The sequence below is a fragment of the Ochotona curzoniae genome, unplaced genomic scaffold, assembly GCF_017591425.1.
Source record: "Ochotona curzoniae isolate NIBS_2020 unplaced genomic scaffold, NIBS_Ocur_1.0 scaffold_3835, whole genome shotgun sequence".
In the NCBI taxonomy this organism is placed as follows: Eukaryota; Metazoa; Chordata; class Mammalia; order Lagomorpha; family Ochotonidae; genus Ochotona; species Ochotona curzoniae.
In genome coordinates, this window is record NW_024467114.1 from 30578568 (window position 1) to 30722746 (window position 144179).

The window sequence follows — 144179 nt, forward strand, 5'->3', positions numbered from 1 at the left end:
TTCAAATCCATCTTTGAGGAAAAATGGTTTCATGAAGTGTGGGCTGGGGAGTCAGATTTTCTGGGTTCAGTCTTTCTATCATCTCTTTGGCATGTGACTTTGGGAGGGTTACTTAATTGCTCCCTGCTCAGTTTCCCTATTTGATAAAAGTTGAATAATAGTAGAAGACATCCGATTGTAAGTTATACCTGTAAGATTTAGCAATTTGTTGAGTCTGACATTTGACTCCTCAATGAATGTGACCTTATTTTGAATAGTTTCAGCTTATCTCTATGTATATATTTAAATCATTTTATATTTTTATGTCTTTATTTTCATTTTCTTTGTAAGGCAGTGAGGCAGTGAGATCTTTCATCCACACTCTTGCACTCTCTAAATGCCAACCTGAACCTAGGAGCCTGGTGCCCATTTCTCATCTCCTACCTGGCTTGCAGGGACCCCACTGCCTGAACCCTCTCTTACTGCCTTATGCGCATTAGCAGGAAGCTGGACTGGAAGTGAAGACCCAGTGTGAGGATCCCGGGGTGTCCTAATGGCATCCTAACCTTTGTGCCACACGCATGCCCCTGTCTTATACTTTTAATCCTGTTACCATTAGTCAGTGCGGGAAACGGGTCCATTCATCATCCTTTTGTAATTTTTTGGTCTCTGCATGGATTTTTTTGGAGCTGTTTATCTCAAGGCTGTTTCCTCAGCTTCTCTGGGAGCAGAGTTCACCTGGCTTTCAGTCCCTTTATCTCCTCCTGGACTCCAGTTTTTTTTTTTTCCTGCAGCACTAGCTGCTTCTTTTTAGCTAATTTGTTCCTCATTAACCTTTCTCCTCTCTGGGGATTTAGCTCTAGGAAATTGGGGATTAGAGGAATCTATGAAACTGGTGCAAGCCAAGGTGTAATTTGGCCTGAATGAGGGATGTGGGACAAGGAATTCAAATTTAAATTTTACCTCGTCTCCCTTTTTTTAAAAAGTGTTCTGAGGATTTGATTGTGGAATCTTTTTTTTTTTTCCTTTTTAGTGGTAAGCTAGTTGCTGAAGTGCACTAAAACTATCATTTGTTTTCAAATACTCCCGCATCCATCCATGCATCCATCCATGCATCCATCCATCTATACTTCTTCCTTCTGGCTTCACAATTGTCCAGAAAGTTCTGCTCTTTTGACAGTGTCAACCTTTTCTTTTCTTTTTTTTTTTTTCCCTAGACGCTCTTCTTGATCTTCAACTGGGCAGGGAATATTTCAACCACATATTAGAATAAGGCAATTTGGGAAAGTGGATGATGAAACAGAATCTTCCAAGGTGTGACAAATCTCGTTGGACATTTCCATCACTGACATTACTCAAGCATAGATTGGTTTACCAGGCCATTCTTTCCCTTCATCAGCAAATGTGCTCGTCTGTAGTTGCTGACACCCAGTTGTGTTTGTTTTCTGAAATTTTGATGTGCATCTTGAAGCGGGTCCTCAGTGCAATTTAAGAAGAAAATGCATTTGGAGGGATTTTACTGAGCCCTGGTACTTAAGAGGAAGTCATGGGGAAAGCAAGTTGGAGATGTGTCTCGATGGGTTGCACTGTTGCCAGAATACTGTTTTTCTTTGAAAAGTGTGTGTCTTTCTGCATTTTTCTTAGCCTAACGACTTCTGTGATTTTTTTCCCATGTCCAAACCCAACACCCTCACACACACTGCTGTAAGTGAAAATGAGAGGAGACATGAATCTCAGCCCTTCAGCCTGGAGTTCAGGCCTGGAGTCTCATTCTAGTGCTGTGTGGATGTAAGGGTGTGTTTCGGGTGTGTGAAGGCTGCCAACATTTTGGTTTGATTTTCACATTGATCTTGGTGCACTCCTGTGAATCCTGGTGGTCCTGGCCTGCTCTTTTGAACTGGGCCCAGAAGACCTAGGCTCAGAGTACAAGTCTCACCAAGCTTAATTCCTTAAGGTTTGCTTTCCCTATTTTTGTGGTGGTTGTTATTTTAAAGATTTCTTTGAAAGACCAAGTATGTCCCATGTCTGGCACACTAATCTGGTGGCTAACGTCCTCGCCTTGCAAGCACTGGGATCCCACATGGGAACCAGTTTTAATCCCGGCAGCTCCACTTCCCATCCAGCTCACTCCCTGTGGCCTGGGAAAGCAGTAGAGGACGGCCCAAAGCCTTGGGACCCTGCACCCATGTGGGAGACCTGGAAGAGGCTCCTGGCTTCTGGCTTTGGCTGCTTGGGGAATGAACCAGCAGATGGAAGATCTTTCTCTCTGTATATCTGCCTTTCTAATAAAGATGAATATATCTTTAAAAAAAAAAACCTGAAAAAGAAAGGGTGAGTAATGAGAGAGATTTTTCATACATCAATTCACTCTATAAATGCCCATGAGAGAGAGATTTTTCATCTGTTGATTCATTTCCAAAATTCTTGTATCAGCCAAGGCTGGGCCAGGCCTAAGCTAGGAGCCAGGAACTGCATCCTGGTCTTCCACATGGCTGTTCGAAGCCCAAGCATCTGGACCGTCACCTGGTACCTTCCAGGGTGCACCAGCCGGAAGCTGGATCAGAAGTGAAATTGCCTTGCAACATGGGATGCCGGTGTTGGAAGCGGCAGATTAAATCCACTCTGCCACAACACCGGCCCCAGCTCTGGTTTTCTTTAGAGAGTGATATTAGTAGCAGTCTTATCTGCCACTGTGGAGCTGATGGGAGGACTAGATGAGATAATGCACATGAAGAGCTATCCCGCACTTCACAAAGAATCGTACTCTAGGTGTTAGAAATAGGGTTCAAAATGGCTCTGGGAAAATCAGAAACAAGGTACATCCGGAGAACATGAAAGCTGATTATGAGGAGACTTCCAAAAGGAGATGGATTTCTAAGATTTGCTTATTTTGCTGGAAAATTTGCAAGCTCAATGAATAATTTTTACGGCATGTGTTTTCTGTGGATTGTTTGAACATCCTCTCATATTTATAATATTAAGGATGCCACTGTTATTTGGTAGCCCACAGAATAATACAGTAGAGGGATAATGAAGTTGATGCAGAATTCAGCACACACCTTCAGCTTAATAGATCTAGTCTCCTAGTTAAAGGAATTTGCCATACTGAGGGATTCAGTTAGCAGTAACTAGGGAGAGAGGCATCTTACCAAGTTCTGGCCCAGCAAGGAGGGCAGGGAGCACACCGCACTAACAGTTGAGATGGAAAGTCTGGAGAGTGAGTGTGAAATGATGGTGTTGGACCGGACATTTCCAGACCTCTCCCTGAGTTCTAATCCAGTACAAGTCTGTGAAAACTTTTACTTGCTTTCTCCGTTAGAGTAGCAATTAAGTTCCTAGGCTTTGTGGTGGGCCATGGAACAGCTCTTGTGAAATGTCTCTGTTCTCTTCCCCAGAACCTCGAGTAGGTTGCCTTGTGGAGGGGATGAGGTAGAAGAATCTGGACGGACAGACTGTGTTCGGGAACTCACAGGGGCCCCGTGTAACTCAAGGGTCCTTATCGTCTTAGGAGGAGAGACACCGATGGAGAAGTGATGGTAGACGCAGAGGTCAGAGAGATACTGGCCATCTAGAAACTTCTGGAAGTTGGAAAAGAACCAGAGAGGGATGCTTCCCTAGAGTTTCTACAAGATAGAAAGCCTTTCATTTTACCCCATAGAATATTTTTGTAAAATTTACTCATTTATTTAACAGAATGATACAGAGAGGGAGAGAGATTTTTGAACAACTAGTTTACTCCCCAAATACCCACAAGTTGCCAGGCTGGGCCAGGCCAAACCTAGGAGCCAGAAATTCTATGTTTCCCACGTGAATGTCAAAAACCCAAATACTCAGGCTTGGCACAATGGCCCAGTGGCTAAAGTTCTTGCCTTGAACACGCTGGAATCCCATATGGGTGCTGGTTCTAATCCTAGCAGCTGCTCTTCCCATCCAGCTCCCTGCTTGTGGCCTGGGAAAGCAGTCAAGGACGGCCCAGAGCCTGGGAACCCTGTACCCTTGTGGGAGACCTGGGGGAGGTTCCTGGCTCCTGGCTTCGGCTTGGCACAGCACGGGTCATTGCGGTCATTTGGGGAGTGAATCATTGGATGGAAAATCTTCCTCTCTGTCTCTCCTCTCTGTATATCTGACTTTGTAATAAAAATAAATAAATCTTAAAAAAAAACAACAACCCAAATACTTGAGTCATATCTTTTGCTTTTTCACGCAAATTAGTGGGAAGCTGGGCCTGAGGCAGAGCAGCTGGAAGTCCCTACATGGATACTGCGCCCAATCTGCGGCTTAACTGGCTGGCTCGCTGTGCCTGAGGCCACCCTCAGAACATTTTTTAGATTTTTTTCAGCAGCCGTAGGAAGAAAATGCAACTTTTTCAGTGTGGTTTTTGCTAAAAGGAGTCAGATTCAGTTATTCAAGGTACCGTGAAGAGAAACCTTTGATCAATGCAATTCTTAGGGTTTTGTTTTTAAAATTAAGCTAGTTTTTACATTTCTGGAAATTATTACTAAAGGTGTAGAAATAAAAGTTTGAAAGCTCTAAACTCTGTATCCTCAGTTCTCTATTTTTTCCCCTTCGGTTTCTTTCCTTTAGTATTTCTTACACGTGCGTGGCCATGTCAATCACTCGGTGATTCTGCTCTGTGAACCTTCTGGGAAGGAGTGCTCAACAGCCTGAACCATGAATGCAGAAGTTGACGCTGACTTTGGGAATGTCTTCCCAGGGCCAGGCCATCTGCAGAGCTTGTGACCTGCCGGGCAGACTTTAAAACCGATACATTGTGAAATCTGAAAATCAGTTTATGAGCTATGACCCAAGCTGACTTCACATGAGAACACACCACAACTTGTTTCAAGGAGTGGCACGCTATAAAGTTGGCTGGCTTTGCTATTAAACAGGTGTGACGTCGTCATTGTTGTTTTCTCCCTTGTCACTGACATCCGCCCCACCACGCCTCATCCTTGTTATATTATTTCTGCTACCCTCATGGGTGTTTCCGTTCTTTTAAGACTCGTCGAACCACCCCTCCTTCTTAGGAGGGAAGGTTGGCAGAAGGGCCACGACTGAGGGCTCCACACTGGCACTCCTCCCAAGTCTTGGCTTCTCTGCAGCGTTGCCTTCGTCTTGAGAACCTTCTGGGCCAGGTCTTTTCCCCGCTTCTCTAATTCTTTTTAACTGGTACTTTGTTCTCCTTGTGTTTTGTTATGTGACTCTATCCTATGGACGAGGGCAGAAGCATAGGAGATGCAAAATGGTAAGCCTTGCTCGGCCATGCTCAGAGTTGAGTTGATGTAAGTGGGAGGCTGGGGGTCACGGCCAGCAGAGGACAGGGTTTCCCTGGGCCTGGAGGTCTTTGAGTGTGTAGAGCAGGCTTTGCCATTGATGACCATCCTGTGGGAAGTCAGCCCTACAACGCCCCAAAAGACACTAGTGAATGCTCAGGTGCCACATTATTTCTAGATTAAACCAACTAACTCCTGCATTATAATAAAAGGCTAAGACTAATTTTTCAAAATTAATTTAGCCAAAATTAGTACCATCAATATGAATGGCAAGAATGTGTTTATGGACGTGAGGCATCCCAGAATGAAAGCACGCTATGCCGTGAGTCGGTGCTGCAGATGACACCCGTGATGAGGAAATGGTCCTGAAGGATTACCTAAGCCATACAGCTGTGGGCTGTGTATGGTTCTTCCTTCCAGAAAGCATTCTTCGTATCAACCAGGCATGCCTGTTTTCATGTATGTCTTTTTGAACTGAGATCATCTGATATTTATTGAATATCTATAAAAATTCAAGCCATGTGAGAATGTGGCATATTTTCATAAAAGATTTAGTTCATTTGCTTGGAAGACAGAATGAGAGGGAGAGGTAGAGACAGATCTTTGTGCTGGTTCATTTGCCAAAAGGCCACATGACTTGAGCTGGGCTGGTCCAAAGCCAGGAGCACCTTCCATGTCTCCCACATAGGTGCAGGTGCCTAAGCACTTGGACCATCCTCATCTGCTTTCACAGGCACATTAGTAGACAGCTGGATTGGAACTGGAGCAACTGGGATGTGAACTGGTGCCCATAGGGAATGTGGATACCACCGATAGTGGCTAAAGTTATTATGCCACAGCGCCAACTCCCTGAATAATTCTTGATTTCAGGAAGATTATCACAGGTACTTCTAAAATTTTGAGGTCGTCGAAATAAGTAACTAACATAGCTGACCAGAGAAGTTTGAGCATTCTTTGATTCCATTCATGACCATTTTTTTTTTCTTATAGAGGTAATCCTTACGATGCAACGTACAATGCTTAAGTAAACGATTGGATGGATTTTGACAGATGCGTCATAGCTGTCACCAGGCTCAAATCAGGGGTCAGCAAATGCCAGTTATCTAAGAGGATTGCTTCAGGCCCCGTCCGTCCTTTCTGGTCATCCTGCAGGCGTCACTGCTCGGTCCCTTAGGCTGTGGATTGATTTGGTCAGTTCCAGAGCTTCACACAGCCATTGAATCAGGTGTATGGACCTTTTGCAGCTATTTGACAACTCTTGTTTTGATGACCATGATTTGTTGTCAGAACTGCTTTAAGAAACATGCAGCAATTTTAAATGTTAAAAATCGTGTCATTTCCCCACAAAGCAGCCACTTCCACTTCCTTCCTGCCCTCATGAGCTAAGAGCCTCAGACGTCCTGTCAAACTGCAGGGAGAGCACCGAGCGAATGAAGCACATGCCTGCTACTACCAGGGGTGGGATGGATGCTGACTGGGTGAGGGGGCAAGTGGGCACTGCAGGTTTACCCATCTACAGGAGGGATTACAGAACCAGGACTGGGGATGTTCCTGCTTCCTCTTTGCCTCCCCTGCTACAGGGAGAGAACTCCCCAAGAATTCTATAAGCACCCATAGCCAAAGGGCCACAGGTGCCCAGGCTTCTAAGGAATGCCTCAGCTTCTCACCCTTCCCAGCCCCAATCCTATTTTTATTTTGCATTTTTAAAAATATTTATTTATTTTTATTGGAAAGTCAGAATTACAGAAAGAAGGAGAGACAGAGAGAAGGTCTTTCATCCGCTGGTCCACTCCCAAGTGGCAGCAACGGCTGGAGCTGAGCCCATCTGAAACCAGGATCTGAAGCCGAGAGCTTCTTCTGGGTCTCCCACTTTCGGTCGTTTTCTACTGCCTTTCCATTTGGGAAGTGAACAAGTGGATGGAAGATCTTTCTGTCTCTTCTTCTTTCTGTAATTTTGACTTTCTAATTAAAATAAATAAATCTTTAAAAAAATGAAGAAAGGCAATTTTTCGTTTTTAGCCCACAGCAGATGCAGCTATTATTTGAAGTAAGGTCAGTGTTTTTGTGCTGGTGGATCTGTGATTCATTCTACAAACCCTAAAGACTAGACTAATAGGACCTGAGATAGATGGGAGAAACCCTTCACATTCTCATTCTGCCACACATCTTGCGCTGGGAGCCTCCCTCCCCACGCCCAGAGGGATGAAACAGAATCTGGGAAAATGGTGAGTGGTTTTTTGTTTGTTTGTTTTTTTGAGAAAAACAGAAGAGAGAGAGAGAGAGAGAGAGAGAGAGAGAGAGAGAGAGAGAGAAGCTTGGAGAAAAGCAACAACTGCTCCAAAATGGGCTGGAGAGAGTGACACTTGTGCAATGCTGCGGCCCCGTTTGTATCTTACTCTCCTTTTGCTGAAACTTTTCTGTGTAATTAACCAGGACGTTTTCCCCGTGGGAACCCATTTCCAACTGAAGTAGAAGCGCCAGATTCAGTGTGCAGAAAACTGCTTTATCAGCGAAAGTGAACAGAACGATCTTAGCTGGAGTAAAGGCTCTCACTGGGGCTGCTGCCTTGGGAGACTGCAAGGGGAAGGAGATGCTGGGTGATCAGAACGTGCCTGTGCTTGAGTAGCATGATTGTCGGCACTGATAGATGCAATAAAAGAGATTGTAGCTGCCAGGGAGTTGGTTGCCCAGAACTCTCTCTCTGATTATACAGAGCGAGGGCGGCTCGACCCTGTCATTGCACCGACTGTGCGTTGACTAATCTAAAGTAGACGTCACGGTTTCGCAGGAGCTCGCGATGCGTTCCCTGCTCCCGTATCCTCCCGTCGTGCAGAACCACGATCGAATCCGCGTTCTGTATCGTGGAGAGTCTGTGTGCGACCACCAGGCATGTCCTGCCGCTTCTGGCTTTGTCAAGAGCATCCTGGACCACCTGCAAGAGAGGTGGTTGTTGTGACTGTGAGTTTAGGTTTGAGTCTGTTATTCAGCTTCCCCAAGTCAAATCGGTGAAGGAGCTGGAAGAACCTTTCTTGTACTGGCTCCCCCACCCTCCCCCAACCCCCCCCGCCCCCTCCCCCTGCCCCAGCAGGGATGGCCCAACTTGGTGAACCTTCTCTATTCACTAGAAATCTGGAAAAATCCATGATAGCTACCTAAAATAAGACTTTGGCTGGGAGAGCATTTGTGAGCATGAGTAAAAAATATGCTGTTGATGCATATTTCTGACCTCAAAGCCAGGAACTGAATAATAAATAAATGAAGCTGTTGGTTTGATCTAATTTACTCTCATTGCTGTTTTTCGTATTGTTTAGTACAACGTAGCTATAAAACTGTCCTGGTTAAAACAGCATCTCAGCCACCAATGAGGGCGTCACGTCCCTTAGGGAAGATGAGAATGAAGGGTGAAATGCTGTGTTTCTTTAGGGTTTAAAATGTCCCGGTTGTGGATGTGTCAGCCGAATCCTCGCAGCAGTGGTATCAGGCGGACGTGTTCTCATTTTTCTGATAAAGGGACTGTAGTTCGAAGAGTTTAGGTCACGTGAGTTCACACTTTTGCCCCGGTGAATGTTGGGATTACAGACCAGGCATGCATCACTCCAAAGTCTTCCAGCTCCATTCTTCAGGAATTCAAAATGATTTCTACCCCCAAGATAGCCATCACTTGTGGCTTCACTGTCAGACATTCTCTATAGCCACTAGGAAAATGACTTCATCTTTCTGGGCTTCATTGTGCTCATCTGAAAGTGGGAGTGCTAACGAAAGGAGCTAATCCTTCCGTTGTGAAGATGGAGGTTATAGCATATCATAAACATTGAAAAAATATCAATAACTCTCATGTATTTAGTTCTGTGTGTTTATTAAATAAATGCCTGCTGAGGAGATGACTAGGGGCCAAGGGCATAGCAAGATTGGAGCCAAGAACTTGTTTTGGAAGTGTGCTGTTATAAGCCTTTTTGGTTCCTCGTTTCCAGCTAAGCGAATGTGACGGCTACTCCATAGAAGTAGAAGAGCTAGCAGGTGAGGACTCTGCAGGTCAGATTACTTCTTTATCCATGTAGGAAATGATTTATTTTAGCCAACTACCACCATTGGAGTAATAATGAGATAAAGAGCATTTCCTGATTCTTTCTTTGAGTGAAGAAATATTGCAAGACTCGAGTCTATTTTGATCATGTGACCAATTCAAGGAAGAAAATCTTTCCAGAACACACAGTCGTCTGCCTCACCTCTTACCTTTCCACTGAACTCGGATCTTTTAACTTTAATAGTGATCTTGGGACTAGAAGTATTTTCTAGGCCTTTCTTTTTTCCCAGACTGGCCTGATATCCTTCCTTGTTATTGCACGTACACTTACATTTGGTCATGCATTCATTTGGTCATACATTCCTGAGATGAAACGGCAAGATGTTACCTTTTCACTCTCGTTATCGAGGGCCGACGTGGCCTCATCCAACAGCAAAACCTTTGGTTTTCGGAGAAGAGCCCTTGCAATGGCGATTCTTTGTCTCTGGCCACCAGAAAGCTGTATTCCTTTCAGTCCAACGCAGGTGTCATATTTCTGTGGCAAAGATGTACAATCAACAGAGCAAGGTTTTGTTATTTAAGTTAGCATGGCAGCTGTGGGCATGAAACATCACAATAGTTCAAGTTTTGCTACTCCTAAAAATCTCTGTACTGAAGTCTATTCTTGGGTCTTGTTGCAAGTACATGCTTAAAGAAAAATAAACACCACTGTCTCATTTGCATGTCGCTTTTGATCCTTAACAGCAGACCTGTGATTCTGAATGGGAAATTTGCACATTGAACCCTAAGAAGAATTACTAGCAGGAGATAGTTTCATGTTACCATAACTCTTTCCCATGACGGGACAGTACCTTCTATTTATAGGTCAAAATGATTTCAAGTGTTCAAAAGACAACATGGACATCATGGGGTTCTTTTTCTTGGGCTCTTGCTAACCCAGCCTGGGTTTGTCCCTTTGAATGTTTGGAGGATGTAGGTTTCCATAGCTCACTGGTCTGCCTGGGTGGAAGTTGGGTTGGCTGCTCGAATGCATCCATTCACCTGTTGAGGCTGCCAAGAGCTCACAATGACGTTCAACACTGGGCTAGCTTTCCATCGTTCCCCCTCCGTACTCACGACCCTGCCACGGAAAGTAAAGGAAATCCCATTCTGGTCTTGAAGCCACTGCGGCTTCCTGAATCTACACAGATCAGCTCTGTGGGCAGTGAGCATGTTTCTGTTGGCGTCACAGATCACCCCATTGCTTTCACGGCAGGAGCTTTGGGCTGTTTGTTGGAGAAGCGTACACCATTGGTATGCAGGCATGAATCAGCTTCATCTGAAAGCAAATCCAAGTGCTCAGCCTGCTAGAGGTGAAGGCTGTCACGGTAACTCGGAGACAGTGGGTTGCACAAACCACCTGCTATTTGACTGAATGCCCTGAAGAGGCTTGAATGAATTGCCTTTCCTTCCATATCCACGTGCCTTCAGCAGATGCCTTTGGCTGGAGTGGGTATCCAGAGCTATGACATGGCCTTGCCACATAGCTATATCACCTCAAAGCTAACTTTCCTTTCCTTCCTTCCCTTCCTCCCTTCCTCCCTCTCCTTCTCTCTCTCTCCTCTCCCTCTCTCCCTTCCTTCCTTTTTTCTATTTCCCCTTTCTTTCTTTTTCTCCTTTCATCTTATGATTTGAAAGACCAACATAGAGAAACAGTGGCATATTCTATTGGCTAGTTTACTCCCCAGATTTCTGCAATCAGGGCCCAGGCTACAGTCAGAATGCAAAAACGCAATCCAAGTCTCCCATATGGGTGGCAAATTCTTGAGCCATCACCTGCTGCCCACCAGGATGTACGTGAGCAGGAAGCTGGATCAGGAGCAGAACTGGTCCTCCAAGCCAGGCACTCCAGTGTGGGAGGCAGGCATCTCAACTGGCATCGTCATCACTGTATCAAATACCTGCCCCAGCCAAGATTTTTGATTTCTGTGAGATTTTTGTCTCACCCGCTATAGCCAGTAATGGAGATAAGGTTGAAAAAAAAAAAGTGAGGCAAGAAGCTTACACTCTGGCAGGGAAGGGAGATTTAAAATAAATAAATCAGTGTTCAGGGTCACGTCAGGTGGTGGTAAGTACCCTGAAAACAACGTGAAGTGGAATAGGAGTAGAGGGGACTGTTTTATATCAGGTGGCCAGATGAAGCTTCTGTGAAGGTAACATTTGAAAGGCCTTGATTTTTTTTTTTAATATTTATTTTCATTACAAAGTCAGATATATATAGAGGAGGAGAGACAGAGAGGAAGATCTTCTGACTGATGATTCACTCCCCAAGTGACCACAATGGCCAGTGCTGTGCCAAGCTGAAGCTGGAAGCCAGGAGCTCTTCTGGGTTTCCCACATGGGTGCAGGGTCCCAAGACCTTGGGCCATCCTCGACTGCTTTCCCAGGCCACAAGCAGGGAGCTGGATGGGAAGTGGAGCTGCCAGGATTAGAACTGGTGCCCATATGGGATCCCGATGCGTTCAAGGCGAGGACTTAGCCGCTTGGCCACAGCATCGGGCCCAGGTCTTGACTGCTAAGGAACTGGCTATGCAAGAAGCCAGAGGAAGGACGTGCATGCTAAGGAAATGGGGAATGAGAAAGGGCACACATTGGTGTGTTCTTGAGACAGAAAGGAGATGAGCAGGGTTGCAGCAGAGGGAGCAAGTGGCAACTTCAGGGCTAGGGAGACAGCTGGGTGGGGTGGCACAGAGTACTGCCAGCCACACCAGGGGTCGCCTCTGGGGTGAACAGACACTGCAACACTGTTAAGCAGGCAGGGGACAAGGTCGGATTTAGGGACGTGAAGGGTTCTTTTGGTTGGTGTGAGGAAGGGGCTTGTGAGGTCTTCTACCCAGGAAAGTGACTGTGATTCATAGGACAGAATAGCCCTGGTGGACAGAGGGGAAGGAGTCCAAGTACCAGAGCTAATGCAACAAATAGTAAGATCTGGGCTTAGAAAAAAAAAAAATTATTCCACAGAAGCTTTTAGCTTTGCTTTTTTGTTCCATAGCCGTGTGTTAAAATGTTGGCAATAAATACATCAGTTGTGCAGCCCAAACAGTGCAATCAGTACAGGTGCCACAACTGGTGGGGCTCTGAGGTGTCGGGTGTGTCTTACCTGAGGGAGGCTGTCGATGAAAGCGTGGATGTCTGCCGCCTGGGCCACCTCCCTGATCTCCTCCAAGGGCACGGCGCGGCTGCTGTCACCATAGGCGATGTTCTCGGCGATGGTGCGATTGAAGAGCACGGGCTCTTGGGAGACGATGGCTAGCTGAGCCCGGAGCCACTGCACGTTCAGTTCTTTTGCGTCGACGCCATCCAGCAGCTGCCGGCAGCAGAACCGAGAAGGGAATGTGAAGATCTGACAGCGGCATCACGTTATGCTCGCTGGATTCCAACGGACACAAATCATAGTCAGAAGCTAAGGAATGTCAGCTATCCCCAAGTGTGCTGTGACCCAGGGGAGGCTCGTAAATTACACGTCGGGCACAGCAAGCGACAGGTAACTCACTAAAATGGACTCAGCCGATGTTCTTAGGAATCGACCCGCATTCCAGAAATCAGCCTGGAGTCTGAAGCAAGGCTGGGTACCCAGTGCTGAAGTCAGGTGGAATTGTAAGGTGACCAGCTGCCCCTGCCACTGGGACCTGATTAGAGCCTGATGAAACTCAAGGTGTAGACTGATGTAGTAGTTCACTCGGTTCACATATCTTTCTTTTTAAAACTTATTTGAAAGAGAGAGAGAGAGAAAGAGACAGAAGATCTTCCATCCGCTGGCTGACTCCCCAGATGTCTGCAATGGCCAGGAATGGAGCAGGTTTGAAGCCAAGGGACAGGAGCTTCATCTGGGTCTCCCATGTGGGTACAGGTACCTGATGACTTGGCCATCTGCTGCTGCTTTTCCCTGGCCATGAACAGGGAGCTGGATCAGAAATGGAGCAGCCAAGACATGAAGCGGTCCCCACATGGGATGCTGACATTACAGGTGTGTGTGTGTGTAAGGGGAGATGCTTTCCTCCCTACAGCACAGCACCGGCCCCCACATGTATTGATAAGGCATTTTGCATATTACTGTTACTCACGTGGACATGTAATGAATGCCCTGAAAACACGTCCCAGGAGAGTGACGGAGGTGTAGGAAGTGTACTCAGACTAGGAAGGAGAATGGCAAGGAGGAGCCAGAGAAGAAGTTAAAAGCTAGGACAGCCTCGGCAAGATCAAAGGCTCATGGATGTGTCTGAAGAAGCCAATGTGACTGAGAGTGCGTGAAGAGGTCGGGTCATGGAAGACCTTGACTGATGGTGGTTTCTGCTGACAGCAGCGGGAAACCATGGAGGGCTCCCTGGAAGGAGTGTGCAGGGTGAAAACAGAGGAATGTTTCCTGATCGGACAATGCTGAGGATTCGCAAGGAGGAAGAGATGCTAAATATAACGTGATAAATATCAAGTAATGTCAGAAATCGAGGGGGAAGAAGTTACGCCTTTTTTTCAAGATTGGGGCACCTGAGCTAATGGTGCTTATTTAATCAATCTGAAATCCCACACTGGGTTTTTTCACAGTTGGGTGGAGATGACCAGGGAACAGCAACACCACAACCAGGAGGCGTGGAGCAAACCTTTACCTGTGCCTTCAACCCCAGCAGGATCAAGAGCCAAGAGCTGTGATGCGGACTTTGGACCCGCCCTCCAAACCCATGTTCTATAGGAATCGTGTGGCTCACTAGATTCAAATTCCCCAGATTGGCTGAAGAATCTTTGGGCCTTTGAACTTAACTTCAAAGTCCCGAATCATCATCTTTATTACCACATTGCTTGTTTTCTTAGTTAAGGATTAGGATAAGGACCTTTTCTTTGAACCTCTTCATTGTTTTCCTCCAACCAAACCAAAGCAGGATGCTTAGTTCCCAGAGGTTGTTTCAGAAAAGCACCCAGGCTGGGTGCCTTGGAATCCGGTCTCACCACTTGCCCTTTCGTGGGGTCATAAAACCTCTGCAGAAGTTGGACTGAAGTGCTTTTCCCACAGCCACTGCTCCCGACAAATGCTACCGTCTTCCCTTTCTCGATGCGGAGAGACAGGCCACGGAGGATGGACACGTCCGGGCGACACGGGTAGAAGAAAGAGACATCTCGAAACTCCAAGTTGCCCTCACATGTGTCCTGTGGAAGGAAATGGACAGCTTTCAGAAGGGCGACTGCAAGGCTGTGTCCCTGGCTCAGTGCTAGCTGGGAGCTGTGCACCTGTCCACCACCGTTAGCCTGGAAGCGTCGTGTTCATTTCTAGTGCTGAGTGTTAATGTCTGTCATCTCTGCCTGTATTTTTATTTCTCTGATTTTTATTAAAAAATGGGCACTGTAGTGTTTAAAAAAAATTTTTTTTTTGTTTGAAAGGCAGAGTGAGAGAGCAAAAGATAAGAGAGCGAGCGAGCAAGCGAGAGAGAGAGAGAGAAAGAGAAAGATGGGGAGGCATTCTTTTTGCAGTTCACTTTCCAAATGCCTACAACAGCCAGGACTGGGCCATGGCCAAACTGTGAGACAGCAGCTCAGCTTGGGCCTTCCCTGTGGGTGGCAGCAACCTGGGGTCGCCCCTGTGAGTGGCAGCGACCTAGGGTCGCCCCTGTGTGTGGCAGCCACCTAACCCACTTGGGGCGTCACCTGCTACCTGCCAGGTGTGCATTAGGAAGCCGAGCTCGAAGCCGAAGAGGCAGAACTTGAACCGAGGTATTAAAGTAGGCGTTGTGGGCTTCCCAAACGGGGCTGAACCACTGTACCGAATCTCTGCCCCTACCTTCTTTCTTGTTATCTTGACAGCTGGACTTAGCAAAGTTCCAAAAAAGCACTGGCTTCCTTTGATGGGACTAAGCAGGCAGTCTGTTCTATAGAAGTGGGTGTTTGACCAACTGCTTTGGATGCCTACCTACATACATACATATTTTTAAACATGGTCTGTTTACAGATCTTTATTGCTTAGTGCAGAAGAGCTGGGGTCCTCACCAGCTACATGCATTAATGTGTAAATGGGGCACCGGTTGCAGTTCATATGTGATTTATCTTCATTTGCAGATGGTTGCTATTTGACAGGGATGCTCGCCTGGAAGTTCAGTTTCCTCTGTACGTGCCAGTCTTTTTAGAGGCTGATGATTTGCAACTCAATACTTATCTCTACTTGATGGTATGTTTAGATACATGGTTAAGAATACTGAAAATAGAAAAAAAAAACAAATCTGGGAGCATATGTATCAAAATGTAAGTACAGAATAGTTTATTTTTAGCTTATTCCTTGTTTTCCATTTTGCCTCCATAATGCATAAGTATTATTACACACACACACAGACACACACACACACACACACACACAAAGAGGTTCAGAAAAGAACCAGAATTCTGCATGAACTTGGAGATGACGATTTTTGTTTGTATCATCTGATATTTTGGAAAAGGCATATGGAGATATTTCATGTAACTTCTAGATTTCAATGCATGTTAGAATTTATTCTTACTATTCAAAACTCTATTACAGAAGGTATCAAACATATATAAAAGCAGAGAAGGGCAGCCGTTGTGACACAGTGGGTTAAACCACTGCTCGAGGTGTCCACATTGAGTCCTTGCTCCTCTGCTTCCAATCTAGCTTCCTGCTAATGCGCCTGGGGAGGTAGCAGGTGACAGATCAAAGATGTTCTTGGGCTCTTCCAATCCACAGGGAAGCCCCGGATGGAGTTCTGGGATCCTGGCCCAGCCCTGACTGGTAGAAGGACTTGGGGTCTGACCCAGTAGATGGAAGATCTCGCTCACAAATGTGCTCTCTCTCTATTGCTCTGTCTTTCAAGTGCATGAAAACAAAGTGGAAAAAGGGGGAAAAATAACAAATAGCCCGGTGCCTACCATCCCGCCTCAATACTTAATATTTGCCAGTTTAGTTTGACTTGATTTTAATTTATAAAAGCAAATGATATTTAGATGTTTTTCACTTTTATTAAATCAAAGATGAAATATATTGCTTTATATTTTAAGAAATATTTGTAAATTCTGTGCCACACATTCAGTCCTATCTAATAGGGACAGGTAGATATCAGAGAGACACCCAATTGGTTTACTATGTTTAAAAAGAAATAAAAGTAGCATTACACGTATATACCCAAAAATCAAGTTTCTTACAGCCTTGCTTCCCCGAAGAGCAATATGAAATCTTATTTCGATTGTTTCATGTCTGTGAGGTTCCTCTTTTGAGAATATCAAATCCATTTCTTTTGCTAGAGGACGTTAAAGTTCTGCTAAGACAAGATCCTCTCCCCTCCCCCCTTGTAGCATAAAATTATTTTAGATGAGCTTTTAACTCTTTGTGTTACTGCGCCTCATCTTTTTTAAAGTCACCAGGCTGCGCCTTCTCTGAAAATCGTAGTGGAGCTTACGGGTTTTTTGCCTTCTTGGCTGTAACTGTTTATGGTCGGATTCTTTTCCAGCAGGGCAAACAGATGCGCAGCTCCAGATTTGGCTTTGGAATATTCGGGTGCCAGAACAAGTGTTTCTCCAATGACCATAGCACCGTAGGCAATCGCAGTGAAGACTCTAGGGAAGTAGACAATAGGTGAATGTTCCACACATTTTTATTATTTCTATTATTATTATTATTATTTTTAAAGATTTATTTATTTATTGGAAGGTCATATATACAGAGAGGAGGAGAGACAGAGAGGAAGATCTTCCGTCTGATGATTCACTCCCCAAGTGAACGCGATGGTTGATGCTATGCCGATCCGAAGCCAGGATCCAGGAACTTCTTCCGGGTCTCCCACACGGGTGCAGGGTCCCAAAGCTTTGGGCCGTCCTCGATTGCTTTCCCAGTCCACAAGCAGGGAGCTGGATGGGAAGTAGAGCTGCTGGGATTAGAACCGGCGCCCATATGGGATCCCGGTGTGTTCAAGGTGAGGACTTCAGCTGCTAAGCCACGCCGCCGGGCCCTATTAGTATTATTTTTGATTTACTTATTTTCATTGGAAAGTGATGTTTACAGAGAGAAGGAGAGACAGAGAGAAAGATCTTCCATCTGCTGATTCACTGCGCAGATGGTTTTGACGGCCAGAGCCGAGCTCATGTGAAGCCAGGAGTCTGGAGTTTCTTCTGGATTTCCTACATGTGTGCAGGGTCCCAAGGCACTGGGCCGTACTCCACTGCTTTCTTAAGCCACAAGTAGGGAGCTGGATGGGAAGTGGAGCAGCCAGGACACGAACTGGCATCCATATGGGCTGCTGATGTTTGTAGGTGGAGGATTAGCCAATTGAGCTATTGTGCCAGCCCCTGTTAATTCCCTTTTGTGTGGATTTTTGACATACCATCATGTTGATCTAGAACAATTAGTTGTAGGTCTCCTTGAAACCTGTAAATCATATCCTAAGTAATACCAAACAGTTCAGAAGTGGTTTTCCTGTTGAACTAAGTCTTCATGCACAAATATGTCAGATAGGAATAAAACAAAGCTGAAATATGAATCCTAGAATCTCAGAAGCTCAGGCTGGTTAGGAAAGAAGAGCACTTATGTATCACTTATTTTTGTATGATCCTGAATTTGGAGCAAAAATCTCTGGGCTGACCAAGGTTGGAGGGAGGAGGACACTGAGCAGGCGTAAGTTTGGGAGACAGTGACCCAGTGTCTTTGGCACTGCCTTCTTTTCTCCATACTTTTGTGGGTTCCCAAAATATGGGATATGGGCTTTGTTACTGCATTCCTATGACATCGCTCCTTCGAGAAGGTCTGAGTAGTGGGGAAAGCCTTTCATACATCATTGCTGTTGACATAAAAGTGGAATTTTAAAAAGATCCTTTGGCTAAAAACAACATATAAGATCTAGACATGAATCATCCTAGCTGTAGACAGCAGATCCAGACAGGAATATCCTGCAGAATTACTGGTTCAGGTTGGTTTTTCTCTTTGGAACCCTCTGAAATCTGTCCCCATATCCAGTTTCTGACTTAATCTGAGAGGAGTGTACAGGCTCTGTGGCTGGATTGCTGGGATCACAGCCAAATGCCACCATTGGTTTCCCAGCTGTGTGACCTTGAGAGTGTTCTTTCCATTCTATGTGCTTCTGTTTCCTTGTGGCAAGCAGGAGACAGCAAGAATAGCCTGTGTCACCCGGGGTGGTTGTGAAAATTAAGTGCATGATTAACATGGAGGACACAGAACAATACCTGGAACATAGTGACTGGACAAATGGAAGTTGTTACCAGTCCTCCCATAAAAATGGAAATGTCTGGGACATTTCTTCTAGTTAGAAAACAAGCTCTTGCACTTCATCAAATGACGTTAGCTTGAAAGGGCACATGGCAACTTATGAAGTCGTTCCTCAGTCAGATTCTTTTTCTGCATGAAGAGCAGAGTCTCTTTCCAACAGAGGTGGGTGTTAAAATGGTCCTCACGCTCAGACTCTTTTCTGGTGTTATTTATATAGAACTCAGCTGGTTTCCTTTTCCCACCTTGCATCCTTCTCCCAACAGACTGGAGAAAGAAAATAAGCCATTAACATTTATTTGATGCTTGGGTCTTACTGAACGTTTTCATAGAGAACAGCAGAGCTGATCTTATTACTAAACAAATGAGGACACTCAAGCTCTGACAAGACAAGCAATCAACCCAGGATCACATAGCTACGCAACTGTGGGCTTGGGCCATTACTGTCCTGGCTCTCTCTGTTTCACCCATCCTTGTGTCCCTCCAGGGGGAAGCTGGCCATGTGGCCTTGCTTTGCATCCTGGGGTTTTCTCCTCTTTGATGCGTCACAGGGCCATCCGTATGAGCCATCCCTTGGTTCTCTCCCTAGATCCCTCTCTGTCTTGTTTTCTTTGCTTCCAGACAGTCTCTGGAGAGGAGCCTGGTGGGAGGTGGGTGGCTACTTGGCAGGGAGTACGGAGGTTACCTCCCCACTATTAACACTGTCAGCAGTCCTTAGGCCTTCCAAAGCTGCTCAGCCGCTGAGGGTGAGCTGGAAGAATAGTGAGAGCAACCCTGCAGGTGCAGGCATCGCTGGCTGCTTCTGTCCACTGCTTGCTGTTTCATGGTAATCACAAACTGCTGTCACGCACTGAAAACCCACTGAGGTGGCTTCTTGGGTTGAGATGCACATTCAAGATTGGAAGTCCAGTATCAAGAACTGCATTTGGATTTGCATTTTTCAGAGGAGGAAGCCACACACGCATAAGCTGGGTTTCTTGGGTTGCTTTCAGAACTGTGGCTTTTTATGATGACTGGTTCCTTCTTCCGCACAGGCTCTCTGTGGCCTCCTGCCGGTGTGTTCGGTGAAGGAAGAAGCACAGAGTTGGAGGAACGCCCTAGAATGGGTCACAGAGACTTAGGGGAGCCTTGACTGCTTACTAACGGTTGCTGGCTCCTATTGCAAAGGACAAGTCAGCTAGAAAATAGCCTAAAGACGCTCGTGTGAGGGAGAGAAGGGATGAGACAATGCAGTAACAAGTCTTGTTGCTGGCACTCACACAGGAGAGTGTTTCACAACACGCACCATGGACTACAAGAAGCTCGTGGGAGATAAAGACTAAGTATTTTGTTGCCCCCCAAATTTTGAAACCCATGCATAGATTTTTCTTTTCTCTCTCATTTTTTTCCCAAAAGATTTATTTTTATTAGAAAGACAGATTTACAGAGAGAAAGATTTTCCTCCCTCTGGTTCATTCCCCAGATGGCTGCAACAGCCAGAGCTGGGCTGATGTGAAACCAGGAGCCAGGAGCTTCCTCTGGTTCTTCTACACAGGTGCAAGGTCCCAAGACCTTGGACTACCCTCTACTGCTTTCTTAGGTCATAAGCAGGGAGCTGGATGGGACTGGAGCAATTGGGACACAAACTTGCATCCATATGGGATCTCAGCACCTATAAGGAGAGGGTTGACCAATTGAACCACCGCTCTGGGCCCCATGCATGAAGTTTTCATGTGTACATTTTCTGTAAAAGTTCTTGAGGACCCTTTGGATAGATGGGTGTCAAATGGATTTCCTAAGTGTCCCTGTGCCTGGCTATAAGGCAGCAGAACTCAACATGTATACCTGTTTATTTTTTAAAGGTTTGCTTCTTTTTTGTCTATTTGAAATGCACAGCAACAAGGGGAGAGAGAAATCTTCCATCTGCTGGTTCACTTCTCAGTCACTACATCCAGGTCTGGGCCAGGCTGGAGCCAGGAGCCAAGAATTCCACGTGGGTCTCTCTGCTCAGTGATGAAGGCCCAAGCATCTAAGCCAGCATCTGCTGCCTCCCAGGGTGCATTATCCGGAAGCTCCGTCAGAAGCAGAGTGGCCAGGACCCCAACCAGACACTGTGATACGTGGTGCAAGTTTTTCAAGTGCCATCTTAACCAACTCTACCAAAAATGACTGCCCCTCACCTTATATTAAATGGGGCTTTTCAACACACTTATTTGGTAATAGATGGAAATTGACACCTTCTCCGAGAAGATAGACCTATCGATTTTTTTAAATGACCTTCTCCTCTAAAAAACCTGACTGAGGGGCCTGGCACTGTGGCCTAGCGGCTAAAGTCCTCACTTTGAACGCGCCAGGATCCCATATGGGGACCGGTTCTAATCCCGGCAGCTCCACTTCCCGTCCAGCTCCCTGCTTGTGGCCTGGGAGAGCAGTCAAAGACAACCCAGCACCTTGGGACCCTATACCCTCATGGGAGACCTGGAGGAAGTTTCTGGCTCCTGGCCTCAGATCGGCACAGCGCGTGCGGTCACTTGGGGAGTGAATCATCGGACAGAAGATCTTCCTCTCTATCTCTCCTCCTCTCTGTATATCCGACTTTGCAATAAAAATAAATAAATCTTAAAAAAAAGAAAAAGCCTGCTGAAAAACTAATCTAATGAGAGTTAAAATTAACGAATTCTGTTACAACTTCTACAGTGTATCTTTCTTCTAAGGCACATTGTCCTTTCTGAAGGAAGATAGTTATTAATGATGAAAATAACTCACATTTTGTAGTGCAAGCAGTATATGTTTACTTTTAACAACAAACTAAAATATGGTTTCTCCAACTTTATACATTCTAGGAAGGTTTCTGATAATGGCTAAAAGAATATTCTGTGGTTTTCATTAGAGATGGAGAGCCATCTGGGACTTAATTCTGTGTTCCTATTTCTTAAAATGTGATCCTCTGAGTCCATGCTTTGGAATAACCTGCAATGTTTGATGAAAGATTCCTGGCCCTAACCCAGATCTACGAATCAGACTTTTTGGGGGTGATTTCTTGGCATCTGCGTTTTTAATCAGATTGGTGAGTTGGGAAACCACTGGTTCAGAGAATATCACAAAGTGTTTTTTACCTAAGGAAGATGGAGTAAAAAAATCCTGCCAAAAGGAGGAAATTTTCTTTGTAAACTGCTGCCTGCTCCTTCTGCTCTTTCTGCTCCTCCCTTCTTCTCTTCCTCCTTTCTTTCTTTTTCTTTCTTTCTTTCTTTCTTTCTTTCTTTCTTTCTTCCTTCCTTCCTTCCTTCCTTCCTTCCTTCCTTCCTTTCTTTCTTTCTTCCTTTCTTCCTTCCTTCCTTCCTTTCTTTCTTCCTTTCTTTTCTTTCTTTTCTTTCTTTTCTTTCTCTCCCTCACCAAAACCATATGTTTGGGAGGCAAACAGACGTATATGAGAATGGTCTCCCATCTGATGGTTCAAGCGCCAAATGCCAGTAACTAGTTCATTCCATCTCTCATGTGGCTTGGCAGGAGTGCAGCCACTGGAGCCAGCACCCCTGCCTTGTAGGGTCTGCGTTATTAGGAAGCAGGAAGTCGGCAGTGGAACCAGTATTGAAGCCAGGCACGTCCAGCACAGGCCATGAATGTTATAATGGCTATGCCAAATGCCCACCTTTTCTGTTTAAATTAGTTGATTAGATGTGAATAGAAAGCGATACGGAGAGAGTCTTCCAGGCCAGATATAACACAGTAAAGGATAACATATTCATTGGATGATTGGGTCACATTGGGTCTGTAAGATGATTAGATTTCAATGCAAAAGACAAAGCTCATTAATGCACATGCTGCACAGTGCAGTATCCATATTTCTATACATATAAAATGCATAGGTCCCTTTACCCTATTTGCCCTCTGGCTTAATGAAATTCAAAGGGAATACTAACGGCCCTCGCTCAGACAACTCTGCTCCCTCCTCCCCAATGGCCCTGGGAAATACCAGTATGAGGCTATTCATTAATTGTTGTTCTGCTATGAATGCTCCTTTGTATGGCAGCTAAACTGTGTCTGTCTCTAGAATATGAACCTTTTAAATGAATTTAACTAAAGAATTCAGGAGCTATGTATTATAGGCCAACACTGGTGAGGAATTTTTAGACTGGAACATTTTCATTGTCCTAAATTGTAGGGCCTTGTGCTAACATCAAGCAGATCATCTATTCCTTTTATGATAGCAATCAAACTGAGCCTCTTGCAATGGCTCAAAGGCTAAATCCTCACCTTGCAGGTACCAGGATCCCATATAGGTGCTGGTTTGAGTCCTGGCTGCTCCACTTCCCTTCCAACTCCCTGATAATGGCCTGGGAGAACAGTAGCAGATAACCCAAAGTCTTGAGACCCTGCACCACATGGGAGACCTGGAGTCTTGATAGCCCAAAGTCTTGAGACCCTGCATCATGTGGGAGTTCCTGGCTTTGGATCAGCTCAACTCCGACAATAGCAACCATTTGGGGAGTGAACCAGTGGATGGAAGGTTTTCTTTATCTCCTTCTCTGTGTAAATCATTCTAATAATAAAAATAAATAAATCTTAAAAAAAAAAGAATCAACTAGACTCTGGAAATTCCAGTGTTTGGAATATTAAGCAAGAATTATTAAAATTATTTGGAGAATTATTTCATGAAAGTATGACTACTTAATTAGTAGTAATAATAATACATGTTGGCTAAGCAAAACTTATGATATCTGGAGTCCTGAACTGGTATCCGTGCTGAGTTACTGATTATGTGACTTTGAACAGGTTAGGCAGAGGTTTTGGGACTTAATTTTTTCCCATCTGTAAGAGGGAGACATTGTGTTTGATGGGGGTAATTCAGAGGATGAGGAGGGTGATGTTGAGTGAGGACTCACTGCAGGTTTGCTGACATGGGAAGGATCATATTTGATGGGTTGCTTTGCAGTCTTGGGTGACTCCTTTCTGGAAAGATCCTCCCTGGTGTCCCTCAGTCACATGCTGATGATCTGCATAGGGTAACATTCCTCGGTATGTCCCTTCAGCCTACGAAGTACACTCCATAAAAGCATGTATTAAGCAAGGAGTAAAACACCTAAGGTAACTTGGAAATAAATGTCATTGAAATATTTGCATAGCTGAAAATTTAAGACTCAATGGGTTAAGAATTCGTTGCTTAGTTTACTTTTTATTTGAAAGAAAAAGTTACAGAGTGAGAGAACTAGAGATGCATCTCTGTCATTCTCCAGATGGCTGCAATGGCCAGAGCTAGGCTGGTCCAAAGCCAGGAGACAGGAAGGAGCCAGGAACTAGGAGCCAGGAACTAGGAGCCAGGAGCCAGGACTTTCCTCCTGGTCACCCACATGGTGCAGGGACCCAAGCACTTGGGCTGTCCTCCACTGCTTGCCCTAGTTGTGGATTAGCAGGAAGCTGGATCAACCGTGGTGCAGCTAGGACATAAACCAGTGCTGGTATAAAATGCTGTTGTTATGGGCAGCGACTTAACTTGCTATGTCACAACACCGCCCCCTTTTGCTTAGTTTTAACTTATTCAAATCTCAGTATGCTTAAGTTTTTCCATTCAGTCTGTAGTTATTAGGTGTCTATTTTGGGCCAAACATTTTTTGTTGTTATTGTTTTTATGGGAAATTTTAGGGAAACATCAGTGAACAAGCTCATCTGAGATCTACACTTAGTCTATGTTATCAATATGTATAGAAGCAGAAAAGGTTATGGTTTGGGCACTCAGTAAATGTGGAGGCAAAAAGGACAATTGCATGTACTGGTTAAGTGTTTCGAATGAGAGAAACTGTGGTAGCAGGGAAGAGCATGATGAGAGTGTAGGGCTCCTCTACGCTGTAGACTTAGGAGTGGAAACCTGGCTGGTGAGAGAGAGGCAGCCCAGCCGTGAGCTAGGAGCAATCCTCACAGGCAGAGGAAAGAGGAGCACAGAGATGCGAGATGGGGGATTCAGGATACAGAAACAGCAAGTTGGGGCTGATGTATTGTTCAAAAGGAGACTGTTGGATGAAAGTTGGAAAGGAAGTGGGAAATCCCGTCAAGGAAAGGTTTTCACAACCTGGTAAGGAACAGGGCTTTATTCCCAAGTTTCAATGGGAAGCCATACCAGCCGCTAAATAAGTTGATGTAGTTGGACTTGTGTTCTGAGAGATCAGTCTGGCTGCTCTGGGGAGACCTGGCTTTGGGGAATGAGCAGGGACACATGGGCATTAATGAGAATGTGATTGCTAGGACCCTGTGCTGGGAGACAGAGACCTGGAGGAAGGTTACAAGGGTGGAGGGAGTGAGAAATATTTCAGAATCAGAGCTGCCAGGACGCGATGCTCTAAGTAGAGGGCAAGTCAGATGGTTAAAAACCAAAGCCAGGTTACCTTCAGACCAGAGATGGTCTTACCAAGAAATCGTTGAACCCACTAGGATAGTAAAACGCTGGACTTTATGCTTGGTAAATACTTCCAATGAAAGAACCTCAACTGAATTTGAACTGTGGTAATGCAGCAAGGTGGAGAAATCCACCATGGGGAGAGGGTTCGGGGAGGGGCGGGGGAATCCCAGTGCCCATAACACTGTGTCTCATAATGCAATGTAATTAATAATAATAAACAAAGCCAGGGAGACGACAGAGAAGTTGATGGGAATCAGGTGACCATGCTCTGTGAGATTTTGCACAAGGAATCCTACCTTTGTATGAATGTGTTTGGCTGATTTGCTTTCTACTGATACCCAAAGCCAGTTCTGAGAAGAAGTGGAATGTGGGGAGTTTCAGAAGGCTTGAAAGTTTAGAAAAATGTGGAAAACAAGCTCAACATTTCAAGCAATCGGTTTGTAAACAAGCTTATCGAATGCAATCAACTTGTGAGCTTGGGTGCGCCTGCATTCCGGCAGAGCCGGGAGGACCCAGCTGATCTAAGGAGGGCCTGTGAACTAAAGACATCATTTTGGATTTGGACTTTCATTGTTCTGTCTAATTCATTTTAATAATCATAATGAAGCCCAAGAATAAATGTCCCAATTATGGTCTGTAGAGGTTCCTGTAGGCAACACCGTGTGCTGTTGTAGGAGAATGCAAGTACAATGGCCAACATGCATTTTTTTCCCCAAAATTTTATGTTTCTATTGTTTAAAAAATTTGGAGGGGCCTGTGCCATGGCTCAATAGGCTAACCCTCCTCTGTGTGTTTCCCGGCTGCTTCACTTCAGATCCTGCTCCCTACTGATGGTCTGGGAAAGCAGTGGAAAGTGTTTGGGATATTGTACCCATGTGAGAAACCCGGAAGAAGCTACTAGCTCCTGCCTTCCGGCTTTGGATCAGCTTGGGTCTGGCCAGTTTGATCATTTGGGGAGTGAACCAATGCATGAAAGACCTTCTTTCTATTCCCCTTCTTTTTATAAGTCTGCCTTTCAAATAAAAATAAATCTTAGAAAACAAATGGGAGTGTTGGGGCCAGCTTGATGCAGACTCTACCTCCGGTGCTGGCATCCCATTTAGGCTCCATTTGTGATTCAACTCCCTGCTATGGTCTGGGAAAGTGGCAGAGGATGGCCCAAAACCTTGGAACCTTACACCTATATGGGAGACCTGGAAGAAGCTCCTTGTTCCTTGTACAAGGGCTGGCATCCCATGTGGATTTCATATCCTGGGTGCCCCACTTCCCAATCCAGCTCCTTGCTTGTGACCTGTATATCTGTATGTCTGATTTTCCAATAACAAACAAACAAGCAAACAAATGGGGGTGTATGCTTTTGCAATTTGAGTTCAGGATGCTCTGTTTCAGACCCAGCTTCCTACTAATGCATCCTGGGGAAGCAGCAGATAATGGCTGGCCCCGCCACGCAGGTGGGAGGCGCTAAGGAATGCAGGACAAGAAGGTACATTTTCAACTTACTTTCCCATGTTCTAAATCAAAGCAGGAATAATTCATTTTGGAGTTTACATAAGAATACTGAGGCTTAGGACGCCTGGCCTGGGTCTATGGACTCACTTGCAAGAACATGTCCTACTCAGTGAAAAAATGGAGCAGTGGATGCAGGCCCTGTCGTAAAAGAAGAATGCGGCAGCTCATTTGGTGCCATAGTAGAAGGAGAACAGAACAAGCTAGACAACTATCCCAGTCAAATGACTTGAGGCTTACTATGTCAGCCAATGGACATGGGAAGGGGAGTGACATCATCCTTGGATCATTGAAACTGACAGCATTTCCAAATCACTTGGGCAGAGTATGTACACAGTGGGACCCTGGGTTGACATGAGGTGGCAGTTCCTCATCCCTGGGTACTGGGACATTTGGAAAGTCATGTGTGTCTTCCCCCTCTGTCTCTCCTTTTTCCCCAGAAACAACAAGAAGAAATAGCAAAATTGGAGACAATCAGTTCACCCAAAATCCCTAAAGCTTGTTCTTTCCCACCCTGATCAACCATGTAATCATTATAAAAAATAAAATTAAAAAAAATTGGTATCAGCGTCAATATTTTATTAGCTGTGTCATACTTCTTAGTACATAAATAACGATAGTAAATACCAAGAGCAAATATGTTTACCATGATTTAATCACTCTATAACACAGATCTATATCTGAGCTTTATATCGTGGGGCTGGCATTGTGGTATCATGGGTTAAGCTGCCACACGGGACATCTGCCTTCCGTATTAGAGTGCTGGTTGGGATGGCAGCTGCCTATTAACGTCCTTGGGAAAGCAGTGAAAGATGCCCTAATTCTTGGGCCCTTGTCACTCATATAGGAGACCGGGATGGAGCTCCCTGCTTGTGGCTTGAGCCTGGATCATTGCTGGCCATGCTGGCCATGGTGGCCATGTCGGGAGGCAGCCAGTGGATGGAAGACTTCTCGCTCTCTTTCTGTATGTGTGTGTGTGTCTGTCCCTCCTGCTCCCTCTCTCTTTGTTACTCTGCCTTTGAAATAAACAAATAAATGAATCTTAAAAGCAACAAACATCAGCCTCACCCCATATATATAACATAAACAATTACTATTTATCAGAAATAAAATTTAAAAGGGGAAAAACAGTGAAGGTTTTTCATTTTCCAAGCACGCTTTTCCCACCTTTGTGATTTACACGCTAGAGATCTTTCTCGTAGAGAGGTAATGATCGGTGGGCACAACTTACATGAACAGGCCCTCGGGGGTCATTCGTCCAACTTGAATTAAATAGGCTCCTAATCGAAAGCCTGCTGCGTAGGCCAAGTACACGAAGGCGTGGCTGAAGGCATAGCAGCTCCCTGTGATCTGAGCCTTCTTCAGGGCGTTTCTGAAAGGCACAGCATTTCCCAAGTGAGTTCTAGCAAGGACAACGCAGCAAATGTAGGCACAGAGTGTAGCGGACTTTGAACTGTGATCATTTTTGTGCAAATACATTTTTTTTTTCTGGGGATTTAAGACACAATGATTTTGATTTTTTCATAGAGAATGCGGATCATGTAATGATGTTTTATTAGCCGTATAGATGCTAGGGTTCAGTGGAACAAAGCAGCCTTTATGTAATATCCTCTGAGTGGACATGTCTGTAAAAGTTTAGCTAATGTGAGAAAGGGTTTTGGGCTTATAGGTGTATTACAGTATCTTCTTGTTCTCTATTGTAATCTTGCATTCCTAGAGAGTAGAACTAAAAGGGTGGTACCAGCCACTGGCATGCCTGCTGGAGAACACAAAGCTATCTCTGTGATGAGTCACAGAGAGAGGATCCCCAGGGCAGTGTTGATAAGGAGGACTAGTTACAATGAAAAGGAATGAGCCCATTTTGTTGTGTATGTGTTCACTTTGAAAGCTATGTGATTTAGGGATTTAGTCTATAAGGAGCCCAGCCATCTTTCTTCTTGACTGTTACTTCTGCTATCCTATTTCGGGAAGATGAGAAATATGTGCACACTCAGTAAGAGCCAGTCCCTGGTAGGATCTGGACCCCAGTCCCTAGTAAGATCTGGACCCCTCTGAACCCCAGCTCTTTATTCTGCTTCTTCTAGTTTCCTCTTGGTAAAGTCACTTGAGGCGTTATGGGGCTCCGGGTTGGAGAGGCAGTCCAGAGGAAGTGGGTTGGCTGGCCAGCCACTGGCATCACTGAGGAGGAAGAACAGTTAGTGGAGTGTAAGACAGCCAATCACCTGTGTTGCGTGTGCAGGGTCTCTTCATACATGTGTTCAAAGGCTTTCTCTCTGGTCAAGGACATGATGGTACGTATGTTCTCCACCGCTTCCATTGCTATCTTATAATGGAGGGTAATGGAATGTAGAAATGACATTAATAATCTTTAAACTTTTCCTTGTTATGAATTCCAGTCACTTCTCCTAGGGACATGTATAGTAAATACAGCAAGTCATTAAGTTTAGCTGACAAATATTCTTCATCACCTAACCTCACTCCCAAAGAAGTAAGATAGAAAAAGGACACTCCAGGTTTGAAAAGATTTAGGCTGCTCTTCCTGGTTTAGTTCCTTGTAAGTCATTATTGACTGTCAAGTTAATCTGAATCCGCACAGAAATGAGTCTTCTAAACTGTAGAAACAATTCAAGTCAAAGCAGAGGGAAGCAAATAGATGATTACTTTATTCCAGCTCATAAATGCAAACAGGGACCCAAGAAGATGCAGCAACCTCTTGGTAAACCATCAAAGCTATAACATTCTTTACAAGGTAAAGCCATGTCTCATTTTGATGTCTGCAAGCTTGGAGGGATGCTTCATCAGTAAAATGAGTGGCTCCTTGTATTTATGAAGTTGTCAAGAGGAATGTCTCATTACATGAGATCCAACATGGAGGAGTTGGGCTGAGGATAATTTTCTGGACATGTGAGCATATGTTGCCTTGAAAGAGAAACTTCCTATTTCCAGGCTACCGCTTCCAGACAGGCAGAGTGGATCTGGGTCAGAGAACTGTGTGGACGTCAGTACTCAACGCGGGTTGCGGGAGAGAATGAGATGCGAGATTCCTGACCTCTGCTCTCAGTGCTGATGTCGAATTGTTCTAAGATCTTTCTGTTTTCAGCATGAACTAAAAAATGGCTCAAGAAAATGCAACTATTCAAGCAAGAATATAGCATCGTAATGATAGAAAACTCTTACCACGTTAGAGTAACAGTGATGACGGCTGACATCATTAGGGGCCTCCTGTCTTCCACACGCTATGCTATGTGTCCTGTGTCTAATCATGCCTAAAGTTTTGTCACATACACAAAGCCATAAGTGGATATTGTTATTATTCCTTATTTACAGGAGCAAAAGCAGAAGTCTAAAAGGTTTCACACAATTGTTAGTGATAGACTCCAGACCCTGTATTCTAAGTCAAATATCCTTTTGTTGTAACATATTCTACTACAATCGCATGTTGGTCTATATGTATTTGCATATATACATGTCACTCGGCAGAGATGAAGTTAACATTTCTTAAATACAGGAGTTTTTCTCCTGAAACGTGATGATGTCATCTTGGTCTTCAATTTACCTTTCCGGCTTGCTTCAGCTCTTGCTTATCCTTGTTGTCAAAACCCGTCATGGCTGCAGTTTCAATCATCCCGGTCACTGCAAGTACTGGAGCGATACTCAGCATCAGCAGTGTCATCTCCCATCCGTACAGGAAGGAAATGAGAGTGGACAGCCCCATGTTGGTTGCACTTTGTGTTAGCACACCAATCCTTGAACCTATGGCCTATAATCAGACATATTAGTTAGTGTAACATTTATACTAAGTTTACATTCTTTGCAAAACAAATAGGCTCTTTTTTTTTTAGGATTATATTTAGAGATAAAATTAGATATGCTTTTTTTTTTTTGAAAAATGCCTCTGGCTGGAGTGGCTGTGACGTCTCAACTGGACAATCCCCAACTTGAAAGTGCAGCATCCCATATGGGTACCAGTCTGTGTCCTAGCTGTTCCATGTCCCATCTAGCTCCCTGCTTATGGCTTGAGAAAGCAATTGAAGATGGGCCAAGTTCCTGGGATCCTGCACTTGTGTGGGAGACCTAGAAGAAGCTCCTGGTTCCTGGCTTCAGATTGACTCAGATGGGGGTCTGCACTATGGGTTTCTGCACTATGAGGCTGCCTTTCCTTTGTAAGTAGCCAATATTTGACGACAGATACCTTAAGATATGCTAATCCAATTTCCTCATCAACCTTCCAATTTATTTGCTGTAGTACCAGCTGATGGTGTGTTACTAATTTTCAGTAACTTATAATCTTACTTTCTTTATTGCGAAACTCAGGTTTTCCCAGGGGAGCCCATCCCTTGCAGTTGGCTCTGTTGGCCTTTAATGTGTCCTTACCAGTTGTTGAGTATTGGTGCATTCCTCCCTTCTCACACACAAACCTTCGTCTAGTCATCCTGCCCTGTCTGCCCTGTCCAAGCAGTCAGACATTTCTCCAAAGAGCCCCGATTTCTCTTATCCACCAGCAAGTACAGGGTGCTAGCTGGATGCCAGGAGCCAGAGCTAGAGAATGTGTGAGTGTGTGAAAGAGAGTGAGTGTGTGAGTGAGTGTGTGTGTGTGTGTGTGTGAAAGAGAGTGTGAGTGAATGTGTGGGTGAGTGTGTGTGTGAGGATGCATGCACACATGTGCATCTAGATCCACTGATCTGCGTACCTATTTTTCTTGAAATCCACGAGTCACTTCAGTACCTCCAATTCCACACCGGTTTTCTCCCTTTCCAAATTAATCAGTCCCTCTTTCTGAGTGAGAAGCTTGGCTCCTGTTTTCCTTGGTGGATTGAATCATGTGTTTAATCTCTCTGGGTTTGGCTAATCTACTGTCCTGGCCCCGGCTTCCTCCTCTGCAGGAGCACCCTCCCCACTGTGCCCCGGCTCTGCTTCCTCAGCCTGAGCTGTACCCACCTAGGATTACCATGCCTGAGCCTGCACCTTCTCCCATGGCTGACGGGGCCCCTGCAGTCTCCATTGTAATAGCATATAAGTGTCCAACTGAATGATGAAGTTACTCATTCAGCATCTGCTCTGGATAGGATCTCTCATCATATTTTCCCATTTTGTACACTGATGCTACTAGGTGGAAAGTCTAAAGAAGCAACATCAACATAGAAAAAGAGGGACTGGTGCTGTGGCACAGTGGGATAAGCTGCTGCTTGTGATACCAGTATCCCATATCCAAAGCCTGTTTGATCCTGGCTTCTCTGATTCTGCTCCTGGCTAATGTGTGTGGGTAAGCAGTGAAATATGGGACAAGTGTTTGGGTCTCCCTGGAACCCATATGGAGTTCCAGGGGCCAGGCTTTGGCCCAGCTCCGCTTCCATGTTTGGGGGCCATTTGCGCAGTGAACTAGTAGACAGAACTCTTCTCTCCCTCTGTCATTCTGCCTTTCAAATAAATAAAGTAAGTCTTTGGGGCCTGGCATAATGGCTGCACTATGAGTTCTCACCTTACAGGCACTGGGATCCCATATGGGTCCTGGTTCGTGTTCTGGTTGCTCCACTTCCCATCCAGCTCCCTGCTTGTGGCCTGGGAAAGCAGTAGAGGATGGCCCAAAGCCTTGGGACCCTGCATCTGTGTGGGAGACCCAGAAGAACCCCCGACCCTTGGCTTTGGATTGGCTCAGCTCCGACCATTGCAGCTGCTTTTGAGGGAGTGAACCAGTGAATGGAAGATCTTTCTGTATCTCCTTCTCTAGCTGTCTTTCCAATAAAAATAAAGTAATCCTTTCTAAAAATTAAAAAATGGAAGTCTTTAGAAAATAGAACAAGAATTGGAATCAAGGCACTCTACAGAAAGATAAATGATAAATGAAATAAAAATCATCAAGTAAATAGAAATAAGTAAAACTATTTCATAAAAACTACATGAATTGTCCTTCAGGATGATGCATCAACACGCTAAGTTCCTTTCACATTGAGATGAAAAAAAAAAAAAAGGGGCCGCTACTACCTAAAAACATGCAAAATCAACCATATTGAAGTATTCATATTTCTCATTATGAAAACTTGAGTATTGAAAAAAGCTGCATCTGCTAGAAGTCCTTTCACAGTTCAGATGAGGAATACGGTATGCACATCCTGCTGTCATCCCTCACAGTCTACTGCTGTGCACATCCTGCTGTCATCCTTATGGTCTAGTGGTGTGCACATCCTGCTTCCATCCCTTGCAGTCTACTGTAAGTTTTCTCTTGGAGTTGCTTCTAGTTTTTCACAGTTAAGAATAAAGCTGCAAGGAATGTCTTCATGCAGAATCTTTGTGCCCATATTTCACGGCCTCATGTCAAATTTCTGACCAGAGTTATTTATGAAAGGGTGTATCCTCATACGTTCTTGCTAGTTATGGCCAAATTACTTTTCTGAAATACTCTGTGCATTTTCACTAAAATTTACAAAGGATGAATAAGAGCTTTCTCTCTTAATATCACAGCAGTAACCAGTCCTCCCTACCTCCTCCTGCTCCTCCAGGCTTCTCTGCCTAACTCTTCCTTGCTGCTGATGTGGCTGTTTTCCAATATCTTACTAAAAACAAAAATCTAAGAAAATTCTAAAAGAATGAAAAAATGAGAACAGCAGATCATACCAAAGAAGCAACTCAGTACTGAGCACTGCGAGACACAGATAACCTCTACTGGGTGCCTGAAGGAACCCAGGCAGGGCCCAGATGGGAATCTCAGTAAGTAATGCTGGCTTAGTGCTCTATGCCCTGCAAGGCTAAGGGCAATGGGGACAGAATGGCACTGCGCCCTCCCAGCTCGGCTCCCCTCGCTGCTGTTCTGTGCTGCAAGCTGATGCTGGCAGGCTGCAGAGCTCTACTTCTGTTTCTCCCCTTCACAGCCCTTTGGAAACTCTCTTGAGGGAGTGAGCTAGAGCCATCCTAGGTCCCACCGTGTTGTTTTGCCATGGCTGCCCCCCACCTTGTAGCCACTGTCTTGAAACGTCATTGATTCTCGTATTTTCCTAGTTCTTGTTGGTCTTGGGTGGGAGGATAAATTCCTGTTACTCCAACTTGGCCCCAAGTAGAAGGCCTACCACATAGAATTCTGTTTTTGTAACTGTGACTGAGATCCTTTCCTATTATTTTCTTCTTTTTTTAAAAAAAAGACTTATTTTATTTTTAATTGGAAATTCAGATATACAGAGAGGAGGAGAGACAGAGAGGAAGATCTTCTGTCCCCTGGTTCATTCCCCAAGTGGCTGCAACAGCCAGAGCTGAGCTGATCTGAAGCCAGGATCTCGGAGTCTGTTCTGGGTCTCCCACGCTGGCACAGGGTCCCAAGGTGTTGTGCTGTCCTTGATTGCTTTCCCAGGCCACAAGCAGGGAGCTGGATGGGAAATAGGGCTGCCGGGATTAGAACCAGAGGCCATATGGGATCCTGGCACATGCAAGGCAAGGATGTTAGCTGCTAGGCTACCACACCAGGTGCAGAAAACTGGTTTTATGTTATGGAAGTTCAAGAGGAAATGGGAGGAATCTTCATCTCTTCCAAAAATTCAATTGTCAGTTGAGAAGACAAAGCACTAGGATTTCATTGCCTAGTATTTAGAATTTAAAGGATAGATGAAGAGTTCAATTGCCTTTTTTGTTTTTAAGTTTAAAGGGCAGAGAGAAAGACAGACACAAAGAGATCTTCCCTCTACCAGTTTACACCTCCAGTGCCCTCAATAGCTGGGACTGCACCATGTGGAAGCCAGAATCTGAGCACAGCCAGGTGTCTCATGTGCTCTTCATATCTGTCTCCAAGGGTGTGCACTGGCAGGAGGCTGGAATCAGAAGAGGGCTACACCTCAAACGTCTACACCCAGGCATGGGACGCAAGTGTCCTAGGGAGCGTTCTAACTACTGTACCATACATCTACCCCCCCATCCGCCCCCCAGGAGCTCGCTTTTTCAAATTATCTGAATAACAACATCCACATTTAGGGTTTCCAGAGTTCACTTCTCCTGGCAGAATATCAGTCCTTACAATTCCATTTGAATCCCCATTCCACAAAATTTGCTCTTTTCTCTTTATAGTGTTTTTAATGATTTATCTTTCAAATGGAAACTTTCTACTGAAGGCAGAACTATTTACCAATCTTATTTGCACACTACTTCCTGTTTCCCAGAGATGCTATACACTGGGGAGAAGTCAGGAAATAATAAACTGAGAGCTGTTTCCCATTGCATGGATGTCAGTAAGTCATTTCTTCATCATGCAATTCCAGTTATATCTTATTTTATCAAATAGATTTTATTTATCAAATATATCACAAAACAGCTCCTTAACAATAATATAATAATACGTCTTAGTTTGAAATCTTGAACAAACAACTGAAAAGATAGCCTTTGGCATTCTGAAAATTCTGATACTTTCAGACTCATGACCTAAAAAGTACCTTAATGAAATATAGTCACCGAGCACCATGATTTCTAGAATAGTTGAATGAATATGACCAATTTAACTGGTATTATTTTAGCCCAGGGTAGTGGCTTCCTGCCAGTACATCTCTCAACAGACTTTTTTCTATCTGGTGGTACTTTCATTAAAGGTATAAATCCATTTTAGATTCTTTAGACTAGATACCACACATTGTAAGTATTGTTTCTGTACATTTTAGTAAGCCATATTACTGACCACAAATCCTACCCACATTTGTCCACAAAAGTGTCATAGACTCCGAAGCATTGCACTTTCTATACCCTTGACAAATGCAATGTTAGTTCCAAGAACCATTCTCCTAAGAGCTATACTTATGTCGCTCCAAGAAATTGTAAAAACTTTTTCATTAACTCAGAAACCAATGAGTTCATTGGTCACAACCAGCACCATGGTGATCTCATTGCCTGATTTCACTTTTTGACGAAGAAAGTGTCAAAACCAGCTTGACGTGATTTTTTGATTCAAACAATGTTAGTAGTCATTGAGATGACTTCACCATAGCTTGAGGCTGGCGTATTTTACTGCTTTGTCTTGTTGTCTTAGACTGAATTCATTAAGAAGGACTATCAAGATTATGGCAAAAGCTGATATCCAGAGCCATTCAGGATATCATCATGGTGGTTGAGAGTGGTTAATCAGCTGTACAAGGGCTTCAGTCTTAGCTGTGAAATCAAAATATTGCAATAAAACTTTCCCTTGCTCAATAGTTCAAACTATTCTGTGGCATGTCAAAAACTTGCCTTTTGTCAAAGAATCACAGAAATGATGATTTAAGTCTGTGAGAGTGACTGAGCTCAGCCACTGACACAGCTCGTCTAATCATGAAAGAGAAAAGCAATGATTTTCCACAAAAGTATGCTGATGAATAGTAACAATGAGTAACCCCAGGCTCAACACTTTACAGTTTCTCAAGCTCCGTAAATCTGCACAACCAAGCCTCTTTTTTCTCTGTTCTACAATACTTGGGCATCTCAGCAGATTCCACTTCAGGCTCTGTGGACTTCCTATTTTTTTTTTTCCCAAACTCTTTGAAAAGTTCTTATCAGAAGTTATTCCACAGGGACCATTTACAGCACTTGACTTTTTGGTCACTTCGAAATCAGTTAGTAGGAGTTATTCTTTATCTCATCTACTATTTTTTTTTTATCTCATCTACTATTAATTAAGCATGACTTTGTATTTTTAGAACTTCATCTTTTTTCCCCCAAAATTAGTTATTTGAAAGTCAGAGATACAGAGAGAAGGCAGAAGGGAGAAAGAGGGAGAGAGAAGGAGAGAGAGAGGAGGGAAGAGAGAGAGGGAGAGTAGGAGAAAGACTGTCCATCTGCTGGCCCACTTGGGCCACATGGATTTGGGCCACGCCCTGCTGCCTTGCCAGGCACATTAACACGGAGCTGGACTGGAGCAACCGGGAACCCTTGACTGATTCCCACATGGAGGCCAGTGATGCAGACAGTGGCTTAATGTGCTATGCCACAGTGTTGCCGCCCGAAGGATGACTCTGATATGCATTTCGCTGGTTATGACGTTGTTGAATTTGAATATGATGCTTAAACATTTTGCTTATGCATAATCTGGTCATGATTAAACACATCTGTTTAACTTCGGCTCTCTGTCGAGTAGGACGGAATGACTTCCAGAGGCACACTTGAGTTACAGTTGTTAGATATTGATTTAAATAAAGCTTTATTTCCCAGAAGAAGAAAGCACAATGTTATTTTCTTCTATTAAAACTTCTGAAGTGGGTGCATTTTCATTTTCTTTTCTTATACTTAATTATGCACGCTTTTTTAAAAAAAAGATTTATTTATTTTATTGGAAAGTCAGATACACAGAGAAAAGGAGAGACAGACAGAAAGATCTTTTATGCATGGTTCACTTCCCAAGTGGCTGCAACGGCCTAAGCTGAGTCTATCCAAAAGCAGAAGTCAGGAGCGCCTCCAGGTCTCCCATGTGGGTGCAGGGTCCCAAGACTTTTTGGGCTATCCTCGAATGCTTCCAGGCCACAGCAGGGAGCTGGATGGAAAGTGGAGCAGGTGGGACATGAACCAGTGCCTTTATGGGAGGTTGGTGCATGCAAGGCTAGGATTTAGCCACTAGGCTATCGTACCGTGCCCCAATGATGTACTCTTGAACTCATTCTTGATATCGTCTTTAGTTCTCTGAGTATCCTATTACATTAGTTTTTAGTTTTGGTTAAAAGTTCCTGGCACTGAAAAGCTGCCATGGACATTTGACTGACTTCCCTGTTGGCTCTGAAACGTACCTGGTGTTGTAAATGATGAGTCATCCCAGCATAGCTCACATGGATGCACAGACACACATGTGCACATGCGCATGTACACACCACAAAGAAACACCAAGTAAGAAATATACATACTCCTTGAATTTGCGCTATGTCTGTGGCTAGTGTCGTGGTCAAGGCTCCCGTGTTGTTTTCCTTCTCATCGAACCAGGCGATGTCCTGGGGAAGGGAAAATTAAGGGATTTTTTATCCAACAATCTTCTCTGGCTTGTGAGTTTTGCTCTAGCAAGTCAGAAGGCGTTTACCTGCCTCCTCACTTGTGTGTACTTAACTCCCCTAGATACCTTAGATCAAAGAACTTATGCCAACAACATCTTTATCTAGGTATAAAACAAATACTTTGGGGTCTTGTTGTATTACAATTTTCTACAATGTGGGCACCGGTTTTAATCCCAGTGGCCCTGCTTCCATCCAGCTCCCTGCTTGTGGCGTGGGAAAGCAGTCAAGGACAGCCCAAAGCCTTGGGACCCTGCACCCGTGTGGGAGATCTAGAAGAAGTTCCTGGCTCCTGGCTTTAGATCAGCACAGCTCTGGCTGTTGTGGCCACTTTGGGAGTGAACCAGCAAATGGAAGATCTTCCTTTCTGTCTCTCCTCCTATATGTATATCAGACTTGCCAATAAAAAAATAAATCTTAAGAAAAATGCGATAGTTTTGAACCACCAAGTAATTGGTCATGTTATTCCACAACTGTGGAGAGAATACACAGTGAAGCAAAACACATCACAATTAAAAAAAAATTCAGATTTTTTCCACTTAATTGAATGATATAATTCTATATATTTCTCTCTTTTTAAAAAAACTGCCAATTTTTATTTCTTTGACAGAGAAGAGAAAGATCTTCCATCTACTGTTCATTTCCAAATGCCTACAGCAGCCAGGCTAGGCTGGGATGGAAAGCCGGGTGTTCAACACTGTCCTCCATGAGCCATCGCTACTGCCTCCCAGGCTGTGCATAAGCAGTAACATGGAATCAGGAGCCGAACTGGTCTTGGACGTGGACACTCTGATGGGAAATGCGAATGTTCCTACAGTGTCTTAGCTGCCATGTCAAACACATGTTCCTCTCCTTCTCTTTGGCATTGTATCTGACACCTCACATTGCCCTCTTAGCTTGCTGGCATCAGGCTATGGGAGAAGCTAAAATGGTAGCAGGCTGTGAAACCCAAACTGTCAGGGACTATGCCCCCTAAAGAAGGGGCTGGAGCAGGAACGCAAGCCAACGAAGCTTAGCTCTATAACCCGTCTGAATTTCAATAGCAGAGAGAGCATTTCTGAGCCTGAGACATTCTCATGTCCTTTTATTCTCCACTGGATGTTGCCTTCCATTCTTTTCGATCTACTTTGTGGATTAAAGCCACAGAGTGGAGATTGTCTCTGCAAAATGGTTTATTTTTATGCTGTTGAGAATGAAAAAACCATGGGCTCAATGCAGTCCAGCAGGACACTGAGGCCCAGGCAGGTCTCGCAGTGTTGCCAACTAAAAAGACAAAAGCTCCGCAGACCGAAGGCTGTGACTTAACCTTGCAGTCACGTTGGAGGGAAATCTTGGGAAGGAATGTGACAGGAGCGAGTGTGGGCACGGTACTGGCATGACAGCAGCACTCTGTGGACTACTGTGTTGCGCAGGTATCCCAATAAACTCAGCGTCCAAACTTGCCCTTTCCAATTGTTGCCTATGAGTCCTAACCCCAGCCAAGAGTGTACAGAGTGAAGGCACGTCAACAAGACTGGAAGGTGCTACTCACATCGTAACAGATAGTCTCTCTAATTAGCTCATGCAATCTACTTTTTAATTGTTTCTAGATTCCAATGTGACATAGGATGCATGAAGGAATTTTTGATACAGTATCAAATAAAAAGCAAAGAAGGAGCTGGTTATTAATGAGCACCTTCCTCATTCTGTTACGATACCGTGCCGCAGCAGAACATGTAGGGTCCACATGTGCATGTCTTGCTCATCATCCTGTGTTCAGTTAGCACCATGTTCGACAAACTTGCTTTTCCACGAGCCAGCAACTGTACACCCTAGACTGTTGTCCAGCAGAGGCAGTATCTGCCAAAACATTTGGCAGAGATTCCGGAACCTAGCTGGTGCTGATTGAAAATTAGCTTGCTTTTCCTCTTCCTCAGAGTGAAATAAATGTTAAGTAAGGTCACCCAGCTTTTGGATACTCACAGACAGGTCCAAGTTTCCCTCCCCAGTAATTGTAACCGAAGTAAAAATTACGAATGCTCCATGATAAGTGCTTGGTATGTATTTTCTCCTTTTATCACCAGAACAACTCTATGTACTATGCTGATGCACGTTTTATAAAATGAGGAGATGGAGGGACTGAGAGATTAATTGTCAGGGACTCACAGCTGATAAATGCTTAGGTCAGCATTTCAACCTTAGCAAAAGGAGGTCAGATTTTAACCCTTTGTCTTGTTCTGTCTCCCACCTGACTGAAGAAGCACAGTGGTTGAATTTTCTTGCCTGCCCCGCCGACTGCAGGCTGAGTCACCTCAAATCAAGGAGGCCATAACTGCTCACCATAAGGGCTATCATTTTTATGTGTCAAAGACCCTCCTAAAGTCCTAGCTGATGTAGATAAAACTGAACTTCCCATTTGTTCAGAAACCCTATAGTTCTTTAGGTCAATGCTAGCATGATTGGAGTGAGCACTTAGTCTAGTGGTTAAGGTGCCCTTTATGACACCTGCAGCCCATGTAGGAGTCTGAGGACCTTAGCTCTGCTCTGCTGCTGATCCCAGCTTCTTATTGATGCAGATCCTAGGAGGCAGTGGTGATGGTTCAAGCGTTGGGTCCCTGTCACCCTGTGGGAGACCTGGATTTTGTTCCTGGCTTCTAGTTGTGCCTGGTCCAGCCCTGGTGGTTGTAGATATTTACAAAGTAAGTTAGGAGTGGGAGCTGTCCCTGGGTTTCTCTGTCTCTCACATGATAAAACAGAAGAGGAAATACAGACTCAGAAACACAAAGGACAATACATTATTTACAACTTTGGATGTCAGCAACATTTAGCATATTCTTTCAACTGGAAGAACTTCCAGTGATCATATACTTAGATTTAATGCCTACAAAAAGACCACACCTGATTCTATAAATGCCTCCATCTCAGATGACATTTCAACGTGGTTATAAAAAGCACCGCAAGCCCTAGCATGCATGCTAAGCCTTCAGGCTCTTATCTTAGGCTGAAAACCAGGTAGCTAGAGCTAGGCAAAGCCACTGTGAGGAGCCTCCCTGAAATAGACAAGCCAAGATGATGAAAATACATGACAAAGACCATGTGTGCTCTCCTAAAAGGCAACAGGAGAAGCTGGGAGAAAGCTGAAGGCTGGAGTGGGAAGACGATGGTGTCTGGAAGGGGACTCGGTTGAACTCAAGCAGTTTCGTAAGCTCTGCTTGGCCTCACAAGGCTTCTGTGTGTGTCTCCTATGGGAGTGCATGGATTAGAGCGATCTCAAGGGCTGGGGCTGTGTTCTCCAAGGCCCTTGTTTGTCCCAGCGTTGCTGTGTCTAAGGCCAGCCAAAGAGTCCTGACCAGTAGTAGGCAGTAGTTCCGCCAACAGAGATCACGTTCAAAGTTACACTTGGGAAAAATTAAAATTTTTATTCTCCTGGATAAAAACACTAAGCCATTCAGGAAACATTTAACATCTGTTCTAGAAGTTTAAAATAAAATGCTCTTGAACAGAAAAAAAAAAGTAAAACTTTTTTTTGTAAAACTAACAACAACAAAAGCAGAAATTGTAAACAAGGGTGAAAAGTATAAAGTGAGTGGGGATGTGGGTTCAGCCACAGCTCAAGACACCAGCATCCCGTGGGAATGCTGGTTTGATTCCTGGCTGCTCCACTTCTGCTCCAGCTTGCTGCTTAAGAGTCTGGGAATGCAGTAGAAGGTGGCCTAAATACGTAGGTCTCTACTGCCCATATGGGAGACCAGGAAGGAGTTCTGGCTTTGGCATTTGTGGAATGAAGAGCTCTTTCTGTCTTTCCAAATCTCCCTCTTTCTGTCGCTCTGCTTTCTAAATAAATAGGTAAAAAGCCGTTATAAAGTCTCACTTTATTTAAAAGCATCAGGTGTTCATGCCTGAAAAAAACGGCTACAGATTGAATGTGACAGGTGTGTGCAGGCAGTGCACTGATTTATGGCCCTGCCAGCAGACTTTTTGTTGTCCTGGACTGAGGAGTGTCTCCAGATGTGCAGCAAGAACCAGAGCCAGGATGTTTTCCCACAGTTGATGTCGGGCACCCACAATTATACAACACATTGGGAATAAAACAGGAAACACTTAACACAGTACACTGACCTGGTACAACATGGCTTTAAATGCCAAATGTCGTAATCTCAGGGTCAAATTTTCTCCTGCTCTGCCGTAAAATAATCCCTGAAAAGACAAGAAGACGACCAGCATTTAGTCTGACCTCTCGTTTCTATTTCTTTGTAAGCATTAAGTTCTTTGGTTTTCAGCTTGAATAGAGAGGATGAGTTGTCACCCTTACAGCTGTTTAACCCATTCAAAGATTACCTGCATGAAGTAACTGACAAAGCAGACACCACCCAGGACGACAAATATTAGGGAATAAACCTCTGCATCATGCTTCAGTGCGGTTTGGTCATCATGTTCGAACAACTGAAAAAGAAGAGGTTTTTGTTGTTTTGTTTTCATTAGTGTTTGGAGGAAGATTTAAAAGAAACACAAAAGCAACTGTGATGATTCTATGCATCAGGATTTTTGGATAAATTTCAGCATTAGAATAAGACTACACATATGTTTCTGCATGAATAGAGTAGGCCTTTATTCAATTGCCTGCATTCATTACATTTATTTTTAAAAAAGTAATTTCCTTTAAATTTGCTCGCTTGAACTATGTAAACATGGAATTAGACAAATGAGCCATCGCTATGCTATTCAAACAGTATATTTTCAGAGAAGCCCCATTTTGCTTGAATTATTATTTCTAATAACTCAAACTTCTTACTATTCCTTGACTTAGCAATACTTACAATGTTACACCTTGACATGTGTCTGTATAAAATGTTCTGGAAATTAGGGATTAAATGCAGATTGGCATTCATATTGTCTGGACATAGCTGTACCAAGTCAGGCAGCCTGGGAATTAACATGGAGCTAGGACAATGCTCAAATCTACCACCCATCCTGGGTCCCTGGGCACAATCTCAAACTTGTATTTCCTTGCCCTGGCTAGTAATACAAAATTGCCACTGTTTGAAGAGTTGGAGGGAGATTGGTTGCATTATGGCTGACAGGGTACTGGTTAGACAGTCAGCAGGCACCCTTGAACATTTCACAGTAGAGACGGGCTCACCCTGATAACATTGGTTAATTGTGGGTCCCAAGCTATCGGCAACCACTGGAAGCCCCACTTGTCACCCCTTGCTGATCAGAGGTCATGCTTTCTTTAAAACTGCTCAGTGTGTTAGTATATCAGTTTTACTTACAGTTATAATTTTGGCAAAAATGATGGAAAATATCGGATGAACAGTCCCATTGAGAACAGAAGCCACTGTACCCAGAACCACCAAATGCCATTCGGGTTTGTTTAGTTTAAAAATCTTGAAAAGAGAAACTTCAGGAAGACTTGTCTGTGAATAAGAATACCTTGGTTAGAAACCATGCTTCATGGCATAGGGAAACCTGGAGAAGTTAGCCAACAATAAACAGAACCAAGATGTGAAATATCGTCTATCACATCAGAGTAGAAAGATTTCTCACAAAATGTTCACTGTCCCAATTAGTAGTGATGACTCCAAAACATAAAGAAGCCTAATGCCAAAGGGAATCTACTTGTGCAGTATCATATTCTGTGGCTATCATTATAAGCATCCAAAGTAGCTTACGTGTTTTGATAGCTAAGAATCCCTGAAAGAAAATCTTCTGAGCTCTTGTTAAACAAGGCTGACTAGAACTCTAGAAAAGGGCAAAGTCTGTAATTTAAACAGAAGGTACAAAAGTTAAAAGAGTTAAAGCTTGAATGTTTTCTACTTTCCCAATTTCTTTTTAAAAAAAAAAATTATTTGAGAGGGAGATAGAGAAAGGAAGAAAGTGAGAGACAGACACAGAAAGAAGTCTTCCATCTTCTGGTTTACTCCTTGAGTGCCTGCAATTGGCCAGAGAGAAGGCAGGCCAAGGTGAGAGGCTGGGAGCTCCATCTGGGTCTCCCTCGTGGGTGGCAGGGACTCACATGCTTGAGCCAAAGCCTGCTGCCTTGCAGGGTGTGCACTGGGAGGACCCGCAAGTTGGGAGCAGAGCTAGGATGCTAGCTCAGGCACTTGAACAAGGAATCCTAACTTGTATGTGGTAGACCAGATGCCTGTCCTAAGTTTCATTTCTATTTGTGTGTGTGTGTGTGTGTGTGGGGGGGGGGGTTATGTTTACAAGTAGGATGCCATAATACATGAGCATATTATTTATTTTCTTCATCTTTTCAGGATTTTATAAGATTATTTTTTAGAATTTAGTGCAACCTGCTATTGGCCATCTATAAGTAGGCACTGCTGCTGAGTTAATAGAAAAGAAATGTATCTTCCAGCTCTTCTGCGGACACAGGGAGATTGACTTGGGAGCCAGAGGTCATGAAAACCATTTCTTTCTCTCTCAGTATTTGTCATGTATTATTTTTAGAAACTTTCAACATCTTGTGAAAAACTTTGAAAAGGAAAATTAGGCAGTGAACTCTTGGGCGTCTCTTATGTTAAAACTATCTCATGACATTGACTCCTGAAGAACTGACATTTCTGAAAGTGATTGTCAGAAAATTCCTTAGGGAAGACTGTAAAGTCGTTTATAATTCCTGCTGCCATTTTTGTCTGGTGGCTGGAAGGTACCTCTGTTATTGTTAGACTAGGTCTTTTCCAATGCAAAGGCCTTTATATTCTGTTTCTAGAAGAGCTAGGCTGCAGTGATACTCTAGGTGGCTTACTAATTTGACCGCATCTGTCATATTTTGTGTTGAAGTTTTTTTAAAGCTTGTTGTGGTAAAGAACCCAACTTAGGTGACTGTCCAGAAGACCAAAGCTGCACACCCACTTTTGTCAGGTACCGAATACCGAGCTACATGCTCTATAAAACTATCCCGGTTTATAATGAAATCAGGGCATAGCATATCTCAGAAAACATCACCAGAACACGGGGGAGAGCCATGTTTATTTGATTTGCAGAACAATCTGAGTTATATAAATCATTGAAAGATGTCCTTGGCTTCTAGAAAAATATACATTTATGGGGCTTAAAATGGATGCATTTTAAATAGTGTTTTCAAGCTAGAAAAGAATAAGATGTAAGAATAAAATCAGGCAAAAACAAAATGAAAAACTCAACAGAAGCATAAGATTCTGAGTTACCCAAATATGTTACAGATCCTAACATATTTTAAAATAAGCCAATGTAAAAGCATGAAAAAATGATTTTGTGATTTTGTAAAAGAGATATGAAAGAGTTGTAAAATGTGGGAAATCATTCCGGGGTCTCTGCTTGCTACCTGGTGGCCTAGAGTTTACCTACCCTAAGGCATAACTTCCAGCCCCATATACAGAACGTGACCTCTGACATTATTGGAAAGTTAACAGATTAACCTTTTAGCCAATCACAGGGTCATTATTGGGTGAAGAGACTACCTGAAAAGCCCCACCCTCCCTTTCCGTAAACCTTTATAAACCTTGAACTTGTGCTGAATAAATGGACATTCCTCACCAGAACTCCAGTGGTTCTTAACAGTCGAAGAACACTGTTGCCTCACCCTCAGTGACCTTGGGGCCTGCTGGTGGACTTAAACCTCGAGAGTAAGACATTCTCCTAGAGAATTTAAAATTTAATGTTGTGTATTTCAGAGTTTTACTGAGTTCTAATTTTGATACAACTAACCTTATTTATTTGAAAGGTAGAGTGAAGAGGGGAAGAGAGAGTCAAAGGGAGAAAAAGAACCTTCCACACTGTGCTTCTCTACTGCAGATGCCTGCCATAACCACTGAGCCAGGACCTGAGCAAAAGCCAAGCACCTGAAACCTTGACCAGTCATTCCAAGATGGGATGTGAGGGTCTCAATTAGTGCCTTCATCTGTTGCCTGGCAATGCCCATCCCTAATACGTGTTTTCCTATAGTGCTTCCTGCACAGTGTCGAACAAATTCACGTCTTATGTTCTAGGGTTTTTTGCTATTGGATATAGCATTTACTTTTCTCTGTATGCTTTCTTAAAATTTTAAAACAAACTGATAGAAAAGAAAAAAAAAAACTGTGTGAATGCTATTAGGCACCATATACCTAAAGGAAATGAACTGTTTCTAAACTTAAAGGCAATAGACTGGCAATGCCAGAGCAAGGTAGAGCAAGGGACTGGGGGCAGAATATTCAGGGGCTTCTGGCAGCCACCTGACGTAAGACACACCAGGCACAAGAGTGAGCAGGAAGACAGGAGCGCATCCAGGGGTTGGGGTTGATGTGAAGTATCTGTCAGACAACAAGGCTGAACTGGGATAGAAATAATGAGGCTCTAACTGCAAGCAGAGACTGCAGAGGGAGTCTGAAGGTTTGAAGCCAGGTGACTTGGTGGCATCTGGGAGAAAAGAGCAGAGGGACAAGCACCCCTTCCCCACGTGCCTGTCGCTGATTGGGTGGTGCTCTAGGACAAGAGAACTGGGCCATGACTGTGGGATCTCCCTTCCATCCAGGCAGTGTGGTGAGTTTCTGTTATTATGTGACTCACGTGAATCTTGAGGCTTCTGACGTTTGAAGATGCCCATCTCCCACAGCAGAGTCCCTGGCTTGAGTGCCTGGCTCTGGCCCCCACATCCCAGCTGCCTGCCAACGTGGACTCTAGGAGAGAGCTGGTGATGGCATTAGTGATTGGGATCCTGCCACCCAGATGGGGGTTCCAGGCTGAGTTCCCAGCTCCTACCTTCTGTTCAGTGTGGTTATTTGTAGGCATTTGGGGAATGAACTAATAGATGGGAGATCTGTCTTCTGTCTTTCTTTACCTCTTGAATGAAGAAAAGATTAACCTTGAACTTCACTTGCAGGGGCCTTACCACACTTCCCGAGGCATATTTTACCCCACGGATCCCTCAAAGGAGTGAATAATGCAATGGTCTCCTGAGATATTTTTATCCCTGTAAGATTCTCTGTCGGAAAGGCAGTCTTCTTGGACAAAGAGTCACTGGAATGCGAGAGTCAAGTTTGGAAAAGACAGATTTTGTGAACTTAGGCCTTTAGTGATGTTTTGTGAATTGAGTGCTCTAATAATCACAAGTACATTCTCAACTTTATAAGGATTAAATTAAAATTGGGGAGCACGTGGGCAAAACTGGCTGATGGTTGAACTGTTACCTGTTTGTGCTGGGTGGATTCCTCAGACCTGCCTGTGACGTCTGGCTTGATGCTCTGCGTAGGGCACAGAGGGGCTGAGCTGGCATTTATTTCAGTGGAACTTGGTCTTGACTCCATTTCGTCATCTGCTTCTCTGATATCCTAAAATGAGGAGCACACAGGTTATCAGGATGACACCTTAAGAACACAAAGGAACTTTATGTTACTGCCATCGCTATAGAAAACAGCAAGTTCTTCCCCAATTCTTGTTTTCAAGCTTGATGATTGATAGCTAATATGTCTGACTTTTACTAAAATATTAGTGGCTGAGGATAGCTTGCTTGACTGACAATAACTTGTTGTGCCTTCTTTATTGAATGGAGAAAACAATGTCGTAATTCTAAGCAATTAGACCACTAGCAAGGAAAGGTCTTAGTAAGAGTAGCTTTTGGAGGCTTAGGATCCACATTCTGATCCCTTCTGGCTATCCTTTGCAGTACTTACAAATTCCTGACATAGAGCTACGAACCTACATGTGAGGCTGAGAGAGAACTTGGCAGACAGTCATGATTTCCAGGTTTGCTGCTGTTCATTCAGCACTGACCAGCAAGCAGAACTCGGGGTGAGGATTTGGCCTGACAGTTAAGACCCCAGCTAAGACATCTGCATTCCAAAGCTGAGTGCCTGGGCTCGGTATGCACCTGCAGTTTCCTGAAAGCAGATACTGGCAAGTGCCAAGTGATGCCTCAAGGTGAGTCCCTGCTCCCCACATGGGAGAGAGCTGGATTGAGTTCACACTTCCTGGCTCCTAGCTTCAGTTTCTTTTTTTAAAAAAAAATTTATTTTATTTGTTTGAAAAAAGAAGAGAGAGTGAGAACAAGCTTCCACCACTGGTTTATTTCCTAAATGGCCACAAATAGCTGGAGCCGGGTCAGTCTGAAGCCAGGAGCCAGGAGCGTCTCTGGGTCTCCCACAGGACTGCAGGGGCTCAAGCACTTGGGTCATCCCCCACTGCCTTCCCAGGCACATAGGCAGGGAGCTGGATTGGAAGTGCAGGAGCTAGGACTTGAACTGGTACCCATAGAAGACACTGGTGCCAGAGGCAGTGGCTTAACTCGTTGTGCCAATGCGGGCTTCTCCTTTTAAGTTTATAAGTGGATTCTTCTTGTCTCTCTAGGTAGCAGTAGCAAACAGGTCAGTGTTTAAAAAAGGAATCTCTTGTTCATGTAGATAACACTGATGTTATGCTGACTGTGTAACACTAAGTACGAATATTATATTTGCTCATTAAAAAAAGATTTATTTATTTTTCTTGGAAAGTCAGATATACAGAGAGGTCCTTCATCTGCTGGTCCTTCATCTGCTGGTTTATTCCCCAAGTGGCTGCAACAGCCAGAGTTAAACCAATCTGAAGTCAGGAGCCAGGAGCTTCCTTCGGGTCTGGTGCAGGGTCCCAAGGCTTTGGGCCATTCTTGGCTGCTCTCCCAGGCCACAAGCAGGGAACTGGAAGGGAAGTGGAACAGCTGGGACATGAACGGTGCCCATATGGGATCACAGTGCATGCAAGGTGAGGACTTAAACCCTAGGCTGCATGCTGGGCTCAGTTGTTCATTTAGTTTTAATAATTAAATTGTATGTTGACATCTGGGTGCACATAATTGAAGTACTTGAAGAACATTAGCTAATTTTGAATAAAGTACTTAGAATTTTTATGCATTTACATCATACACTATTGTTTCTTCTACATCATAAACCTTTTCCCATAAGACTTAATTATGAACTCTTAGTTTAATCTTAATAAAGATTAAAGCTATGTTATTTCAGAGAAATATCTGAGAATTATAACCTTAAAAATATTAAATAGGGTTAATTTGACCATTTCTATTTTCTCTTATTGCTACTCAGATTAGTTTGAAAATATTGAACTTAAAACTTCATAAATCCATAATCCTACTGTGAAATGTCAAACAAGATCTCATTTTTATTTGTAAAGGACATGGGAAATATGGACTAGTATGAAAATGAAACCAGGAGCAGGTAATTTTCAAATCAATGTCAGAATGTGTTTTCAGTTTTTTAAAGCTGTGATTGTTTCACAGAAATACTTCCAGCCTTAGGAAAAAGACAGGATTTGGAATTTGAAGTTAAGCATTTATTAAGATGATGGAAAGTCATAACATTTTTAATATCCCAATTTGCAAATAAAACATTAACAAAACAAAAAAACAGAATGTTGAAGAAGAAAACTTCAGCAGAAAGGGGGTTGAAATGAATGATCTGTAGAGGAGTCCCTAAACAAAGGACCTGCCTTCCAGGTGCAGAGATGAGGCGGGGCGAGGACCGACAGGATGGCTGCAGACTCATCCTGTGATGTGTGTTACAGTGTGGGGGGCTCAGGGTGCATGCAGAAACGGGAGCTCTGGAGAGCAGAAGCTGACCGTGCCTCCTGCATCGTCATGCCTCCTCCTGGTCGCCCTGTGCTCGCCTTGCACCTTCCAGCCTTTGCGGCTCTCCATGATACTTCCTTGAGCAGGGCAGGCATCTCTCCCATCACTCTTGCTTCTTAGGTCTACCTTGCAGCAGCTATTTCGCACAGTTTTACCTCGGTTTCTGTATTAGTTCTTTAAGGAGGGATTGTGTATTGCATTTTTTGTTTTCAGTCTTAACAACAGAGCACATCCTATCGAATTAGCTTTCCCCAGATCTGCCACTCACACAACTGCTGAAACCCGTGTGTCCTCTTTCTGGTGGATGCCAGCGTGCCTGTGCCTGGCAGCCTTTACACCTTCAGCACTTCATGTAGCCCAAGGGTGAGGACATGAAACACTCCCAGGAACCATCGATCCACCTTGGTTATCTTATAAAACTCGAGCTTGTAATGTGGGACAAAACCCCCTTATAAAACATGGAGTAAGCATCACCTGTGACATTGCAAGTGAGTAGTAGAGTCCCTTTTTTGCCATGAGGTCCCCATGCGTCCCACTCTCCACCACCATCCCGTCCCTTAGGGCGACGATCGCATCTGCACTTCGAACAGTGGAAAGCCGGTGAGCCACCACGATGGTAGTCCGACCTTTGCTCGCCTACGAAAGAGAAGTGCAGAAAGTTAAGACAGATTAGTAGGAAAAACAAGTCTACTTCTCTTATATTTAAGGAAACCTTTTTGCAATATTATCTTAAATACCGAAGAATCTCATCTTGGGATATAGAAATTCAGAAACTTATGTATTGGGAAAGCCACCAGAGAACTGAACCAAAAGAGACACAGAGCGTTAATTTCCAAATGGCTGATTTTGTAAAACCACGGGATCTTAGCAAAAAGAACCTAAGGACCGTTTCTCTTCTCGGGCACCTAGCTGATACTCAGAATAACTCAAAGTAAAGAAGTAACTTATACTTAATCATTTCATCTGTATCACAGGGATGTTCCTAATTCAGTTGGGTGAAGACTCAAAGTCATATGTTGTTTTTGGCAAGGATCATAAAAACGAGAAAAAACAGACAGTATTCCCCAGGGCATTTTCACAGAGCGAAGACACTCAGACCAAGAAACCAATCGTTGCAGAGCCCCGAAGCCCTGTGCTGGCTTTCCTCCAGTTACTATTAGCACTTAACCACACCAAGGGTGACCACCACCCTGACTCCTAACAGCACAGATCAGCTTTGATTTTTTAAAAATGTGACTTACATAAATAAGTTCTTGTACTGTATATTCTTCTGTGACTGTTATTTTGACATTATCCATTTCAAAATGGATATGGTTTAATTTTTAAATCTGCGTGGAGATCGTTCTTACTTAGGAGATACAGTGTCATATTTTGATGCATGCAAACAATATGCAATGATTAAATTGAGATAATTAGCATATCCATTACTGCAAACAGTATTATTTGTGTTGTGAGCACTTTCGTTTCCATAGAGGCTATGTCATTTTGCATTCCTCTCACTAATATCTAGAGATTCCAAATTTTCCACATCCTTGCCAACATTTATTTGTCTTTTATGATAGTTATCCTAACAGATATGAGGAGACAGCATGTTGAGATTTTGATTTGCAGTTTCCTGATGATTAGTGTGGTTGATAGTCTTCTTAAAATCTGCTGTTTTTTTTTGTATGACTTCTTTGGGGTGATGTGTTTATAAGACTTTGTCGTTTTTAGTTGGATTATTATTATTGCTACAGATTTGCAAACATTCCTTATATATTTGCCGTTTTAATACCCTGTTGGATATCTGGTTTCAAAATGTTTTCTCCCATTCTGCAAGGATCCTTTGTTGTGTAGAAGCTTTTCACTTGATGAGGCTGTATTTGTCTAATTCTTCCTTCTCTGTTTGTGACATGGTCAAGAAATAATTATCAAGTTCATTAACATGAGGTTTTCCCCATAGAATTTGACAGTTTCAGGCCTTACGTTTAAATCTCCAATTCATTTCAAGTTGATTTTTTTTTCTGTGGAAGGTGTAAAATAAGGGTCAAATTTTGCTTTTCCTATGGCTGTCCAGTTTTTTCATCAACATTTTTTGAACAGACTATTTCCTTATTGTATGTTCTTTGAACTCTGAAATATCATACTAAATGCCAATGGCCTAAATACTTCAATTAGAAGTCAGAAATTGTCAGGTCAAATACAAATTCAAGACCCAAGAAATATGCCACACATGGGAAGCGTATTTTGAATATAAACATACAAATAGGCAAGAATAGAAGGACAGAAAAATTCATGGCATGTTAATACTAAGTAAAAGAAAAAAAGAAGTCATTATACTACTTTTAAAGAGCAAAGGATATGATCAAAGAGGTTTATTTATTAATGAAAAAGGAGTTGGTTTATCAATAAAATATGCTAATCTGAAATGCTTTTTCAACTATTAATAGAATAGGTTCTTATTCACCTATTAATTGAGCTACAAGACATACGATACCAAAGAGGATACAAACACAAAGACATTTATGGATCAATAACAGCTGTTGGAGAATTTAACACACCCCTCTTGATTTTTTCAAATAAGCCTTCCTCTGGCAGTTCTGTATTTTAAAATTTCTCATTGCATTTCCTTATATTTATTTGAATGAGAAAGACACACCCACAAACAGAAACAGAGATAAGAATCTCCTATCTCAAGATTCATCCCTAACATGTCCCTAACAACTGGACATGGGCCAGGCTAGAGAGAAGACATGGGAACTCAGTCTGGGTGTCCCAAGTAGGTGTCAGTGACCCAGGTACCTGAGCCATTAGCTACTGCATCTCAGGTGTGCTTAGCAGGAAGTTAGAGTCATGAGTGAAGCTGAGGTGCAAACTCAGGCACGCTAATATGGGATGTGAGCACCTTAAAAACCCTCCCAAATTCCTCTCAATAATGAGTAGAACAAGAAGACAGTAAGAATAAGGCAGACAAAACTATCAATTAACTAGACACCATAGACATTTCTAAATTACTACAACCAACAGCAGAGAAATGTCCCTTATTTTCAAGTTTATGTACATAGAACCTTTACCATCACAGGTCACAGTCTGTGCCGTGGATCAAATGTTCAATTTAAATGGGGTCAATTCAATTGAATTCATTGAATTAAATAAGAAATTGGTACAGAAAAGGATCTAGAAAGTCACTGAATGTATGGAAACCACATACAACTTCTCAAGCAAGGAAAATCAAATTCAACCTAAGAAAGGAAAATTAAACTTAAGGCAAGCAGATGAAGGAAATAATAAAAACTCAGGCAAAAAATAGGTAAATATGAAATAGAAGAATAAATTAGAAGAGAGATAAATACCTCAGTATAACAGACGAAATCTAGACCCATACTTGCAAGGGTATTTCAGAAGTTCTGGGGAAACAGAATTACAAGCTATGCCCAATTTCCATGTACTTTCTGAAGCCTATTTCTATGTGGACAACTGATTTACCTATTTGTTCATTCATTTTTAATACGTCTGAAAAAGGCAAGCAAATGTAGATAAGATAGTCTTTCAATAGCTGGTGCTGAAGCAACTGGAAGTCCATATGTGGAAAAGAACTTCAAACTATACCTGAAGTGAACTCAACATTGATCATAAACCTAGATGTAAAATCAAAAGCCCCACATTACAAAAGAATATTAAGCCAGTTGACTTTCTTTTCTTTCTCTCTTTTTTTTAAGGTTTATTTATTTTTGTTGCAAAGGCAGATATACAGAGAGGAGGGGAGACAGAGAGGAAGATCTTCCATCCAATGATTCACTCCCCAAGTGGCCGCAATGGCTGGAGCTGAGCCAATCCGAGGCCAGGAGCCAGGAGCTCTTCTGGGTCTCCCATGCTGGTGCAGGGTCCCAAGGCTTTGGGCCATCCTCAACTGCTTTCCTGGGCCACAAGTAGGGAGCTGGATGGGAAGTGGGACTGCCGAGATTAGAACTGGTGCCCATATGGGATCCTGGCGCGTGTAAGGCAAGGACTTTAACCACTACGCTATCGCGCTGGGCCCTAAGCCAGTTGACTTTCAATACCATAGGGAACTTGTCACTTTTTTTGTATAAGATTATTGTACATTTTCAAGGGGGCCATGATCTGCCGAAGGTGGAGAACCATTCTCCAGAAGGGAATCAGTGGCTTTCAATTTAAACTCCTGCGTGGTATCCAGTTGTGAGCTTGGTCCACCAGGCTCACAACACATCCCATGATGCTCAGCTGTAGTAATCTTTGTGGTCGTTTTGCTCAGCTGGCTTAATTCCATCCAGGAAATCCCATTGGAGAGAGTCCCTGACTGTTCCAAACTATCAAAGTGTGGCTGCAAACAGCTATAAGGGTTTTCTAATATCCTCCAATTCCATGTACAAATACAGTAGTTAAAAGAACTATCAAAATGTGTATGTGTAAGTTAGCCCAGCTTTGACTCAGAGGGTTAGTTTAATAAAATAGCCAGCAATTTAATATAATACACTGATATTCTAGTGTAGCTTTTAAAATAGAATAAATATAAAGGAGAGCGTCTCTGAAAAAGAGCTACAGGGTGCCTTGTGGTGAGAGGACGATATCAGGAGACGCCTCTGGGGGATGCACCAAAGCCACTCTGTCTTCACACAGTGCCGCTCTGATGGGACAGACCCCTTTCTTCATAATTAGGAATGGGACTGCCCACAAGTTCCCCACTGATGTGATGGATGGGGCTGGACCTGCTTTCATAAAAGTCATGCCTTAGGCTTGCAACCCACTTTAAATGTGTCCAAAGCAGGTCCTATCATAGAAACAGCATGGCTTTCTTTGGTTCCCCAAGGGCTGCCAGCTGCAGGTGCTCACAGCTCTGCTTCCGCTACTGGGACAGCTTGCAGCATTGGCACCCAGGTCCAAACTCCAGAGCGTAGGGAGGCCCATAGCTCAGCACACACACTCATCCATTCACCCTAGATCCTCCTGCTGACTGACGAGCGATACAAAACTAAAAATCCTGAACTTGGGAAGCCGGAAAGGAGGCCTTCATGTTTTTGAAGAATCCTGTGTCAAAGTCATGCACAAGTTCTTGAGAGAGAGAAAGAGAGAGAGAGAAATTTTCCAAATGCTGGTTCACTCACCAGAGTACCTGGGGATGGGCCAGACTGAAGCCTGGAGCTTGCAATTCCAGCCAGGCCTCTGTCCCACGTGGGTGGCAGGAAACCAAATACTGGGACCAACATCCACTGCTTCCTGCCTGGGCACATTAGCAGGAAGCTAAGATTGGCAGTTAGGGGTTGGATTCCATCCTAGACATCATAATGTGGGATTGGGTATCCCAAGCAGTGGCATAACCTTCCTCTACCACGGTGCCCAACCCCAAAGGAAATATTTTTTGTGCAGCTGTACGATGTGCTTGGGTTCTAAGCTTACACACGAGTCAAAAAGCTAAAAAATAAATTTATTAAGTAAAAAAAAAAGCTAGAAATCATACATTTTTGAGGACATTAGTATGGAGTAACTGTTCGTGTAACTCCTAGGTGAGTTAGGATCTACGTCTTACAGGCTTGTGTAAGCGCATGCTGTGGTGTTTGCTCAGTGACCAGATCTCCTATTGGCGCATTTCTCAGAATGTATCCCCGTTCTGACATGACACATGATGATATGTTCATATATGCTGCCTTCACCTCTGCTCACTGGTATACCCATGTGATGGACTTGGGGTCACAGCTCATACACATTTTGCGTTCTTCTCTTGTTAGGCTTATGACAGAGACTTTACTTTAACCAATATTGGGTAAAATCTTTGAGTTTATTTTGTTGACAACAAATATTTACTCTAAAAGCTGGAGCTAATTTTGATTGTCTCAAGTCATTAACATATTGGATCACAAGACAATGGGCATATTCAATCTCTAAACAACTTGAGAGCCCATTACACAGACTATAAAAATCTATATGCGGTAAGAATTTGTTACGTGTAATTTTAATGCATCCAAGGCTTAAATAATTAATGTTACAATAATCAAAGAAAATTTATTGAGTGAATTCTGGGTAAACATCTCTGTCCTGGTTACTAAGCATTAATACATGACTAAAGCATTAACTCTGCTCTTGGCTTCTTCTTTACCAAGATGAATCCAGTTGGCACGCTTTCTCCACAGTAAACACATATTTTTCACATCATGCAAGTACCATATGCCACTCTTTCCATGGGAGGAAAACAAGGAGAAAAACTTACACAATCTGATGTGTGAGGATTAATAGAAATCTATTTCTTAATAAGCTGTGAGCGTTCTGGTTACCAGTGTCCATTTCTGACCCCAGAAAGTCAGCACTAAAAATGAGACTCATGCCAGTTTCTCAGAGAGCAAGCCACTTTGCACCTTTCTAAGCCAACGCAAAATACACTGTGTCAATGATGCCTTCTGAGGATTCTGAAGGCCATGATTTTAAAAAAGGGAGCTCAATCATGAAAAAAACGGCTCAATTCCCCTCCATGATGAAGTGTCTTTTTGTACTGGTACACGGTGGCCTGTGGGCCAGGAAGCAGATACAGCCCTCTGCCGTGTCAGAAGGTCAGAGTGAGGTTTTAAGGGTGTTAGAGGGGATGGTTAAGGTCAATGCTTGTCCATTTGTGGTGAAATCAGATAAAAATGACCTAAAAGTAGGCAGTGGGGCAGAGCTGAGCATCCTACGGATGAGTACAGATGTGGCACCAGCTGGATGTGGCTACAGTGGCGATGGTAGGGGTAATGGGCAATGGGAGTTGGAAAGGGCACACTGGTCAGACAGAGGGCTGAGCAGGATGCTTGCTGACAGGGTGGCCTCACAATACACTTGTTTTCAGCCAGAACTACTGTATTTCTTCCCATGACCAAGTCATGTTTCTGGAACCATCCCTGCTTGCTTGCTCTGCACTCGCCACACAAGGCACACCACACACCAAACTGTCTTGTGTTTAAGAACAATGGTCATGACCCAAGCGGCTTGCACATGCCTTTGTCTGCCTACCTTCTCCAGTGCAGCTTGAACCACGGATTCACTCTCTGTATCCAGGGCAGACGTAGCTTCATCCAGGATCAGAATCTTCGGGTTTCGAACTAAAGCGCGGGCAATGGAGATTCTCTGTTTCTGCCCTCCGCTCATTTGAGCTCCTTTTTCCCCTACCAGTGTATTAAATTTCTGGTGAAAAACAGGAGAAAACACAGAAACGATAGTGTGATCGGATGATGAGAACAAGAAACAGCCAACAGTTGAAATGTAGTCACTGCTTTAGTCTGACTTCTGAGTCTTTATTAAGATTTACTTTCTTATTTGAAAGGTAGCGTTACAGAATGGGGCACGCAGAGATCTTCCATCCTTTGGCCAGGAACCCCATCTGGGTCTCCCAGGTGGGTGGTAGGGGCACAATCACCAGGGCTATCCTAATATGCACTGCTTTCCCAGGCACGTTGGCAGGGTCAGCAGCAGAGCAGGCGGGACTCATATGGGATGTCAGGTGTTGGCTTACTCCATTCTACCACAGGACCAGTCCCTGTTCCTGGCTTTCATTCTCGTAGCATAAAATCATTCATCAGTAAACGTGATTTGTTTTTCTTTAAATGTAAAAGTCAAATCCTAGAAATACAAGGTTTGGGAAGACTATTTAAATGAATACCCTTGGGGCCCGGCGGCGTGGCCTAGCGGCAAAAGTCCTCGCCTTGAACGCGCCCAGGATCCCATATGGGCGCTGGTTCTAATCCCGGCAGCTCCACTTCCCATCCGCTCCCTGCTTGTGGCCTGGGAAAGCAGTGGAGAATGGCCCAAAGCTTTGGGACCCTGCACCCCTGTGGGATACCCGGAAGAAGTTCCTGGATCCTGGCCTCGGATCGGCATAGCATCGGCTGTTGCGCTCACTTGGGGAGTGAATCATTGGACGGAAGATCTTCCTCTCTGTCTCTCCTCCTCTCTGTATATCTGACTTTTCAATAAATAAAAATAAAATCTTAAAAAAAAAAACCAACTTGTTTTGAAGATGGTAGTTTTTTTTTTCTTTTCCAAAAGTAAGCATTTAGTACTGTATGTTTCTCTCGAAGCATTGCTTTCTCAAAGCTGTTAAATGTGTCTTCCCTTTTGTCAAGTACAAAAGGGTTAATGAGCCTTGCGACTTCCTCATGGAGTTACAGATGTGTCCATCTAATTCCCCGATGTGTGTTGCTTTTTCCAAGTCGATTTCTGTGTTATATTGGTTTTTTAGTTTAATTTTTTTTTCTGGACAGAGAGTCTAGGTCTGTGTTTTCTTCGGAACTGCTCAGGTGTTGTTTTATTTGCGCTTGGCATGGCTCAGGTATTGCTTATCTCAGTGAACTTTCCTGAGAACAGTAGATTCTGCTGTCCGGGAGGGAGATACGCGCTACCCATCAGTTAGATCTGGTGGGTTGACGGTGTTGCTCTTGAAGATCTGTCCATTTATTCTGTCACCTACCCTAGTGGGTTTGTCTATTTCTCCATTTAACACACATTTAGGACAGCGTTTCCTGCGTAAGGCCATGCTCTCCTGGTGCTTTGAATGTCCCTCCCATTTTTATCAATTCCATACTGATTAATAATGTGTTTATCTTGGAGAGACTCTGAATTTTGGCTTCTGAAAAAAAAAATTGGTGGTTTTTGTGAGAGAAGGTAGTTTCCACATTGGTTGACCATGTTGAAGTTATACATTCTTGGCTGAAAGTTTTGTCAGCCAAGCTGTAGCTTGGCAAGACCGGATCCCCAAAATCTATCTCCTCTGGGGATCTTGTTTTGGCTTGGTTTTAGGCTTGGCTAGGGCAGGTCTGGAGTTGAGCTGCTTCTAGGGTGTGGCTCCTGCCTCTAAGGTGTGGTGTTGTGGGTGTCTTAGCCACATGCCTGGAGTGTTAGAGAGGTGTTCACACGCGCTCTCCAGGGGCTGGGCTGCACTGTCAGTGCTGGCAGAGCTCAGTGCATCTCCCACAGTCTTTTTTTTTTTTCCCACTAGGTTTTGTAACTGCTGTACTCTTGGCAAATCTTGGCGATCTCATCCTCAGACAGGATTTCGTGGGATGCTCACAGGGGCCTTCCGCCCCTCCAGCTCAGCTCCACAGCTCCCGGGCTGCCCTCCCAGTTGCTCAAGCTGATTCAAAGGCCTGCTGTCTTCTGCCTGGTCCCAGCTCAGGGAGTTAGGCTGCGGTTCCCATGCAGAGTGCTGCTAGTGCAGTTCCCCTGGACTCCCCTTGCAGAATTCTGGGGTGTCACTACCTCTGGGGTAACATTTGGGAACATTTGTCCCATGCTTCCTGTGTTTTATTTATTTTATTTTTTATGTTTTTGCTGTTTATGGGCAAATGGCTAGCTGGTTTCATCTAATTCTAACATGTTCATTTAAAAAAAGATCTGCCTACTAGTGATGTAATGAATTCATTTTTAAAAGATTTATTTATTTTTATCAGAAAGGCAGATTTACAGACAGGAGACATATAGAGAGAAAGATTTTCCACCCACTGGCTCACTCACCATGTGGCCGGCCACAAGGGCCAGAGCTGGGCTGATCTGAAGCCAGGAGCCAGAATCCTCTTCTGAATGTCCTACTTGGGTGCCAAGGCTTTGGGCCATCCTTGACTGCTTTCCCAGGCCACAAGTAGGGAGCTGCATGGAAGTGGAGCAGCCGGGACACACCAGCACCCACATGTGGTGCACGGGCTTGCAGGGGGAGGATTAGCCATCACATCACATCTCCCCTCCCCCCAGTGAATTCATTTTTGAAGACAACTTTCCCTAATTTTCCATCTACCTGAACCCAGGCACTTTGGGAAAGTTTATTTTTATGCTGACTCCTATCTAGTTAATCATGACTGTGGAATTTGGTTTTCATCATGATAAGCCAGTATTTTTAATTTGTTCTTTGGGTTATATCTTTAGGATCCACTATGGGATTTATAGCAGGGTGTGTCTTTGTCTTTTTAATACAAGCAAGAAGGAACCTACAGGTAAAGAGACACCAGGGAACTCGGTAATTCCAAGTGGGAAACCGAACAGGTTTGGGCATGATGTGAGAAGAAAATAGTTCAAACAGGCAAAAAAAAAAAAAAAAAAAAAAAAAAAATCAAGAGGAAGAAAGTGTTTTTCCAAATCTCATAAAACTCAATTCCTGCCCTTAGCTGATTTTGCTTGCCTAAATACTGGGATAAGAAGGACCCTAAATTATGAGAGAGCATTTTCTGGCCTTATAACATTTGTTTAAATCAAAAGAAAGAAAAAAAGGGGGGGGAATAGTTTATGAAATATACATATTTAGGTTAGTGAGCCTTTTCCAAGATGAGAAAAACTTGCTCACATTTCAATTTCAACTCCCATTCTTTTACATTTCAGAGGGAGCGTCCCACAGCAATCTCAGGTGACGCCGTGAACTAGCGCTTCAGGAAATGAGTGATTTTCCAGCGCTTTCTGCACCTTAGGTGCCCTTTAAGAGCTGAGAGGCCCACGGGTTTTAGTGGGGTCTATTTCCCTCCAAGCATGAGGTCGTGTTTTACTTGCATGCCTTCCGTGGTTGCAACGGTAACATTTCTCCCTCGCGGCCACAAGATGGCCTCGCAAACCCACTTTTGCAAACCCACTTTTGGCAGGCACATCTAGCCGGCCAGAGCCGGGCGATCAGCAGGTTGGCTACACCGCCCCTGTTCTGCGCCAGTTGATTGGGCTCACCTTAGGAAGCGCCATTATGAACTCGTAAGCGTTGGCCTCCTTCGCTGCCCTCTCCACCTCCTCGTCCGTCACTCCGTCGCGTCCGTACTTGATGTTGTCGCTGATGCTGGTCGCGAACAGGACGGGCTCTTGGCTGACCACCCCGACGTGTTCTCGGTAGCACCGCACGTTCAAGGCTCGCAGGTCCTGATCATCCACCGTGATCTGCAAAGCCGAACCAGGAACCCCGTGGTGGGGTTATTTGTGTCACATACACCGAGAAGCAGTGCATGTCCGGGAATCAAAGACTGTTTTACTCCTTGTTAGGACATTTGGGACATTTGCTTAGCGATGGGACTTTTTTTTTTTTTTTTCTGAGAGGTGGGAACCAATCACCTCTCTCCCCACTTGCCCTTGGAATGCCTTTATTCTAAGGTCTGCACATTCCGTGTGCGTGTGCTAAAACTGGAGGTGATAGAAATGGGGTTATGTAGGTTCAGGTGGCAAATCAGTTTTGTTACTTGAAGACCTGTATTGCCTTGAAGTTCCTTCAGGGTGTAGCCTTCCTGCTGGCTCCTTTGCCAGTTACTCTGAATTAAAGAGCCAGGGCTCTGTACTAGATCCTGTCTGACCCCTGACTTGTTGGAGATAGTGCATGACCGTTGCCCTGACGTGATCTGGTCAAAGAGGCCAGGGTGGTGACCGTGGCGCCTGCAGAGGCTGGTGGCATCTCTTTTTCTCCCCCTGGGTACAAGAAAAGCAGCTACATGATACAGACAAAAAGCACCCAACCAATCTAGGGTCTGGTCAGTGTCAGGATAGACCTGTGGGTGGGTCTGGGATGGTCAGGGAAGAGGGATGCAGTTTAAATAGAACCAAGGTCTCCACCCCTCAGTTCCCTTCAGACGTTTGAACGTGCTTGAAGGTGAGCGTTTGCATTTGTGAATATTGTCATCGCATGCTATGTGCCACGCCTCAGGTGGAGAAAGATTAAGAACAAACATGTACACCCCAGGAAAGTCCAGTGGTGAGGGGGCTTTCTGTAGACCCCATTCTTTCTAGGAAGTTTTGACAAACTTTGATTCTTGATCCATACTGAATGCTCCAAATTGAGGTGCTCCCCCCCCAAGCATCCATTCTCTTGAACAGCCTATATAATTCATGTAATCTGTTTATCGTTTATCTCTGCCTTTTAGCTGTCATGAAGGGAGAGATGTTTTAATCGAATTTGTCCACTGAGGAACTCCCAGAACCCAGAACAGTGCCTGATACAAGGTAGGGAGGGTCTAAAGGTTTGTAGAAGCAGTGAGCACCCCAGGAAATAGGGTGGCTCCTCTCCCAGCTCCACTGCGCAGAGCTGGTTCTCTGTGTGTGCCAGGCGGTATTTCCCCATCTCTGCCCACGGACCAGGCATGGTTTTGCCATCTGCACTTACGGAACCATCGCTGGGATCATACAGTCTCTGTAGAAGTTGGACCACTGTGCTCTTGCCGCTGCCGCTGGGGCCAACCAAGGCTACCACCTGTCCAGGTTGGATTTTGAGATTCAGACCGCTCAGAACCTGTTAGGATCAGGAAGGCAAAGGATGCAGACAGAGCAGGCTATGCAATGGAGGGATTGCAAACTTCAGTCTCCGGAAAACTCTACAGAGGTATTTAGGTCTTGTGATGTTCCAGGTATATGCATGATGAAAACCCATCTAATTCGTGAGGGAGTATGGTAAAATCCAGTTTCCAGGTTAGAGGGGAGGAATGCTAAGAGTACTCAGGGAACATTACCAGCTATGACAAACTGTATTTCCAGTTAACATGCTTGACAATAATTTCATGGCTATCACGTTCGTTTCGTCTTCCAGTTGGTAACAACAGAATAAAATATTGTCAGACAGCTTTGTGTGGGGGCTGCTCAAGCAGGCTCCTCCACAGAACACACTTGACTTTGTTACAAGACTTCTTAGCTTCTCACCCAGCCGGGACGTCGCCCTGGGAAATCTCCCTTCTCCAATGGTGACTGTCAAAGGGATTTTCAACATAAGGGGAGCATTTTCCTGTGTTGGGGAGTTAACTTCCAGCTAGAGTCCCAGGCACCTGGCTGGGAAGTGGAGCCTCCCGCTAATTACCCGAGTGACAATCAGCCACCCCGTGGAGACTCTCTCACCTCTCTGACTTTGGGTTCAACCCTAAACAAAGGCGGCTCCTCTTGCATTCTATCCCTTTGATCTCACCGTTTGTAAAGGAATCAACCCTCTAAACAGCCACTTGCAGAACCTTCAAAGAGCCAAGCAGCGAGCATTCTCTAAAGCAGGTGAGAAATTCAGGACCACGTCATCTCCCACCAGCACTTTTACTCCTTTCTGCCCATTCCTTGGAAGAATCGGAGTTTTATTTGTTTAAACTGGGGGTGGAGAGGTGGGGGGAGACCCTTAACAAATGCATTCTTTAGCTTAACACAAAGGGTTAGGTTTCAGAAGTTCAGAATCTTTTTTTTTTTTTTTTTAAGATCTCAAAAGACACTTCACTGTGCAATAGAGTTGTCTATCTAGATGCCAACTACATGTATTTAGAAGTGAAGCTAGAAATATTCGAAGTTCATAAAATTTTGGTAGGAGGCCACATTTTTCTGATAATGGCAATTGATGATAATTTTTTTTCCCCAAAAGAGTTGAAAAGAAAATTTTGAGTAAAAATTTAGTCAGGGGAAAGTAAGGAAATAGGAGCATCTGTACATTAAAAGCTGGTGACACTAGTAATTTGATTGATGACCCTTAAAATTATATCCCCCCCCCCCCCATGAAACAGGTGTTGTTGTTTTGCAGTCTTTAACAATAACTACTTTTCTGGAGGGAGTAAGTGCGTGCGTAAAAGGACAAGGAGACAAAAGACAGTTTTTCACAGGACATCTATCAGAATATGTCCAGGGCTGAATGATGGAAGAAGGGCGTACACTGCGTGTATGTGCGTGTGTGTGAGTTTGCACAGCAGTGCGTGAGTGCTTTCTTTTTGAGAGTTGTAATTTTTATGCACAAGGTTTGCAAGAATATTTAAAATCCAAACCTGATTTCTAGGTCTCCCTTAGTTGCTTATAATTCCATTCCCTTATTAGTAAACATATCATTTCCTAAAATATTAACTATTGAGAAACAAGTCAAACTTGTGAAAACACCAGTTTACGTTCAAAATCAGTTTCCATGAGGCAAAGATGGGCACATCAACTGATTTGTTATAGCAGCATGGTTTAGTTTAAATTCAGAAGTTTAATGAAGTGATTAAGACAAAGGTAAAATGGGCCTCATTCTAGAGTGTTCCATCTGCTGATTGGCATATTATTATTATTTTTTTTTTTTTAAAGATTTATTTTTATTATTTTTTTCATTGGAAAGGCGGATATACAGAGAGGAGAGACAGAGAGGAAGATCTTCCATCCGATGATTCACTCCCCAAGTGAGCGCAACGGGTCGATACTATGCCGATCCGAAGCCAGGAGCCTCTTCTGGGTCTCCCACGCGGGTGCAGGATCCCAAAGCTTTGGGCTGTCCTCGACTGCTTTCCCAGGCCACAGGCAGGGAGCTGGAAGGGAAGCGGGGCTGCCGGGATTAGAACCGGCGCCCATATGGGATCCCGGGCGTGCAAGGCGAGGACCTTTAACCACTTGCGCCACCGCGCCGGGCCCATTGGCATATTATTATTTCTGAGAAACACTTTGTCGGAGAAATCTACTTCCGTGTATCAATCCTGGCACTACATCTGGTACTTCTGTCATACTTACGACAACAGTCCAAGTTTTCTATAAATATTCACATTTTTTATGGGCAAAGCAGTTATTAAAAATTGATTCATTTACTAGTAAGTCAAATGTGCTTATATGTAACTTCTTTCCAAAAGTTTTGGAAATTTTGATGTTTTTTTGGTGTGTCTTTAATAGAAAATGTGTCAACAACCATTTGTGCAGCCTCAGCAGTGAAACTCCACACTGAGTGCGCTAAAGGCGGGCCAGGAGAGCAGGGTCCTCCAGTGCCTGGTCTCTGTGTTCTGACTTCACTGCTCACTCACACTGCCGGCTTCACTGACTGTTCATGGTTTGTAAGTGGAAAGACACCTACCCACAGGAGTTTAAAAATTGATCTTCACACACAAAAAATATTAAAACACTGGATACAACAAAAAGTTTTTAAAATTTATTTTATTTTTATTGCAAAGTCAGATATACAGAGGAGAGACAGAGAGGAAGATCTTCTGTCCGTTGGTTCACTCCCCAAGTGACTGCAATGGCCGTTGCTGTGCCGATTCGAAACTAAAAGCCAGGAGCCTCTTCCGGGTCTCCCACGCGGGTTCAGGATCCCAAGGCTTTGGGCCATACTTGACTGCTTTCTCAGGCCACAAGCAGGAACAGGATGAGAATTGGGACCACCAGGAGTAGAACCAGCGCCCATATGGGATCCTGGTGCATTCAAGGCGAGGACTTTAGCTGCTAGACCACTGTACCAGGCACAGCAAATTGGTTTTTAAAGATACAAAGATAACTTCTGTCATGCTGACAATTTGACATATATGTACATGCAGAGAAGTTCCAGTTTAGTTCTCTGGACAACCGTGGTTTCTGTTCTACGATCCAAACCATCAGTGAGCTTTCCCTCTGACAGAACAGACGCGTATTCAAAATATTTCACGTACTAAATACTGCGACAGTCTGTGTACAAATGCCAATGATAGTTTTGTTCGATTTAGTTAAAAGAAAAAGGTCTTAAGCAAGCTAATATTAAGTGCACTGCAAACCACACGAATCTATGACCTTAAATAAAGAAATAAAAAATGTGCAAAATACAACTGTAGAAGCAAGGAACAAGTACTGCCACGCAAGAGTTTAAACTAAAACCTGCATGGAAATGCAATTTAAAACTGCAAATTCAATTTTACGTAGCACTCAAGACAGTGAAAGGTCAGCAGTTTAGTTCTGCCAACAGTACTTAACAAGGATTTAGAAAAGGAGTTACATTCTCCTGACTGGTTATAATGGTATAAATCTCCCTCTTCCTCTGTCACAATCTCAAGAAATGAGTTCATTAACAGTTGTTGTTATAAAATCTTTCGGTTAAGTCATAAGCAGGATAATGTTCATATAACTCTTAATAGATTTGCTTCATTGTGACTTTCTCCAAGTTAGCATTGGCCAACAATTTCTTTATTATTTCCTTTAACTCTTCATCTGTAGGTTGTTTCTTCCATTTTTTTTTAAAATTAAGGGTTCCTTTCTTTCTTGGAACCGTTTAGGTTCTTCGTGGTGGTGCTGCTGTGTGCGTAACACCTGCACGTCTTACAGATATTTAACTGTTGGCTGCAGCTTTCTGTTCAGGTCCTGATCTGATTGTCTGGTTTTGGCGGCTCCTCTGCCTTATCTCCCTCCTCCGGGGATTCTTCCTTGTTTCTCATCTTCATTACTACCAGGTTCACCTGACAGAATCTCAGGATATTCGGTCTGTTTGGCTTTCTTTGCCGTTTCAGAACGTTTGTGTTCCTTCTCACTGCCTTGGCTAGAAGTCTTTGTAACACTTGGGTAGTGGTTTGCCAGAAGGCTTTGAATCCCTCAGGAAATTCAAGATCCTCTTCACTAGTTCAAAGTTTACACCCGATTTCTTCCTTCTTTTTTATACTGGGCATTTCCTTTTTCAAATGGAAAGCTACTGCACTGACCCACACTCTTCTTTAATGAGGACACTGTGCCCGGTCTAAAGTAGTTTGTGAAGATTTCTAAGGTCATCTGTTTCCTTCTTACTCAGGAAGAAGTGTATCCTTTCAATTTCACAGTTTCTGTCCCTTTCCCTTTGCAATTGTAAATGGCTCTCTCTGTAAGCAAGAGACTTGCATGGTCAACCTCTCTGCTCTTTTCTTTTCCCTCTTGTCTTCCAGGATGAGACTCTTTCCTCCTCGTCCTCCTTCTCGATCTCCTCTCTCAGGCCAGCTATGTCCGGCTCCTCCTCGGCTGGACCGGGCAGCAGTGTCCCCTTCCTCCGCAGTGGGGGGCCAGTGAGGACATCTGCAGGAGGGCACAGTCAGGGTCCCCTAGCTCCCGCGAGCAGGTCGTGGCGGCCACCAGCACCTCCAGCACCACCCCAGGCGCCACGGGGCAGCCCGGGGGTTGGGGCTGCAGTGCTCCATTGCAGTGGGATGACTTCTGGTCGGTTCCTCTGTAGACCCCGGGGTGGGAACCCGCCCGGTCCGGGCCGCCCAGTGTCCCCCGCGTGTGTGCCTTTCATGTGTGTTTGTGTGTTTGTTGAACACGGATGTACTGTGTGTGTGCGAGGCACAAAGACAGCAAAGGTCCTGGGAAAGGGAAAGTCAGAAAACAGAGTTAGGAATTGCCCGTTTTCAGTGGGGTAGCATCCAGAGACCACCCTTAGGTGGCGCCAGGAATCCAAGGTATTTGGTGTGCTTCCAAGTCCCAGGAGTTGTTCCTGGGAGGTGACCATGCCTTAGTGCTTTGAATCCAGGGAAGAGGCTGCAGAATCTAACGGGGTGTTTCAGAATTACATATCTAGGATCAACTTCTCTATTGAAATTTCTACACAAAGTCATCAAAATCTTCATCAAAAAATAGCAAGTAATCTCATAAAAGTTTAGCCAATTGAAGACAGTATCCAAAAAAAAAAAAAAAGACCGATAGTTTTAACCTACCTTAACAGATGGTCTTGAGGGGTAATGGAAAGAGACGTTTTTAAATTCCACAGTGCCTTCTATGCAGTCAGGTTTATATCCGGTTGTTGAGAAGTTATCTATACTGGGTTTCTTAAAAAATAAGAAGCATGTTATAAATCTTCAAAGACTTAATTCTAAAAATAGTTTTCCCTTTTCCTTTTCTTCTTCTTTTTTTTTTTAGCCACAGTTTTCTTTCTACAATAGAAGTGTATTGGCTTAGTCATGAAGGTTTCAAGGGGTATAACCCCTCATAAAAGCAGTTAAAAGTGATCCTGCAGAGCCTGTTTAGACACTGCCTATAATGCCAGCATCCCACAGGGACATTGGTTTGAGTCCCAGTTGCTCTGCTTCTGATCCACCTCCCGGTTAACAGCCTGGGAAAGCAACAGAGGATTGCCCAAGTGCTTGGTCCCCTGCAATCACATGAGAGACCTGGAAGAATTTCCTGGCTCCTTGCCCAGTCCTTGACATTGTAAGCCACCTGGGGAGTAAACCAATGGATGAAGACTCTGTCTCTCTCTCCCTCTTTCTCTAATGCTTTCAAAGTAGATAAATAAATCTTTATATAAAAAGAAATAGTAGGGCCCGGCATGGTGGCGCAGTGGTTAAGGTCCTCGCCTTGCACGCCCAGGATCCCATATGGGCGCCGCTTCTATCCTGGCAGCTCCACTTCCCATCCAGCTCCCTGCTTGTGGCCTGGGAAAGCAGACGAGGACGGCCCAAAGCTTTGGGACCCTGCACCCGCGTGGGAGACCCTGGAAGAGGCTCCTGGCTTCAGATCGGCATAGCATCGGCCGTTGTGCTCACTTGGGGAGTGAATCATCGGACGGAAGATCTTCCTCTCTGTCTCTCCTCTCTGTATATCTGCCTTTCCAATAAAAAAATAATAAAAATAAATCTTAAAAAAAAAAAAGAAATAGTAGATCTCCCAAATATGCTTCCTTATTATCAAAAACGGGTGACCACCCCGGCCCAAGAGCAGACCTTCTTGCCCTAGCCGACATGGAACTTTGCCTATCCTGTTGTTTTAGTGACATGACTTTGTTGGGCTTCCAAGCAGTACCTTATCAATCAGCTGGAAGACGGTGAAGGCTGCTCCTCGGGCTACCGTGAAGGTTTCAAAGTGAGGGGCGGCTGCTCCTATGCAGTAACTGCTGTGGATGACGCTGAAGAAAACCTGCAGGGACGGAAAGCAAGAGTTACCGCCTTGCACCTGCGTGAGAAAAGACAGCAGTGTGAAGGACCAGGGCCCTTGTAAAAGTTCATGCTAAGACCATTCTGGTGCACACATTGTTTAAAATCTATACATTTTTTGTTCATAATATGTATGTTTCATAAGCTTTCTGAAGACTGCTCTTATATACTTTGTTTAGGCTCACAGAGAGCTATTTGAGTAATTAATACTGAAAGAAATAAAAATAAGAACTTATTGTCCAAATAATTATTTTTTTCCTAATGTGGAATAGCTGTTTATCATCTGTACTCTTGTGGTTGTTGCCTGCTAAGATGAGGATACTAAAAACAGAAATAAATCATGGAGCAAGGATTAACCTCAAATTCTTTTTAAAAAAGATTTATTTATTTTTATTGCAAAGTCAGATATTCAGAGAGGAGGAAAGACAGAAAGGAAGATCTTCTGTCTGATAATTCACTCCCCAAGTAGCCGCAATGGCTGGAGCTAAGCCAATCTGAAGCCAGGAGCCCAGAGCCTCCTCTGGGTCTCCCATGCAGGTGCAGGGTCCCAAGGCTTTGGGCTGTCCTCACCTGCCCTCCCAGGCCACAGCAGGGAGCTGGATGGGAAGCAGGACTGCCAAGATTAGAACCAGTACTAATATGGGATACTGATATGTGCAAGGCGAGGACTTTAGCTGCTAGGCTAACGTACTGAGCCCGACCCAAAATTCTTTATGTTTACTTTTTGCTTTATATCAACTTAATGAAAAGTTTCAAGCCTTAACTGTGAACATCTTGAATTCAAGAGGGGTACTTCGGGACTGTGTTCTGGGTGCCGCAGGTGAAGCCACCTCGGGTAACACTGGCCTCCCATCCTGGTGCGCCATTCTCTTCCTGGTTGCTTTGTTTCTATCCCAGCTCCCTATGTGTGGAAGCAGCAGTTGATGGCTTAAGTACCTGGATTCCTGGCCATGTCAGGGATCTGGATTGAGTTCCTATTTTCTGTGTTTGTTCTGGCCCAGTCTTGGATTTTGTGGCCTTATTTGGGGAGTGAATTCACTCCCAAATCTCTTTTTCTTGGTATCGCTCTCTTTCTGTCACTTTGCCTTTCAAGTGAAGAGATTAATGAATATATAAACAAATCAATCTTTCTTTAAAAAGGGAACCATGCAGTTGAAAGAAGAGAAGGTGCATCGCATTGGGAAGGCCAAACACTAACTGAAGTTGTTAGAGACAATCAGGTTAGCTCACATTTCTTCATCTCAAAATGACCTATTTGTTGTTAATATTAAGAAGGATGGCCCTGAATAAATGATAACTGAATATGTAACTCCTAGAGGTATATAAGACTTTACATTGGCATGCTGGACAGGTGGAGGAGGGCAGGTGAGTTCAATTCACATTAAGCAAGATGGCTGTCGAGACTCACTTTATCTGAACACAGATGGAGGTGAATGTGTTTCCAGAGAGTAGGAATTTTAACTGTTGGATTAAAAAAGCTCTGAGTCTACAGTAGGGAATTCAGTCATGACTCTCGCAAAAGCATACTGCTTGGTTAACAAGGATTCTAAAGCACGCTGGATGAGTAATCCTGTCAATTCATAATTATAACTTAAAAGTAGATACCAATCAGTGGATGGAAACAAATATCTGTGGACGGAAGCTATTCACCTGTGTATACTCATTGTTGCTTCCGGAGGAGTTCTGACTCCACGCTAGGGAACAGCAGGTGGTCTAGGCCAGAGATCTCTGCTCTCAATCAAGACTTACCGCAAGAACGGTGCCGATGGTATAACCCGGTTCTCCGCTGAGGATCAGGGAGGTTCCATACCAGAAGGCGAGTCCGTAAGTTCCGTTCATGAAGAAGTACACTGCCCCGAGAGACAGTTTAGAAGCTATGGCCTTTTTGATGCCAACATCCTTTGCATCTCTGAGGTTCTTGGTATACCTGGTAGAAGTAAAAGACAATGAAACATCCCAAGGCGGAGATGAAAACAAGTGTATTCCACTGTAATGAAGGGATCAGACCTTTGAATTTCTTTCTCCTGTGCTCCAAAGGCTATCACCGTTTGAATTGAGGACAAGACTTCTTCTGCCACAGCCCCGGCTTTGGAATAGGCCCGTAATTCTTTGCTGGTCAGTGAGATGACTATCTGTAATAAAGTCATGTCCACAGTTTATCAAAGAATGACGGAGGCAGTGACAAGGGACAAAGAATTGCATTCCTAGAGCATGCAGTTAGCCCAAGGTTGCCCAGCATCAAAATCCCCAACTCCATTTTCTTCTACTATACTCCTTCATTGTTTTTTCTTTATATTCTTTTTCATTTTGCTTTAAACATTCTATTTATTTGCTACTTAAGGTTTTTTAAATTTATTTATTTTTAACAAATATTAATTGGAAAGTCAAATATACAGAGAGGACGAGAGACAGAGAGAAAGATTTTCCGTCTGCTGGTTCACTTCCTAAGTGGCTGCAGTGGCCAGAGCTAAGCCAATTCGAAGCCAGGAACCAGGAGCCTCTTCCAGGTCTCCCATGTGGGTGCAGGCTCCCAAGGCTTTGGACTATTCTTGACTGCTTTCTCAGGCCAGACGTAGGAAGCTGGATGGGAAGCGTGGCCACTAAGCTTCCCTTAGTGGGATTAGAACTGGTACTAATATGGGATTCTGGCATGTGCAGGGTGAGGACTTTAGCCACTCGGCTACTGAGCTGGGCCCTACTTAAGGGCTTTTTAAAAAGTCTACTAAAAATGGGTTTTTACTTTGGCACAATTGGATAAGCCTTGATTTGGAGAGAGATTTTTGGTGCACTTTTTTAAAAAAAAATGTCTTTAGTTGAAAGGCCAATTTACAGAGAAAAGAGACACACAGAGAAAGATCTTCCATCCTCTTGTTCATTCCCTAAATGATCGCAATGGCTGGAGCTGGGCTGGTCTGAAGCCCGGAGCTTTTTCCAGGTCTGCCACAGGGGTGCAGAGACTCAAGGTTTTGAGTCTTTCTCTGTTGCCTTCTCAGGCCATTAGCAGGAAACTAGATGAGAAGTGGAGCAACCGGGACTTGAACTGGTGCCCATATGGGATGCTGGTGTCCCAGAGTGAGGATTCACAGGCTGTGCCATGGTGCCAGCCCCATGAGGCACCATACTTAGTTGGATGCCCTCTGGAGATGGTAGAGCCTCTTTGACTTGATCTGATTGTCATGCACAGAGCAAGGCTTCCAGAGGGTGAACAGGCAAACAGGATCCTGCCTGCATAGGGCTGTGTGACATGAGTATTTGAAAAGTTCCTAGAAAGTGCATATTCTCAAAAACAATACATGACCTTTGAAATTTTCTGACATAAAAACAAACATCATCCCCTCCCCCCCCATTTCTGTATTTTTATTGGAAGGGTGAGTTTACAGAAACAGGAGAGTTTGCATCCACTGCTTTACTCCCGAAATGGCTGCAATGGCCAGAGCTGAGTCTATCTGATGCCAGGAACCAGGAGTTTCTTCTGGAGCTGGAAGGGAATTAGAGCAATCAGGACACAAACTAGTTCCCATCTGGGATGCCAGTGCTGCAGGGAGAGGCTTCACTTACAATGCTACAAACTGCCAGCCTCTAGAAAATTATCTTTTAACTCCATTTTATATAATCTTAAAAAAAATTCATTCTTACTGGAAAAAACCATCTGTCACAAAGTCTTATACATAGAGAATACTTAATAAATGCCTGCCAGGTCTGACCTTTGGCATAGCAGGCTAAGCTTAGTGCAAGAAACTGGCATCCCATTTGGATACCAATTCGAGTTCTAGCTGCTACATTTCCAGTGCAGTTCTCTGTTTATAAGCATGGAAAGCAGCAGAGGATGGCTCAGGTCCTTGGGCCCCTGCACTCACATGGGAGACCTGGAGGAAGCTCCTGGCTCCTTGCTTCAAGATGGCTTGTGGCCATTTGGGGAATGAGCCAGCCGATGACAGATACTCTCTTTGCTTCTCTCCAAAACTCTGCCTTTAAAATAAAAATAATACACCTTAAAATAAGTGACTGCCAGACAGCAGGGCACTGGAGGGTCTGTACCCCGGCCACTGGTCATTTGGAGTAGTGTGGATTCTGCTTGCTTCCTCCTCATGGTCCTTTAACTCGGTGGAAGAACTGAGTTAGTGGAAGAACTGACTCCTTACTGCTGTCCCCTAGGATCCCTGGTTCGCTCTCCTGCCTGGGACAGTCAGGGCTCTGGAGTGAAAGACACACATGGCTTATCTTCCTTCTGAGAGATTCTCATTCTGAATAGTTAGGGAATACAGATTTTATTTATTAATTTAGTTTTATTTATTTACCTTTAAAGATTTATTTATTTTTATTGGAAAGTCAGAGAAGGAGAGACAGAGGGACTGGAATTCTGCAAGTCAGAGTAAAGAAAAATGCATTGTCTGAATACCCAGGCTGCTGATTTAAAAAAAAAAAATTGCCAAAAGTTCTTGTTTGGTGGGGATTGAATACTGATGGTACATCAACTCTGAGTTTTATGGATTCTATTTCTATAAAGAAAAAAGTAAGGGACTGGATTTTGGTGCTGTGGATAAGACCCCATTGGGGAGGATCCCGCTGCTTGTTTCAAGTCCCTGTTTCAAGTCCCTGTTTGCTTTGGAAACAGCTTCCCGCTGGTATGCACCTGGGAAGAAGCAGGTGACCGCTGGTGCACCTGACACCCTTGAGGGAGACCTGAGCTGAGCTTTTGGCTCCAGGCTTTGGAAAGGAAATGACTAGATGTAAAATCTTTATTAGATCTCTCTGTTTCTCTGCCTCTTTGCCTTTTAAATAATTAAAAGTTTATATATGTTTGAAAGACAATTAGTATTACAAAATCAGAAACAATGTGTCTCTAAGCAAGGAGATGAAATTGCCAAAATTTGATTTGAAGGGATATTGGTTGCTTTTGGATTTCACAGAGAGTATTGGGTTCAAACCAGTGGGTAAGTAAGGTTAATACAGAATGGTATACTCACAGCATGGAACAAAGCTAATGTGTAATTTAAAATGCAAATTCATAATTTGGTTGGAAAAATTGCAGCATGTAAAAGCAGTCACTGGCAGACATTTTCAATATATCCAAAACCTTAGAAAAATACAAACTCGAGGAGGTTAAGGCTTTCTCATTTGTATTCTAGCCAATGAAATGAATTCTAGAACATTCATCTGGAATTCTAGAAAATAAGTCTCTGTAGAAACAGCAGCGGCAGGTCACTGTCCCACAGAAAGTGACCCTGACTTTGTCGTTGCTGTCTTCTGGAGCCGCCCCGGGCTGCTAAAGGAAGGGAACTCTTAAAAAATGTTAATAAGATATAAAAAGAAGGCACAAGAACTCAGACAGGGATGGCTAATGGTGAACACAGCCCACAGCAACTGTGGGAAGGAGGATGCCCTTGCCTTTGCGCATTGAGCTCCCCCTTCTTCCAGACAGCTGCCCACTGGGGCAGCTCACTCACCCTGGAGCACGCTGCTGCAGAAGCCATGATGAGCGGGGATGTGGACAGAGTCACCAGCGTGAGTTTCCAGCCCTTCGCCAAGCCGACCGCCAGGCCGATGGAAAAAGTAGACATATTTTGAAACAGTAGAGCAAGCTTGTCTCCAATACCATCGCTGATTTTGGTGATATCTCTGAAACAAGTAAATAAACGTAGCGGGGTCACTTCTGTGTCCTTCCTAAGCAAGGATAAAGTAGAATGTATTACACGTTTTCCTCTTACTCTGTTAGGCGAGTGTTAAGTTCGCCAATATCATTGCCATCAAACCAGCTGATGTCTTGTGCCAAGACTGAGTGGAAGAACTGCTTGCGGATTCGCTTGGTCTGTCGTGCTGCAGTTATAACCCAAAAGGAAATTTGCATGTAGCCAAAAATCAAAGCAGAACCTCCTATCCCAACATAATACATGGTCAACCTAAAGAAAGATGATCACAAATGTTAGCCCAAAGCACAATATTTTCCCTTTGGTATATATAAAAAAACAGAAATAAAAAAATGATAATATTTGATTGGGAGAGTTTATCTGGAAAAATCATTAAGAAGAGTTGACATTGTGGTGCCGTGGGTTTAAAATGCCACTCACAGTGCTATCATGCCGTACTGGAGAACCAGTTCAAGCTCTGGATGCTCTGCTTTCAATCCAGCTCCCTGCTGATGCACCTGGGAAGGCAGCAGAAGATGGCCGGAGTACTTGAGACCCTGCCTGTCATGTAGGACACACAGAAGGATACCTGGGCCCCTAATGTCAGGCTAGAACAACCCTGGCTGTTTGTTACCATTTGGAGGTAGAACCCATAGAGGGAAAACTTCTTTATTGCCACCCCCCTTCCTTTCTCTGTCACTGTGCCTGTAAGATAAATGAATATCTACTTTTTAGAAAAACCTACTTGTTATTTGAAAGGTGAATTTACAAAGAGAGTAAGAGAGAGAGCTCTCATCCTCTTGTGGCTGCAACTGCTGGAATTGAGCAAGTCCAAAGCCAGGAGCCAGAAGTTTCTTCCAGATCTCCTACATGGTGCAAGGCCCAAGCACATGGGCCATCCTCTGCTGCTTTCTCAGGCACATTAGTAGAGAGCTGGATTGCAAGTGGAGCAGCCAGACATGAATTGGTGCACACATGAGATGCCACTGCAGGTGCCAGATGGTGGCTTTCCCCACTGTGCCACCACAGTGGGGAAAAAAATAAGTAATGTTGACTTGCCATTGGAAAGAATAACAATTGTAAATGTTTTTACAGGTTCCTTTGTAAAACATCTAAAATACATTTCTCATTATTATGAGCTCACGCATCAACAGTTGGAAAGCTCACTCCAGCTCCTTTGTGGAGGATGGATGGATGCAAGTGACAGCAATGGAAGTGTGAAGTTCAGACAGGAAGCTCTGCCATGGCCAAGATGGGGAGGATGGGGATTCAGGGATGCAGTTGCAACCTGCATGTAAAGAAGCAGATAGATGCTAGATACCTCGTGGAAATAAAGAGTTGTCAGAGTAATGGACCCCTCTGACAAGAATAGCCACGTTTCTCTTTAAAAGAAGAGAAGCCACGAAGCTTCTGCTTTTGAAGACAGCTATCCAGAAGTAGAGAGACCCTTCAGGTTCAGTCCTCCAGGTGTGCTGGGCTTGGAGCAGCCAGAAAAGCAGCAGAGGGACACATTTCATCGAAAGGAGAGCGGCTGCTGTGCCAGGGGAGTCTGCTACACTGCAGTCTCCTCCCAGCATTACGGAGGTTCTGGATGATGAATTGGCTATGTGTTAGGACCTGGATATCTGCTCATTATACTCTCTGTGTATTTTAGGACACTACTTTCATAGACTCTTCCTGGGGAGGCGGGAAGGAAGCAAAAAGTCAATATACTGGATAGGAGGTATGGAGAGAGGGGAGAAGCCATGGGTAGCTTCTTAGTTTGCAGTTTACTGGGATTCCATGTGAAGTGTGGGGGACAGAGGACGGACAGACTTGCAGGAGGCATCAGATGTTCTGAGGGGAGTTGCTTGTGTCACCTGTATCCTACAGGAAGTGGCTCGAGTACCTGGGTGTCTTACATCAACGGGAGAGATCTGGGTTGAATTCTAGATTCTAGCTTCAACCTGGCTCATTCCTGCAAGCATTTAGGAAGGGAATGAGCAGATGGAAGATCTTTTTACATCTTTGTTTCCTTTTTTTTAAAATTCCACTATTTAGATAAGCAAACATAAGCATAACTTTCAAAAAGTTCCAATTTAAGCTCGCTTCATTTGAGATGACTGTTACACTTCGAAGTGGACATCAAGCAGGAATTTGAAAATGAGCAGCAGAAACCCCAGTGAGGGATGTGGACTGGAAATGGACTTGCAAGTTTGATAGCATTGGCTCATAGAATTGGAACCGAGGGACTGTTGCATAGCAAGCTCAGCCTCCGCCTAAGACACCAGCATCCCATATGGGTGCCAGTTCTAATCCCAGCGGCTTCATTGTAGAATCTAGCTCCCTTATGGCCTGGGAGAGCAGCAGAAGATGGCCAAGTCCTCGTGCCCCTGTACCAATGTGGGAGTCTCTGAAAAACCTCCTGGCGCTCAGCTTCGGGCCAGTCCCACTCTGGCCTGTGTGAGCATTTGGGTAGTGAGCCAGTAGATGGCAGATCTCTCTGTATGGTTAGCTGCATGGTAATCTTAAAATGTATAAGGGTGCAGACTCATAATAGTTGACACTTTTTTTTTTTAAAGAAAGAACAAAATTGAAGGATGTAAACTTCCTGATTTTCTTTCTTTAAGCTATAAAACTACAGCAGTCAAGACAGTGTGGTGCTGACATGAAGACAGGTACAGCAAGCAATGCCACAGACCTTAGAAAACAGAAATGTTACTTCATAGACAATAGATTCTTAGCAAAGGTGGCAAAGCAATTTAGTGGCAAAGGACAGTTTTTCCAACAAATAGTGCTGAGACAATTGGAGAGTCATATGTGGAAAAGGTGGAGTTGAACCCCTTCCTCACGGCATTCACAAAAATGAACCCACAATGGATTACAGATCTAAGTGCAAGAGTGACACTTCTAAGAGAAAATGTAGGGGGAAAATCTTAATGATCCTATGCAGGGCAAAGAATTGTGGAATCCACAAACACAAATCTGTAAGACAAAAATGCTGTTCATCAAAATGTACACTTTTTGTGCTTCCAAAGAAGCCTTTAAGACTAGCTACTCATAGATTGTGAGAATATGTTTGCCAATTATTTGTAGTTGTTAACTCAGGACATTTAAGACAAATTCACCATGGACATGTCATCTTCTGCGATGTCCCACCTATTAATATTTGTTAGTTCTGCTGTACACATTTTGGAACAAGTAGGCAACTTTGGTGCAGAACAATTGCTGTCTGTCTACTCCACTACCCAGTAACTGATTGTGTCTTCTTCATTTGTAACAGAACTCCCATTTTGACTGGAGTAGTCATAGGCTCAACTAAGATAGAAGCACTCATCTACCCAATCTAAGGATAGGGTTAGATGTATGGTAAGCTGCATGGAATTTCTGGCAGATTGATTAAAGAACCAACTCAGTGAAGTGTGTACATTTTGGGAGCCTTTCCCTTATTTTTCTGCAAATTCACTGGAGACTCAACAGCCCTTTGGTTTAGAAGGTGATACTTAAAAGGCAGCTGCTGCAATGATGGTGGGGTGGAAAGACAGAAGGATCCTGACCAAGTACCTTGTTGAGTCATATTTTATCCCTCGGCTGTCTTAATTTAGGTTTTTATTTGTGATAAAAATAAATTCCTATCATGGCTAAGCCAGTGTGATGATGAATTTTCATAAAGAGAACTGACCTTCATCTACACAATGATATCTAGTTTCCCTCCTCATTTTTAAGGGAGGATACAGTAGACTTATCAAAAGCTGATGAAAGAGAAGGAAAAAGTAGTTTAGAAATTCATATGGAATTAACAAATTAACTCTTGAGAGTAAAAGAGGTGATGTCATATTAATCACGTGTGATCTTACTCAGTTATTCTGATTGGGAATCAAAAAGAAAAGACAGTTATTTCAGAATAAATTTCTGGTAATGCAGAGGCAGCAATGTAACATTCAAACATTAAAATTATATCAAGTTATGAGTTATTTCTTTGGGAAAAATTGTGGTAGAATAAAGTTCCATGGTTCTTGATGATTCTCGATGAAAAAAAGTTTTATCTTACACACAACAAAAAGGTGATTTAAACAGATGCTTACCCAAAATGTATAAATGAAAACAAAAGTTCTGGAGGAAGTTTATAGTGTTAGGGGTTTCAAAAAAATAGCTCCCATAGTCAGCATTGGAAAACTTGGATTAAACAAAGTTAACTAGGCAAAGACTTTTCTCAGCTTATCTGCCAGTGTGTAGCTATAGGAGGCTGGCATATAACATTTTCCAAAGCAAATTAACTCTGGATCTTTTCCATTATGTAGCCTGAGTATTTCAAAAACAGAACACTGCTTAAAAAAATAGCATAACAACTACAATGGTACTTTATAAAGTGTTAGAAATATGTGTAAAATTTACAGCTTTTAAATAACTGTACATCAACTTACAATGATACTTTAACATTTCACAGAAAATAAAATTAAAAGACTATTTTGATATTTATGTATTTAAAAAAAACAGGCATACTTTTTCTGTAATGTTCATTTTCTGTGAAAAATTTTAAATACTTCATATTTCTTCCTGTTTTCTCTTTTATTATGTTATTTAAAATAGATACCCATATTTTAAAACTTTCTACACCTTTCTATAAGAGATTTAAACTTCACGTGTGCTTTAGAACCCTAATTTTGAACACCCACTTTCCATGTACTGTGCCTATGTTGAGTCCTGGTGCTGCCCCTAATTCCACCTGCTGCTACTACATCTTAGAGGCAGTAGGTGATGGCTCAGGTGGTTGGAGCTCGGCTCCAGCTTGGAAGACCTTCTGGTTTTGGCCAGCGCCAACTTTAAACATTGAGGGCATTTGAGGGGTGAAGCAGAGGATAGAAACTCTTTGTATCTTCTGCTTCTGAAAAAAATTAATCAAACAAAAAATTTTGACATGTAAATTCTCATTTTTCTATTGAAAATTTTGTTGAATATAGCTCAAAACATCTAACCTACACAATAGAAGAAAATAAATCATGAACCTAATTCAGTTTTAGGCATCTAATTGAAATAGAAGACATTTTTGTTTTGGTCAACATGTATTATAAATAATAAGCTAAAGCATTTCATTTTTTTCTTGTTAAGTATTGAATAGAACAGTGTGCAAAGCATTTGATCTTTTGGACTTACACAATCATATCTTCATTCAGCTTCTCTTGAGATAGAGTACAGTTCCGATAATTTGCTGCAAAAATAAGATTTTCCTTTATAAAGGAAATGAATTAATTAATAAGAAATTTATTAACAAACAATAATTGATATTGTTTCATTTGTAGATTTCTCAAGCAAATACAATGCATTCTCAAGAAAATATACTTAAGACCTATGCACAGGCTTCCATTATTCTCCTTTCCTATTCTTCAGTCTGGAAGTTGAAATAATTATCTGCACTCTTAAGAAGTACTATATAATATATGTAAAAATACAAATGTTAATAGCTCATATTCAGAATTATTTGGGCCATGTCCGATGTGACAACAGTTAGGAAAGTAATACTTTTAGAATTCCTCCTCGCTGCCTGAGATCATGTATTTAGAATTAATTGAGATTCCCGAGGGAGTGGTTTGGAAAGTCCAAGAAAAACAAGAGCTTATGAAATTCTAGAAGCAGTTGTGGAAAACGTGGAATGGAAGTTCATCAAAATAATGTTGGATAAAACTAGGGCCACAATGTAATGAAGCTATGTTGAAAATAGTCCTTGGGTTATATGTTTTCTAAGGAAACATATCTATGTATCTTTGAGAACTTCATTGTACTTTTACTAGCATATTAAGGGCCTGATTTAACCTGGCAAGATTTCATTATCATAAGTTACTCGTTTAATCCCTATAATAAATGTTTGTAATGATTTGCAGGTACAACGTCTCTTCATCTCTTCTAGAACCATATGATCACATATAATAAAATCTGTGATCTTTATTTATGTGCAGTCACTTCTCCTTCCATTTGTAGGATTGCAGGAGGAAAAAAAATTTAAATTAGCTTATTCCAAAAATATCAGAATTGATGTGGCAGAAGCATTGATAGTAAAATCAAATAAAACTTAAATGTTTAACTGAGCTAATAGAATAAACACTGCTTCTAAACATGGCACTTATGTTTCTATGATTATACCATAATCTCATTTGAAGACTGTATTAATAGAAGCAATAATTGCAAAAGTACATTGCTGGCACAAAAATGGTTCCAGCTAGTGGGCAGTTACTCCTCATATTTCTATTTTCAGAATCAACAGAATCTTCCAAATGCTTATTAGGAAAACATTGCATGGATTTTGAAATTTTTGAACCAAAGTAATCTCATCTTTCAATTTTTCATTTTTGCAGTCCTCTCATAGGATTTCTCTTTTAATAATGTGTTTTAATATAGCAGTTCTATCATGAACTTACCCAAATCCTCATCAAACATATTTACATGTTCAGCACATTTGAAAAAAAAATGTATCACAGCAGTATGAACCCAATATAACTGCCCATTCTATGTAAAGTAGTAAGACAATCTGTTCTGTAAGAACAGATCTAACAAGAGTCCCAAATAGAGTGCCTTAGATTTAAGATTCATTCACTCATAGACACATAGCTGGGGGACAATGAATATTTACTTAGGGAACTTGTGGATCTGTTTAACAGTAAATTAACTTATTTGTTTAGTTTATATCACTGAAACAACATTTTAGTCTATTAATCTGGATATTATATTGTCTCAACAATTACAATATGTAATGAAATCAGATATATTGTCAGTTATGTCGTTCAAACTTCTTATCATTGACACTACCTCTAGAAAAATTCCCTGTTTAAACAGAAGACATGTACATGGATAGACAGAGCTGGAAGCAATGGGTTTATTTCTCTCAAAAAAAATTGGAGCGCTTGAAAGAGAAGCCTTTGGGTGAAGCACAAGTTGGTACAAACTAGTACTCAAGTTAAATAGGGCAGAGTTGGAAGTACACCATTGTAGGCTAGACTAGTAGGTAAAAGACTGGCTAGGTTTTAATGAGTATTTGCCTCAGTGCTAAGAAGCATATGAAAGAACATTCCGTAGCATGAAATTTTGGGGGAAAAATGAGCAATAAGGGAATTATTAGCACTGATATTATCCACTACAGAGTGGAGTCACCTGATAGTGCATTGGAAAAAACTCTATATAAAGATAAGGTCACCTTAAAGGACATGACTCTGAATACAAAGTGTGTGAAGGATGGCTACCCCACAGGTCAGGCGACAACACCTTTTGTACCTTAATGGCTGGATTCCCCCATTTGTCTTCCCCTAGGATACTTGTCTTTGCTCTTGTCATTTCTGCCTTTTTTTTTTTAAGATTTATTTAATTTTTACTGCAAAGTCAGATATACAGAGAGAAGGAGAGACAGAGTGGAAGATCTTCCATCTGCTGGTTCACTCCCCAAGTGGCTGCAATGGCCAGAGCTGCTCTGATCAGAAGCCAGGAGCTTCCTCCAGGTCTCCCACGCGGGTGCAGGGTCCCAAGGCTCCGGGCCATTTTCGACTGCTTTCCCAGGCCACATCGGGAGCTGGATGGGAAGTGGGGCTGCTATGGTTCTGTTTCTCTGCCAAGCCCTAGTTAATACGCACTTTGGTTCTTCAATACTTAACAATATTACAATGGACTTAAGTTCATATTATACACATAGTATTTTATAATGTAATAAGCTTCAGTGTGCATGCAATGTTTGATGGCTTCAGATAGTGCATCTGAGTCCCCAGCAGTGCAGGAAAACATCTTGTACTCACTTGCATTGGTTTGGACTAGACAGCCACTAACAAGGTGGTCACTCACTTCTCCTAAAACCAGTGACATTAAAGGGAGGCAGGCTCCATTTACCAACGAGGCCAGGATACCCAGGATCATGAGTGTGATGTCCAGTTTATCGGCAAAACGGAACTAAGGAGAGCAAAGCATGGCAGCATTAGTTACGAAATGAATGAAACACAACCTGGAGCTTGAGGTGTAAAGGCGACTTTACAAATTAAGAGATTCAACTGTTGTATATACTATCATGTGCTTGTTTTCACATACTGAGTGAGAAATAGAAACCAAACACTGACTCCTCATGATTTATGATCTACTTGGAGGAAGGAATTAAGAAAACTAAGACTAAATAACACGAAATGTGGATAGTGATACACACACCAGATAAGAGCTGGGCATGAGTCGGAAACCTTGCTCCCCTTGGTGGAATTTGCAGGAAGTTATTTGCAAAGACTGCAATGGCCGTGTCTTAGTTCTTGCAAAGTTGATCTGCAAATTTTCAGCAATCCAAGCTCATACTCACAGCACCGTGACAAATAAGTGCAAGAATTAACTAACTAGTAAAAATACAATGAATTATACTTTAGATTGTTAACTTTTAGGTTCCTCAGATTTTTTTCTACACAGAACACTTGCTATTTTATATATAAGAATCTATCACGTTTGCAGAAATGTCAGGAATAAGAATTATCTGAATGTCAAATAGTAAATATTTTACATCCTAGTGTAAAGCGGATCCACCTGATACCGTTTCATAACAAACTGTGCAGAAAACTTGGAAAAGTGAATTATTTATTCTAACAGAGAGAGGCCAAGATACAGTGTATAATGGTATTGATGAGGAATGAGATCTGAATAGCAACAATAATAATTAAGTAGATGTCTTATAAGTGAAGGTGAAAAGTTTCATGTTTTTCCATTCATTCCTGCGAAAGTTCTTGGGAAAACAGGTGCTGTTCATGAGCATTTCTTTTCTTTTCTTTCTTAACATTTATTTTTATTGGAAAGGCGGATTTACAGGGAGGAGAGACAGAGGAAAATCTTCCATCTGATGATTCACTCCCCAAGTGACTGCAATGGCCAGGGATGAGCTGATTGGAAGCCAAGAGCCTGGAGCTTCTTCCAAGTCTCCCATGTGGGTGCAGAGTCTCAAGACTTCGGGCTGTCCTTGACTGCTTTCCCAAGCCTCAAGCAGGGAGTTGGATGGGAAGTGGAGCAGTCAGGACACGTACTGGCACTCAGATGGGGTGCTTGTGCTTGCAAGGTGAGGATTTGGCCACTGAGCCATTGTGCCAGCCCCACAAGCATTTCTAATGATGTGACACTAGTGGCCAGGCTGGCAGTGGTCAGAGTGTCTAAAGGGAATTCTGGAAACACATCCATGACAGTTTTCTTTGTGGCAGGAATTTGGCTTGTGGCATTGGGGAAGATGCTTGGATCCTCCACTGAAGAGCCTGGCTTGGATGTGAGGCTCAGCCTCTTAGGAGGGTCATGGCAGGCAGTGGAGATGGCTGGAACAGCTGGATTCACACTGCGTAGGTTGCGTTTCTGGCTCTTGGGTTCCGGACCTAGCCTAGAACTCTTTGGCGTTTTAGGGAGTGACCTAGTGGATGGGGCTCTGTTTCTGCCTGTCTCTTTCTCTCACTCACTTTCTCCTGCAGTTTTTTTTTCTATAGAAAATATCTTTCGAGTATAATGTAGAAGAGGTGTACAGACCCATTTTGTGGTACTTAAGCTTTACAAAATACTTAATTATTTTTTTTTATTTCAAAATAATACACAACACCTTAAAAATAGCAACCATGATAGTTTGTCAGTGTGGAATCATCAGAAAATACTGAAATGCAAACACAGATAGCAAAAAACATAATTTCCACCACTCAGAAGTAAATTCTGGTAACAGGTATACATAACCCAAACACTTTTTTTTTTAAAGAAGTTGATACTTGTGGGGGTGTTGTGCTGTTATTTTCCTTATCTCATTGTGGAACTTTGGAGCTTTTTTTTTTCCTATTGGAAATTTCATGTAGATGAATTAAAAAAAAAAAAACTCCCTTTCTTTCAATTAATGCATTGAAATGACCTAACAAACACAACCAGTGCTGATAATTCCACAGAATTTTCTGATATACACATGTTCTGGTGGTTCCACTTACTATCTCAATACACCCAACAGCTTGTTTCCCCACTGTAGGCAATTGTTCTTGTGTTCTGGAAAATAAACATTTTAGATTAAAAAAACATTACAGTGTCAGTATAACTTACAAAAGCTTCCAGTTAACGTCTTTGTAAAGCTTTCAGTTGACCTGCCTGGCAGCAAATTTATACTAACATGAAACCTTTCCAAACGAACTTAATGATGAAACAGAACAAAATATTCTAGAATAATCCCTGTGAAAATGAGCCATCACTTTTTGCTGTCCGTCAGTTTATCAGGGTAGGAACTGAAGACATGCATCTGGAATGGAACTTTTAGAAATTATGGTATAGTTCATACAACACAGTTTATCCTCTTATCATTTAAAAGAAAATACCCCATTAGGCCAACATGTGTGCTTGTGTGTCGTGTTGCCATGACCACCGTTCATCCATCAGGCTGTCTTCATTCTGCACAGCTGAAGCTCTGGACCCATTAGGCAGTTCCTATTGGTCCAGGTATCGTATAGAGGTGAAATGCTGCACTGTTTGATCAGCTACATGTTTTCAAGGTTCATTCTTGAATTACTCCTTGGCATGTCTGCCGTGTCCATCTGTGTTGTAGTGTGTGTCAGAATTTCCCTTCTTTTTTGCAGGAGATATGTGTGCCATATTTTCTGCATCCATTCATCAATGAGCCCATGAATGAGCCCACATTTTGGCTGTTCGTATCAATGTAGCTGCCAAGGCAAGTGGGCAAAGGACCGTGACTTTTTGCTTTCAGTTTTTTTGGGTATCTATTCAAGGGATCATTGCTGAATAATTCCATTTTTAATTTTTGGAGGAAGGAGCCACTATGCTATTTTCCCCAAGGGATGCAGCATTTTTAGTTCTTACCTACAGCACAAGAGTTCCAACATCCTCTCCAACACTTGTTTGCTCATTCTCTCTCTCTCATGTCATTCTTATAGGTAGGGAGCAGTGGGATAACTTTTTTAATCCTTTGTAACAAAATGCTCAAGGACATTCATGGATGAAGAGTATCTAAGGACACATTTAAACTCTGAAATTTGTCCCCGGCTTTGGAATTTCACTTTTTGGCTCCCGTTTTAAGGAGGTCTAAATCCAAGTTGTAAATTTTATTCATTTGTTTCCATGGAAATCTTCCAGTTGAACACACATGCACACGCACACATGTACCCACTATCCTGAAAGAGTGAAGGTTCCTGTTTTCTGAAAGGACATCATAGGAGAACCAACTTCCTTCTCTTCGATTTTGTAACACACTGTACTGACAGCTTTGATAACTGACAAATCAGTTAATTTCATTCCAACTCAGATTAATACTTTACTTGTGTACAACCCAATTTACTCTGGCAACAAAAAATGCTTTTAAAAATCCCATAATTTGGGCCCCGCGGCATGGCCTAGCAGCTAAAGTCCTCGCCTTGAACACGCCGGGATCCCATATGGGCGCCGGTTCTAATCCCGGCAGCTCCACTTCCCATCCAGCTCCCTGCTTGTGGCCTGGGAAAGCAGTCGAGGATGACCCATAGCTTTGGGACCCTGAACCTGTGTGGGATACCCGGAAGAAGTTCCTGGAGGAAGCTCCTGGCTTCCTCATCAGTGTAGCATCGGCCTTTGTGCTCATTTGGGGAGTGAATCATCAGACAGAAGATCTTCCTCTCTGTATATCTGACTTTCCAATAAATAAATAAATCTTTAAAAAAATCCCATAATTCTTCCCCATTGTTTAGGACCTGGGGTCCGGGGAATACTTTTGTCTTCCCCTGACCTTCCTGGAAAGTTTTTGAAGGCAGTATGGATTTTTAAAGCTTCTTTTTCCACCAGTGTTTGGAGCGTCAAGTCACGTCTCCATGCCAGTGTTCTGCACGCTAGCGCAGGGAAGGTGCAGTCAGCTGTGGTCTTACCACTGACCTATGAATTTGCAGTTCAGCACATGTTGTCAGTGTGCATGTTTTCAGCGTGAGAACAATGAGTCACAGAGTAAACAACTTTCCTTTAGGCATTGCTAGTGCTGGATCCTGAGTCTGACTCGTGAGCCTGGACACTTACTAATCTAGTTGTTGTTGTTCTTCTTCTTCCTCCTCTTCTTTTTTTATTCATTTTTATGGGAAAGTCAGATTATAATTATAAGGAGAAGGAGAGACAGGGAGGAAGATTCTCTGTCCGTTGGTTCCCTCCACAAGTGGCCACAATGGTCGCAGCTCAGCTGATCTGAAGCTAGGAGCCAGGAGCTTCTTCTGGGATTGGTACATGGATGCAGGGCCCCAAGGCTTTGGGCCGTCCTTGACTGCTTCCCAAGGCCACAAGCAGGGAGCTTGGATGGGAACTAGAGCAGCTGGGACTTGAACCAGCATCATATGGAATCTGGACACATGTAAGGCAAAGGTATTAGGCAGTAGGCTACTGCAACGGATGTGATCTATTCACTCGCCAAATAATGCTTATGTGCACAGACATAATCTAAAAGCAGGTCTGTCCCCTCGTTATTCCTTCATACCAGCAGTCTAGGGCACAGAATTTAGAGAATCTATTTGGAATTTTTGAAGAAAAGTTCAGAGTGTGCCCAAAACTTGGGGTAAGTTGATTTTGGGAAGACAACAACCGTGGACTATTAAAGCAGAGGTGTGAAGTACAGAATTCAGTTCTCTTGATTTCCATTGTATTCCAGCATTGGTATCTTGTGTGGCTGTGAGAAGAGCCATGAGTTCAGCACTTTTGAAAAATATTATCCAAGTTCCTCAGGAAACTAAAATTAGAATCCCTGTATGATCCTGCATTTGGGACATTTGCTCAGGTGAACTGAAATCAGCTTGCCAGAGAGATGCCCGCTCTCACATTCACTTCAGCCTATTCGCAAGGGCTGAATGCAGAATCAACCCAAGGGTTCATCGGTGGATCCGTGCTAAGAAGCAATGCACTATGGGCGTTACAGCACAGCGTTGTTCTGCCTTTAAAAAGAGATTCTGCGATTTGTGACAAACTACATGAACCTGAAGAACATTATGCTGAGTGACGTAAGTGAAGCATGACAGCTTCATGTCGACATTTGCATGTGTGACCTTGAACGATTCCATTAATGGAATTAGGGAGCAGAATGTTGCTCCCCGAGTCTGGGGAAGGAGAGGACTGGGAAGCCATGGGTCAGAGGCACAGTGTTGCACTTAGGAGAAACAGAAGGTGTTTAATATATCAGTTGGCTTGATTGGAATCATCTGATCAAACGAGGGTCTCTTAAAAATCCATTGAAAAAAACATAGTATAAATACATAGATTTTCTAGAGAAATTAAATAGAATTGCTAATTTTGGGGGAAAATAGTCTAGGCATTTTTACTGTAGCTGTGAAAAAAAATAAGCTATATTTGAAGGTGCCAAAGAATACTTTTAGTAGAATTTAGGTAAATCTTACCCATTTCTCTGGTCAATTTCTTGCATCTCTTCAATGCTTTCAGAACTGGCCATCCTGTTTACAGTTTAATTCTTCTGAAATAACATATTAACAAGCACATCATGATTGTGTGAGTTTCTTGTACAGAGCATTCTTGACACCCGTAAACAGTGTCTGCCACAGCTGGCTGTTGGGACTTTCAGCCTGCTCAGCTCCTAACCCACCAAAGGGTTCTGGCTACATAGTTCACTCCTCAGAGCTCATCATGGATCTCCTTCATTCTGATCTTAGATTTGGAGCTAAGAGACATTTAAGAAGTTGAGTTAAAAGAGGAAGCCAGATTCCGTGGGAAAGACATGGTTTATTGGCATACAGCATTGTCTTCCTATTCTGTCACTTATTTGATTGTAATTGGTTAAAAGTTTTAAAATAAATTATTTCGAGTTTATTTTTTAAACGGCAAAATGATGAGACACAGAGAAAGAACGCTCTCCCATCTGATGGTTCAGTCTCCTGATGCGTACAGCAGTTCCGCCTGGGCTGTCTAAGCCAGAAGCCTCAAACTGAATCCAGTCCTTCCCATATGAGCCAGAGTCAAGTGCTTGAGCCTTTCCCTGAGGCCTCCCAGGGTTTACATGAGCAGGAGGCTTGATTGGAAGGAGAGCAGCTGGGATTTGAACTTGGCACTTCCATAAAGGCCTCTCAAGGGCCAGCTTTAACTCTCCATACTACAACAGCCATCGCCAGTGGAAGCTTTTAAACTTCCTCCTGCTCAGATATATATATATGTGTTATAACAAGCTCATGCAATTGTTCCCATTAGAAACAGTTTGAGGGAGAAGGGATTTTTAGTATATCAAAATTAAATGACTTTGGGCCTGGCACGATAGCATAGTGGTTAAAGTCCTCACCTTGCACGTGTTGGGATTCCATATGGGCTCCGGTTCTAATCCCAGAGGCCCTGCTTCCTATCCAGCTCCCTGCTTGTGGCCTGGGAAACTGGGAAAGCAGTTGAGGATGGCCCAAAGCCTTGGGACCCTGCACCCGCATGGGAGACCCAGAAGAGGGTCCTGGCTCCTGGCTCTGGATTGGTGAGTCACTTGGGGAGTGAATCATCAGACAGAAGATCTTCCTCTCTGTCTCTCCTCCTCTCTGTATATCTGCCTTTCCAATTAAGAGAAAAATGACTTAGAGCTTCTCCCATGTGTGAGTCAACTGTCACAAAAAATCAGACTGATTGGACTACCCACTTGTCATTATGACTGCCTATTCTTCCTTTTTATAATACTTCAAGCTTTTAGCTGTCTCAAGGTCATACTTATGTTGATCAGTTACCATTTAGCAACAGATGTGCACAGATGTTTGTGACTTAAGCTTTACTTTCAGGCCATATAACACATTACACTATACTGAGATGATCATAAGATATGGGTTGACACGCTAGAGTGAAAGTACTAATGAGTGAAGTGGCGCTTAAACTTCTGAAAAAGCTCATCAGCTTTCAAACAGTAAGGATCTCCATGAACGAATGAGTCCCGGTGGGTCAGAAATGCTGTTAATTACAGGAAGTATGATAGAACCACCCTTTTGTATATTTTTTGCTTCACAAAAATTGATGGTTTTAACTTCCTACAGGAGATATTTACAGCTGCCTTAATGACTATGCCATCTCTGATAATTTATCACACGTAAAAGCAAGACAACAAAATAGAAACGCTACTAAGATGATTGACAGATCATTTAAATTTACATTCACACATATTAACAACTCTCTATTTAGTACGACTCATCGTTTCTTAAAAAGCAGTCTGAACAGGCTCACCTTGGCATGTGCGGTTGTGCCTTGACATCAAGCACAGGGGCGGTTTCTCTCGGCAGAGAACCGAGTGCACCGAGTGGAACGGTGGCTTCCCGAGCTTGCTCTCTGATCGCTCTGTAATATCTGATTAGACCGCTGATGAATCTCCCAGGAAGGCACACGGTGACCTCGTCACATCACACTTGGAGAAGAACAGGGACGAAGGAAACCCACTGAGCCGAAGAAGCTCCTTTTATGAGAACACATTCCTTTTCCAGCTCCACAGGCCTAGTTTTCCATTGTTTAGTCCCGTAACATAGTTGAAAGTTTTAACATTGATTTATCTTACTTTTATTTGAAAGGCAGAAATACAGAGAGCAAAAGGGGAAGAGAGGGAAAAGGGGAGAAGAAAGAAAGTGAGAGAGAAGGGGAGAGAGAGAGAGAGAGAGAGAGAGAGAGAGAGAGACAGAGAGAGAGAGAGAGAGAGAGAGAGAGAGAGAGAGAGAGAGAGAGAGAGAGAGACCGACCTTCTATTTTTGCCTCATCCCACAAATACTCAGAATAGCCTGGGCCAGGCCAGGCTGAAGTCAGAAACCTGGAACTCAAATTCAGGTTTCCCATTTTGTAATTGCTTCATGAAGAAATACAATCTAACAGGATAACAAGGATGTATGTCCTCATCTCCTAGGGCTCACGCTGGCAGGAAGCTAGACTCAAAAGCCACAGCAGAATTCGAACCCGGCACTCTGAGAGGGTTATGTGGCCTCCTGTGGCCTCTTAACCAATATACCAAATTTCCAGTCCCGTAATAGCTTTTTAGCTACTTAGCTGAATGAGTAATTATGATAGGCAAAATAAATGTCTTTAAAAAGCCAAAGGAGAAAATTGCCGGGCAACTACTAAGTAATACGTGATGTAAAATGCATGATTTGTTCTATTACTTTATAGATGTTCTCTGAAAATGATCTCTCCTTTCCCATTTCTTTGTTCTCTGTGCTCATATCTGTATTATATTCAGAGGTCTACTCTACCTTATATTATAAATCTTACTTAGCCTATTAAATTGCGTTTCTTCATGAAGTAATCGCAAAAAGCAGTAACTTTATGTGAACTAGCCACTAGTTTATAAGAACCATAAGATTGGTTTGCTTTTCCTAAGGAACTCACAGGTTTTTATTTTCTTCTTTATATTACAATTTTAATACTCAATGTATTACCAATATCAGTAACATGGGCTTGGTTTAAAACCTTGCTAGGAAAGCAGGCTTTATTTTTTAAAGATTTGAAAAATTGTTTGAAAGACAGCATTCTAGAGAAAGAGGGAGAGAAAGGGGCACGTCCGTAGCGGCTGCAATGCTTCTGCTTGGGCCAGGCTGAGGCCAGGAGCCAGGAGCCAGGAGCTTCCTCAGGGTCTCCCACGTGGGTATCAATAGCACAAGGACTTGGGCTACCTACTCTGCCGCTTTCCTAGTAGCAGTAGCAGGAAGCTGAGCAGGTGAAATTCCAACAGATGCCCAGGTAGGAATGCTGGTGCCGCAGGTAGCAGCTTAACTCGCTATGCTGTAGTCCTGGTGCCCTAGAATATACACTTTGAAACAATTCAGGTTAATTGTTTAAAAATATATGTAACACAAATTAAGCAAGTCACCTAATTTTTAGTTCACAGTTCAGCAGCCTGAAGTACATGCCCAGGGTTGTGCAGCTATCATGATGATCTTCAGAACTTTCTCATCTTCCCGAAGTGGGACTGTTTGCTTATTACATGACAAGTAATTACCTTTGAAAGGAAAGTCTACTTGGGTCCTTTCTACCCTTTAAATTGGATTCATTTTTTCTTATTAGATTATATAAGTTCCCTACTCATTCTTCATGTCATCTCCTTATCGGAAATGTGTCTTGGAGATATGTTCCGCCATCATGTTGACTTCCTTTCGGTTTTGGTACTGGTTTTCCTTGCTGTGCAGAAATGTTGCATTTGATGCTGTCACACTTTTCTCTGCTTTCGCTCCTATTATTTCGATGCCATATTCACGAAATCATTGCCAAGACTTGCATCTGGAAGAAGTTCCCCTATGCTTGTCTTGACAAGTTATACAGTTTCAGGTGTTAATTTAAGCTTACAATCCATTTATAATTAATTTTTTAAAGATTTATTTATTTTTATTGGAAAGGCAGATATACAGAGAGGAGGAGAGAGAGAGAGGAAGATCTTCGTTTGATGGTTCACTCCCCAAGTGGGCACAACAGCTGGAGTTGAGCCAATCTGAAGCTAGGAGCCAGGAGCTCTTTTGGGTCTCCCACTCGGGTATAGGGTCCCAAGGCTTTGGGCCATTCTCTACTGCTTTTCCAGGCCACAAGCAGGGAGCTGGATGGGAAGCAGGGCATCCAGGATTAGAACCGGTACCTATATGGGATCCCAGGACGTGCAAGACGAAGAATTTAACCACTACGCCACGCGCCGGGCCCCATTTCTAATTTATTTTTGCTGGGAATGTCAGATCGGGTCCCTAATGCATTGTTTTGTGTGCTGTGGGCCAGTTCTCCCATCACCATTGTGGAGACTGTCCTTTCCCCACCCTGTGCTCCAGGCACCTAGTTGAAGATCAGTTGATCCTGTGAGTGTGGGTTTGTCATTGTTTCTTCATTCTCGTTTCTGAATGATACTTTGGGTGATGAGTTCCATTTGCCATGGATTGTACTATCTTCCTGTCAGTGGGCATTTGGGTCATCTCTGGACTTGCAAGATCATGCAGTGTTGCTGAGAAAATTATTGTGCACATTGTTTGGGAAACATACTATGATTGACCCATCATATCTGTTGGCTCTGCATCTTTGGATTCCTACTACTGTATGTAGTACATTGTCAGGCCCAGAACAGATACATCTGTATTGACAGACTTTTATTTTTCTTGTCATCGTTCTCTAAACAACACAACAATCATTGTTCTGTCAGCAACTATAAATGCATTCACATTGCATGAGGAATTATAAGCAATCTAGAGGTGATTCAAAGTACGTAGGAGGATGTGCCACCCTTTGCTGCTTTCTTGGGTATGCATTAGCTGGAAGCTGGGTGGAAAATGCATTTGGGAATTGAAGCCAAGGTATTTAATAATGTACCAAATGCCCACCAAAGAGAATGTTACACCTGCTCCTGGAATAATCAGGGCAGTGAGAGTATTACTGCTAAGGGAGGCGGTTGAGGGTGTGAGCAATGGACTGACTCATTTTTCTGTAAAAGATGTGTTCCCCGTGAATGAACTGTGCTTTCTCTTTAGTAATTAGATAACTCTGGAAGGAACAGTTGCTCCATGATCAGCAAGGTCCCAAGACATTAAGCACCAGAAATGGAGAAAATAAAAAGCACGATTACTACAGAGAACAGCTTTTGTGCTGTCACTGTACAGACATTTAAATTCACACACTAGACGTGCTTGTTGTACACATACATGTGGTTTCTTATCTAGCTCTAAGAAGATACTTTTAAAAGTCAGTCGGTAGTGGAAATAGAAGACGGGCTTATTTTGGTGGGAGTTTTGAAATTTTAGCAAGAGACAACAGAAGAATCACTGTATCTCAACCATTCTCCCCATAAACACGAAGAGAAGATTCCATTCATTTCTGATGAAATGGACACTTTCTGAAACAGAGATTTAATGCCATCTACAGATCTCCAGAGAAGAGAGGAGCTGGTTAAAGGCTCCAGCTGTGGGTTGGAGTGGTCAAAATCCAGACAAAGGAGGGAGCTGGTGTTTAGCCCAGTGATTAAGTCCTGTACCCTGCATGGCTGTGCCTGGGTCTGACACCTGATTCCGAGTAGCATGGACCTTGTAGGTGGTGGGTTATGGTTCAAGTGATTGTGTTCTTGCTACCTATTGGGGAGACATAAATTTAATTTTCAGCTGTACCTATAGCCAGGGACCATTGCGGGAGACTTCAGCCAATGGTAAATTTTCTTTGTTTCTCAAATTAACAAGCAAGCAAGCAAACAAACAAACACCATAGCCAATTTAGAAAAAAGCACATAGACAGAACAGTCAGCAGGAAGCATGTGGAGATTGCTAGAAGGAAGCTCTTTGAGCACAGCAGTCCCTCCTTTACTGATACCTTCCTGAAACACCTAGCTTATGTTTCTGTGAAGTCTGGTTTGTAGAATCACTGATTGAAAGGCCCCAAGAGTAGGGCGGCAGTTGTACGAGGGTATGAGCTGTTTGAGCATTGCCATTTGGAAGAAGTTTGACTGCTTGGCTTACATGTCATAAATACATACATAAAACTGCTTTATGGTTTCAAGAACCATAGGGGTGAACATTTGGTGCAGCCATTGGATACAGCTGGGGCACCTGCAGCTCTCATAGCAGACCTTGGTTAGGAACGACGGTGCTGCACTGGCTTCCTAGCAACCCAAGGAGGCAGCAGGTGAAGGGCCACATACTTGGCTCCCTCCCCTATCCTTGGGAGACCAAGATGGGGCTTCTGACTTCAAGTTGATCCAGCCTCAGGTCTTGGAAACATTTGGGGTGAATTAACAGATGAAGGGTCTCATTTGTCTGTCTCTGTCTCCCTAAAGTTCAAACCAAAAAAATGGACAAAATCACCAACAGAAGTGAGTATTCCTGAGGGAGTGTATTAGTTGGAAATCTTCAGGTTACAAGTGACCGAACACCAAGGCATTTCAGTGTAAGTAAAATACAAAGCCCCAGGAGTCCGGCACAGCCAGACTTGGGAACTACAGTTAGGTCTTTTCAGGTCTTCCCTGACTTATTGACAGACTTGGGACCTGTGACTGTAGCACTCCTGTTGAAAACCCTGGAGTGCTTGTTGGATTGGGACAGCCGTTGCTGTAGGTGTCCCTGAATGGGACAAAAGGCAGAGCTCTGATGGTTGGCGAGAGCAGTAAAGCATGTCTAGTTGGATCCTGGGATCCTGGAGGTCAGCAGGATCCAATCTTCCCCATCCAGGCGTCTAAAACAAGGTGACTGGATGACTAAGCCTGTATTATTCACATGGAACAGCCATGATAAATTAAGTATATCCTTTGTTTTCAAGGGACTCTGAGACTAGTCAAGACCCTCGCCAGGGTGATGGGGATAATAACAGGTGTTCCTCTTGGTCCCGGTAAACAACCCAGGAGAAACAGGATAGTATCTCTTAGATGTCACCAATTCCAATGAAACTTTTTTGCAATGACCTTGGCCACCCCACAATTAAAACACAAACATACTCAGAACATGAGAGGGCCCTGGAGTTTGTGAAGAAAACTTCTCTAGACAGCTTTTTTGTTTGATTTATTTATTTGCTGAGTTTAATATACATATAGTTGTTTATTTATTTGAAAGGCAGAATTATAAAGAGAGGGAGAGACAGAGATATTCCATCTGCTGTTCACCCTTCAAATAGCTGCAGTGGCCAGGGCTGGACCAGGCTGAAACCAGGAGCCTGGAACCCCTTCCACGTCTTCCGAGTGGATAGCAGAGGTTTAAGCACCTGGGCCTTTTCTGCTGTTGTTTCAGGCACGTAGACACGAAGTTGGATGGGAAGTAGAGCAACTGGGACTTGAACTAGCACTCACATGAGATTCTGGCATCACAGGCAATGGCTTAAGATGTTGTGCCACCACACTAGCCCTTATTTTTTATTATTTAAAAATTTTTTTTTGTGAGGTGGAGCAGGGAGAAAGAAACAAGTAAGTAGAGATGGAGAGAGAATTCCCACTTATGGATTCACTCTTCAGATGCTCATGGTAACTGAGCTGGGCCAAGGTCAAATCCAAGCGCCCAGAGCTCAACCCATTTCTTCCACATATGTGGTAAGAACCCAACTACTTGAGCCGCTGCCGTTGCCTCCCAGGATCTGCAGTAGCAGGAAGCTGGGGTCAGGAATCAGAGCCAGGACTCTAGTCTGAATCCTTCCGCCTGGGATATGGCTGTTGTAACTATTAGGCAAAAAATCCACCTCATAATGTAAGAAGGCACCAGTGCTGCTGGAGACCCTGGGAGAGACTTGGGCACATATGGGGGCAGAGGTAGATGAAGCAACTGGACAATCCAAAGATTGGCATTCCTCAGAAGCACTCCCTCAAAGCATGTGATGGCCAAGAGCTTGACCACAGGACAAAATGTGCCCATCTCCAGTGATGCATGTCTCTGATAGGACTTTTCACATGACTCCTAGGAATGTTTAAAGTCACTTAAAAATAAGACTCTGAGCCAAGAGGTTGAGTCTTCTGTCTTTGGTTTATTTATCAGCAAAAGGGAGGAGTTGTCTGGCTGTTCCAGGAACAGTGAAATGCCCCGAGTCCAGGGCAGCCTCGGGCTGTAATGGAGCAGAGAGCAGTGTGTAGTCAGGGGAGCTGAGTCGGAACGTGCTTTCTCCCTGTTTGCTGCATTGCTTTAGGTCAACAGTTCTCAGTCATGGATGATTTTGTTTCTTAGAGCACATCTGACCATGTCTGGTGACATTTTTTTTAAAAGTCTTTATTTACTTGGGATGATTGAGAGAAAGATTTCCAATCTTTTAGTTCATTTCCCCAAATGACACTGCCATCATACTAGCATGTGCCTGTCTGTGGTTGCTTCTTCAACCGGACCCTAAGGATAGGCAAGATTGGCACGGAGCCCCGTGGAATTAGACCTTGGATCTGTGCCTGTGTGCACCGCTTCTGCCATCGTTCTCAGCCAGAAAGGAAGAGGACGGAGTTCATCTCATATGGGGAGAGGGTCATTTGGTCCCATTGTCACAGCTGACAGCTTGTGTGGGGAAAGCTTTAATTTTTTTCTTACTCAACAAGAACTTAGACAACCCTTTTTTTCCCAGTCCAGAAATCCTATTACACTTCGATATCCTCAACACTACATCACTCTCCACTGTGGTTCCTTCTCCTTCTAGGCTGGCTTTGTGGGGGAGGGAGTTTAGGCAGCGAGGGCCTGCCTGTGGCATTGATTTCCAGGATTGCCTGGGAAATAAACCATCTCAGGTAATGCTCCTTGTCTGAAGGACGTTTCACAAGTTCAAGATAACAGGCAAGCAATGAAAGTTCCATTGAAACATGCTCTTACTCTGAGCGTCCAGATAACATGTAGAGAAGTAGAGAAGACAGATGAAATTTTCCAACGAAATGGGTGTGTTGCACCTTCTGTCCACAGGAGGGCCACACTAATGAGCACATCAGTATCTTCCCCTGATTAAATTAATTTTTATTCTGGCACAAATTAGACCCCTTGAGTGGAAGAGGTCATTTTTTGTTCAACTTCTCTGTATAAAGATAATTAGAGTCTGCTCTGGTTCTTCTCCATCCTTTTTTTTTTTTTTTTATTATTCGGGTGTTGAGAGAACTGTTGTTGGATTAGAATCCTTATCTCATTTTAAGGGATTTAAGGTAGTTCCCCCAAACACATCATCTTGTAGCATAAGTACTGGAAGCCACGGAGAGAAGTAATTTCAATTGTAACTAGTATTAGTTATCAACAGACCCATGCTTAAACATCAGAAATATTTCTGTTTTTACTTGAGAGGGACAGAGAGAGAGAGAATGGTGCCCAACCACTGATTCAGGCTGCAAAGGCGTGCAGTGCCAGGGCTGGGCTGGAGCTGAAGCTGGGAGGTACGCGCTCAGGGCTGCCCCTGTGAGCCACAGCGGGAGCAGCCACCGTCTGCTGCCTGGGGTCTGCGTCCACGGGGAACCGTAGTGGGAATGCAGGAAAGTGGGATTCCTAGGTGAACTGTTATTATCTCAAACTAGTGTCTTAACCAGCTGAACTAAAGGACCCCTTAGGACTGGAATTCTTAAAAAAAAATCTAATTGAAAAGATAAGGACCGTTATCCTTGGTCAGATGCAAAAGGATGATGCCAGCTGTTATTCATGCCTTCCCTCTGCCACAGACTGTGCAGGATTCTGTTTAACCCTGTCTGAGACAGCCCAGACCCTGTATGCGGGCCTTGTGGGAAAGAAATCAAGTCCCCGGATGACCCTCTGTGACAATGACCCTGTGACTGTGACCCCGGGCCCCAGGAAACCCCATCCACAACCCGTCCAGGCTCCACGCCGCCTGCCTGCCTCTCAGTTGGCTTTGATGTCAGTTTCTGCTCCTGCTATCACGTGTGCCATTTCAGCTTTCTCCCTGAATTACATATTTTGTTTCCAGAATAAATATTTATCCATAGACGCTTCTGTTCTTCACAGGAAGCAGAGAATTAAAAAATTGCATAATTGCCATGAAGTCTTCTACGGGGACGGGAAGCTGTGGTTTGTTAGGAAGGCTTACAGGGACCCTTTCCTGGCAGTCGTGGGCTGTGGGGCCATGAGAGGGTAGGGAAGTGACTGAGCATGGAAAGCACAAAATCCCATAGCTGGCCTCCCTTCATAAACAAGCAGAATGGATGAGAATAATTTGTATTCATTAAGCAATCCCTAACATTCCCTCGAAATGCCTTATCCTTGTGGAACTGTTAAAACAGTACGCACGCAACCACTAGATGGCAGTGCTGCTTATAGAATAGAATCGCCGCTTGTTATCCGATCCATTTGAGTGTTTATGCACCATAGGACATTTTTCCCCCCCTTTAAAATTTTGATTTACTCAAAAGGCAGACGGAGGAAGAAAGAGAGAGGGGTTGTCTCCAGATGCCTACAATGGCTCATGAGTAGGTTGTAGACTGAGGCAAGAAGTCAGAAACTCAATCTAGCTGTCCAAGGTGAGTGGTGGGGACTGAATTACTTGCGCCGTCATGGCTGCCTGTTAGGGTCTGTGCTAGCAAGAAGTTGGAGTCAGCAGTGGAATCTGGCTAGTAGAACCCAGGCACTGAGCTCCAGCATCTGGACGGCTTAACCAAAGTCAAACGTTTGTACTCCCTTCCACCAGCATCATTTATTGAAGACTTCTGTATTCTTCCATGAAGTTTATCGTTCAACTGAGAACCAAAAATGACACAACAGAGATAAAATGGGCCTTTCCTGCCCTGCAAGGGACGTGTGTTTTCCTTGACGTGAGAAGATAAGCCTTTGTGAATAGTTGGGGAATAGAGCAAGCTTCAGCCTTCCTCATGACCAGTTGCAAATATGAAGAGCCGAGGGAATGAGCCCTCTAAGAAGGTCAGAGAGGAACAGATGTGAATGGTAGTGCCCATGGCACACCTGCTCTCCATTTATATTACCTCCTCTCCAGTTATATTCCACATCTACGAGATGGATTAGCCACAGTCATGCCTGCTGAAATGCAGATTCCGTGGTCAGTCACAGGGTCCCCATTCTCATTTGCTCGCCACTGTGGATGTGCTCATTACCAGGAAGGACAGGAAGGAATCATGGCTTTTCCGTTCTAGATCTCCGAGGGCCTCACGAGGTACGTGGAGGTGGTAAAGAGGTTGCAAAGCCAGAGCTGAATGAGGCTAGCTGAGAGGGTCCCCGTCATTTCAGTGACCCTCAGAATTGACGAAGATGGGTAACATGGCAGTTCCTTAGCGTGGCACAGATTACGGAGTTGCTCATCTCTGGGCCCTGTGGGATGCCTGAACAATAGTGGCTTGCCATCTGTTACAGTGAAATGACACACAGCTAGCATTGTCGTATCTAGGAGGTGGTGTGACGCTCAAAGGGTTTAGGCCATTCTGAGATCATTTTCACAGACGCTAAGGAGTTTTTCTGAAGCAACTCTGCAACCTCATTAGGGATTCTTAGTCAAGACGCATCAATGTTGCAGTTAGATAAATGGTCCCTATGGCAGGCTGCGACAAACATCTTGCAAGAACCAATTGCACGTCTTGGAGATAATTTGTAGCTAAGCCTTTGTGGCAGACAGCTCATGAATGTGTTGTTTTCCAAGTGGCCAAGATAACACAGCAAGCATTGTGTGCAGTTAGAGTAGGAGGTTTCCCTGTACCTAGCTACTGTGTGGGAATGCAGGAGGGTGACCCCTGAATAACTTCAATCCTTTTTTTTTTCTCAAGCTTTTGGTGGTAACTCCCTTCTATAAGTCATGAGTCAACGAATGATCTCACGCAGCTCATGCTGTGACAAGAGCAGGACAAATCAGTATAGTTATGGGAAATGACTCTGCTTGCGTTATATAGGATTCTGTCATGGTTAGAGTTGTGCCATGTGGCATAAAAAAGTAAATTAGTAAAACATTTAGGTTAAAGAAAAAAGACCAAATGGCTGTGCCACATTGCCAGTTCCACATACTCTTCTAGAAAATAGTCAATCCTTTGAAACCTGTCATGTTTCCTTCTTCCCTTGAAATCAAATGACATTTTGTTGCTGTCACAATGTATCTTCTTGGTGGAAGTGACACTGCCAGACTTGTAGATTGAAAAAAAGTGTTATGCCTTCCACCTGTTTTACTCTCTCTCTCAGGATATCCACTCCTGGACCCAGCCACCATGTTGTGGGGAGGCCCAACCTGCATGGGCAGGTCGGGGATTGTATGGATCTGGGTACAGCCTCAGCTAAGCACATAAGCTTCCCGTTGACTCCAGGCCCCAGTGTCAATGCTATCCCGAATAAAGTGAAGCACAGTGCAGACAATCCCTGTCCAGAGTAGGCTTATAAGCCTGGAAACTGGGGTGGCTTGCACCAAGCTCTGGGGTCTCTTGTAGGGCTTCAAAACAAAGAGCAATCATTGTGTTTCATGTTGCTGCTGTGCTTGTATTGATGCTGTGCTTGATTCTGCACTGTCCTTTCTTCTGGTTCCTTTCCATTTGTTTCATTTGTTGAAACTCCCTGCTTACTCACTGATGAGTCAGCAAGTGTGGAATCCCTGTGAGAAGTCTTTCCCCATCTTCAGTTAGATCCTCTTTCTGTGGGTCTTAAGCTGACCAGCAGCTTTAGCCAAATGGGCTGTCAGGACCCATGTGAGTGTCTGGGGCCTGCACCAGTCAGTGCGTTCATCTTGGTGTCATTAATCTTCATACCACTCAGGACTAACACAGAGCCTGGTTCTACCACCTGCAACTTCTGCGGGCTTGGTTGAGGAATGTTTCGCAGACTCCCTTTCCTTATCTGGGAAGGAAGATAAAGGCTCCAATACGAAATGTTACTGTGAGGATGGAAGGATAAAGTTCAAGGTGCTGGCGCATGGTACCTACTGTAAAACGGAGCTGTCTACGATTATAGAGTAGCCGCAAACAGCAGATCTAACATTTAGGATCTTGAGATATGTTGCTGACCTCACTTCCCTGGTCCTCCCTTGGGCATCTCTGAAATTTCGCTTTTCTGCCATCATGTAATTTTCTGTATGCATTGTTCTTAAAGGGAGGGCGGGTATATAGTTAAGAAATATGGTGTCACTCAGATGGATGAATGGATTTTCAAAATTATAGCAAAGGCAAAACTCTGAGAAGACAAGTGCTTACTACAGAGAATGTGTTTGAAAGTTCAAGAGTTGGGCTTGGGATAACAGAATACCAAATCTTAAAGGCAGCAAGGCATGGCTATTGCATCCCAAGGCAACAGAATATAGAGTGACATGGATGAATGGGAGAGCCCCAGGTCCTTCTCTGTGTCCCCACTGTTCCATTTAGTAGAACTAATGGAAACTTGGAACCTCTTAGAGTTTCCTTGGTCCTCGTGGAGTTGGAATAGCAGTCCAGCCATGGGCTAATTAGAAGTCTGGACTAATACCCCTGAGGACCATTTCATAGGGGTCAAGGGAAGAATCCAATGGAGGCCAGAGAATTGAAACAGAGCCAACTGACTGTGGGGTAAGTCAGAGAAGACATTGCAGTGTGTGTGTGTTGGAGGTGGGGCGGGGTGCCAATGCCCAGAGGGCCTGTTTCTCAGTGTGTGCTGGACCAGGACAGCAAGCACCTACTGGGCAGCAGGCACCAGACCCTGAGTTAGTTACATTTCATTCTGGTGTCCTTGGTTATGTTCTGAGGGGTGGGTGAATAGCTCTGGTGTAACTGATGGAGGCAGAGACTCCTTTTTCCTTCCATTGCTTTCCATTTCCAATGGAAGGGGTCTTGTAGTGAGTGAGTGGACAGCCCACCTGCATCAGACAGAATGGCAGTACAGTGCATTTCCCCAGTGATGGCCCTGGCAATAGCAGGAGGCTCTTGCGCCTGGCTTTTCCGTGGGCTAAGCCAGCTCCTGCAGAGAGGCAGAGGCCAGGCCGCTCTCACGGCGACGTGCTGCCTGGTCAGCCCTGGGAGCTTTCAGCAGCACCAGGGTTCTTATCACGGTGATCTGTAGAGCACAAGCTGTTCCCCATGATCTTGGAACGGGCTCTGAGAGAGAGATTTCCGTGGTTTCCAGTCAGAGCGAAATCACCAGGGTCACATTCAGGTTGCACTCAAAAGGCAGTGGTGAAGACCATTGCAAAGCCTGTAATGCAGTATGCTATCCTTGATTCTTCCCTGCAAAACAAAATGCAACAACCAGAGTTGGGTCAGATGCAAATTGGGACGTAGGAGTTCAATCCGGATCTTTTATGTGGGTGACAGGGACCTAATCATTTGAACCATTGTCACCTGCCACCTGCCAGAGTCTGCATCAGAGGAAATGAAAGTCCAGACCTGGGGCTAGGAATTGATCCCACGTACTGGTATGGGGTGTGGGATCTTCAGTGCAAGGCCAAACGCCCACTCTGAGCTTACACTTTCATGGGTAGAGATGGACAAAAACAAACAAATCCATATATGTAGGCGGCTCTAAGCTTCCTGGAGAACAAGGATGCAGAGAAGGGAAGGCAAGCAGTAACTGGGTGTGGATTAGGAAAGGCCTGGCCAGCATTTGCTCAGGAATCTGATGGAGGAAAAGAACAACGCAGCAGGTCCCTGGAAAGTAACTGTTCTAAACAGAGGCTGAAACCAAAGAGCCTGAGATGGGACTGAGCTGCTTGGTTCGGTTTGGGCAGACTCGTACTATGTAGGATCTTGTAAGGTTTTCACTCTGTGTGAGGAGGGCGGGTCCTGGTGTTCTTAGGCAGGGCAGTAGCGAGGTCTGGGTGATAAACTGTGGAGCTCTGGCTGCCCTGGTTGAGCCCTGGCTCCCTGACAAGTTGATTGGGTGACCTGAAGATAAAGTATTATATGTTTCCCTGGACTTCTGCTCTGTGTTATCTGTGAAACGGAATGATAATGGCACCTGCTATGTGAGTTTAAAAGCCAGAAGAATGAATTTTTAGAAAGTATCTTGAATGGTTCCTGGTGCACGCTGGATGCTGTGGAAGTGTGTCTCATACCTGTAGGTGAGTAAAGGTAGTTTGAAAGTATTATTGAGCTGTACAGAATAGATTGCGTTTGGAGGATGAGGGAGGTTGGAGGGTGGTCCAGGTCGTTGGGCCCCTGCATAAAGCTCCTGGCCTCTGGGTTTGGACCAGCTTAACTCTGGTCATCACAGCCATTTGGAGAGTGAACCAGTGGATGGATGATTTCCCCTCTCTACCTGTCTCTCTGTAACTGACTTTCTGAGATAAAATAGTAATAATTATAATATATATATATTTTATTATATTTATTATTTTATTTTATATATATAATAAAAACAGTGATGTATTTAGGGTGTGTATAATATTGATTCAAACTATAGTTTAACAAAGTAAAACATCTAAGGATGATTGATGTTTTGGGTCTTGGGGTAAGATGTTTTCTTCTTATTGCTTTAGGAAACAACTTCTCTGGCTTGAAGATGGCATCTTCACTTGATTGGTCAATTGGTTGTTCCATTAAGTGTTTGGCTGCTCTCTGGCTGCTGATTTGCACTAAAGAAATCTGTGTGAAGGACTTTTATCCATGCCAGAGAAGTGATGTTTATGCAGTGTACTGAAACCATGTTCCTCCTTGTTTTTCACACGAAAGCTCTGGGTGTGTATGGAAACAAAAGATGGGCTTTACTGAGACTGTGGTCTTGCTCAGCTCCTCACCCAGTTGGATTGACTCAGAATAGTCACTTTATGGTGAGTGCGAGAAAATCCAAAGTGCCTGCATTAATGGCACAAACAACCTTTTCAGACATTGAGTTGTTTTATTTCAGTTTAAATATTTCTAGTGTAGGCTTTCTGAAACTCTTCACATCTCCCAAATAGAAAGCAAACCAATAGGAGAGGTTTCTCAGAAAAGCCAGGCAAGGAAGTGAACATAATTCACTTGCATGTTTACTGCGTGTTCCAAGAGTGAACATACTTAGCACATGAGCAACTTCTAAGTGGAAAAAGTTGATGGGCTATGTTCATAGAATTATCTATCTTTTAGAGGAATTCTAGTCATTTCCTGTCGTGGGGGTACATGAAGTATGCAAGAAAGTTGTGTTTCTGTTGACTTTGGCTGAAAAAAGAATTTATTTGCTCTTAAGGGCCTGTTTAATTTTCTTGGATGATTCATTTGAAGTCTGGCATTAAGAAAGCATTAGCAAAATACTGAGGAAAGATGCAGTCACCACATGTGGCCCCAAGCCATTTGCTAGCTAGGCTTTCTCTATTCCTTCTCAATGTCTCTATGTTCATTTCTTAATTTCTAGGGAATCATCTATTGACAGTAGACAGTCACCCTCTAAAACTAGAAAGTAGTATTTGTGAAGGGAGTGTTTACATGTGAGTGTATATATAGTACGGGATATAAGTAAATTTGGGTTGATGGTTGAACCAAGCCTTACACACTGCATCCTGTTTTAAAGAAGTCAATTCATTTAAGGTATGTCACAAGATTTTTTTTTATTGAGAAAGACAATCATATCATCTTCTTCCAGCACCTGAGATAACCACCATTTCCTCCAAAAATTTTGATTACCGACATTAGGATAGCAGGTGTTCATGAGCTAGAAGTAATGCTATAAAATGTATAGCATGTGGTTTGGATGAATCAAATGGATTAATGTATCCATCACTTCAGAGACTCATCATCTATTTCTCCTAACAGAATCATGACACTTTTTCATCATTTCCGCATTGGCCCTCTCCTCAACCTCTGTTCACCAACATGCTAGTATTCCCTTATTAAATTTCACATGTTAAAAAAGACCATGGGACAGAAGATACTCTTCTCGTTAACACATCTGTGCACACACACAAACACACACACAACCAAGTTACAGGCAAATTGAGAATACTGAGAAAAACTTGTAAGCATAATTATGATATATAGTGGAAAATCAGGTGTTATCAAAGACCTAAAACCATTCCAAGGATATGTCAAGGTTAAGGTTGTAAATTTGGCCTAAAAATGAACGTTTTTTTCATTACTTGGAAGGTTTAGAAATGAAACCATTCATTCCCAATGGCTTAACAGCACAACTGTCTTGCCAGGTTATCTGGCCCATTCCAGGTCAGTTGAGGGCATTGATGAAGTGAACACAGAACAAGTTTGCTGATGCATTTATGTTTGCTGAGGCTCAGAGGAATCTGGGTGAGAAAGAACATCTGTGTTGGACTACGTTTTGCAGCTCTGCCTGAGGAGGAAGGCTGGAGCAAAGGGGATGGAGGTTCCAAGAGGCAGGACAACACAAAGGACCAACATGGCTGCCTTTGCTGCTGTGCTGGGCTGCAGCCTGGAGGGAGCACACGTCTCATCCAAGGTCCCACTGTGACTTGAGTGTGTTGTCAGGGTGGTGGTAGCTCTGGCAAGATCGCCAGCACTGCAGGAACTGGTTCCTGCGGTGGGCAGAAAGAGCAATCTGAACAGCAATAACAATGGAGAGGCGGCAGTGGGCTGAGACATGATCCCTCTCAGTTGCTGCGAGAGCAGGCTTGAGACCACAAGCACCAGGCATTTCCCGACAGGCACATGGGCCTTCCTGACAAGGTGGGAAGCGCCTTTGCAAGTTCTGTCTCATGGAATCTTTAAGATAAACCCACGGATGGAGCCTGTTATTGTCTCTGGTTGTACAGAAAAGCCCTGAGGCTTATAGACACTGGTAAACTTTGCTGGTTCCCTACAACTGGTAGGTAGCAGAGATAGGAATGAATTGAAAATTAAGGAAGGACAAGCTAATTTTTTAAAAAAACTTTATTTATTTTTATTTAAAAAAAGACAGATTTGTGGAAAGAAGGAGAGTCAGAGAGAAAGATCTTCTATCTGCTAGTTCACTCCCCAAATGGCCACAATGGCCAGAGCTGAGCTGATCTGAAGCCAAGAATTTCTTCTAGGTCTCCCCCATAGGTGTAGGGTCCCAAGGCTTTGGGCCATCCTTCAGTGCTTTTGCAGGCCACAAACAGGGAGCTGGATGGAAAGTGGAGCATCCATGACATGAACCAGCACCCATGTGGGGAACACTTGGGTGTATAGGATTAGCCAGCTGACCTGTCGTACTAGGCTCTTGTAAGGTAGTTTTAATTAAATATTCTAAAGAGAAGAATAATATTGAAAATGATTAAAAAAAAACATTGGCAGCTCTGGAGGGCACATCTAGGAACAGAAGTTAGACAAAAAGGTAGATTTCTGTGCAACCCTAATAAGGAAGAATGCTTTGTGAAATTTTGAGTTTCCTATTACTGCATGCCTTCAAGTGGAGATGAAATGACCCTGTTGGAGAAGATAGTATTTGAGGTGGAGAAGAGATAAAGCTTCCTGGAAGAAATGACAGTTGAAAAATGGATGGTATATTTACAGCTTAAAAAGAGGGAGGGCACAACAGGCAGATAAATGATTCAAGGCAAGATAATAGGCACATATGAGTCAGCTGTGAGAAAGTACACCAGTTAGCAATGTAGGCATGCAGGATGGCAAGGAACAGGGGAGCACTGGAGCCATAGCAACAAGTACTCTCCTGTTACAGGGTAAGAATAATAACATTCAGATGTGTGTAGAGAGGGTCATTTACATAGTGACCTTGTAGATTTCTATATCTATTACCACCATGTTTCAGTGCATCGTAAGTATGTTAAATAATGCCAGGTTTTCTGAGAGAGGTCTGAGCGAGTATCTTGAAAATGGGATGCCTCTTTCAATTTATACAAATGTATGACATAGGGTCTCAGTAGCCCATGTGAGCTGTGCTGTAGATAGACACAATTTAAAGCGGAAGACAGGGAATTAAAACTGCATGGAAACACGGAGGACTTTGACCATGTTCTCAGAAGCTACCAAATTAGCAGTCTGGCTTATGATATCGAAGCTGGTGTGTAGAGTCTGAGTTGGAGATAATGGAAGAGGAAGCTATATAGGATGTCAAAGATGAGTAGCAGACCAACAAGAACTAGGGAAGTGAGAAGAGAGATGCATGGAGAAGGGGAAGGATGGTTGGAAGAGGCAAAGAGAAGTTCCATTCTGATCACCGTTTGTAGCCAGAGGTGTTGGCTCCGCAGGTCTAGTGTCCATCAAGCTCACGGTGAATTGCTTATGATCTTGAGACTTGGGCAGTTTCCCAGGTCACAGGGTGAGCCGTGGAGAGGGAGTGGGCCATTGCTGGTGTCAGGAGCAGTCCTCACTGCTCTCAAACCCCAAAGAATCAGGAATAGATTTAGCAGGAAGGAGCCTCACTTCTTAGTGCTGTGGTGGTTGGATGGCTTGTTTTTCCTTTCCAGTCCCTGTTAACTGTCAAGTGCCGCTAGAGGGGCAGCTTGGAGATACAAACATGCCATTTTTTTCATCAGGTGATTAGGTGTTGGCAGAAGGGGCTTTCCAGAGGCAGAGTCATGGATGACTTGGTAATGATTTGTTGATGAAATCAATTATAGATTGCATCAACTCTTTAAGAGATAACATTTTTAATTGGCCCCAGAATGTACCGTAGGTGGCTCCTTATTTTGGTTATTTTCTTTAATCTAACACAAATATTATATTGTTTTTATAAGACCATACAATTAGTGATAATAGGAGATAGACGAAAATATGCTGTTTACCACACAATTCTAAGAGGAAGTCATTTGTGCTTGGGCTGACGGCTGTCCTTGGATTTTCAGACTGTTTGGCAGGGCTAATAGTGGGTATCCATGCTCTCAGATTTACCTTGTTATGAAGATTGAAACAGCCAGCAGGTGTCCATGTTCCAAACCTATGTAGATTGTAATTGATCCATGTAATTATAATTTGTCTCCATCTTACCTCGTTATTATATTTTAATGAATATAAAGATCCGGTCTAAGCTGGCGGGGCACAAAAAGTGGTTCTTCAGGAAAGTTAAAAGCAAAAGAGAAACATTTGAATCATCACCAGTTTTCTTGAGGTATCTTTCTGAATTCCTACCATAACTATACTTCATTAAAACAAAAAATTACATGCAGTTTTCACTTCCTTTGGATATATTCCCAGGAGTGAGATGGTTAGGTCACACAGCAGATCAGTTTTTACTTGTCTTAGCACTCTCCATACTGATTTGCTCTACTAGTCCATCATCCCACCAACACCATAGCAGGGTACCTTTTCCTCCACATCTATGTCAGCATGTGCTGTTAGTACATTTCAGAAGTAGGACAATCTCACTGGAGTTAGGTAGAACCTCAATGTGGTTTTTATTTGTATTTTTCTAATGGCTAGGGACCTTGAGCATATTTAAATAGGTCTATTGCCTAATAGAGTAGTTAGACTAATTTTATATAATTTTAAATGGCTATTCAATAGCAAAGGTATGGAAACAAACCAGATGCCCATCAAAAGAGGAATGGTTAAATAGACTGTGGTTTATCTACTCTGTGGAAATACTATTCAGCCATTAAAAAGAGTGAAATTCTATCATTTGCAATAAAATGATCCCAATGGGATGGCATTATGTTCCGTGAAATAAGACAGTCTCAACAAATATCATATGCTCTTTCTGATGTAAGACAACATTCATGCAAAAATGCAAGATCGACAGGTATGTAGGTAAACATGAATATACATAGATGAACTGTATAATGAAGATTAGCAAACTGAGAAGTGAAGCTACATTGCAGTACGACTCTGTTACTGAATAAAAGGAGGACTCTGAATGAAACTGTTAAATAAACCTTGGCGATATGATACCCGCTATTCTGCAATCGCTTATACCTACAATGTCATGATACATTTCAGTAGCACACTGTTGGACTTGTGATTGCTGCTGAAGGACTATATACTATTATAATACTGTGGGAGAAAATGGTGTGTGTGTGTGTGGGCGATCAGGGAGGAAGGAAGGTTAGATGGAGGGGGAAATCCATATGCCGAAAAAACAGTATCATGGGATATGAGTACACACGCTACACAGATGTCCAAGGCCAGCACTGTGGCACAGTGTAGTAAGCTGCTAACTATGATGCACACATCACATCACTACCGGATTCAAGTTCTACTCGCGCCCCTCATGATCCAGCCATGTTAGTGAGCCTGGAACAGAAATGCAGAAGGGTCTGAGGCTCTGGGACCTCCCCGCCTCCACCCACCCACAGGAGACCCAGATGCCGGTCCAGCATGGCCCAGGCTGGTGTTGCAGACACTTAAGGAGTGAGCTAAGAGATGAAAAATATCTCTGTGTGTGTGTCTCTCTCTACCACTCTTTTTCTCTCCTTCCTTGCCTCCATCCCTCTTTTGTCCCTTGCCTGCTTTCTCTATAATTCTGCTTTTTAAATAAATCTTCAAAAAAGATCAAAAGTTTGATCATGGATTCTAACATAAAAAACAAAAATATGTTCCAGGTTAAATGAATAAAAAATCAGATAATCATTAAAAAACCATATCATGCAAAATAATAACTCTAAAAATACAATTTTTTTTTTTTTTGCAGAAAAGTTGAATTTTCATGCCATCATCTCCAGTGTCTAGATTGGGAGAGAAAATTCTGATATTGTATCAATTTATTCGAAACTAGAATGATTTTTTGAGAAATACCTACTTTTTGTCTTAAAGTGTCTATTTTCTGAGGATGTTTTTGGTGTATTTAGGGGATTAAATTAAATATTTAATTGGGCCTGTCATGGTAGCCTAGCAGCTAAAGTCCTTGCCTTGCATGTGCCAGGATCCCATAGGAGCACCTGTTCTAATCCTGGCAGCCTTGCTTCCCATCCAGCTCTCTGCTTGTGGCCTGGGAAAGCAGTAAAGGATGACCCAAAGGCTTGGGACCCTGCACCCATGTGGGAGACCCGGAAGAGGCTCTGGGCTCCTGGCTTCAGATTGGTTTTAGCTGTTTTAACCATTGTGTCTGCTTGGAGAGTGAATCATTGGACGGGAAGATCTTCATCTCTGTATATCTGACTTTCCAATAAAAACAATAAAATAAATCTTTTTAAAAATGCTTAATTTGCTCATTTGTCAAAAATTGAAACAGGTAACTTTTGGAAGGATCATTAGGGCATCACTTGCAGGATAAAATCAAGGAAGAAAACGAAGAAAAAGCTGTCTTTGTAAACTTGGAGATGTAAAGTTCAAGAATCTGATTATACTTTTAAAAGATATAACAATCAGAAACGTTAAATTGACTTGAACCAGTGTGGTCTTAGATGGTGGATGATCTCTTGACTATTCTTTAAATTTGAATAATCTCCTAAATTACAGAAACCTACCAACTGGGTTTTCTTTTTCAATGCTGTGAGTTTTCTTTAGGAGAAATTGAGTCAGTAAATAAACAGAAGCACCAAGATGTTGTTGAACATAGAAGGCCTTTGATCATGCCCTTGAAGGGAAGTTAACGCCTGAGTTGTATTTGCCAAGGATATAATTTGTGTGTGTGTGTGCAGCTACCATGGCTTGCTCACTTGGTCTGTCCCATTTACTGATGTCAGTTGACAACTGAGGAAATTAGGGTTTGCCAAAACACAATTTTCTTAACAATATGTATTAGTTAAAAATTCCAAAGGGAAAAATTAACAGCTGTTAAGCATCTTTCAGAAACAATTCTAAAATCCACCTGGAAAAAAAAAATAAAGCCTATCTGGCTACCGGAGAACAAAATTTAATCCAAGTCTGATCTAGAATCTTTAAAAAAAAACTTCTGAAATGTTTGTACATTTTTGAAATTGCATCTGAAAATACTTTGGGACTTCCCAGTGTGGGGTAAACCTGCAGGTCTGAATATTAAAACCCTAGGAGGAAAAGTTTTGGTTTCAGACTTCTCCTAGATGTTGTGAAATCTCTGTGAACAAACTTGCAGAATTATAGAGATGTTCTTCTAAACTTTCTCTTGGTTTTCGTAGTGTGCTTTAAGATGTATTTCTCCTCTTACTAAGTAAAAGGTAAAGGAGCTAGCCTATCCACCAACCAAACTACAAAAAAGACTGTATATGTGCAAATGTCTGATTTATGAAAGTATGAACCCCTACGTGGAATGCCTCAAATACATGATTTGTGGAGTAAATAAAGTATAATGGCAAGTGCACAAAATATTACAATTTGAATTTCCCCTGGTTGGTAGCATATGATTGTGTGTTTCTAGGAATTTATCCCCCCCCTTTTTTTCTGGGTTATTCAACCTCTTCAAAATTCTATTTCGGTGGTATTGAGTACAATGTCACCTCTTTCATTTCTGATACCAGGTGAGTCTTCTTTCTTTTTATGTGTCTATTTGGCAATGCTGACTAGTCCTTTCCTCTTTTTTTCATCTGCTCTTTTGTATTAGAGAGAACATGGGGCTTGACTTGGAGGTTTTGTCTCATGTGTGAACTGGGAATGACACACACGGCCTCAAGTTGTTCTGCCCTGTTGGTGTTAGAAATTGAACTTGACTGTACACACAGTAGGTGCTTAAGGAATAGGAGTGTGAGTTATCCTTAGTTACACAGGTGAGAAAAATTCCTTTCTTGAGTAGAACGCAAATCCTTTCCTCATCTTGTCCAAAAGGATCACACTCTCAGCTCTTCTTGTAGAAGTCTCCTTTTGGTCTTATGGTCCCCTTTTTGGTTCATGTTTAACTCTAAGCATAACTTGCTTAACTAGTTTAATGCTAATCAAGGGCAATACTGTCGAGTCTGGAATTAGAACTGAGCTGATTAGCTTTCTTCGAATCAGAAGCAGCCCCTAGATCTCAGAAGCTTGTAACTATACATGGTTTTCTTGCTCAGGCTGTGTGAGGGCTGTGGGTTGACTGTGGCTCTGCTGGTCTTAGCTGGGTTTGCAGGCACTTTCTCATGGCTGGACTCATGCTGATGAGCCACGCATTGTGTGGCATGACCTTTTCATGGTGAACAAAGGTCAAGGAGTGCATAAGTAAGTCTCCCAGAACACTCACATCTCATTGGCCAATGCAAGTCACCAGGTCAAACCCCAATCAGTGGTAGGGGAGCAGACAGCCTCCACAAGATCACAGCCAGTGCTGGGCAGCTCTGAATAATCATGAGTAATACCTCAATCTGTTGCAAGAACCTCTCTTGGAAACACCATAGGACTTTTCTGTGCAATCCCATAATAAGCTCCACATGTCAATAGAGACAAGAAATAAACTATTTCTATGCCAAAGAGTTTTAGGAAACACAAGATATTTTTAAGGTCATGCATTCCTTTATTAAAAAATGATACTATATTCTATGGCTCACAAGTAGAAAGATAGGAGTGTGGCTCAGGACCTCAGCGTCCTGCCTGCCGACCCTTTTTTCTCTGCCTCCACCCAGCTCTCCATCCCTTGCTACGTTTTCCTGGCAATGGTGGTTGAAAATCACCAGTATAGGGTTTTGCAAGGCAGGCTCCACAGATGGGAGGGGGTGTTAAGTTACTAAAAATGTAAACTGTAAGGTGTGAGTTGAGCAGAGTTCAGCAGAGCTACAGGAATTCTCAGAAACTTGACTGTAATAATGTGCCTTGTGAGACTCAAAAAAGAGATATAGGGCTCAAAATTGCCCTAACTTTCAATAAAGTACATTATGCTTTGGAATACATCTTAGTCTACCCTAAAGATAGTTTATTTTATTACAAATATATATGTGTGTATATATGTATGTGCATATATATATATAAAACTTAAGTCTTTCCCCCACATATTTATATAAGACAGGACAACTGGCTGATTTTTCCATGTTGTTAGTTTCATAGATCATCTAAAAATTCCTATCTCTCCATTCCTTCAGCAGGAATCCTAGATCATGCTGCAGGCTTTGATTCTATGACCTGGACATAGTTTGGGAATGATGTAGTGGATAGTTTAATATTTGAGAACAAAAGGCCTAGGCAATTCTTCTGTTAAGCCCCTATAGGGAAAAGAAAATGAAGTGACTATGAGTAAATAGTTTTATATACAGAGAACAAGAAGGATGGTGTGATTTGATTTGAAATGATTTTTTGAGATAAACCACAAATGAGCAAGTACTCCAATGAATTTAAGGCCGACTTTGCGAAGAAAGTAAGGGATGTTGAAAACTCTTGAGTTCCTGTAGTACAAAAACCCTGCTTTTTTCTTTCCCCTATGCCCTTTGTTTGATTTACAAGTAGATAACTATTGTGGATCTGCACAGCTGTCATGTTGTAGGTGGCCTGGTATTTATGAAGAGGGTTTTATTAGAGCTACACATCTAATGTACATTCTGTAAGTGCTAACTAAAACTTCATCAGCAGTCTCATTTGTCTTGGGAAATGGCTCCAAGAAAGGAAACAACTTCTTGTCTCACACATGGGGACAAATCAGGGGCAAAGCAAGATTTATTAAAGCCAGAAACCTCCTGGCTGTGGTCATCAGGAAGGGGTTCCACGACAGGCAGTCTTGAGAAAATAGCTTAAGGGGTGTCTGTTAAGCACAGTAGAGGTGTGTGAAATTACTGCTGGCATTCAACCAGAGGGTGGGGTAGTGAATCCATCAGAAGGCCAGAACTGTAATCCGATCTAGCCTGCTCCTGATAAAACAAAAAGCCATCAGAAGGGTATGATTGGTAATTTCTTTACATTCTCAAGATAAAACTAGAAACTCAAAACGGTACTGTTTTCCTATGGGCAGAGGTAATAATCATGTGAACAGACTCCTCCTTTGCTCATTGCGACAGGGACCTGACCTTAACTCCCTTTTAGCTCCTGTAACTGTCCCATAGCAGTAGTTGGTGGGGAATAGACGAGGTCAGGCGCATTCAGGGTGGTATGGCCGTAGACAGTTGGTGGGGAATAGAATTGAGAAGTCTATACCTATGAGATGAAAATCCAAAACAGATGAAGGCTCCTCCCCGCCAAAAAAAAAAAAAATCCAAAAGGAAAAGGATGAACACTTAGAAGAAATGGCCTCATGACAGAAAACGTCTGTAAGATAGAAAAAGGTGGAAAAAAAAGAACAGCGGAATGAGTAACAAGGAAGATGCATACTTTCAAATTGAGCCTAAAGCACTATGAAGAGGTTGGGTAGGCACAATTTCAGATCTGCGTTCCTTGTTCTTGATGAGTGAGCATCTCACAGCTCTTACTCTTTATATACAACTAAAAGAGAGAGTGTTTTGTTGGCGATTGAAATTGTGAAAGAACAAACTTAAAACTTTCCAGGTGTGGGTGAATGAAGGCAAAGCTAAGATAAGAATAAGATTGGAGGAGGGGTAATTTTGAGATTCTACAGTCAGGTGAAGTTTTCTTTTAGAACAATAGAGTGTTCTCCAATTTTATTAACTTTTGTGCACCTGTTCTATATTCCCCCATTATGTAAAATAAGAAACATGCTTACAGATATCTTATTAACTGATTTGTACTTTTGCATAAGATTGTGTGCTACTTTTAACAGTATGAAGGCTTTGTGTGTGTGTGTGAGAGAGAGAGAGAGAGAGAGAGAGAGAGAGACCTCCTATTAAAGAGTTCCTTCTCTAGACATGACTATTTTCTCTCTAAAAATTAACAATTGGCATGTTGGCATGTTCTGCAGACAGACACTTGTCTAGATCACAAACATTCACTCAGTGAATTTTTACAGATTGAACTTGCTGTGGAATCAGCATGTCAGAGGACCTCTTCCTAGCCCCTTTTAGCTGCTCACAAATTTCTCACAAATGGGTGAGACCATCAGCCCCCATTAGAACATGTCAAAGTTTATGCAGTTTCACCTTCCTTTGGGAACTGGCCACATTTGAGATGCTTTGTGTGTTATGCTGGGTTAAGCTCTTCGCTTGCTGTGGAGATGCTTGGCACAATTTCAGCATTTTCCACTGCTACATGGAATTTTGTGTCAGGTTGGAAACCTCTGATCCTGAATACAGATGCCTGTCTGAATTTGTACGTGTGTCCAGATTTGAGCCATTAAATTAAGAATGCAGAAAGAGTAACCAATATAAACCAAGCATCAAGTATTAGCCAAGATCAAGTGATTTTAGAAGTGTGTGTGTGTAGACATACATATGTATAAAGGTGTATACATTCAGAAGTTGAATGTGGGAATTAGATGTTTGGCCTGTGGCCAAGTCTGGTTAAGACTTCCACATCCTATAATGGAGAGCTTGGGTTTGATACCCTGCTCTAGCTCCTGCTTCTCCAGTTTTCTGCTTCTGTACCCCCCTGGAAAACAGCAGTGACAGCTCTTGTTAACTGGGTCCCTTAAATTATACATTTTCCATGAACTTTTTGTATGTATTTGAAAATTTTCTTGCACAAAATAACAAATTATTTGAGAGACACAGAGACCTACAGAAAGAAAAAAGAGAACTGTGACCTGTTGGTTCACTTCCCAAATGTTTGTATTGGCTACTGTTGGGCTGAGGTCGGAGGCATTAACCAGGGAATCAAGCCTTGTTTTCCATGAGGCAGGAAGCTCCTTACCTGAACAGTTGTCTGCTTCCTTCAAGGATGTGCATCAGCAGGAAACTGGAGCTAGGAGCTGTAGCTGGGACTAGAGCCCAGATACTATATTGTGGGTATAGATGTATTAACCATTCTCTTTTCATTCCATTTTCCATTAGCCTTTTGAAGAATCCTTACATGTCATCATAAGGCTTAAAATTATTTTAAAGGATTTTAAAAAATGTTGCTAATATTTTCCTGTTGCTCGTTATCAGAATACCTCAATAGAACTTTCATGGAAATGTCATTGCTAAAGTTATTGGCTATCTGTCCTTCTGCTTGCTCTCATGTCAGTACCTTTTTTTTTGAATTTATTTATTTTTATTGAAAAGGCAGTTTTATAGAGAGAAGGAGAGACAGAAAGATCATCCATCTGCTGGTTCTCTCCCTAGATTGCTGCAATGGCCAGAGCTGAGAGCCAGGAGCCAGGAGCTTTCTTTGTATCTCCTATTTAGATGTATGGGCCCGAGGTCTTGATCAATTCTCTGCTGCTTTCCCGGATCATAAGCAAGAGAGCTTTGAACTGGAAGTAGAGCAGACAGGATACAAGCCAGGGACCGTACGGGATGCTGACTCTAGGTAGCCCCTCAGAGTCTGAACTTGCTGAGATTCACATGACGATGGGCTAGAGGCCTTTGATCAACAACTTTATCCAGGATTCCCAGGGTGAAAACATCACCACGTTCTTTACAAATAAAGTTGCATGATAATGGAGATGTAGTGTCCTAATATGCTCCTAAAGCCTTGATTTTTCTACGGAGAAACATTTGTGCTTCTCTTCATATCTCTGGATTCAAAGTCTGGAACCCATTTTAGATCCCTGGTTATGTGACTAAGATGCTACTTTTTCAAATAAGCCTTCTTGAGGTCAGCTGCAGACCATTACCATTTGTGGAGACCCCACGTCTTAGGCGATAGCCACTGTATTGCCATCACATTTCTAGATGTGTGCTGCTTAATAATCATGATTCCAGCCCCTCTTGACTTCCATTCGTGAATTCAGAGCTTGGTCCTGCCTCCCCCTGTGCAGAACCGGCTCTAAATATGACACTGTTATGTCTTCCTTTTGGATATTCAGAGACATGATAATCATGGTACTCACAAACTGTATTTGTCATCTTGGTACACTGTTCATGAAACTCACACTAACTCACACAGTCCAAACTCACACTGACATACAGCTGATTGATTTTGTCTTCAAAAATTACTATTTCAAGTGGTACATGCCTGTTTAACATTGGCTAGAGCTTTATACCATCAAAAGGAACTTTCACGGTAGAAATACAGGTTCTGACACCTCTGAAATGCATTCCAAGGAGTGACACTGAGCCCTGACCCTTCCTGCCATTGATGTAGACTCTGTCAGGTCCCAGTGTCTCTCCCTCAGCTTGGAGTTTTTTTGTCTTCCCTTGGTTCTTTAACAAAAAGTCAACTCTTTGTTAAAGATGAACTCACTGCAGGGTTGGCATTGTGCAGTGCTGGGTTAAGCTTCCTCTACAATGTTGTCATCCCATCTCGTAGTGCTAGCTTAGTTCTGGCTGCTTTGCTTCAAGTCCAAATCCATGCGAATGCACCTGAGAGGTAGTGGATGATGGCCCAAGGGCTTGTTCTCCAGTCCCCATGTAAGAGACTGGGATGGAGTTCCTGGCTTCTGGCTTTAGTCTGGTTTAGCTTTTGTTGTTGTGGCCAATGGGTGCAAGATTCTCTCTCTCTCTCTCTCCCTCTCTTTCCCTCTTTCTCCCCCATTTCTTCCTCTCCTTCACTCATATTCGGCCTTTGAGATAAGCAAGCAGTGACACATAAATGAGGCCAGCCCCCCAGCCTCTCAGATCCTAATGCCAAAGACTCAGCATGATTAGTTAACATCTCAATGTTAGGCTGTGTGTTCTGAGAGCATCACAGGCTGTGATAGCAGTACCTAGGATACCTGTAGTCCCAGACAGAGCAGGGCCATTGGCCATTCCAAAGGAAATATGCTGGCCCCTGTCCCGAATTAATAAGGGGAGACCACGAGCACTATAAGGAATAACGGATAAAGTTGCTGATCAAAGGCCTGTGCATGAGCTGTTCAGCCCTCCACTTTAATCTAGAAGAGTCATCACTGTTAGTCTCTCAAAAAGTCTGGATATCGAACAATAGGCTGTGGTTATTGCAAAATAGACTATTTTCTGCCACCATCCAGGTGCCAGTATTTGGCTCACTGCCTATGAGGGAATGGGCCCAGTTTGGGGGATTCTGTATCAATTCATCCAATTCTGCAGATGTTTTATAGCAGGTGCACTGCTTCTACAGCCTTGGCTAGGGAAGGTGCTCTGGGGTTGTAACAGTTGATCTCTATTTTCTGTTTGGTGAGGCTCTGAAAGGGCTCTGTGTTACCAAATCCTTGAAGAGAGGAACTGTGTTGGCTGGAACTCATCTATTTGCCTGTAAAAGCAAATTTCTCCAGATGATGGCACTAAAGGTTAAGTAAGCCAGTGTGGGCTGGAGGAAGCAACTCAAGAGTCAGGATTTGCATGCTTAGAACTTCTTGCCACTCTCAACTAATTAGAGTAGTTGCTTAGTGGAAATTCTGTATGTAAGTTTGCTAATACATTAAAGCAATGTATTAGCAAACTAAAATGTGAAGAAAGTGCTTTCAAGAAAGCAATTGGATATGTTTGTTTTTGTCTCCCTTGGAGTGAGTGTTGGATAAGTCTCCTCATCAGGTGGATACTTGGGCAGGTTTTATGGAAAGGAGGCTAGTTGACTTTTGTTGAACACCACTTGCTATCTCTTGCTGTAGAAATCTGGCTTGGAGAGGTGATGGGAACTGCTAAAGCAGGCAACTTCAGGATGAAAATGAATGTACACTGCTATAAATATGTGTAGATTATACACAAAAGGTTTTATCATCAGAGACTTTATATTGCTATTAACAACTCACTTTTTCAAAGTTGTACGAAATGAGTATGATAGATGTTGTTGATTGCCAACATCTGTTTCCACCACCCTTTTCCCTGAGCACACTGATGGAAGAGCTGCAAAAGCTAAATGCAAGCTTCTCTAGCTTCTCTTGAAATTAAGAGGATGCTTCAAAAAATTTGCGGAAAAATGACTTTTTTTTAAAGGATTGTATTATTTATTTGAGTAACAGTGTTACAGAAAGAGAGAGGGGGAGAGACAGACAGAATGAATGATAGAGAGCTTCCATTTGCTGTTTCACTTCCTGACTGTCTCAGGTCCAGGCTAGGGTGAAGCCAGGAGTCTGGAGCACCATCCAGTTCTCCCACATGGGTGGCAGGGCCCCAGCACTCGGGCATCTTCTTATGCTTTCTCAGGTACATTAGCATGGACCTGGATCAGAACTGGGATAGACAGGACTTGAATTGCTCTGACACGAGATGCTGGCATCATAGGCTGTGACTTAATCAGCATGCCACAAGGCCAGTCCTGGAAACTGATATTCTTATGCATCTTGATGTAAAGCATTCAAAATGCTTTAAGTTTCAAAAACTTATGCATGTGAAGGGTCAAAAATTTCCAGAAAATGGATATCATGAAAAAACTAAAATATGGATGTCAAAAGTGTTTTACACTATAATAAATACCATTTTCTACACACATGTTGGAGTACTCATGTATGTTATGCATTTTAAGTTAATGAAACCTAGAGCTAGAGAACACGACTGTGATCATTGGGAAGAAAGGAATAAATCTTCAGGAGAGAGAAAGAGGGAGAGAGAGAGAGAGAGAGAGAGAGAGAGAGAGAGAGAGAGAGAGAGAAGTGGACAGGGAGTTCTCCCTCTTATTTTCTGATTCTCTCGTGCAGAGACTTGTAATAGCCAGCAATGAGCAGCAACTGGAGCCGGGAGCCTGTCACTCAGTGCCAAGCATTCTACGTGAGTGCCAGGGACTCAAGTACATGGGGCATCACTTATTGCCTCACAGAGTCTACATTTGCAGGAAGCTAGAATCGGGAGCCAGAACTTGGCATAGAACTCAGGCACTCTCCTACAGAGGGTAGACATCCTAACTGGCACACATGCCTGCCCAGGAGGCCATATTCTCACAGAAATTTACAAACAGACCAGGAGGTTAATAGTGATAGGCTCCTGGCAGTGCTACATCACTGAACCTACATATAATCACCATTAGTTTCTGGTTTCCTTGCTGTTTGAATTTGTCATCACTCAGGTATTTGCAGCTACTTGAGTGCAATTATGGGTCACAAAAGTTATACACACTATATTTTCTTTTTAAAGATTTATTTATTTATTGTTGAAAAGTTAGATTTTACAGAGAGAGAGAAGGAGAGAAATAGAGAGAAGCTTTGGATCTGCTGATTCCTGCCTCAAATGGTCACAACGGCCAGAGCTGAGCTGATCTGCAGCCAGGAGCCAGGAGCTAGGAGCCAGGAGCCAGGAGCTTCTTCCAAGTCTTCGTGGGTACAAGGGCCTAAGGATTTGGTCCATCCTCTATTGCTTTCCCAGGCCATAAGCAGGGAGTTAGATTGAAAGTAGAGTAACCAGGACATGAACTGGTGTTCACATGGGATACTGGCACTGCAAGACAGAAGATTACTCTGTTGAGCCACCACACCAACCCCCTACTCTGCTGATTTCATCTTCAGAGCATCGTTGGTTAAGTATCGTATATGGATGCAGTAAAAGAGAGTAGGAATGTTTAAATTACTTGCTCTTTTGGGATCTTTTCCATCTAAGATTGGAATTCAAATTAAGTTTTCAGATTCTGGTTCATAATGCTGATCAATCAATACTCTCATGGAATTCATACAAACTTAGGCCTGTTTTGGGATATTTACACCTTTGTCAAAAGCAATCTAGAGATTCTCAATCACATCTTACTTTGTGCTGTTGGCTCCAAAGCGTGCTTGCTTTAAGGGAAGTCAGCTCCTTACCCTGATGCCTGTACTTGGTGCTGCCTGGAGGGAAGGAAGCATGGGATTGGAAAGTCTGAGGAAGTGCCAGTGTGGGGTCTGTGGTTCCTTCTACTTGGCACATACCCATACTTCCTGTTGTGTGTAAGTGGCCCTCCACTAGATGTCAAATCCGGCTACTTCCTTCATGGGAGATACAGTAAAACCAACAGCTTATCCTGGGCGTCTGTGACTCTCACTGGTCTGTGGTGCTTTCCACTGTGGATGTAAACCAAAAAAACTCATGGGTATAGCAGTGGTGGCCATGTTTTCACATAGTTTATTTCAAAGAACTTTTAATTTTTTTCCAAGTGGAGCATTCCTCTTCTTTTTCCCGTGAAAGATTTGTTTTAGAGCTCAGTGTTGTGGCCTAGCAGGTAAAGCTACTATCTGGAATCCTGCAGTGGTTCCTAGAAAAGCAGTAGAAGATGGCACAAGTGCTTGGACCACTGCACCTTACATGGGACACTTGCATGCAACTCTGTACTCTGGGGTTTGGCCTGGCCTAGGCTGACCCTAGCAGCCAACTTGGGGTGAATCAATGAATGGAAGATCTCTTTATCTCTCCCTCTTTCTTTGTAGCTGTGAGTTTCAAATAAATAAATATTTTTGTACAGCTATCTTATTTATTTGAAAGGTAGAGCTATAAAGATGAACAGAGAAAGAGGGAGGAAGAGAGAGAGAGAGAGAGAGGGAGAGAGAGAGAGAAAAACTAATATCTTCAGTGCTAATGCATTCTCCAAATGTTTCCAGCAGCTAGAGAGGGGCCTTTGGAAGCTGGGAGGCAGGCACTCCTTCTGGGTCCTCTGTGTGCATAACAGATAGGCAGACATACTGCCTCTCAGGCCACTAGCTGGGAACTGGATCAGAAGCAAAGCAGATGGGAATCAAACTGATGAGGTGTTCCAGGAGGCAGCTTTGAAACTTTGACTTCAGGGTCAAGTATTAAAATTTAAAGGTGTGAGTTGGTTGAATGAGTTAGGCAAGGCGGGTTTAAATTACACTGTTGTAGGTGGCACAACTCCAGCAGCCTTTATCCAGTACATTTATGTGCCAGGTGAAGTTTATCTTTTTTCCCCTTACATTATTCGTTACTCATTGAGAATGTGACACACCAATAACATATCACCATTGAATTGGATTTAGACATTTTGTCTTGTTTTATTGAAAATTTTTACCCACTGGGTAAACATTGTAACTAAGTCATTTATTAATACTTTTAAAATTACTGTCTTAAAAAAAGATTTATTTTATTTGAATGTCAACAAGAATGAAGGTGAGACACAGAGATCTGTTGGCTCACTTTCCAGATGGCTGCAATGGTCAGACCGAGGCCAGACCAAAGGCAGCAGCCAGGAGCTTCATCTGGGTTGCCCGCATGGGTGTAGGGGCCCAAACAAGGAGGGACATTATACACTGCTTTCCTATGCACATTAACAGGAAACTGGACCAGAAGTGAAATAGCCTGAACTTGAGCCAATGCCTATATATGATGCTGGCTTTGCAGGCATTGGTTTTACTTGCTGCACCACAACAATAGCCATTGTTTTTCAGGTATCCTATACAAATTTTGATGAAAAAGTTGTTCTTTGAAGTCCTTGAGCTTTTTCTCTGCTTTCAATAAGTCTTTACAATGGGAGTTAAGTGGGAGTGCATAAGATCAGAATTCTACAGTCGTAACTGTGTGTTCTGGAAAGTTGGTCTTTAGATTATCTGATTATTGTGTGAACATCATAGAATATACCTATATAGTCTATTACACACCTAGACAATAAATATTATGACAGATTTTACAACATGTTGTATGTGCTGGATACCTGCAACCAAAGCACAATGTTAAGCATTTGTGTGTCTAAACAAACATGGAAAATGCAAACAGTATGATTTTTTTCAGCCCCACTATAATCATACATGTGTTCTCTCATTGGCCAAAATGTCATTATATGGCATACAAGTGTATTTAGAATCATTAGCTGAGACTGCAAGAACAAGGGACCTTTGCACTTCTATTCTACAACTCAAATAGTAAAATAATTCATTACATACTAATTCTGTTATTTGTATGTTCTCCTATTAGCATACTTGCAGTAGGCAGCTTACCTTGATCCAGAATTTGTTTATTTTATGGGTATAAGCGAAGGCATTCTGTTATATCTGTTTAATGAATTAGTCACATATCTAGTGAAGTTTGGAAGATAAAATAGCTAACTCTAACTTCTGATGTCCCATTGTCCCTTACAGGAAATCAAATATGCAGTTAAGATTCCATATTAAATACCCACAATATGGCTGAATAGTTGGTAAGATTTGAATAGAGACTGTGGAGGTTAGATCAGAGCATCTTGTCAAAACAGATTTTTGAGCAACTGTCAAGATTGCTCCGTGCTCTAGAGTTGGTGGGGAAAACTGTCAGTTTTGGAAGAGATGCAGCTAAAGCATTAAAGGGGCAAGGAGGGGCCAGGATCTGTAATTTACCCTCAGATCATTCAGAAGATAATTCTCGTGCAAATCCACCTCCACATACACAGAGGGCAAAAGAGATGAAGCCATGTGGTCAAGTTAATAACTGGTGGATCTGGGGAAAGGACAAGAGTCCTTCTCGTAATTCTCTCAGCCCTTCTCTAGGTCTGAATTTGTTGCAGATTGGACAAATTGTTTTGTTTTTTAAAAAAGCACCTTCAAAAATCACATAAGCCAGAACAGGTGTGTTCTGTAGGCCACAGGGAGACAGGGCCCCTTCCCTCGGATCTGCGGATCTGCGGATCTGAGTATTTTAAATGCAACAAGAAAGTGTATCTGTAACTTTTTAGGACATCTGGGAACAAGGAGGGGTGAAAGCGGTTTCCATTATGGCTGTGGCAACTTCCTGCTGCACTGAGGGGAAATGAGTCTCTAAGCTCTTCCTGTTTGTGCTGAGAGCCAGCAGCGGTGGGCAGCTGCTTCATCAAAGGTCTAATTTTATTTCAGGTTTACCCCGTTGAATGAGACATCAGGTATGGGAAGGTGTTCACTGCATTCCTTTATATACAACTCTATGGAATGGATAAGTGGAGCACATGAAGCATGCTATAGTCATCAGAGTAGTCAAAATCTTGGCTTTTCCCCAGTGGATTATAAAATCCTGCATTTAAGGTCCTGCATGGAATGCTAGCCAAGACTGTCAGTCATTTTTGTATCACTTGTTTGACAATGAAAACAGAATTTGTGAATAATTATTCCAGTTTTTCTGATATCTGTTTCACAGCATTTTACACTTTTTCACAAGATTTAAAAATGAATTCATTTAGTTGAAAGGCAGAGTGACGTGGGTTGGGGTAGAAGATAGAAACTAAGACTTTGAGTCAGAAAATAGGGATTGTTCATATTTCCTATGAATTAAGCAAGGTCAAGTGAAAGTTAGTAATCAGCATCAGACAAATGGAAAAATACTTTGGGCTGAGATAAATTCTACAGAGTCAAGGAATCCTTATCTGAGTTTGGGCTGTGATCTGAGACTTCATACAGCTGTCAGGCTGGTGGGTTCTTACAGCAAGTTTATAATTAAAGCTCACATACTTCAGCCACTCTGTCTGTTGATATTAATCTAATTGTTCTCTCTCTCTCTCCCTCTGTCTCTTTTTTTCTCTCTCTCTCTCTCCTCTCTCCCTCTCCCCCTCTCTCTGTGTATCACAAGTGAAAGAAGAGAATTCAGGATGCTCTGTTACTTTCTCATTATCCATGCCCAAACATCTTGAAGACAACTTGGCAGCACTACAATTAGACTTTGCTATTTTTGGTTGTTATCATACCTTAAAGGTTATGTGTAGCCAGGCAGTTCTGAGTGTTTTTCAGCTCAGAATGCTTTCAAGATCTCTCCGTATACTGATTTACCGTTTAAAAATTTGAGAGAAGTTGGTTTCCAGGGCTCTTATCTCAAGTCGCAGAGATCTTGGAGAGAGTGGCAGCATGGGCTGCAGAGTGCGTGTGGACCTTGAACCTTCAGGGTCACCCAGATCTTTGGGCGGCCTCATCCCGGCCACCCTGGCTCTGTGCTGGGCCTTGAGGCTGTGTCTTCCACAATCCCTCAAGTCACCATTGTTACCGAAGCACACCTTGCTTTCCTCACTCTCCCTAGCCATCCTCCATATTAAATCAGCTTTCCATCCTTTGGCTCCAGAAGCAAAGCCCAGCTCTCTGTGAAGGCAGGTCATGCAGAATCGGGAATTTCTTAAACAGATTATCTTCATATAATGAAAAGAGATTAAGAAAGAGAATGTTCCATGGTGCCTCAGGCCAACATCGGTGAAACTGCAAATAGTTTCCGCTTTATACTGTCTCTTTAATGTTGTTCTGGCTAACGACCTTTCTAGCCTCCCTGTATTCAATATTCTGAGTAATGTTGCAATGGAAATGAATGCCCACCTGGGACCCAGGGCAGTGTTCGGCTAGCCTCTTGGTGTTTTAAGTGTTGAAGCACATCTGAAACACAGCTTGGGAGAAAGAAGAGGTTCGATGAGATGATGGGGACCCAATCAAAGGTTGCCTCACGTTCCATGGAATATTCCATAGAAGTTTTTTTTTTTTTTTTTTTTTTTAAAAGACACATGCCAAAAGGGAAACCTCACAACCTCTAATGAAGTAATAGAGAAGATTGGCATTGCAGTTGACTCAGATGTTGGAACAACTGAATTCAAAATCTGAGGATGCTTGAATATATTCATGAAGATATGGAATTAAAAGATCATGCATATTTTCCATGAACTATTCACAGTTCCCTCATAAATATTAGATGAGCAAGCCCAGTTCCTTTCAAACATCTAAGTGTATTTGAATCACCTGGGAATCTAGAGTCTAGGCTGGAACCTGGGAATCTGCATTTCTAACAAACTCCAAAGTCACTCCACGTTCTGCAGAGTCGTGAGCCCCAGCTTGTGATTTGTAAGACTTTAAACCACCCATTTTTTTTTAAAGATTTATTTTTATCGGAAAGGAGGTTATACAGAGAGGAGAGACAGAGAGGAAGATCTTCCGTCTGATGATTCACTCCCCAAGTGAGCGCAATGGCTGATGCTATGCCAATCCGAAGTCAGGAGCCTTTTCCGGGTCTCCCATGCGAGTGCAGGGTCCCAAGGCTTTGGGCCGTCCTCAACTGCTTTCCCAGGCTACAAACAGGGAGCTGGATGGGAAGTGGGGCTGCTGGGATTAGAACTGGTGCCCATATGGGATCCTGGTGTGTGCAAGGTGAGGACTTTAGCTTCTAGGCTACTGCACTGGGCCCTTTTAAATTATTAATATATTTTGACAATGTTTATATTGTTTATATTGTTTATTTATATTATATTTATATTTATATTTATAATAAATTTATATTTATATTATATTTATATTTATATTTTATATATTTATATTTATATTTATATTTATATTTATATTATATTTATATTTATATTATTGTTTATTTATATTGTTTATTTATTTATAATGTTTATATTGTTAATTAGGGTAAAAAGGTACAAGGGCTATAGGAAAGTGGGTAAGACCACTATTTCCCTATTGTTTCCTTCATGTATCTGAGGTAAAGGGAATATTGAGGGAGAAGCCCTACCCAGTTTCCCACCCACCCCAGGTCCCGGATGTGGGGCATGCTCTGAGATCCTTGCTCAGGTGGTTTTGATAGTTGACCAGTTATGAATCGTTGCCAATCTTGCCACTCCAGGCACAATGAGATTGTTGAAGAATCCACTGATTGACATAGTCCATCATAGAGTCTCCATTTGTCCAGTATTTCGCTGCCAACATATAGCTGAGGTGGTTGATTGACCTATTCTGTCTTCCGTCTTTTCTTTGTTAGGGTTCTGAGTCCGGCATTTCGATTGGGGATATCCCCAAAAGAAACTTTGAGGTATTTCCAGACCAGATTCCTGTATGTACTAGCAAGAATAGGGCCCATCACAGTCCATCGCCCCAATCAGCTGGTGGTTGCAATTGCTGGGTTGGTTTTGTTTTCAGCCCCGACTTTCACTGGAACCAATGGGTGTTGCAGTCCAGCCTGGTTCTGCCCAGCGCATACTTGGCCCCCACATTAACCAGTGGGAACTGCAGCCTAGTCAGAGCGACCCACAATAACCCCCACTAGGCCTGCCCCTACCCTGGTTTGCCAGTATGTGTAGCAGACTTGTCCAGTCTGCCCCATATCCCATTTGGCTCTCGTACATGTCAAAGGGTATTGAAGCTTAATTGCACTGGGCCCTTAAGTAAACATAGTTTCTAAGGCCTAGTTGAGATGACAAAGCCATTGAATCTGAAGTTCTGAAGCCTGCCCCCACATTTGCATGAAGGGAGATTGTGAAAGCAAATATTTCACTGAGAATGGTCTAATCATCTCCTCTCATATTGTGTTGCTAAGATCCATAAAGCTCTCCAGCAGGTGGGCTGCTGTGCTCTTGTCCAGCCCTGGCCTTCCAATCACACCGAGCTTAGACTTTTGAGTTGGACCTCATGGATCTCCCTTTTGTAGTGTCTCTCCATTTGTCCTGGGGCCTCTGTTGCTTTCATATATGGTTTGTTAATATGAAATGACAATGTGTATTTGCCTCCATATGTACACATGGGGCACATGAGCATAAATCTATTTGATCAATGATGCTTATATGATACTTTAAAATCATTTATGCCTGAAAAGATGGCACAATAAGCTAAGTACACATTTAAATAGACAGACATTAGCCAGTGTGAAGCAGAGAGGGCACTTTCCAGGAAATAGGAGAGGACAGAATAACAGTAGACATGGGGCACGTGAGACTGACAGACACTGGAAGGCAACGGACACCATTGTGTGGTGTTGCAGTAACCGATACCCCTGTGATAGTCATCAAACAACCATCTGAAATTCACAGGAGGCTGGGACTACACTATCAACCAAGTGGGAAGGGACATTCACTGGGAGCTCAGGAAATGAACCCAACAGCGAACTGCTCATGTGCTGGTCTGTTAATTTGATCTGGAGCAGAGACAGACCAGCATATCCCAGACAGGTGGTACAGGAACAGGGTGAATTTCAGAGCCCAGTTTGCCCCTTTGAGCCGAATCAGGCACCATTTTGTGTAGGGAGGCAAAGGCTATGGGACAGGACTGTGCATGCACTGAGCTAGGAACAAACTCATTTTTGGCTCAGTGAACTGCAACAATGTGGCAGCATCCTACAGGTTCCACCCACGACAGGTCCAGGTAGCCCTCAGACAGGACTGCCAGCAGATCAAGAACTGAAGCAGTGGCACATCAGGTGCCATTTTGTACATGGCAAAGGCTTTGAGACTGCAGGGACAACAGTGAGCTCTGCATGCACTGAGCTCTGCATGAATTCATTGAACTCAGTGCATTGTACTGTTCTCACAGGGAAAAATACTGACTTTGACATCATACAGGTCAAAATAGGTCCATGTGGCCCTCAGACCAATGACCAATGGATTCCAGCAAGATCACCACCGCCAACAATCTAGCTACCTGAAATCTCCCTAATCCTGGGACCTGCTCAAACCAGACATAGGAGAAAGATTGTACAGACAATGGTGCAGCCTTAGCATGGAATCACAGCAGGTGGACAGTGGTGAACTAGAAGCTGGAGCTATGGAGACTGTGGTAGAAATTTAACATAAGAACCCAGATTAGGAACTCGCTGGAGGGAGTGGCACAAGTGACTGCAAACAAAGAACTGTGTGCCAAACACAATCAGTAAAATAGAATTATAGACCTGTGGGTGACAGAGCTTGCAAACCTGCCCCAAAAAGAAGACTCTGCTAAGCAGAAGTACAATGGCCAAGAGCAAAAGAAGAGACAGAGATACAATAAATATTACTGAGGACTCCCCTGCAAAGGAGCAAAAGCCTTTGCCAACCTCAGAGATAACTGAGGAATATATCAAGAAAAAGAGGGATACAGAATTCAAAACACTTGTTATCAAGCTTCTTATCAACAATGAAAAGCACATAAAGCAGGTGTTCAAGGAATTTAAGGAAGATGTCACACAGGAAATGAATCAAATGAAAGCTGACATATCAGAAATGAAGAATACAGTGGAGCAAATTAAAAGTATAGTGAAGTAGAATGAAGGAGGCAAAAGAAAGAATCTCAGAATTGGAAGATGTTTCCTGTCACCAGGGAGAAACAAACAGAAAGCTGGAAGCAGAGCTGAATCGAGCTTAAAAAATATATTCAAGAATTGAAAGACACCACTAAAATGCTGAATATAAGACTTATGGGAGTCCTAGAAGGTTCAGAAAGAGAAATGGGTTTAAAAATGTATTTAATGAAATAATAAGGGAAAATTTTCCCTAAACTAGAAAAAGAATTGGGAAATAACATCCAGGAGGGGCACAGAACTCCCAACAGGCCTGATCAAAAGTGATCTTCACTCTGACACATGCTAATCAAGCTCTCTTCAGTTGAACATAAGGAAAAGATTCTGAAGTGTGTACATGAAAAGAAAAATCAATTGACATATAAAGGAATGCCAATTAAACTCACATGAGACCTCTCACAGGAAACTCTACAGGCCAGAAGAGAATGGAGTGACATATTTCAGATTCTAAAAGCAAAATATTGTTGGCCCAGGATAATGTACCCAGCAAAGCCTTCCTTTGTGTTTGAAAATGAAATAAAATTCTTTCACAATAAAGAAAAGTTAAAAGAATATGCCCTTTTAAACCTGCTCTACAAATTATAAAGATTTTTTTAACACAGAAAATCAATAGCATTCATGAAAGCCAAAGGCAAATGTGAAGAACATCCCAGTAATAACAACAGAAGATTAAATCAATGAACAACCCATTGCTAAAATGACAGAACCAAATTACCATCCATTGATATTCATACCACCTGAATGTAAATGGCTTAAACTCACTAATCAAACATCATAGATTAACAGATTAGATGAAAAACCAAAGTTCATCTATTTGTTGCTTACAGGAGTCATATTTCACCAACAAAGATCAACAGAAACTGTATCTCATGGATTTTGATGTCTTTATTTTAGTTTAATCTCTTTAAAGCAATTTTTCTCCTTAAATTCTTCACTGACTCATAGATCATTCCGTGGATTATTTTCTTCAAGAAGGTTCTTGATTTTCTTTTTCATTTCTTCAGCAACACATTAGTCATTCAGTAACATGTTCTCTAATCTCATGGTGTTATAAATTTCTATTTTTCTTCCTGTGGTTGATTTTGTTTTATGGTTTTTCATTTAAGGGGATGTATAGTAACTGTGTAATGGAGTCTATTACATCCAGATGTGAGGGTACAATGCAGTATGCATCTGTACTTCAAGATCAAAGATGGACTCCCAGTGAAACTGTTAACTGTATCTTGACAATAGGATGCTGGACTCTCTGCTATTGTCCATGCCCGCAATGATGGACATATGACTGTGTTTGAAGAACTGTACTATAGTAATGATATAGGGGAACTCAGTGGGGGGAGGGGATTGGGAAGATGATAAGGGAAATCCCAGGGCCTATGGAACTGTATCATACAATGATAGTAATAATAAATAACTAGTGGAACACAAAGATTATTTACACCTCCTCTCATGTGAAATGACCTGATGGGTTTTTGTGGCTTCTCCATTTTACTGGCAAGGAAATCAGAACACATATGCAGCGTAGACAGTTAGTGGATGGCAAAAATCAGTCCTCACACTAAGGCCATTGGCTGAAAAAAAAATCTGTTTCCAGCAGATCTTTGTTTTTTTTGTTGCATGGGACACGCGTCACGCTAATGGGAGGATGTTGGAGGCTGTTTGGACACAGGCTACAGAAAGGGAACCAAGAGGCAAAGTTCCTGAACACTGTAAGTCAGAGTTCAGCGGCGTGGCTTGAAAGAAATATTAGCTCTGGTGAAGTGACAAATTCTTCCATGCAGGACGTGACAGGCACAGGAAGTGGCCTAGAGCTTGTAAGTGTGCAGCCTGGAAATAAATGAGTGCACGCATGCAGCACCAGTAATCCAGGATTTCCTTTAAGGTTCACTCTTTCCTAAGAATGAAAAAAAAAAAAAGGCATATGCTGGTTAAAAACCCTTATTTAAAATAGCAGTGTTGGCTTAATCAAGAAGTGTTGCTATTTGTGGTGGACATTTATAACTTGTTTGGAGCTGAAACTCCTATTATGTGTGTGAGTCCTCGTAGTTTATAAGATATATTTGTTATAAGAAACGTATATTGCTCTGTAATGATGTGCTCTTTGATTTTGTGCTGATTGACTGAACTCCATCAGGGGCCCTGGGCACTGTTCATTTTAGTTTCCTTGTAAACACCTTTGCCACCTAGTGGTCTGCTCGTAATCACGCAAGTTGGCCCGTGAGGGGTGGGTCTAGGCACTGGCTGTAAAGTGTTCAAAATATGGCAGGGAGAGAATTGGAAAGTGGAATGGGAGGTGGTGTAAAAGCCAGGGGTTTGGGTGTTAACCTGTGCTAGGATAAATAGAATGTCCTGTAATATGCCTGCCCACACTAAGAGAGAAGGGCTTCTGCCAGCCAACTAGCTGATCCGTTTGGCTTTGCTGAGATGTGTTAAAGGAGGAACCTGAGCTCCAGGAGGAAGGCACTGGGAGAAGACGCTCTGCTCTTTGGGTCTTTGCATCAGGGCATAACAGGACTCTTGGCAGAACCCAAGCTGTTGCTTGGAGAGCCAGCCCTTGGGTCATGCTTTTATTGCAAGTGTCATGAAATCAAGCCTTACTAATTTCAAAAAGGGCAGTTATGTCTAGACACAGCTTTCATCAGAGTCGTTCTATTTTACCTTTGCAACCATAACACAACTTGCTCTCAAAGTGGCTGACTGTTCTTAAGCCGAGGTGAGTTCTCACCAACTGCTGGGAGTGGAGGTCGCCCAGCATCCGTGTGTGTCAGGTTAGTATGTGTTGGTGCTAGGCTCAGTGTTGAGCATCTCGTTTTCAGAGAAACTGAGGACATTTAGAGGGGAGTGAAAAAAAATCCCTCAGTTTATACAGTTGAATTGGGATTATTTTAATCTGTAGCTAAGATTTTCAATGGATTAAATGGTGGTTTCTCCACCACAGGGATGGTCACATTGGAAGACTTGTCTTAGTTTTGTGGAGCCTCAGCAGGGTGATGTCTAGCCTCCTCATCTCCACGGGAGATGCAGCAAAAGTACTGGCAGACAGGGACTAAAGCATTCCTTTGGAATTCAGAATTTAAATTTCAGTCACTGGTGTCCCCTGGAATTGAAGGCATCTGTCTTTCAATTTTTGCTGATTTTCTTTATTCAATAATGGAGTGGCAGAAGCAGAAAGTAAGAGACACAGAGAAAAATCTTCCATCTACTAGTTTTCTCCCCAAATACCTGCAACAGGAGGGACTTGGCCAGGAGTCTGGAACTCGTCTGGGTTTTCCACGAAGGGGTGGGGATCCAAGCCCTTTAGCTGTCACCAGAAGTCTCCTAGGATGAGTGCTAGCAGGAAGCTGAAATCAGAAGGTGGAACAGATTCAAACCCAGGCATTCCAAGTAGTGGCTTAGTGGCCGCAACAAATGCTGCCACTAACTTTATTATTAATATTTTTAAAGATGTATTCATTTTTGTTAGAAAGGCAGGTTTACAGGAAGAAGGAGGGATGGAGAAAGAGCTTTCATCTGCTGAGTGTGGCTGGAGCTGAGCCAGTCCAAAGACAGGAGGCGGGAACTTCTCCTGAGTCTCCCACATGAGTGTAGTGTCCCAAGGATATAAACAGGGAGCTGGAGGGGAAGTGGAGCAACTTAGACATGAACCGGTGTCCATAGGGGATGTTAGTACTTACTAATGGAGGATTAGTGAGTTGAGCCATCATGCTGCACCCTCTCCCCAAACTTTATTTTAGAGTTGCTTTTCTAATGTAATTCCAGGAACGTTAGAACTCTTTAAAATCTCACTTCTTCCACATTAAGCCACCAAGGGAATCCAGGAAAAAAAAAAAACACATGGCTTAAACTTTGTAGGGAATTGACTCAGTATGATTAAATTAGACCATTCCTCTACTGAATGACTACTAAATATTCATATCCCAATTTTTGGCTTTTGGTTCTGGAGTCATTGATCACCTGGGTGACCTGCCACATTTTCTCTAGGTTCCCTAGGTTGGTTGCTCTCTAACTCCTACTTTGTTTTGACTCCTGCTCAGGTACATAAATTGGTGGCTCTGGTGACTGATCCAGGTTGGACACACCCGAGTAATTCTGACTTAAGGCTATGGTAATAGAAACCTTTGTCTGGAAATAGTTTGGTGCTTGTAAAGAGGTGATCACATTTATTTTTCCCACTTGTTCATTATTGTACAGCCAGAAGGCTGTAGCTTCACCTGAGTCCCCACATGGGTGACAGGGTCCCAAGCATTTGAACCATCTTCAGCTGCTCATCCCAGAGTTGGATGGGGTAGCCAGGACTCCAACTGGTGCTCACATGGGATGCTGGCATCACAGGGATAGCTTAATTCACTGCATCACAACACAGGCCCTTAAGCACAAGATTTAAACAAAAGTCAGACCATACTACCTGTTTCTTCACCTGCGAGATAATGTTGCATTTTGCTGGGTCATTATGTTTTCCAAAATTTTTAGGTGGTTTCAGAAATGAACCCTTATAAATGAATCTCATTGATCAGTTTTTTACTTTGGACAAATTAAAGTGCTAATTTTTTTCTACCTTAATGTTGAATAGGCTCATCTTTGGATACATGTTATGTCCTTAAGATATATTCTTAAAATATAGTTATGTAAACATTTCCTTGCTACCTATCTTAAATAATATTTTCTAAGTGTAACCATTTCCATATTTAAATTTAGGGATCTCAAATTTTTTGTGAGACTGACCTCTGTTTTTACAAACTTTGATTATAATCAGCATGAGCAGAAAACTTATTATGTGGCTTCTTTTTAGATGAGCATGCAAGTCATGGTTCTGATTTTTACTGTTTTATGCCTTCTTCCTAGGTTTGAAGTTTGTTTATTTTTGGACATTTGTTTGCTTGCAGTCCAAAAAAACAAAAATTCTTGAGGTAGGATCTTCTGCCAGAATCTCCTCCAAAGTGGTGATACATGAAATAATAGAGCATGAAAAATATGTCATTGTTAGATGGAAAACATGATTAATTTGTTTCATTTGATGATTTTTCCTAAAAAAATGTTATTAAAAGTTTCTCAAGTATATCTGAAGTTGAAAACTAAGACAACTTTAGCATGTAGATTGAGTGTATAGACAGGTCCAATCCTTTCATAAGTGCGCTAGATAAAATCCAGCTTCTAAAACAAGGTAACTGTTAAAATAATTCCATAGCCAACGTACAGAGCCAGCTCTCCAAGCCAACTCATAAATATTTCCATCCACATACAGTTTCCGAAGGAGAGTCTCCCAGTTGCAATTAAACTCCAAGCTGTTGCATATTTTGTGGCTTTGGTAATTTTGTCTATGCAACAATAATATTTTTAAAATGGTGTCTTTAATTTCTGATACTTAATACTAAATTTTCTTCTATGATTGCACTTTTTTTTACTTTTAAAAAGTTGATTTTTTTAAATTTGAAAAACAGAGTTACAGAGAGAGAGAGAGAGAAGGAGAGGCAGAGAGATCTTCCATCCATTGGTTCACTCACTCCCCAAATGGCTGCAGTGTCTAGGGCTGGACCAATCTGGGGCTAGGAGCCAGGAGATTCTTTCAGCTCTCTCACATGGCTCCAGGGTGCCAAGGCATTGGGCCGTCCTCCACTGCATTCCCAGGTACATAAACAGGCAGCTGAAAGGGAAGTGGAACAGCTGGGACCTAATCTGGCAAGTATATGGGACGCTGAGCCCATAGTCAGAGGGTTAGCCTACAATGCCATGGCACCAACCCTCCTTAAAAATATGAACAACAATATTTACTTATTTATTTGAAAGGTGCAGTTATATAGTTTCTCTCTCTCTCTCTCTCTCTCTCTTTCACACACACACACACACACACACACACACACACACACACACACCTCTACTCTTGATTCTCTCTACAAATGGCCATAATAGCTGGAGTTGGGCCAGGCTAAAGTTGGGAACCTGAACTTATGTGGATCTCCCATGTTAGTGTCAGGGACTCAAACAGTTGGACCATGTTCTACTGCCCTTCTAGGTGTATTAGTAGGGAACTGGATTGGAAGTGGAGCAGCTGGGACTTGAGCCCCTGCTCCCAGGGGATGTTAGCATCACAGGAGGCAGCTTAGTCCACTGCACCATAACCACAGCATCAATATAAATACATGTTTGGACTTTAGTTATTTTCATACATGGGCTATCATTTAAATCATGGATGAAGTATTTGTCCGTAGATTACTCTGGTGGAGGAGAGCTTCAGACACAATGATTATAACAGGAAAAAGTAATATATCATCAAAAGCAAAGAGTAGCGTGAGCTACTTAGTCTTAGAGTAAAAGCACAATGTTAAAACAAAAACTTCAGAGAAAAAACCCTGGTTCTAATTAAGTGCATGCATTTTAGCTTCTTGAATTTCTTATGGAAAACAAATGGTCATGAACTTGCATTTCAGATAGATAGACATCCTGTGACGATGTCCTAGTTGTCTTTGTGATTCGACTTGGTCTTTGCTGTTATTTATTTTATTGTTTAATGTTCATAATGTGATTTAAAAAACCCTGCTATTTACTGCGTGTCCACTGTTTTCAAGTGTGCATCCTAAAGTGGTCATGTAACTGTGTAGAGATTATTCCTATTGCGTGCACACAAGAAAATAAAGGATTAAAAAAGTTGAGTAATTTTATCAAGATCACACAGCTTGAAAGCAGTGGGTTCGGATGTAGATCTGGAGAAAGTGCTATGAGTTGGACCTGTGAGAGTTGTTATACCTGAGAGGAAACAGAGCACCAAGAAAGATCACTTTTTATAATTTTTGTTTTGCTTTGTTTTTCATGTGTAAGAGAACTGTAAGTGAAAGATAGCAGAATAAATCCGAAATAGACACCAAACCTGCATGGAAACTGATGCTGTCAGGTTTTTCTGCTGGTGCTGATGAAATCTAAATTTGGAAGCAATAACCAGGACTATCAAGTTACTGAAAGGTTAAAGGTGCTTTCTGGTGATGCCAGTTGTTATTTCAAAGAAGTCTTTCCTATTGCTTCAGTAATATTTTAATGACTATGCCATTCTGTTTTGGGGGGGTAAATTTTACTACCATTTGCTCTTTGTTAGGAAACCATTTAAAATTCAGAAACTGGTAGTATGAAAATCCTTGGGCTGCAAGAATAAGTCAAAAAGATATTATTTTACATTTCACCAAGGATCTGTATCCACAAAGATTAAGCATAAATTACACACACCTTTCTTATTCTTTCTATTTTCTTCTGTGGCAGCTGTTACTTGGTTCAGTGAAAGGATTCTTTTAGCTATTTCCAAGGCACTTAGGTCTGCTGAAGTGTGTCCAGTAATAGAAGGTACTTTCTGTGTATCTGAAGCCAGAGGAAAAACTGGTCAGGCCAGGATGAATCAAGCTACCTGCCAGCTGTGTTCAAAGAAACCAGAGCACACTGTGCCAGAGCTCAGGTGAATTCCCCCTGCCTGGAACATGATCCCATATAAGCCGCTTTGTTAAGTGTTGGATTTCTATCCTCATTCTCTTTATCCAAACAGATGGTGTTCTTGCCCAAGGAAGCCTGAAATGCCAAATTAGACTGGTGCCAGTGGAAAACTCAGCTAGTGACGGATCTGAGCTTAATCATCAAGGACATGAAAATTCTTGGTTTGATGCATAGCAGTTTAAGAAGAAAGGCAGCATTTTTGAGCTGTGATGTTTTGAACAGGCAGCATGTTGATTTTTCTTAGCTGTAGAGTTACGAACTAGAACAAACAAACTGAATTCAGAGTGGGAAAAGATGTGCAAAAAGGGAGAATGAATAGAAGCAAATTGTGTGTGTGTTTCAAAAGATTTATTTGTTGGAAAGGCAGAGTAACAGAGAGAAGGAAAGAAAGAGAGAGAGATCTCTTCCATCTGCTGGATTCACTCCCCAGTGGCTACAGTAGCCTGGGTTGGACTGTTTGAAACCAGGAGCCTAGAGCTTCCTTTGGGTCTCCATGTGGGTGGTAGGGCCCAAGCACTTGAGTTATCTTCTGCTGCTTTCCCAGGTGCATTAGCAGGGAGCGAGATGGAAAGTGGTTCATCTGGGAAGTTGACGTTGCAGGTGGCAGCCCACTGCCCTGCACCACAACACTGGTCGGGCAAAGGTGTTACATGATAGACACGGAAGTAGGGCTTAATGGATCTCGTGAAAGCCTTTCAAGTTTTTGTGTCAGAAACATAAAAAGATTTGCCCTAATGGAATAGGTCATAACTGTGTGTGTGTGTGACTCTCCAAGTCTGCAAATCATCTCCTTGACATCTTTACGTTTTTAAGATTGCATTTGAAGAATGTTTTAAACTTTAAAAAATTTAACTGACTCCTCATAATTGTGTGGATGGATGGAGTATAAGGTGACAATTCAGTTTGTGTATAGAATGTATGATGGCCAAAGCATGATAGTGATCTGTCATTTCAAGTAGTGAGAACATTCCAAATCCTCTCTTCCTTCTAGTGTGAAATACCTGATAGCGTGTTCTTAGCCGCAGCCATCTTTCTGAGCAAAAGGATTGCTATCGTTGTTTAAATGGGATGATAATTATGTTCAGTTTGTTGTGGAAGCTAAATCCCAGTCCCTCTTCTCCAAGTGTCATCATGGTAGCCACTGTCTCAGAATCATTTGTAGATCTTTTGTCCCATTTCTGAACTACTGAACCGGGTTTTAGGCAGTGGTCCTGAAGCAGATCAGTTAACAAGGCCCCAAGGTGCGTGATCACATACAACAAAATGTGAGGACTGTGGCTCTAAAACACGACATGGCAGACCTCAGAAAAAGATCAAAAATACCTGCTGCTTTTGAGGTTACTCAAAGTCACGTGTAACATAACTCCGTGAAGGATTCTAGTGGCGGCCACAGCAAGCAAGAAGCAGGGTGGGAATCTCTTGCTTAAGGCTGGGACGATTTTTGTGTTTTACTTTGGAGCCATGTGTGTTTTTGAGCATGTGAGTGTTTGTGATTCATTGGAAATGCAGCTAAACCTATCTCCTGTTCCCTACTGCACTCTCCAAATGCTGGCAACAGCCAGTGCTAGACCAGGCTGAAGCCAAGAGCTGGAACCTCAATCCAGATCTCCCACGTGGGTGGCAGAGGCACAAAGACTTGAGCTGTGACTGATGCCTTGCGGGGCGCACGTTAGCAGGAAGCTAAGTAATGGCTTCACCGCTATAGCAAGCATCTGCCTGTCCTTACAATTTGAATATTATAGGGTATGTAATACCCATGTGGTTTCTGTTGTATACCTGTTTGATCAACAAAATGGATCAATTGAAGTGACAGAACAGAGGACAGATTCTGGGATTTTGAGAACTATAGACATGGGATTGAATGTTTACTGGGCACACGATGGGGGTTAATTAAGCTTTTTGTAGGCTCAGATTGTACGTCTGAAAATGAGATGATAAAGACAACGCCACAACTACTTTTTGATGTTTCTATACAGATTGGAGATAAAAAATATAAAATACGGGCATAGATTTTCATGCAATGAAATAGTTATAATGGCAACCTGTGTCATCTTTATTCTTATTATGGCATTCACTATAGAAAGAAAGTAGAATGGAAATGTGGTTATTGCATCTACATATTTGAGAGAATCAGCATTGGCTCATGTGGTGGAAAACCACTGAATATAGAGATGTGCTTGGGAACTTTCCAGAGGAAACCAGGACTTTCTATAAATAATTCTATCCTTTACCACGTATCTTGAAACATTGCCAGGGATTCTGAAATAGCAACATAATAGTCCCCAAACTTTTGCTAGAGTTTTGTTCAAAGGTCCTTGCAATCTCTCATACATGCATAGAACAAAAAGCATGCTCTAAATTTCAGATTATGAAGATGAAATTCTCATTTGATAGTATAGGAAATTGTGTCTACCTGCTATCTGACTATCGCATTTTAAACTTATCACTGTTTTTTCTAAAATAATATTGTGTCTATATAATCTAAAAAAGGCATTTCAGCTTCATAGTATTCCTAACTACCTATACTTTAGGTAGTAGTTTTGTACAACTTTTCTGGGATACAGCATACTTTTAGTATGGAAAAATCTATTTTTAGTTGCATCATTAAAATATTTATGCCATCATGATTATCAGGACCACCAGTGTTCCATGAAACAACATATGGTATTTCTTGCTTGGCAATGTTATGGCGCTCTGTCTAGGGACTTATTAAAATAGATGTACCTAAATGGTGGCTAATTTGAGTAAGGAAGATCTTAGGGAAAATTTCATAAAGTTTTGTTTTTTCAGACTGTTCGTTGAAATAATTGTCACTGGGAGGGAAAAAGTCAGACACACACACAAACAGAAACTTTATTCCAGTGGATAATGGAAATTACATATTTATGGAAGAGTTAAAAAATATCTGCCTAGGCTAGCTTGTTTCCCTTAGGGCCATTCATAGGGGCTCCCACAAATGCACAGGTGTTTGTGATCACTTGAGTGATCTCTCTCTCCTTTGTCAGCTGGAAATGTCTTCTTACCCAGTGCTTTGAGAGTAGTGCTTAGAACACAGTTCCTAGCAACTGCAAGACCTCCATGTACTTATTAAAGTTTGATTACATCCTATAGGTAGCTTTTAAATGTAAAATCAATCTGTCGGGGTCTTGCATGTGCCAGGAGTCCATATGGATGTCAGTTTGAATTCCGGGTGCTCCACTTCCCTTTCAGCTCCCTGCCTGTGGCCTGGGAAAGCAGTAGAGGACGACCCAAAGCCTTGAAACCTTGCACAGCATGAGAGACCTGGAAGAAACTTCTGGCTTCAGATTTATATAGCTCCAGCTATTGTGACAACTTGGGGAGTGAACCAGTGAATGGAAAACCTTTTCCTTTTTATCTTTTCTCTGTAAATCTGCTTTTTAATAAAAATAAATAAATCTTAAAAAAATCATTGTGTCATATGTTAACTGTATTGTTAGCCATTTGAAGGACTAACAGATTATTTTTAAAAATGGTGACGTCGTTGTCAGTTCTGATTTCTCTGTATCCTTGCTGATACCTCTTATTATATAATTTTTTGTTATTAATCATCCTAATGGGTACATGATGGTATTGCGTTATTGCTTTAATGTCCATTTTCCTAATGATTTCATTATTTATTGGGTATTTCTATATCTTTTTTGAGAACTACCTAAGTCCTTTACTTTTTTTTTAAAGAGTTATTTATTTTTATTGGAAAGGCAGATATACAGAAAGGAGGAGAGACAGAGATGATGATCTTCCGTCCGATGGTTCACTCTCTAAGTGGCCCCAATGGCCAAAGCTGAGATGATTTGAAGCCAGGAACCAGGATCCTCCTCCGAGTCTCCCACATAGGTGCAGGGTCCCAAAGCTTTGGGCTGACCTTGATTGCTTTTCCAGGCCACAAGCAGGGAGCTGGATGGGAAGTGGGGCTGCTGAGACATGAACCAGCGCCCATATGGGATCCCAGAGTGTGCAAGGCAATGACTTTAGCCACTAGGCTGTTGCGCCATGCTCTACTTATTTTAAAAAATTATTAATTATTTTTATTTTTGATGATTTTTACATAGTTGATTAGGGTGATCAGGGTCAAGGGCTACAGGAAGGTGGGTGAGGTCATCATTTCCACCTTCTCTTTTCTTCCTTCCTGTATCTGGAGGAAGGGAGGAGACCCACTCCTAGACCCAGATCTCCCACATGCTAGTGGGTGCTAGTACCTTGCCCAGCATAGTCTGCTCCTCCATCTTGGCCTAGTATGAGATGGTTAATGTTGTGTGTGGCCCACTGCACAACCTGTTTTAGGATGCACATGTGGGTACTGCAACCTGGACCTGCCCAGACTATTCTATGTCTCTTGTGAGTGTTGGCAGGTTCCATGGCCACACCTAGCTCAGACCATCATCACCCCAACTCTTGAGCTAACCAGCAGGACTTACATTTCTGCAGGGTTTGGCTCACATATCCCCTACAGAATCTACCCTAGGACCTGGTTCTCTTGCGTGCTGGTTAATGTCATGGCCCTGCCTAATGTGACCTGTGGCCTTTTCTGACATTCAGTCAGGCACTGGGATCTAGTCCTGTTAGACAGGCCCCCGGCCCTAGCTTTTGCATGGTCTGGCGTGTGGTGGTCAGCAATGCTCTGTGGTAACAATCCCAACTCCAGATTCCCATGTGGGCTGGTGCATGAGTCGGACCCATACAGGTTTTCCAGTCTCTTGCCTCCAAACCACCAGGTCATAGTCCACTTGCTTACTGGCAAGCACAGTGATCCTGTTGTTGAGTGTCCCTCAGGATTTGTTCCTCACCACACATACTGTGGCCTTATCTATGGCTGTCCCTAGGCAGTAATTCCAGACCCCCAAGATCCCAGAGTTTGCTGCCAGGTGGCCAGTGGTGACGATTTGCTTACTGCTTGGCAGTGGTGGATGGGGAGCTGGGAGATGGGGAGATGGGAAGCTGAGATCCCAGCAGGAAGCCTGGCTCGGCACTGGTTCTCCCAGCCACAGCCACGTGACTTAGAAATTCAGTCTCCTGCACCTCTGAGCAGACTTACCTGGACCCCTCTACTTAATAAAAAATTTTTTTTCTTAATATTATTGAACTGTAACAACCCTCTATCTAATTTGGTATAGCTATATTTGTACCTTAATATACTTTAGCTAATATATGTAATGATTATATATATATATATGTATATATATATGTATATATATGTATATATATAATTATATATATTATATATATATATACTTATTTGGATTTTTTGTCTTCTTGATGGTTCATTGAAGGTCAAATTATTAAATTTTGATCAAATTTGACTTATTGACAAAGTTTAATTTACTTAAATTAAGCTTATTCAATTGAGGTCAAGCTAAGAATCTAATGTCATGAATATTTACTCATGTTTTCTTCTAAGGTTATAATAAAAGGGTTTGATTCATTTTGAGTTAATTTTGGGAAAATGGGTGCCATTAAGGCCCAACTTCTTTTTGCCCCTGTGGAAATCCAGCACCCTTTGTTGAAAAACTAGCTTTTTGCTCACTGATTGGTCTTGGTACCCTTGTATCAGAATGAGTTCACCATCGCTGCATGGGTTTCTTTTAGTGCTAACAGTTACTTTCCATCGGGTATTTGTCCCTGTGCCAGTGGCTTCACACTGTTGGTTTTTGTGACTTTGTGGTGGAGTTCTGAAATCGAAATGTCAATCCTCTTTCAAGTTGGTTCTGTCTATTCAGAGCTGCTTGCAATTCAATAGAAATTTTAGAATCATTTTTTCAGTTTGTATAAGAAGTCATCTTCCTACCCCGTTTTCTGAAATCACTCTGAGTGAATTTTCTCAGCCTTGGCAGCACCTATAATGTTAGACAAACCTGAGTACATTTCTGAAGACCGAGGTCTTTAAAAACTACTGTTTAATAATTTAAAGATAGCGAAAAGCAACTTAATTTCCCATCTCAAATCTATTTGCTCTGCTATATTTTTGAGTCAATAGCTTGTAGGAAAATATTCCATAGACAACTGTGAACTAAAGAAAAGTTCAATCCGTTTGAAACGATTGATTCCTCACTTGACTTGTTACCGTTTTGGCTAATGCTTTTGCTGTCTGAAATGTGTTTGATTTAGGCTGATTGTTTTTGGCGTAAACAATGACAAAACTGAAATGCTTTCCAGTGGGAAAGGGCCAAATCTCTCTGAGCCAGTCATGTTTTTGACACAGATTATGCAGCACAACTGGGCTTACTTGGAGAGGAATAATTGAAGTCAAACCAGTTTTCCAGAAGGTTCCCTCTTTGTTCTTCATTCTGCCTCTTCACTGACTTCAGAAGAAACATGTCTCCACTACAGTTCAATGCCAGAAATTCTTTGGAAATAAACAATATTTGGATGGTTGAACTGTTAGTTTTGTATGTGCTTTGGCAGTTAGCGTGGTGCACGTGGTTAAAGAAATATAGAATCAGATTAGCATTTCAACAATAAGAGTTGGTATATGTTTGTATTTCTTTGCTCACAATCTCTAAATGCTGTTATTATTAAAGAATGTGAATTTCAACTTCTTTTACATGGTAATCTCGCATATCCATCTGTTACATGTTTCATTATTGTTTATCAGGGAATCTTGATGACTCCAAGTTCAAAACTAGTCCTGGACTCTAATTCACAGAATGTTTGCTAATAATTTTAAGGATTTCATGGTTAGAAGAGACTGAACAATTTTGAGTTTGACACAATTTTTTTTTAAATTATTTAACTACGAGATTTCTTAGGACCTCTTATATATTTATGTAAGTTGTGAGTTCTGCTTTGTGCTGAAGAGTACAGGATTTTCCAAGTCCATTTGATCATGAAAGCTTCCTGTTGAGGGTTCCTACTGAAGTGAGGGTTCCAAGAAACTGTCCTTTACAAACACACCTGAAAATGTGTCACCTTCACGTCTAACTTCTTCTTTTTTTCTTAATTTTTTTTTTCGCATAGCAAGAAGACCAAATTTTCTTCCTTCCAGAACATAGATTTAAAATTTCCTAGCTTAGCTGACCTCCTTTTTCTGTCTGGGATATTCTTAGGGAACAGTCACTTACTAAACTGTGACTTGGAGACTTGTCTGAGAAGCTACCACGTAACAGAAGAGTTCTAAAAATTGGTTGGATCCAGAAAAGAGGAGATATTGCCAGTGCTTCTTCTTAGTTACTGGCTCACTCCCGAAATGCTTGCAAGGTTTGGAGTAGTGTCAGGCCACAGTCAGGAGCTGGAAACTCAACCCAGGTCCCCCATGTGGGTGACAGGGATCCAACACTTGGGCCATCACTGACGTCTCCCAGGTACACGCATTAGCAGGAAGCTGTCAGGAGATGGGCCAGTATGGATCAGGTACTTTAAGACAGGATATGAGCATCTTTTTTTTTTGGAAGGTTATTTATTTTTATTAGGCAGATTTACAGAGAGAGGGAGAGACAGAAAGAAAGATCTTACATCACCTGGTTCGTTCCCCAAATGGCCACAACGGCTGGAGCTGCACTGATACGGCACCAGGATCGTCTTCTGTGTCCCCTACTGGATCCCAAGGCTGTTTTCCCAGATCATAAACAGGGAGTTGGATTAGAAGTGGAGCAGCTGGGACATGAATCAATGCCCATTTGGGATGCCAGAGCTTGAAGTGGGGAGGATTAGCCAGTTGAGCCTGAGTGTGAACAGCTTACCGGGTGTCTTAACTACTAGGCTAAATATCTGTCCTAAAAATGCCATCTTAATTGAGAAAATGTGAATCCATCTAAAATGATTTATCGTCCTCTGTAGAATTTAAAAGAAAAAGTCTCTTTTGGATAAAGATGGCTGGTTCACAATGCATGTTAAAAATCTGTTCTAGAGAAAGCCTGTCCTAGAAGCTGGAAGAACCTGCGATTGCGAACTGAGGACCTGGTTGCGGTCAGCACGGATGTGCAGGTTCGCTCAGTTCTCCTGGGCACGGTTCTGCCAGCCAGGTGGTTTAAACAGCAGTTTCTCTTTGTTGCAGTTTTGGAAGCTACATGTCTGAGACCAGATGTCAGCAAGATTGGTTTCTTCTCTGGCCTTGCTTCTCCCTGTCGTCTCCCAGTGTCCTCACAAGGTCTTTTCTCTGTGTCTGTGTCCCAAACTGTTCTCCATTGTAGGAACACAGTTAATCACATTGAAGACCTGCCTTAATGACCTCCTTTAATCTCGACTATCTTTTCTAAAATGATCACTGGTTTATTTGTTGGTTTGAGAGAGAGGTTTTCTTTCATCTGCTGATTCTTTCTCCAAATGTTAATAGTGGTCCCCAGCTAGGGCCAAAGATTACAGCCAGCCATTCAGTAAAAATCTCCATGTGTGTGGCAGAGACCCAAGTAGCTCAGCCATCGCCTGCTGCCTCCTCAGGGGCATGTTGGCAGGAAGCTGGAATGCAGAATGCAGCCAGGACTCAAATACAGGCACTCCAGTGTGCGAGGTGGGCATCTTAACTGGTCTCTTACGCAGGAGGCGAGCACCTGCCCCTTCCATATAGAGTCACTAATTTAAGTGCTGGGGATTAGGACTACAACCTGACCTTGGAGGAAAGTCAGTGCGGAAAGCTTCACAGTGGTTCATGCCCAGGGATCTGGGCCACTTTGAAATCACTTTACACAAGCCCAAAGTGGAATTACATACATGTTAATGTAGATAGTACCAAGGATTAACCTTGAAAATCAGGGTCCTTTCATTTTTACAGTATTTCCCAATGGTTTTGAATTTGTATTTGCTTTCTGTGTCTCTTTTGGGAACTTTGTGGGGATGACAAAGGGCTGTGTTTTCTTTCCAGGCTTTGCAGATGAATGATAGATAGTGTCATCCCGGGGATGGGGTTGGCAATCCTAAATGTGAATCATTGGAAACAATCTGGCTTTTAAAGCAAACATGGTGATGGACTATTATCCTTACAATGGGATCGATTCATTCAATAATATTATTGAAGGTCAGCAGGGTGGCGGCCCCCTCAGCAGGTTATGTTGTGGCTCAAGCCTGTAGATCAGAAAGCACTAGAGCCTCTCCCTCGAAGGGAATCCGAGCTGTGTGGGAACACAAACAACACGGAGAGGACGGACAGCCGGCTGCATGCTCGCTTCTGTGAAGTCACTCCAAAAAGTTCAGGCAAAATGGAGTTAAGAGATAAGTTCATTTGGGGCCAATAACAAAAACAAATTGAAAATGCATGCATGAAGATGTCTTGAGAAAGCTCTTGGGAAATGCATATTTTTGAAACACAATGCACGGACTTAAATTCCTTGACACCGAAATGAACCTGGGTTTTGATTCCAGTCTGCACTCAGAGTTGGAGGTCCCCTCATGTTACAAGGGCTGCGCTCTGTAGTCCAGCGTGTTCCCTCCAGATGGCACTAACACCGCCTCTCTGGACCCACTCCTGCTGGCTGCCTCCCGGATCCTCACCCATGTCACATAGCCTCCTTATCCCTGAGCTGCCTTGTATCCCCACAGTGGGCCTCCAGCTCCAGCGACTGCCTTACCAGCTGAAATCATCCTAACAGCCCAATTTTCACGACTGACTCTGAAAACGGTCCCATTTGCAATTGATCAACTTCAAGTGCCAAGCTAAAATGAAAAACGTTTTTGAAATGCGTTTTGGTAGAGAAATCGATGTCATATCCTAAGACATTTAATCACATCAAATAAAAGTAGATGTTAGTCAAATCAAATAAGACACCTGTGCCTACTACGATGCAGGCCCTGGGGGCAGGGGTGATGGCTCCGGTGATGGAGTTCCTGTCACTCAGGCAGGGGACCCTGCCGGAGTTCTGGGCTCCACACTTTGGCCTTGTCTGGTCTTGACTGTTTCGGGCATTTGGGGAGTGAAATAGCAGAGGGGAGCCCTCTTTGTCTCTTTCTGCTTCTCAAATAAATAAAAACATAGACCATTTTGAAAG

The 144179-nt window shown here is 42.8% G+C and overlaps 1 protein-coding gene and 1 pseudogene across 2 annotated transcripts; both read right to left on the bottom strand.

The window, feature by feature from the left end:
* Positions 1 to 7986: 7986 nt before the first annotated feature.
* Positions 7987 to 86476, bottom strand: ABCB5 (ATP binding cassette subfamily B member 5). 2 transcript variants are annotated; one of them, XM_040964815.1, is made up of 27 exons: positions 86424 to 86476; positions 83010 to 83064; positions 80835 to 80985; positions 78214 to 78268; positions 73162 to 73353; positions 72901 to 73072; positions 69461 to 69585; positions 69203 to 69380; positions 67323 to 67436; positions 66239 to 66349; positions 61006 to 61131; positions 59592 to 59795; positions 55908 to 56078; positions 49407 to 49568; positions 46507 to 46647; positions 42625 to 42768; positions 41690 to 41794; positions 41471 to 41548; positions 37232 to 37315; positions 29956 to 30159; positions 28622 to 28722; positions 27631 to 27771; positions 16707 to 16863; positions 14257 to 14454; positions 12416 to 12622; positions 9665 to 9811; positions 7987 to 8184 (listed from the first exon to the last, which is right to left on the bottom strand). In XM_040964815.1, the coding sequence occupies exons 1-27, from the start codon at positions 86474 to 86476 to the stop codon at positions 7987 to 7989; spliced, it is 3774 nt and encodes a 1257-aa protein (XP_040820749.1). The 2 variants fall into 2 exon arrangements, with proteins under 2 accessions (XP_040820749.1, XP_040820748.1); XM_040964814.1 differs by having other exon boundaries at positions 69461 to 69581; positions 72897 to 73072.
* LOC121145574 lies at positions 64614 to 65722 on the bottom strand (annotated as a pseudogene).
* Positions 86477 to 144179: the final 57703 nt, after the last annotated feature.

What these genes read in the sequence shown, in the direction of transcription:
- ABCB5 (XM_040964815.1), bottom strand. Translation starts at nt 86,476, where the DNA reads ATGGCCAGTTCTGAAAGCATTGAAGAGATGCAAGAAATTGACCAGAGA. An exon ending in GAAATTGACCAGAGAAATGG is followed by an intron (nt 83,065 to 86,423) that starts GTAAGATTTACC and finishes TTTATTTTCCAG; the next exon opens with AACACAAGAACAATTGCCTA. An exon ending in CTTAACACTCGCCTAACAGA is followed by an intron (nt 73,073 to 73,161) that starts GTAAGAGGAAAA and finishes TACTTGTTTCAG; the next exon opens with AGATATCACCAAAATCAGCG.